The sequence below is a fragment of the Pholis gunnellus genome, assembly GCF_910591455.1.
Source record: "Pholis gunnellus genome assembly, chromosome: 6".
NCBI lineage: Eukaryota > Metazoa > Chordata > Actinopteri > Perciformes > Pholidae > Pholis > Pholis gunnellus.
In genome coordinates this window covers 5,865,305-6,004,678 of record NC_136532.1, presented here as the reverse complement: position 1 = coordinate 6,004,678, position 139,374 = coordinate 5,865,305, and the positions used below count along the sequence as shown (strand labels likewise).

The 139,374-nt window shown below is 42.0% G+C and overlaps 16 protein-coding genes across 23 annotated transcripts in view; 11 read left to right on the top strand and 5 right to left on the bottom strand.

Moving 5' to 3' along the window:
- Positions 1-5,020, top strand: part of septin5a (septin 5a) — an 8,228-nt gene extending 3,208 nt beyond the window's left edge. Inside the window, exons 4-11 of the mRNA XM_079161747.1 lie at positions 472-595; positions 778-912; positions 1,627-1,744; positions 1,837-1,938; positions 2,652-2,748; positions 2,837-2,972; positions 3,121-3,223; positions 3,808-5,020. Coding sequence (XP_079017873.1) covers positions 472-595; positions 778-912; positions 1,627-1,744; positions 1,837-1,938; positions 2,652-2,748; positions 2,837-2,972; positions 3,121-3,223; positions 3,808-3,870 — 878 coding nt within the window. The 3' untranslated portion in view covers positions 3,871-5,020. The remainder of the gene's footprint in view (positions 1-471; positions 596-777; positions 913-1,626; positions 1,745-1,836; positions 1,939-2,651; positions 2,749-2,836; positions 2,973-3,120; positions 3,224-3,807) is intronic.
- A 6,037-nt stretch (positions 5,021-11,057) lies between these two features.
- On the top strand, positions 11,058-18,436 carry LOC306696939 (uncharacterized protein; the record flags this gene model as incomplete). Its single annotated transcript, XM_079160666.1, has 4 exons — positions 11,058-11,566; positions 17,891-17,956; positions 18,069-18,136; positions 18,231-18,436. The coding sequence occupies 4 exons, from the start codon at positions 11,058-11,060 to the stop codon at positions 18,434-18,436; spliced, it is 849 nt and encodes a 282-aa protein (XP_079016792.1).
- Positions 18,437-27,115: 8,679 nt separating this feature from the next.
- Positions 27,116-37,402, top strand: dhx37 (DEAH (Asp-Glu-Ala-His) box polypeptide 37). Its single transcript, XM_079161817.1, has 26 exons — positions 27,116-27,394; positions 27,505-27,674; positions 28,554-28,666; positions 28,787-29,150; positions 29,243-29,391; positions 29,494-29,586; positions 29,696-29,792; positions 30,500-30,613; positions 30,742-30,958; positions 31,334-31,432; positions 31,527-31,597; positions 31,708-31,843; positions 31,939-32,015; positions 32,823-33,055; positions 33,155-33,266; positions 33,361-33,467; positions 33,727-33,915; positions 34,065-34,189; positions 34,480-34,596; positions 35,036-35,208; positions 35,302-35,416; positions 35,853-35,990; positions 36,082-36,176; positions 36,744-36,817; positions 36,931-37,028; positions 37,118-37,402. Exons 1-26 carry the CDS (start codon positions 27,292-27,294, stop codon positions 37,192-37,194), a joined length of 3,456 nt encoding a protein of 1,151 aa, XP_079017943.1. The 5' UTR covers positions 27,116-27,291; the 3' UTR covers positions 37,195-37,402.
- Positions 37,403-38,242: 840 nt separating this feature from the next.
- On the top strand, positions 38,243-43,014 carry ufd1l (ubiquitin recognition factor in ER associated degradation 1). Its single transcript, XM_079161614.1, has 12 exons — positions 38,243-38,379; positions 38,597-38,729; positions 39,961-39,993; positions 40,087-40,208; positions 40,315-40,445; positions 40,540-40,612; positions 40,706-40,774; positions 40,857-40,925; positions 41,004-41,054; positions 41,152-41,240; positions 42,407-42,491; positions 42,733-43,014. The coding sequence occupies exons 1-12, from the start codon at positions 38,377-38,379 to the stop codon at positions 42,805-42,807; spliced, it is 933 nt and encodes a 310-aa protein (XP_079017740.1). The 5' UTR covers positions 38,243-38,376; the 3' UTR covers positions 42,808-43,014.
- Positions 43,015-43,786: 772 nt separating this feature from the next.
- Positions 43,787-45,682, top strand: cUnh22orf39 (chromosome Un C22orf39 homolog). The gene is made up of 3 exons (XM_079161616.1): positions 43,787-43,835; positions 44,593-44,760; positions 44,920-45,682. The coding sequence occupies exons 1-3, from the start codon at positions 43,806-43,808 to the stop codon at positions 45,049-45,051; spliced, it is 330 nt and encodes a 109-aa protein (XP_079017742.1). The 5' UTR covers positions 43,787-43,805; the 3' UTR covers positions 45,052-45,682.
- A 69-nt stretch (positions 45,683-45,751) lies between these two features.
- mrpl40 (mitochondrial ribosomal protein L40) lies at positions 45,752-47,837 on the bottom strand. Its single transcript, XM_079161615.1, has 5 exons — positions 47,709-47,837; positions 47,496-47,579; positions 46,862-47,017; positions 46,350-46,431; positions 45,752-46,219 (listed from the first exon to the last, which is right to left on the bottom strand). The coding sequence occupies exons 1-5, from the start codon at positions 47,768-47,770 to the stop codon at positions 45,992-45,994; spliced, it is 612 nt and encodes a 203-aa protein (XP_079017741.1). The 5' UTR covers positions 47,771-47,837; the 3' UTR covers positions 45,752-45,991.
- Positions 47,838-48,120: 283 nt separating this feature from the next.
- acaa2 (acetyl-CoA acyltransferase 2) lies at positions 48,121-52,876 on the top strand. The gene is made up of 10 exons (XM_079161698.1): positions 48,121-48,249; positions 49,515-49,681; positions 49,821-49,949; positions 50,154-50,270; positions 50,426-50,573; positions 50,693-50,868; positions 51,522-51,651; positions 51,776-51,846; positions 52,298-52,452; positions 52,576-52,876. Exons 1-10 carry the CDS (start codon positions 48,234-48,236, stop codon positions 52,655-52,657), a joined length of 1,191 nt encoding a protein of 396 aa, XP_079017824.1. The 5' UTR covers positions 48,121-48,233; the 3' UTR covers positions 52,658-52,876.
- A 1,844-nt stretch (positions 52,877-54,720) lies between these two features.
- On the top strand, positions 54,721-57,336 carry rpl6 (ribosomal protein L6). Its single transcript, XM_079161164.1, has 6 exons — positions 54,721-54,892; positions 54,991-55,089; positions 55,259-55,402; positions 56,688-56,736; positions 56,859-57,043; positions 57,153-57,336. The coding sequence occupies exons 1-6, from the start codon at positions 54,746-54,748 to the stop codon at positions 57,303-57,305; spliced, it is 777 nt and encodes a 258-aa protein (XP_079017290.1). The 5' UTR covers positions 54,721-54,745; the 3' UTR covers positions 57,306-57,336.
- Positions 57,337-58,530: 1,194 nt separating this feature from the next.
- On the bottom strand, positions 58,531-60,658 carry dynll1 (dynein, light chain, LC8-type 1). Its single transcript, XM_079160486.1, has 3 exons — positions 60,564-60,658; positions 59,655-59,793; positions 58,531-58,907 (listed from the first exon to the last, which is right to left on the bottom strand). Exons 2-3 carry the CDS (start codon positions 59,784-59,786, stop codon positions 58,770-58,772), a joined length of 270 nt encoding a protein of 89 aa, XP_079016612.1. The 5' UTR covers positions 59,787-59,793; positions 60,564-60,658; the 3' UTR covers positions 58,531-58,769.
- A 3,163-nt stretch (positions 60,659-63,821) lies between these two features.
- On the bottom strand, positions 63,822-68,267 carry polb (polymerase (DNA directed), beta). The gene is made up of 14 exons (XM_079160556.1): positions 68,091-68,267; positions 67,726-67,783; positions 67,310-67,376; positions 67,045-67,119; positions 66,896-66,954; positions 66,542-66,591; positions 66,317-66,368; positions 66,162-66,216; positions 66,004-66,076; positions 65,845-65,915; positions 65,632-65,718; positions 65,372-65,439; positions 65,042-65,181; positions 63,822-64,909 (listed from the first exon to the last, which is right to left on the bottom strand). Exons 1-14 carry the CDS (start codon positions 68,149-68,151, stop codon positions 64,815-64,817), a joined length of 1,011 nt encoding a protein of 336 aa, XP_079016682.1. The 5' UTR covers positions 68,152-68,267; the 3' UTR covers positions 63,822-64,814.
- A 548-nt stretch (positions 68,268-68,815) lies between these two features.
- enkd1 (enkurin domain containing 1) lies at positions 68,816-70,682 on the bottom strand (the record flags this gene model as incomplete). The annotated part of the gene is made up of 7 exons (XM_079160665.1): positions 68,816-68,976; positions 69,071-69,207; positions 69,334-69,476; positions 69,655-69,798; positions 69,886-70,058; positions 70,252-70,476; positions 70,598-70,682. 7 exons carry the CDS (start codon positions 70,680-70,682, stop codon positions 68,816-68,818), a joined length of 1,068 nt encoding a protein of 355 aa, XP_079016791.1.
- A 1,519-nt stretch (positions 70,683-72,201) lies between these two features.
- vdac3 (voltage-dependent anion channel 3) lies at positions 72,202-80,975 on the top strand. 7 transcript variants are annotated; one of them, XM_079161405.1, is made up of 10 exons: positions 72,202-72,280; positions 75,827-75,943; positions 77,296-77,367; positions 77,531-77,580; positions 78,550-78,702; positions 78,802-78,854; positions 78,997-79,224; positions 79,362-79,512; positions 79,864-79,921; positions 80,025-80,975. In XM_079161405.1, exons 2-10 carry the CDS (start codon positions 75,829-75,831, stop codon positions 80,114-80,116), a joined length of 972 nt encoding a protein of 323 aa, XP_079017531.1. In that variant the 5' UTR covers positions 72,202-72,280; positions 75,827-75,828; the 3' UTR covers positions 80,117-80,975. The 7 variants fall into 7 exon arrangements, with proteins under 7 accessions (XP_079017531.1, XP_079017529.1, XP_079017532.1 ...); XM_079161403.1 differs by having other exon boundaries at positions 77,263-77,367; XM_079161402.1 differs by lacking the exon at positions 72,202-72,280 and adding an exon at positions 74,535-75,296 and having other exon boundaries at positions 77,263-77,367.
- A 68-nt stretch (positions 80,976-81,043) lies between these two features.
- Positions 81,044-98,685, bottom strand: ikbkb (inhibitor of nuclear factor kappa B kinase subunit beta). The gene is made up of 22 exons (XM_079161401.1): positions 98,549-98,685; positions 97,365-97,485; positions 95,477-95,571; positions 92,199-92,319; positions 91,284-91,353; positions 89,608-89,696; positions 87,741-87,830; positions 87,518-87,642; positions 86,783-86,890; positions 86,557-86,689; positions 86,066-86,260; positions 85,858-85,972; positions 85,284-85,407; positions 85,040-85,191; positions 84,800-84,861; positions 84,589-84,689; positions 84,441-84,490; positions 84,238-84,337; positions 83,681-83,828; positions 83,003-83,100; positions 82,435-82,528; positions 81,044-82,319 (listed from the first exon to the last, which is right to left on the bottom strand). The coding sequence occupies exons 2-22, from the start codon at positions 97,464-97,466 to the stop codon at positions 82,260-82,262; spliced, it is 2,232 nt and encodes a 743-aa protein (XP_079017527.1). The 5' UTR covers positions 97,467-97,485; positions 98,549-98,685; the 3' UTR covers positions 81,044-82,259.
- Positions 98,686-107,450: 8,765 nt separating this feature from the next.
- On the top strand, positions 107,451-114,097 carry plat (plasminogen activator, tissue; the record flags this gene model as incomplete). The annotated part of the gene is made up of 14 exons (XM_079160751.1): positions 107,451-107,507; positions 108,015-108,135; positions 108,349-108,483; positions 109,158-109,268; positions 110,011-110,185; positions 110,588-110,679; positions 110,772-110,946; positions 111,052-111,137; positions 111,287-111,352; positions 111,445-111,649; positions 111,773-111,909; positions 112,190-112,330; positions 112,498-112,646; positions 112,769-114,097. 14 exons carry the CDS (start codon positions 107,451-107,453, stop codon positions 112,934-112,936), a joined length of 1,818 nt encoding a protein of 605 aa, XP_079016877.1. The 3' UTR covers positions 112,937-114,097.
- An 8,576-nt stretch (positions 114,098-122,673) lies between these two features.
- On the top strand, positions 122,674-129,780 carry LOC306697999 (uncharacterized protein). Its single transcript, XM_079162129.1, has 16 exons — positions 122,674-122,706; positions 122,852-122,951; positions 123,049-123,116; positions 123,223-123,274; positions 123,362-123,463; positions 125,838-125,866; positions 126,116-126,152; positions 126,561-126,639; positions 126,938-126,968; positions 127,121-127,157; positions 127,280-127,385; positions 127,512-127,549; positions 127,764-127,807; positions 127,884-127,952; positions 128,275-128,433; positions 128,549-129,780. Exons 2-16 carry the CDS (start codon positions 122,876-122,878, stop codon positions 128,669-128,671), a joined length of 1,050 nt encoding a protein of 349 aa, XP_079018255.1. The 5' UTR covers positions 122,674-122,706; positions 122,852-122,875; the 3' UTR covers positions 128,672-129,780.
- A 2,553-nt stretch (positions 129,781-132,333) lies between these two features.
- The window catches only part of cltcl1 (clathrin, heavy chain-like 1), a 26,810-nt gene continuing 19,769 nt past the window's right edge, over positions 132,334-139,374 (top strand). For both annotated transcript variants that reach the window (XM_079160641.1, XM_079160640.1), the window contains exon 1: positions 132,334-132,549. In XM_079160641.1, the coding sequence (XP_079016767.1) occupies positions 132,508-132,549 (42 nt within the window). In that variant the 5' untranslated portion in view covers positions 132,334-132,507. The remainder of the gene's footprint in view (positions 132,550-139,374) is intronic.

Here is a 139,374-nt window from a genome sequence, read left to right as displayed (position 1 = left end):
TGTAGTAACCACTTTGTGCAGTGTGACCCGTTTTAATTGAGTTAACTGTAAACACAATATAACTGGGCTATAATTGAACTAATTCGGTGCAATCGGCTTTTGAGCAACAAATATGTATCAATCCCTCGCTGAAAATAGTCCCCAAGAAAATGCATATTTATTCCCGTTTGAGTAATGTTTGCTAAAATCTACAGTGCCCAGCTGTTTTAGGCGATTATGTAACCTTTAAAAAAAATGTAAGTATATATTCATAACCTCAATGTCCATAGTGTCCATCAATGATGATGCCCATCAATCATGCCACCATTGCTGAAGGCACAGAAAGACAATTTAAAGGCCTGAATTACTCCATCAGGGCTCATTTTGCACCATCAACCGTGTTGTTCCACTTCATCCCCGACCTGCTCTTTCAGCCGCTTCACCTCGTTTGCTCCCCGTCACCGTCTGCCTCTCTGTGTCGATGCTTTGCAGAGCGCATCAACCAAACGGTGGAGATCATCAAACACACTGTCGACATCGAGGAGAAAGGGGTCAAGCTCAAGCTGACCATCGTCGACACGCCGGGGTTCGGAGACGCCGTCAACAACAACGAGTGGTGAGCTGGAAGACCTGCTGGACGTTTGCCCGATTCAGCCTGCTCGCTTGAATTCACAGTGCCCGGAGGAGCTGCTAATGTAGTCTGTGGTGTGTGTGTGTGTGTGTGTGTGTGTGTGTGTGTGTGTGTGTGTGTGTGTGTGTGTGTGTGTGTGTGTGTGTGTGTGCGTGTGTGTGTCTTAGCTGGAAGCCGATCACAGACTACATAGATCAGCAGTTTGAGCAGTACTTCAGGGATGAGAGCGGGCTGAACAGAAAGAACATCCAGGACAACCGAGTCCACTGCTGCCTCTACTTCATCCCTCCATTTGGGCACGGGTAATTACACACACACACACACACACACACTTATGGTGTGTTTCTTTGGATGTGTTCCCCTCCAAAGCAAGAGAATGAGTTTGTTTCAGCACATACAGGAAAGCTTTGGAGAAAAGGGAAACAGGGAAACCAAATGAGAAAATGTACATGGAAAAACAAAATGAATGCAAAGATGATTCCATATGAAGGGGGCACAAAAGGAAACGTGTTCAGAGTTTTGGCCATTACTGAAAATCAAAGTAAGAGCTTCCTAGTTTTTCTTAAGAAGAAATCATAAATCTGAAAAAATCATCAGAATTGTTTTGCTCTTAAAACTTCCAAGGCTGATGATGCTTTTCTGGCCACACTCCACTCAGTGATGTCACAGCAGGTGTCCTCCATCACGTGTCACCTGGGGTACATCCCAAGTCTCTTAATTGTCATTTCCTCGCTCCTCGCTTGAACCAGAAGTTGTTCTGCGCCGCCATATTGACGGCCATCCCAAAGCTCTTATTTGGAAACGGGGATGCAAGTAAGAGACTTGGGATGTACCCCAAGGACACCCAGCAGTATTTTTGTGTTAATCTCACTCTTTCATGGCTGTGATCGGAGCAGGAAACACCTTTTCTACCTTTGTATTTTATGCATGGAGTCGTCCATTCAAACTATTTTTGATTTGGAGGACTTTACTCTCACTTTACTTCCTTCTCACTCCGGGTTTTTTCTCCTCCACAGGCTGCGTCCGGTGGACGTCGAGTTCATGAAGGCTCTGCACGAAAAGGTGAACATAATTCCACTCATCGCAAAAGCCGACTGCCTCACGCCCAACGAGATCAAAAAGCTCAAAGACAGAGTGAGTCCCAGAAGTGCAGCTCCACAGTGAATTCAGCATGTTTTACCGTCTGCAGGTTGGTCACTGTAACCATTCATCTGATTCATCTTTAGATACGAGAGGAAATAGACAAGTTTGGGATCAAAGTGTACCAGTTCCCCGAATGTGACTCTGATGAGGATGAAGAGTTTAAACAGCTTGACAAAGAGCTGAAGGTGAGTCTGAGCAGTCGGATACCTGAGACAGAGTCCAGTTATTGATCTGGTTCACTGTCAGTGGAATAACTGTAACTTTGGCCTCAGATTGAGGTCATTTCACTTGTAATATGTTTACAGGAAAACATGTTTTCTCACTCGGGGTCAATGCGCCCTCTCTCTCTCAGAAAACACTGACGAGACACCAAAGGGAATGTCTGTCTTTTTATTATTATTTGGATTTTCTATATTTATTTATTCATTTTCTTGGCTTAAAGGGACAGTGTGTAGCAATAAGGAGGATCTATTGGCATACATTAAATATAATACTATTAAACATGTTTTCTCAATTATTTAATCACCTGAAAATAAGAATCGTTGTGTTTTCGTTACCTTAGAAAGACACGTTTGTATCTACATATGACGTGGGTTCTCTTCACGGAGATATCTGCCTCTAAATCTTCATCTATGTGACCTTTAAACCCTTTAAGTGATCTTAAAACAAAGTGTAAGAGCAGCAAAGTTTTTGGTTTGTGACATGAATGTGTTAGAAAATTATACAACAAACTGTAAATTTTTACATTCTTGCCTCTGAAGGTGCTCAGTGGGCTTTTGTGAATGTGTCTAACTGTGTGAATGTGTACCAGGGCCCAGCATGCTCAGTCAGGTTTCTCTGGATAGATCAGGGTTAAAAATAAAACAACAACAAGCCACCTTCATGTCTCTGTGTGCAGGAGTGCACCCCGTTCGCTGTGATCGGCAGTAACACAGTGGTGGAGGCTCGAGGGCAGAGGGTGAGAGGGAGACTGTACCCCTGGGGAATCGTTGAAGGTACGTCTGCACGTCATCCGCCTGTTATTGGAGTTTGAACGTCGTCTACGTCGGATTATTCATTCGTACTACATTTGTCTTTCCTCAGTGGAGAACCAGTCACACTGTGACTTTGTGAAATTGAGGAACATGCTGATTCGTTCGCACATGCACGACCTCAAAGACGTGACCTGCGACGTCCACTACGAGAACTACAGAGCGCAGTGCATCCAGGAGATGACCAGGTACGTGAAGACGGGAGAGAGAAAGAATGTTTAGGAAACATCTGCTGATGTTTTCAGATTTCTGTACAGATATGTGTGTGTCACCTCTCCTCCTCCTATTTTTCTTCTTCTTCTTCTTCTTCTTCTTCCTCCACTTCCTCCTCCTCAGTAAACTGGCTCAGGACAACCGTATGGAGAGTCCCATCCCCATCCTGCCGCTGTCCACTCCAGATGTTGAGACCGAGAAACTAATCAAAATGAAAGACGAAGAGGTAAGAAGCATCTTTTGCTGTTTTGTATTGATTTCTCTTTTTATTTGTCATGAATGTATCCTAGAAGAGTCAAAGATCTTCGGAGGTGACGGTGTAGTACGATGTCCCCGTCTCAGATCGTGGCTAACTTCACTGAGCAACGATAGCATGAAGCACATTCACCACTGAGAGAATATTTCATGTCACTTTAAAGTCATTTAATGGTCCAACTAACACATGTTGTGTGACTCAAAGGATCTTACTTGAACGTCTTCAGTCGTGAAATACACTAAGTCATCATGTCCGTTTCTTACTACAACCTGCATGTATATGTACACATCTGTATACAGTTAATTTACACACAATACCATACTGTCCCCATTTCAACTTGTCATCAGTAACATCCTGAATGAATTCATGTATTTACTTCCAGTATTTCTGAATTATTGGTCAGCTCCATATAATATATGTTTTCCCTCCACATATTTAAATCCACAGCAGTGATTTTCACCTTTAAGTCAGAGTCTTCATGATCATTAAACACACACCAGCATCAGATTCAGGATGTTTTCAGGGGTTTAACCAAAGGTCCTCTCTGTCTGCAGCTGAAGAGGATGCAGGAGATGCTGAATAAGATGCAGCAGCAGATGCACGACAAAGACCAGTGATCGTCCCCGGGAGCAGAGCTGGTCTGCAGCGCCACCTGCTGTTTCTCCCCTGAACGGCAGCGAGACCTTCAGACAACATGGGTCTCACGTGTCACGTGGCAACTCTGGCTGTACATTTATCCTCAGTTTGGTGCTTTGTATAGTTTGTCTGCCTGGACGGTTGTTTGTATGAGCCGTTTTTGTTTTTTGGTCTCTGAAACCTTTGAATCCAGTTTGCCCACTTTGAGCCCCTCGCTGTGGTTTAACAGTCTTAACATATATAATATAAATGCATAATTTAAATTACTACTCAGTGTATCTAATTTATAAATGCAATGCTCAACTTTTTGGGGATATTTTGTCAGGGTATACGTGTGCTACCAGATGTTTTGTAAAGAGATTTAGGTTGTTGGTAATGTTAAGATTTGATGGATATTGTTTTTTACTATGTGTTTGTGAGTGTGTGTGTGTGAGAGTGTGTGTTTGTATGTGTGTGTGTATATCATGACATTTCCTCCAGGTATCCGTCCATGAAACTCCCTTTTATCCACAGTGACTTTACTTTTGTTTATTTAAAGCCAACTTTTGCTCTTGTTGATTCGCTCTCTGATCCTGACAAATAATTTCATGTGACATTATTTTCACATATGTCAAGTCAAAATATTCTCTCCCAGCATTTTTATATATGTGTGCTGGCTGAGCTGAAAATGCACTTATTACCAGTGGCTAACTGTGAATGGAGAGCCTTTGACATAACGAGAGGGTTGCTGCAGAGCAGGGTGCACGTGTGAGCATGCGCTCTTTAATAATCATATCCGCTAAATGCTCTGGGCCTATTTTTTACTGCTTTATAGCCGATGCCCTGCGCTCGTGTCCAAATGCATCATGACCTCCAGTTTGCTTTGTTGCCAACTGCGGTAAAAATAGATCAACAATGAGGAGCGAATACTGTGTCTATGCTTCTGTTTTAAATCTCTCTCATTGGAAGTGAGTCTCTGCATTCTGCCCGTGAAGACGTGTGTATGTGTGTGTGTGTGTGTGTGTGCTTGTTTATGTATGTGTGTGTGTGTGTGTGTGTGTGCTGATGCTGATGCTGAGGAACAGTACATATTTTCGCCTGAAGGCTGTGAGCTGAGCCCCGTTTATAAAAGTGTGACAAATAAAACTCTTGTTTTCTCGTTAACCTGCATCGTTTCTCTCTGAGTGTTACGGAGTTAAAGCACATTAAGGTCCAGTGAGCGAAGCATTTTTTCCACCCCCAAGTCGATTGACCGCCTTTCGGATTTGTTACGCAAAAAGAACAGTTAGTAAAATGTTTAGACGGAGCTCCATGGTGACTATAGTCAGAGATGGGCAGTATTTCTATTACTTGTAATTGAAATACGTATTTCAATTACTTTTGAGTATTTTGTAATTTGTATTTGATAGGGCCGATTAAAAATCTAACGTAATTTGTAACAAAATACTTTAGAGTGGAGTAATTTTGTATTTAAAATACTCAAAATACTTTCTCCACGAAACAAAAAACAGTTCACGAGTTCAGTCTTCAGATCTTCAAGTTCAACGGATTGTCTGTCAAGGTAAATATTGTATCTGAGTGTGACAGATGTCAACTAGCTTGATGTATAACTTATGTCTGGGTCTGGCTACATAGCCTATTGTATATACATGGTGATGGTTATAATATCAAGCTAGCGATCGATGCTAACATGCGAGCGATCGATGCTAATATGCTAATGACGCTAGCATGCTGTCTAGGCTAGTGCATAGCCAGTGTTTAGCAAGTTAACTTATCAGTCGAGTAGCTAGCTATTTAAGCAAAGCAACTTCACGTGGAGAATCTCCAGAAACTGAGCAGAGTGGATCTGCTTCTGTGTTGAAGGCATAATGATATGAAATGTTCTTATTGTAGAACATATGATGTGTCTACTGAACTAATCTACATCAAATTATTTTTATTAAACATGTTTCTTTTTGTTAACTTGTTTAGAACTTTTCTTCTTTTAGTATACAAGTGTTCATGACAATAAAATCTTAAACTGCCTTTAAATATTAGTCTTGGCCAATGTAAACATTAAGAATAAGCTTAAATAAATATGTTATATATTTGTAAACACACACTGCTATATATTTGTAAACACTGCTATATATTCGTAAACACATTTAGTGAAGCTTAAACCATATGCTATGTGCAGTAATCATAATATGTCTCTAAGTGTAAAGTCACAGAGTGAGGCAGTGTATTCCACCTGCGCAGGGCCCCCTCATTATCTAATACAAAACAGGAACCAGGTACTCCCCGGTCTTGCCACTGCCTGGTACAAAATAACAGTTTCGACTAAGAAGTAGTTAAGCGACCTTGGCTTTAGAATGAACTCTCAAACACACACACACACACACACACACACACTGATCTGACTCATCGCTGGAGCGGCTGGCTATCCGTGTGCCGGTGGGGACGGACATCCTGTGCACCAATGAGGCCCTCAGAAAGTTTAAACCAAGAGCCGCCTCCACCAATAGTCAACCAATCACAAAATGCCCTTAAGAACATATAAATCATTGTGACTCCCCCTTGGGGAGCGCCTTTTTCTTTGCTGTCACAGATAGTTTGGATGAGGTCCGAGCTCGTATTGATCTGCTGCGTCAGAATACTCCTGTTATGAATAAACACTTTGTTCGATTTTAAGTATTTTGAGTTCAGTCTTGTCTGTGTCCTCTTTCATTAACACCAACTAAAGTCCAAAGAACCTGAAATGTAGAGATGAGTATAGTGTCAGTAAGCCGTTGTAATGAAACATGTTGGTTAGATGTCTTTAGGAGAAGATATATCAACCAACATACTGTTGTCTGAGGTGCAGGGGAATGTGTCACAGACTTTCAGATGTGAAATAACTAAATAACATTACAATGAATGAGAGAGCTTTAGGGCTCGCTTAGTGTTTGGAGCTAAGTTGTATTTCCTAAACGTGCAAAAGGACTAAATATCTGTTTTAAGTTATCAATTTTGTATCAGAAGGCACATTTGTGAGGCTTATAAGGACTTCAGTGTGAAATGTTTGCCTAAAGCAGAACAGCTGGAGGTCAGAGTGGGTGACATCAGCTGCTATCGCCCCCTTCTGGCTTGGGCCCCGTTCCTCGTACGTGGTTCAACTAAGTCAATCAAATGTCCTATCATCCAGCTTAAATTAACCCGATGATTGATGTCAGGCTATCTCGCGTCCTCAAAGGCTGATCCGCGCTCAAACAATCTCGTTAATTCGAACCAGAAACCATGATTTTCTAACAGTACAACGGCCAATAAACTCAAAGAAAGAGCCTCTTTTTTGTCCGCTGATGAGCAGGAGATGATCATGAACGCATATGAGGGAGTTAAATGCGTAAGTGTTGGGAAAATGTATAGGTTAATTTTAAGTGCCTCATCACCCCAATCAATCAGATGATATTTCTTTAAATGTGCCTGCTGGCAGTAGGCTTAATGGAACGCATCATCCAATGAGATCTTATAGTGAAAATTATTATCTCAACTCTTTCAGAATAAGTAGATAAAAACAAGCCCAAAGAGTATCTAACTGATACGAATTAATAGATACTTATGAGGATATATGTACTGTATGCGCTTATGTATCATGTACTATATATATATGTGTATATACATGTATGTGTAGTTTACCATATACAACTAGGAGTTTGAATATGCGTGTGCGAATCTGTGTATGGGCGTATCAGTATATGTATTATTCATAATCAGTAATTCAATCAATTGAAGCAGTGAAAATAAATTGTGTGTGATTCTCTCTATTCTTATCATGAGTCCACCTTAATCATGTTCTACAATAATGATATGCTATGGTGTACTAATAATACTGTCATATAATTATGAGTGCTTTCAACCATCATGTAGTTGCAACCCAGCTATCAAGAGGACATGGGAGCGAGTAAAAACTAAGCACTAAAACATTATTCAGAATGGTGAGTCAATATGAAGGCAAATCACTGTCAAAATCCGAGAGCGCAAATGAGATCCATGCGCGAGCGAAAATCAAACAGCCGCGCTGTTACTTTGACGAGCGCTTTTATATCACTCAGCGAGCAAAAGTCGCTCGCGAAGTTTAAACCTGCTCGCTCGTGAGTCTTTGTCCTGCTCGCTCGCGAGTAGTTTTTCTTTTTGACAGTAAGTGGACGGACCCAGTCTCCCTTGTATCTCTACATATAATTGGTTACAAACCTCGTCTTTGGATAAACTGGATATCACTCTGACTTTTCAGATTTTCAGATTGCACTACAGGTCAGGGGCAAATAATGTACATTTTACTGCACGGGTATTTTTACTTTCTGCACATAAAGTACATTTTGCTGATAATAACATACTTGACTAAGGTTTTGATTGCAGGTATTTTACTCGTAGTGGATTATTGTTTCATCAGTATGTTATTAGTACGTTTACTGCAGTGAGGATCTGAATACTTTTTCATCCACTAATTACTTGTCAGTGATTTAAGTTGGGCAAACAGTTAATATACAAATAGTGGTCCCTAATCTCGGCTCCAGATCCTTGAGCGGGTCCAAATTGTTGCTCATATTATATCTCTTAACTTCTGTAAACATAACAGTATGATTAAATATGATCATCATGTTTTAATCAATTAAGATCAAAAAGTGTCACAAGAGGTTTGACTATCAAACACACATTGTCTGTAATAGAATGATGGAGTGAATTTAAACCAATCTGAGCAACTTGACTTTAACACATTTTGTATTATTGTATTTAATAACGCGATTAAATTGAATTGAAAACCACCTCTATCAGACCTAGCATCTGCGTCAGAGTGATATCCGGTTTATGCAAAGACGAGGAATTTAACCAATTATATGTAGAGATACAAGTGAGACTGGGTCCGCCCACTTACTGTCAAAAAGAAAAACTACTCACGAGCGAGCAAGAAAAAGACTCGCGAGCAAGCAGATTAAAGTTTCGCGAGCGAACAGGTTTAAACTTCGCGAGCGACTTTCACTCGCACGAGAGTGAATTTTGCTCGCGGAGTGATATAAAAGTGCTCGTCAAAGTAAAATACGCTCGCGGCTGTTTGATTTTCGCGCGCGCATGGATCTCATTTGCGCTCTCGGATTTTGACAGTGATTTGCCTTCATATGCGGCGTGTGGTGTTAAATGTATGGCTTGAGAAGGTCTTGTAAATAAATGATTCCGTGTCGGCAGAATCGATAGCGCTCGTACAGGAAGTCATCATGCCATACCAGACAGTGATGCCTGTGGTGAGGGTGCTCTCTACCAGTCCTCTGTAGGCCTGGGTGAGAGGGCGACGGCTCAGACCAGCTTTCCTGAGCAGCCTGATGAAATAAAGCCTTTTCTGGGCTTTCTTTACTGTGGCTGTGGTGTTAGGAGTCCAGCTCAGGTCCGAAGTAACCTGCATTCCCAAGAATCTGTAGCCGTCGGTCCTCTCCACCTCGGTCCCCTTGATGATAAGAGGCTGTAGAGGGGGAGGATTCTTCCTGAAGTCTATTATTATTTCTTTGGTTTTGTCTGTGTTGAGGATGAGGTTGTTCTCTTCTCTGTAGACAAGAATGTTACTTACCAGGGTCCTGCACCCTGACTCGTCCCCTCTGTATATATGTGGCCTAATTAAAAGGATGAGACCAAACACTCAGATACATTTAGATTTTATGTGGGTCTGTCGTGTAGACAAGTTAACAAATTGAGTTTGAGGCGTTTACTTAGATTCAAGCAATAGTTTTATTTATCACAGAGATATTAGCCAAGCAGTTAAACGTGCACGGTCCTAGCAGTTCCTCTCCGAGTGAGAGCAACGTGAAAAGGCGCTTGGACACGGCAGCGCGGTAAGTTTTGTAGGTTCTCCTTAGAGGAGCCTATTGGTCAAAGTCAAGTTGCAGGCGGGATCGATTTTAGCAGAGCGGCCTGGTTGGAGCACTGAGCATATCCGCTCACACTGGCTCTCGTCCGGGATCCTCCTTCGATGCGTCTTCAGTGTGTGTGTATGTTGTGAAAGCCTAGCCTAACAGGCTCCAAAGTGTGACGTCTACGTTTTGCTATCTCAAGCTGTGGTACATACTGTTCTCAGCTGGCAGTTTACTCCAAGATTTGATATCAGTGTATAGTTGCCCAAGCGTGTCCTTCAGAGTTACAGTTTTCTCATTCCTTTGTACAGGCGAGTGCTAGAGCGCCCCGCCTGGAGTTTTAAACCCTTCATAACCTGTAACTCGCAACTCCGCTAATTAGCACATAACGCTCTGATTAAGTGTATTTACATAACAGGTCTTTTATTTCCCCCCGACTGCACTCACAGAGTACAGCGTTAATTAGTCAGATTTTAAGGCACTTTACAATTTACAGCAAACCTAAACCATTGCTTTTTACTGAATTTACGATATACATATAGCTACATATAAAACACAACAGTAGTGGCTTCCTCCTGCCAAACAGAAACAAAGAACCTCGGCATCTGGGCCATGCTGTTCAACTCTCCAAGATATGCAGATAACATTCATTTACACAGGAACACAATTTATCACTCCCTCACTCCCTCATCAGCAATCGACCTGTGCGCTCTGATCCACACCCATGGAACTGACGGCAGCTTCCGTCTCCCCTCTAAACGAGGCAGATGTACACAACTCAACACCAGATGCGTACAACTTAACACCAGTTAACAACAAACAGTTAACCCCAATTTCAAGGTGATTCTGCATTTATTCGTAACTTACGCTGACCCGTAGTTCAGGTATTTCTAATCAGCTCAGTCCTCAGCAGCCTCTGATTCCCGCTCTTTATTTACACATCTCGCGTGAACTCAGTCCTCTCGCGTAGCTCACGCTTCACGGTTCTTAAAGTGACAGTACAAAAACCTTCCTACCCCCACTTCGCCTGGCTACATATATATATATATATATATATATATATATATATATATATATATATATATTTGTGAGCTGTGGCCAGGTTTTAACACGTCAAGCACTTCTACATATCACAATTAGAAGAGCAATATACACTCTAAAAAGCACAACACAGCAAATGTGTAAACCATTCACCGTCAAGTCAAGGCTCGCTCCGCCGTCAACTGCCGACAGGCTCCGCCCCGCCCCATCCCGCTCCGCCCCACCCTGCCCCGCTCCGCCGTCAAGTGCAGACAGGCTCGACGGGCTCCGCTCCGCCGTCTAGTCCGACAGGCATGCCGACAAGCTCCGCCGAGCCACAAGCTCCGCCTGGCACACAAGCTCCACTGAACCGACAGGCCTATACCAATGCCAACAAACTCCCGAATCCGACAAACTCCGCCGATGCCGACAGGCTCCTCCGATGCCGACAGGCTCCGCCAATGCCGACAAGCTCCACCGAGCCGACAGTCTCAGGAGACTGTCGGATCGGCGGTGCTGCTCCGCCGAGGCTAACGCTCGGCGGAACCTGTCGGATTGGCCGAGCCGCTCGTCGGACGCTCGGCGGATACTGTCGGATCGGCGGTGCCGCTCCGCCGAGCCTGATGCTCGGCGGAACCTGTCGGATTGGTGGAGCTGCTCCGCCGAGCAGGCTCGGCGGAGCCATGAAGGCAAAGCTCCCGGCGTCAAGGTTCAAGCGGCCGCCGTCTAGGCTCAAGGCTTCGCCGTCTACACTCAGGCTCCAGCGTCAAGGCACAAGGCTTCGCAGTCAAGGCTCAAGGCTCTGCTCCGCCGTCTGTTCTAGGTAGGGCCATCCAATCAATTTCAGCAAACTTCCCAGTATGATTTAATGCAAACAAATTAAGGTATCAAACACGCATTACTACCTTGCAGTTAAATATTTAACATTATTCCAACACGAGAAAAAGCAGTAAATAACATCTTATTTTTGTCACCCTCACAGGCAATTCAATATATATATATATAATAATAATAATAATAACAATAATAATGACGACTATAATACATTTAATTTCACTATATTTTTTAAATAAAGATGTCTACATTTCCCTTTCTCTCCTGTAAGCTAAGCTCTTTTTTATTCTACTAAGTTAATAATCAATGTGAACAATTTGATATTCAAGGAGGGATTTGATAATCCTAAAATCAGTCTGGTGGCACCAAACATCCTGAGCCAAATAACAAAAAGTGGTAGCAGTCAAAGTCTATTCTGAATCCAAAGTTACAGGTCAGATATGCTACTGGTTTACACGACAGGAGTTTGGTGCAAGTATCTTACCACAGCATCCTACATCAGACCCACGGGAAGCTTGAAGTGAGCTCTGAGGCAGACTGGCACAAAGACTTCCTGCCCCCAGGTATCCTTTGGTTCTGAGAAGCCATGGGCTACTATCCAGAATGTAGTTGTTAACATATACTGCAGGACACTCTCCAAACAGCTCAACACAGTGAGCATGAATCTGCTTACATGAAAGGGCAACACCCGACTGTAATAGGTTGAAAAGCCTCAGCCAACTAGCCGGATGATAGACCTTCACGTCAACAGGGAGCCCCCCAGGAAGTCTGACCACAGTCAAATAAAATAAAACTGTACTATAAATTATGAGCAGTTGTTTTCCCACGGCCTACCTCAGAGCCTCAGAGCCTCAGAGCTGCCCGGCTGTCCTCTGTAAAGTTTTGGAAGATACTGAGTTTAATTTGCATATTAACCTGGCTTCATACATAAGATGACACGTCAACATTCTAATTTATTCGAGTCAGAGAACAGTGCGTGTTCCATCCAGCATTCTATTCTATTCTCAAGGGCAGATAATGTCTTCTTTTATGAATTCACTATTTGCTAGTCCAGCGTTCACTATGTTTTCCATGGCACAGTTTTCACAAAACTCCACACATTATGACCAGTTAGCAGTAATGAAATAACACTGTATATTACAAATAAAATGTGTCTATTGCTTTGCAGAGTCACAAGTCAGAACAAAAGTTTAAGCTGTTGCAAGTAACTCAATAAATTCTCCTTTTAACATTGTTAAGCTGTCTATGTTTGCAAATTCATATTCAAATGCTAATATATTGCATCCCGTGTACTTGATGGTAACTATAGCAACATCCAATCTCACCTGCTCCTGAGTTTGGGAATTAGTCAGTTGATGGATTTAAGACCTTAAAACTGTTTTGAACTGAAGTATTTGGTGGTTAATAGTTATTAAGACAAATAATAATAATAAGTCTTTCTATTACCCAATTTACATTTTACTACTATGACTTTTTTTGACATAATATAGGCCTACTATGACTTTATTCAATATGCTATACTGTGACTTATTTATTACTTTATTCGACATGCTAAAGCTAAACTATGACTTTTTTAGCTTGTGAAGTAATTCATATTTTTCTAGCTACAACGTTAGCGAGCAAGCAAGCTAAGGTTAGCCAGCTAGCTGCAATTTAGCTATGCTGCATGGATTTGGCAAAAACGTTTTGGACATACTTTATATGACTTTTTTCAATATACAATACTTAAACTTTTTAGACATACTGTAATATGACTTTTCTTTGACTTGGTCCATATTATTTTGCGACAAAGGATGCTCTGCTTAATATTTAAAATGTAAAAGGTATTGTGGACTCTCATCTTAGTATAAATATTCATTTTTAATTGAAAGCTTCCTAAAATTCCTCTTTTTGGGGTCCCAGTAAAGGAGGACGATGCTGTAGGATCTCTGAAGTACTTAAACTGCAGGCTTGCTATCTTAGTGAGTGTGCAGTATGAGAACAACGGAACTGTGACATCAGTGGCGGCTGGTGGAAAATCCCAGTATGGTTTAATGCAAACAAATTAAGGTATCAAACACGCATTACTACTTTGCAGTTAAATATTTAACATTTATTCCAACACGAAAAAAAGCAGTAAATAACATCTTATTTTTGTCACCCTCACAGGCAATTCAATATATATATATATATATATATATTAATATAAAATGCATATATAGATATAAGCTATGATGAGTTTTCACTGTTAATTTACCATCTCAATTAAATATTGATGCCTCCATGACCAAGTTAAGCAGATGAGACTGAGGACAACTATGTAGAAGAAAAGATGTTCACTTTGCCTAATATGTAGCTTGACAGAGTTCTCATGTGTGCCCTGGTGTTCTCATGTTTCCTTACCTCCTCATCCCTCACTCCCAAACCTGGTTTTTTCATGTTTCCTTACCTCCTCATCCCGCACTCCCGTAACTGTCCGTGCTGGATCTGTTCCCGTTGTTTTAAGTTATTAGCATGACTGCATCCAGCTAGCCAAACCTGTCTGGTACAGCTAGTAGAGAAGCTTCATGTACTGCTTCCTTTTCCCGCTAGTCTGCTGTCTGATTGTGAGGTCAGGCTTATCTGGGGTCAGCTCTTTGGCCTGTAGTTTCTCCTAAAACTTCTCCTCTCAAACGGGTCTTGGGGGAGTAGCGCTCGCGCTCGCCTGTGGAGACTTCTCCTGACGAGAACGCGCAGCTTGGGGCCAAATCATTTTGGCCCCACTCTGAATCTATTTGAGGACGCTGATTGGGTAAATTGTATGTCACTCATTTCTATCTTTAATCAGCAATTGGCTAAACTGCTTCATAGACCCGCCTCGGTGGGGCCAGCCCCACTAGCTGCGCGTTTTGAGCCGTGCACACAAGCGGAGATGATGAGCAGACAGGCTGCATACAAAATCCCCTTCAAAATAAAAACACAGGATTTTCTTTTCTTCTTTTTTTTTGGGGCTCAAGGTGGGGTCAGGCCCCATGGCCCCCTATTGACCAGCCGCCACTGGAACCAATGTTCACAGGGTAGGCATTGCACGTAGAAATGTGTTCTCAATTATATGTTATCTATTTGTATTGTCATATGCAGGCTTTATAGAGTTAATTCAGATACTGTGTGATGGACAAAGAGAACAGCCAATAAGAGGTGCTGAAGGTGACGTGTCAATAAAGTTTTACTTTGAAAAAAGAGTTCCACTGAACAGAAGTGATGCCCCACGTTGTTTTATTCCTCCGTAATTACATTCGGGTTAGCACTGGGTATACACGCCAGCATCGCTGTACAATCTACATCTGCTAACAGGTTATGGGCCCAGAGTTATCCAGAGCTACCCAGGGTCACCCAGAGAAAATTATCCAGCGAAGTACCACCGAGAGAAAAGTCGCAACGTACCGCGTGTCCAGTGAGAGTTCGCATACTATGCTAGCACCATGAGTAGGCGAAATTATGAACTGTGGGAGACGAAATTTTTGGGCCATCTTCGGTTGCAAGGGCTAAAGGATACTATTTTAAATGAGCCCACCGAGGATGAAGAACCGGCAGCCTACGAGACGAAAAATGCCAAAGCATACGCAGAGCTAATCCAGTTTCTGGATGATAAAAGTTTGTCGCTAGTAATGAGAGAAGCGGCAGACGATGGGCGGAAAGTACTGACGATTCTGAGAGACTATTATGCTGGCAAAGGGAAGCCACACGTAATTAGTGTGTATACAGAACTGACTTTGCTTCAAAAGTCGAGCAGTGAGAGTGTGACGGAGTATGTTATACGCGCAGAGACCGCCATCACAGCATTGAGAAACGCAGGTGAGACATTGAGTGACGGGCTGTTAGTAGCAATGATTTTGAAGGGACTGCCAGAATCATTTAAGAAGAGGGAGATTGGGAGCTTGTATGTCATATGTGATGAATATTTTCTTGTTGATACAACGCCAAAGTTTATGGGCTGTTAAGTCCCATTAATACAAATATATATATACATAATCAATCAAGTTGTTGTCTTGTAATAGCTTTGCTTAGTTACACTGACATTCCGTGACTGTTCTTCCTTTTTGTGCGGTTCACCAGAGCTTTGTGTACATTATAGCCCAAACCTGAATGCTCTGCTATACCAAATTGTGAGAAAACAGAAAATCCAGAAAAAAGTATTTCCTATATTTTAAATACAAAATACATGTATTTTGTTACATTTTCTGGCACCAGTATTTTGTATTTTGTTGTAATACATTTATTTGGGGGTATTTTGTATTTTGTATCAAAATACATTTTGATGTATTTTTGCCCATCTCTGACTATAGTGCTATTTTTAGAACATGCCTTGCGGGCGACTCACATGGTCCATGCGGGCGACCAGGTGCCCGTAGGCACCGTGTTGGCTACCTCTGGTCTACAGCATCTGTTATTCGATTAATAATGATCTCTGTCGTGATCTTATTTGGTATTGACAGAAGTGTAATTCCACACCAGTTGTTTCAATTTCTTAGAGAACCTTGCTTTGGTACTTTGATGATGATCCCCTCTGACCAGTCATCAGGTATTTTCCCATATAGATGTAAAAAGCGGTTTAAGAATTGTAGCTGCCAAATTTGGGTCTGCCTTGAAGAGCTCTGCATTGGGTTTATCTGGACCAGGGGTTTTCCAGTTTTTTAAGGATTTAATCGCCTTTATAATTTCATCTTTGGTTGGTGGTTCAACGCTGTTATCCAAATCTGCTTCTGCATCTTGGAAGTTAGCCTGTGATGTGTGTGGAGGCCTGTTCAGCACTGCTAAAATGTTCTGCCCATCTAGCTTCTTTGTCTGCTTCAGTTGTAAGAAGCTTTCCCAGTTTATCTTCTATTGTTATATCAGATGTCCCCCTGTATTTGCCGCTAATAATCTTGGTGAGCTTGTAGACCTTTCCTTGCTTATATATATTATATATTATATATATATATATATATATATATATATATATATATATATATATATATATATATATATATATATATATATATATATATATATATATATACTGTATATATAAGAGGAACTTGGGAGGAAACGCCAACTATGTAATATGATATCCTAAATCCCCCGGAAAAAAACGAAACAAAAAACAACAACACACCCAACACAACCAATCTGTCTGCCTTCAGACACCTCCCATGGCCACACCCCTGATTGTGGCACAGCTGTGGACAATCCAGCTGATCACCTCCTGCAGCCTGATACACCAGACCCGGGTTCCACTAATCACATCTTGGCAGTAAATCAACCCTGGTCCTGCAGTCCTGGGTTGTCAGTCTGTACCGTCTTCTATCCTGGTATTCTGTTACCGCTGTCTGTAAGTGGTCCCTTCTGACAATTGCTGGTTCTGACCTCTCTCCTCTCTGCCACTGGTTTTAGTGACAACTAGTGTGCCTGCCTTCCGGTGTCAGACCACGGGTACCACACAGTTGATCCTGTCGTCTGTCCGGTGTAAATAAAGTCTGTTCTGTACTGGATTCTGTCTTGTGGTTGCTATTGGGTCCTGTCCTGAACTCCCGTGACAAGGTGACCGTGCTTTTTGCCATCGGGACCCCTCGGCTTTGGAACAACCTGCCTGAGGAAATCAGTAATCTCTTTGAAATCACTTTTTAAGATGCAATGCATCAATAATGTAATAACCGTAATCAGCTTGATGGATACTTGTCAACTCAGAGCCATTACCCCAGAAGAATCAATGTGTTTTAAAACACCGACTAGAACATAAGTATACTGAACATTACAAGGTTTCAGCTTCTACATCTATACTGATCACTTTGGTGTGTGTTCATATAGTGATATAAATAGAAGTTATATTAACATTGTAAATAGTTCAAAGTCTTAATAAGGCACCCTTTATAAAGAATTGAGCGGTAACAATGGATTTATTAATGCTTAATTAATCATTTATTAATGCTTAAGAAGAAAAACTTTAGCGTTGCCAGGTTGTGAAAAATAATATTACTGATTACATTTATGAATTACTTATGAAGCATTTATTAATGATTACTGACATTTATAACTATTGTAATTATAACAATAAAAAGATAAACATTAGCCATAAATAATTTTTGCAACCTGGAAACCCTAAATTTGTTCTTGTTATCAGTGGTTTATAGCCTTTAAAGCATCGGTAAACGATTTATTAACTATTTATAAACAGCAGTTATAAAGGTTGCATACATAGAAAGTGGTTCCCAAATGTTCCCAAAACGGTAGGAAAGTATATTATAATATGCTATACCTAATATTGCATTTCTATGTATTTTAGTGTTGTAATAATAAAATATGATTATTATTTCAGAGCCTTCAACATCGGCTGCAGGACGTGGCCTCTATGGGTCCCAAACTCCTTCTGCTCCCTCCCACTGTAAATGATTTAAATAATCTTAAAAAACAACAACAATATTATAAGATGATGGTGACATTAGTCATGATGAAGAGTAAACAAAACATGGTTATGCTTTTTCTGTTATTCATAGAGCCTCCCAACCTGCAGAGACCAGACCATCATCCAGCTCCTCGTCTGCTGGACCCACGACATCCACCGGTAGTGTACTTAATGTAAACTTTCATTGTGTGCCAACCAATGAAAATCTGATAATTTTCTTTAATTCAAAGTAAAAAAAAAAGTATTTTAATAGGTCACACTCCTGAAGAGATGGAGTCGACAGTTTGGGAGTGTGGCCAGTGCCGGGAACCTGACCCTCCCGAGAGCTCAGAGGGATTGGTGTCGTGGGTCCAGTGTGACAGCTGCCACACATGGTATCACACCATGTGTGTGGGCTGGGACGAGGAGCTGGATGATGAACAGGATTATTTTAAATTTCATCTGTGTCCTGATTTTTAATTTAACTTTTGATTTTGTTTCGTTTCGTTTGTTTTTAAATAAATACTTGCAACATCTTTTCAATCATTTGCACAAGTTATTTGTCTTTCACTTTAACAATATAGCTTCTCAATCCTGAATACTTTGTGTTTTTAGTTGTAATAGAACTCTTACTCTGGACTGTGTGTTATGATAGCAATTGTTATATAGAGTACTGTGTAAAACCTTTAGGCAGGTGTGGAGAAAATGTTGTAAACTAAGAATGCTTTCAAAAATATAAATAATTGTTTATGGCAAACTGAGCACAGCAACAAGACACAAGGTAGTTATACTGCATCAGCAAGGTCTCTCCCAGACAAAGACTTCAAAGCAGACTGGGGTTTCAAGATGTGCTGTTCAAGCTCTTTTGAAGAAGCACAAAGAAACGGGCAACGTTGAGGATCGTAGACGCAGTGATCAGCCAAGGAAACTTAGTGCAGCAGATGAAAAACACATCAAGCTTATGGTATTTCCCTTTGAAATCGGAAGCTGTCCAGCAGTGCCATCAGCTCAGAACTGGGAAAAACCAGTGGGATCCAGGTACACCCATCTACTGTCTGGAGAAGTCTGGCCAGAAGTGGCCTTCATGGAAGAGTTGCAGCCAAAAAGCCAAACCTCCGACATGGAAACAAGGCCAAGCGACTCAACTATGCAAGAAAACAGGAACTGGGGTGAAAAAAAATGGCAGCAGGTGCTCTGGACTGATGAGTCAGAGAATCTTTGGTTGTAGAAGAAGGCAGTTTGTTTGCCGAAGGGCTGGAGAGCAGTACAATAATGAGTGTCTGCAGGCAACAGTGAAGCATGGTGGAGGTTCCTTGCAAGTTTGGGGCTGCATTTCTGCAAATGGAGTTGGATTTTGGTCAGGATTAATGGTGTCTGAGAAATACAGGCAGATAATTATCCATCATGCAATACCATCAGGGAGGCGTATGATTGGCACCAAATGTATTCTGCAGCAGGACGACCCCAAACATACAGCCAACGTCATTAAGAACTATCTTCAGCGTAAAGAAGAACAAGAAGTCCTGGAAGTGATGGAATGGCCCCTGCAGAGCCCTGATCTCAACATCATCGAGTCTCTCTGGGATTACATGAAGAGACAGAAGGATTTGAGGAGGCCGACATCCACATGAGAGTGCAAGTGTACCTAGAATAATGTATGCTGTTTTAAAGGCAAAGAGTGGTCACACCAAATATTGATTCTCTTCTGCATGTTGTTAATTGATGAAAATAAACTGTTAGTACTACTATTTTTAGTATTCTTAGTTTACAGCATTTTTTCACACCTGCCTAAAACCTTTGCAGAGTACTGTATGTGTGCATAACTGTTAAATCCCATGCATCAGCTGGTTTGCCAGTGATTGACATTAAAAGAGTTTAACAAAACATCCAGCAGGTGGTGGTATACACTCAAACGGAAATTAAGGAGCTTTTATTGCACAATTTGGAGTTATTGGGGCGTGATATCTTATTGTGAAGGACATAACTACGTTTCCGGATGTGTTGACATTATTAATGGTAATTTTGCTGACCCTGTAACAAGCGAATATCACCGAAAAACCAGCAGCACCCAGTGTTTACAATGAGGATAGACGTTTGGACTGATTAGGCCTACAGCGGCACACGGCTAATTCACCGGCGTTAGCATCGTTTTAACGACTCTGGTAAAGGCAAAGCTAACTTTAATAATTACAACGCTATTTAGCTCAAAAGGTACGAAGTTAAACATTAGTTTAACACCATTAAATCAACTGAAAACATTACACGATCATTTTTATCGATATTTTAAGTGCATTTTTATTGGAACGATAGCTAAAAACTGTCCGGTTTAGGCTTAGCATCGTGGGTGTATGGTAGGGAATGAATCAGTCCAACACGTTTTGTGTTTTCCTCATAACTTTAGTCAAGACTCCACGGAACCGCACCAAGTCAAATCACCCTCTCTCTACTCTTCTTCTCCCGTCACTCTCTCTCCATCACATCCAACGCCCTAAACAGCGCTGACTAGTGGTCATATCTGATCATCACACAATTTCAGTTTTACCATGGCAACGATTCCATCGAGGACTCCATGGTTACAATGTTATGATGATGTCACGGATTCTATGCCTTTAATGACGTCTGACTTTGAAGTCTTTACCACAACTTTCACACCAGACACCAAGTTCGTTCAGAGACACATTTGACGATTGCATTTCACACCAGACACCAAGTTCGTTCAGAGACACATTTGACAATTGCAATGGCAGGCCTTAGCAAGAAAAAACAAAGACAGCTCAAGAAGCAGGAGAAGGAGATGGAATTCAATTCCATGGAGGTTGAGTGTGAACTGAAAGACGAGACAGATTTGAAGATTGCAATGGAAAATCTACTTAGCAAGAAACAACTAAGACAGATTAAAAAGATGGAACTGAAGGAGATGGAATTCAATTCCAAGGAGGATGAATGTCCACTGAAAAGTTCTCAAGAGAAACAACTAAGATGTGAACTGAAAGACGAGACAGATTTGACGAATGCAATGGAAAATCTACTTAGCAAGAAACAACTAAAACAGATTCAAAAGCAGAAGCTAAAGCAGAAGGAGATGGAATTCAATTCCAAGGAGGTTGAATCTCCACTGAAAAGTACACAAGAGAAACAACTAAGATGTGAACTGAATGACAGCGAGGCGAGTCTCACCCAAACTAAATCTGAGGGGAGAGTCCTCCAGGAAATTCATGAAGACTCGCTGCAGCAATTCCCCGATGTTCTCCAAGAAAAGATCAAAGGCGATGTGCAGCAGGAGATACAACTGGAAGAGATGGAATTAAATTCCAAGGAGGTTGGACCTCCACTGAATTTTTACCTAAGTTCACTGGAGGCGCAGGCAAGATGTGAACTGAATGACAGCGAGGCGAGACTCACCCAAACAAAAACTGAGGGGAGAATCCTCCTAGACATTCATGAAGACTGTCTGCAGAATTTCCTAGATGTTCTCCAAGAAACAAAAGGAGGGGTTGTGCAGATATATGGCCTGAATGCCCAGCTGCATGAAGCTCCATCCAGGGATACAGAGTTTCTAAAATCCCAGCTGGAAGAGACCAACACAAAGCTGCAAAAAGCTCAGAGCGATCTTATACAGAAGACATCCATTATCAATGACAAGCACGTAATGTTGGAGCAGATGATGAAACAAAAAGAGGCCTTTCAAAATGAAGTAAAGGTTAAGAAGTTGGAGCTCTGTGCTGAAAGGCAGAGGATGGCAGAAGCTCTCACAAATCAGCACAAAGCAGAGCAGATGCTGGAAAGGGCCCAGGCTCTCCATCAAGCCCAGATGAGCGAACAGAGGGATACAGAGTTTCTAAAATCCCAGCTGGAAGAGACCAACACAAAGCTACAAAAAGCTCAAAGCGATCTTATGCAGAAGACATCCATTATCAATGACAAGCACGTAAAGTTGGAGCAGATGATGAAACAAAAAGAGGCCCTTCAAAATGAAGTACAGGCTAAGAAGTTGGAGCTATGTGCTGAGGGGCAGAGGATGGCAGAAGCTCTCAAAAATCAGAAGCACAAAGCAAAGCAGACGCTGGAAAGCGCCCAGGCTCTCCATCAAGCCCAGATGAGCGAACAGAGAGCGGAGACGAACAGGATCGCAGCAGCTCTGACAGAAACACAGGACCTGCTGGAGACTGAGCGTCACGTTCAGCCTAAAACTACCACCGAGGGGGAGATGGAGATATTTAAGAACTTCTGTCAGGCTACAATGGATGAACAGTTTGATGTCAACATTAAGCTCAAGGCTGCTCTGGACAAGACTGAGCAGGATCTGAAGACCGTTCATCTCCAGTGGCAACAGGAAAGGTTTAACAACGCAGCACGCCAGCAAAAAGACTATGAATCCTTTCAATTCCAGGTCCATCGCCTCACTTCCTTTAAAGCACAAGAGCAGGAAGCATTAAAGCAGACGCTGGAAAGAGCCCAGACTTTTCATCAAGCCCAGATGGACGAACAGAGAGTGGAGACAAACAGAATCGCAGCAGCTCTGAAAGAAACACAGGATCTGCTGGAGACTGAGCGCCTCCACTCTCAGCAGACCACCCTGGAGGAGATGGAGTCATTTAAGAACTTGTGTCAGGCTACAATGGATGAACAGTTAGATGTCAACAGTAAGCTCAAGGCTCCTCTTGCTAAGGCTGAGCTGAATAATGGACAGCACATACAGTTGGAGCAGATGAAACAACAAATAGAGGCCCTTCAAAATGAACTCTGTGCTGAAAGGCAGAAGATGGCAGAAGTTCTCAGAAATCATGAGCACGAAACAAAGGAGACTCTGAAGAGAGCCAAGACTTTCCATCAAGCCCAGATGAACAAACAGAGAGCGGAGACGAAGACTAGAATTGATGATCAATCATATGTCAACTGTAAACTCAAGGCTGCTCTTGCTAAGGCTGAACATGAGCTGAAGAATGGAAAGCACATACATTTGGAGCAGATGATGGAACAAAAAGAGGCCCTTCAGAATGAGCTCTCTGCTGAAAGGCAGAGGATGGCAGAAGCTCTCAGAAACCAGGAGCACAAAACAGAGGAGGCTCTAAAGAGAGCCCAGACTCTCCATCAAGCCCAGATGAACAAACAGAGAGCGGAGACGAAGACTAGAATTAATGATCAATCATATGTCAACTGTAAGCTGGAAGAAGAGAGAACGGAGACTAGAAAGATCTTGGCAGCTCTGGAAAAGACAGAAGATCTGTTAAAAACTGAGCGTCTCTGCTTTCAGGAACAGTTAAACATCACGGCACAGCTGGAAAACACCTGCAGGAACCTCAATCATGCCCAGCTGAAGAACATAGCTACTCTTCAAACACTGGAAGAGGAAGCTACGCAGCTGTTCGAAAGAGACAAGGCATCCCAAGCCCAGCTGGAGGAGCAGAGAGTGGAGATAAACAGGATCAAAGCAGCCTGCAAAGAGACAGAAGATCTGTTAATAACTGAGCGTCTCCTTTGGCAGCAGGAGAAGTGTTCCCTCCTTCAGGACACCGAAAAAGTTCTTCAGAGCCAGATCACCAACAATGAGAAGAGGAAGAAGAAAAAATGGTACAAACTCTTCTAATGCCCGGCTCCCTATTGTCAAACTAGCCCCTAACCCTTCTCCCCTATCCCTACTTCCCTAACCCTTCTCCTCTATCCCTACTTCCCTAACCCTTCTCCTCTATCCCTACTTCCCTAACCCTTCTCCTCTATCCCTACTTCCCTAACCCTTCTCCCCTATCCCTACTTCCCTAACCCTTCTCCTCTATCCCTACTTCCCTAACCCTTCTCCTCTATCCCTACTTCCCTAACCCTTTTCCCCTATCCCTACCCCTAAATAATGCCCACTCAACCAACCAACACACCCATCAACTCTGTTCATTCTGTACACATGACATCTATTGCACTTCTGTCCATCCTGGGAGAGGGATCCCTCCTCTGTTGCTTTCCCACAGGTTTCTTCCTCTTTTTTGGGGGGAGTTTTTCCTGTTTCGATGCGAGGGTTCTGGGACAGAGGATGTCATATGTGTACAGATTGTAAAACAAAATTGTAATTTGTGATTTTGGGCTGTACAAAAAAAAAAAAAAATTAAATAAAAAAAAAAAAAAATTAAATAAAAAAAAAAAAAATGTAATTGAATGTGTGTGTTTCAATTATGTCATGCTTGTAAATCGTTGTTGAAAATTCTAAGTTGTACTACCATCATCTTTAATATTTTAATGTGTAAAAATACATTTTGATGTATAAATTCAGGGACAATCACTGATGAGTTCTCATTTGCACCCAACAGCCTGAAAATATACAGTAAGTTGGCTCAACTGATTTGACATGTTTGTCCAAATATAGTGTCTTTAGTCTGTTGGTCATCTAAAGAGAATAATTCAATTAACACCTGAACATTACTTTCTGCAACATTTTGCTGGTTTAGTACGAGTCTAAAGTGGCTTGAGAACTTAAGGCAAGAAGGTTCATTTAATGTCACAGCACCTTTCAAACACAGCTGCAATTCAAGGTTTTATGGCAAGGAAATGCATGAGAAAGGTTAATATATCCAGCATCCAGCAGCAGACGTGAGCAGAGGGCTGTAAAGACCCGCTAACGACATCATCAACTGTCTGCAGAGACCTGAAGCCCCGCCCACGCTGCTGCACAGAACGCCAACGCGTTAATATTATTTATTTATTCAGATGCATCGATACCGAAACATATTTCAGATATCAGTCCAAAACTGACTCAAATAGCTGAATCAGCTATCGGTGACGACATGCAGATCCGGTATTGGATACCAATATTGAAATAAATAACAATTCAGTACATTTTTATCCATGTATTTATTTGTCTGATTTTGTTTTTCAAAGTTAGGAAAGCAATGTTTAAGTTAAGCCTGATTTTGCCTTAGACATAAAATAATGATCGTAGGAACTTCCACACAGTGAGGCATACACCTTATTAATCTAACACTGGTATCAGATCGGTACTTGGTATCGGCCGATACACAAAACCCAGGTTTCATTATCGGTATAGGGACAGAAAAAGTCAGATCCTTGTATCTCTATTTATTTATTTGTATATTTCATGTATTTATTACTGTGTTTATTTATACATTTATGTGTTTACATTAAAAACGTAGGTATCATATACTGTGTATATATATATATATATATATATATATATATATATACATACAATTGTGAATCAATTAGTATTGTGGTTGATCTGCCGTTCAGAGGCAGTTTATAGAATAACTGCGGCAGTGAATTAAAATCACTGGCATTCAGAAGTGAGATTTGAACCCACGCCTCCATACAAACAAACGCATACTAACTTTACACAGGTTCAGGTGGTTATATGTGCATGACTACTAATCCTCAGATGGGGTGAGTGAAGGTAGGTGACTTTGGACCTACCTGACTTTACAAAGCTGGTCATCTCGTGGTCTTCAAGCTGTGCTCCCTTTTAAAATCAGGTCCCACCATCATTTGTCTTCAGATCGCTGGATCCACGATATAGGTAATGCCAATTTACGTTAACGTTCTGAAAGAGTTTTTACAAACAGTTTATCTTGCGTTGGTTTTGTGCAAATGTTACACACTGAATGATGATCTTGACACAAAATAGGGAGTAGATAATGGAATTATGTCATTACAGCTCTTTGGCTGCTGTCATACGATTTCATATGTGCCTCTCGTTCATATTTGTGTTAGTGAGGTATAAATCTGCTAGTCGGGAGCTACCCAGCATGCATTTCTTCATGACTGTACATTAACAGTGACCATTTGTAAACATCTACTCTATCAGAGTTGGAGTCTTCTATAAACAATGATTCTAAACTGTCAGGCAACAGTTTTTAATTAAATGAATAGTAAATATATACAGTATTTCCAAAATGAAATAAAAGTACTGGTGAAAAAAACAGAAGCCGGTGTCAACAACTAATAAACATGAACTTTAAGATACAGTACATTCAAGTGAGAGTTGTGTGTATTTACTGTATAAAGAGAGATGTTTTGGAGTTTTGTCTGTTTTATACACTCTGGTTCTTATAAAGATGACATTTAGTTTCAGTTAATTTATACTTGGAATGAAAAAATGTAGCTTGTCTTCTGTGCAAATAATCAAATTGTCTTTGATATACAGTATAATATCATAGTGTTGAACATTAAATAGGCCTACATATACAAGGGTGTAGATATGGATACGGTATTGTGACGTTCACGGTAGAACCACGCCACCTGGTGGGCGGTACGAGATATAGATATACAAGCAGTCAGCAAGACGGCATTAACAGCGTGAATACGAGCCTCGGAATAAAAGCCTGGGCGTCAACTGCAGCTCCTCTCCCGGCCTGAGAGAGCGACTGCTGGTGTATTTAACGGAGAAGGAGGTCCTGTAGTCCTGCCACTACTGGTACTGTGACCTGGCTCTGGCCTCGCGCGTGTCTGTGTGTGCTGCAGGCGGCTCTCATCGTGTTCCTGAGGAGGTTCATGAGGCTTTCCAAAGAGGCGAGGAGGACCACGGAGGAGAGCTTCACAGCCATTTCATACGCATTATATTTGAATGTTTATTTCACACGGATTCATTTTCCATTATAGTTAAATTTGTCAATAAGAATTTTTTTTCCTGTTAGTCCCAGATAAAGTTTTGTTGTTTCGTTTTTGGAACTGTATTTTATATTTTGAACTCAAACCACATAGTGTAATTAAAACGTACCCACATTTTATGGCAAAGTTGTATTTCTCTTTTTTATATACCGTTTTTTTAATTCTTGCATTATAGATTCAATTGAAGACAACATTTAATAGAAAAAATAGATACACTTTGTGATGATTTTTAGATCTTTCCCTTTAAATCGGCTGTTTTATTTAAACATACTCACTTTGTTCTCATCAACAGCTAACAAAACATATTCGTCCTTTAATTATTATCGACAAACAACACGACATGTGTAAAGCAACAAATGCTAGTTCGTAGATATTGGGGTTTATTTCGTCTTTGTAGCGGAACCTTTAGGCTGAGACTAGGTTTCAGCGGCGGACAGTTTTAACTGATGGACCGTCGTTTGTTTACACGTGAGGTTTGTACAGGGCTGCAATTTCGCACGTGAATTGTTTAAATTACACATACCGTTGTCTGACCTGTTAATATATAAATATTTGTATTTTGTAATATTCATAAATAGTAATTTACATTTTTACCGGAATGGTTCAGCTTCAGTTAGCTAGTTAGCGCGTTTTAGCTCGTTTTTCGGGGTGTTTAACATTACAAGTTATCAGGTGGTGGTATTATACACCCCATTTGTTATTCAATTATTAACAGACCTTAGTTTAAAATGGGAAGACTAAGGAAGAAACACAACTGGAAGGGAAGACTGCAAAGTGACACCCAACCAGCAGCAGAGGAACAGAAGACAAACGTTGTTGTGGAACTTCAAGGTAAGAATTCACAGATGAAATCTATAAACTGCTGAAGTTATTTTGGTCTTTATTGCCTAAATTGCTTAAATGTGTTGTCAGTTTTGGTTTCTAACACGTGTTGTCATCAGATGGGGCCAGGCTAAAAGGTGTAGACCAGAGCAACGCGTTGGTCCTCCCAGCCAACAAAGCCAACAAGAAGAAAGCCTCAGTGACGCCTGTCTCCACCAGAAAGCCCCTCACCAAGAAGCAGAGGAAAGAGCTGCAGAAGGTCCTGGAGCGCAAGGAAAAGAAAGCTCAGGTGAGACACAGGTCGATGCTGCAGCAGGTTCACTCAAGGGTTTTAAGAAGACGGGGGTCCCCTGATCAGGTTTCACAGTCTTTTTAATCTGAGCCAACTTTGATCCAGTTCGTACGTACAGTGAAGCAAATCTAAGGATTTCTATGTTTTATTTACTATAAATTGAATATCTTTGGGTTTTCGACCATCAGTCGGGCCAAACAAATGTAAGACTTGTTTATTAATACATATACATGAATCTTAACTTGATGGTAAAATAGTGATGCCTAAAATACCACATGTCTTTGGAAATCTTCTAAAACGTACCCAGACTGCAATTTTTAAGTACAGACTTTAATGAGCACATATCAAAGTGGTGCCGTAAGTTGGCTTTGATGGTCTGGTCAGTTATGTAGTCTCGTATATTTATTCTTTGTCAGATAGTTCCTGATTTAAATGACATGTTTTCCAATTTTAAGGAGCTTTTGTACGGCTGCTTGTTCAGACAACGTTTAACTTTGGTTTCTTTTATTGAAGGAAAAAAGGTTTAATCGAGAAATGTGTTTCTTATGACATGTTGACCTGAGATGTTCTTTGGGGCATTGCTTTTATTACAGACAGTAAAGAGATGACAAGAAATGAGGGAGACAGAGAAAGAAAGAAAAATAGTTTTCTTATATCAGAATTGGTGTTACTACTGAAAATGTTCATATGATGTCCAGCCCCAGACACAAGATTGAACCAATTTATTCCCACCCAGTTATTCACAGTAACTCACCCTGCATAAGATCATTGGGTATACTGGAAACAAATTGTCATGCTTTTAGTAACTGCTAACAAAGGAGATATCAAGGACTAGATCACAACCCACTCATCTGGTTTTCTGTCTTTCCCATCCAGAGAGCAGACATCCTGATCAAACTAGCCGAGGTGCAGCTTCCAGAGTCCGAACTGAAGCTGCTGTACACCACGTCCAAACTGGGATTGGGAGACAAACTTTATCAGACCAAAGAGTAAGTGCACAGATGCAACATTTAAGCTAAGAAAAGCAACACAAAAAAAAGGTATTTTTCTTATTGGAAGATCTGGAGAAGGTAGAGTCAGGGGTCTTACTATTTTTGGGGTATTTTTAGGTTACCAGATGAAATAAAAGATGGAGACTCGGGATCAAAGATCAGCAGTCTCAGTGGAGCGAACAGAAAAAGAAAATGGAAAGAAGAAGAGGAGGACGAAGAAGAGGAACGAGAGGCGGAAGAGAGCAGCGATCTCGGCACCTCGTCAGATGAGGAGGAGGAAGATGAAGAAGTGAACGAGACCACAGAGGTGACCACCCCTCCTTGTCAGGAGACGGGGGACAAACCGGAAGTGAAGGAAGAACAGCCCAAAATGGAACAAAATGGACAGAATGAGAAGACTTCAGATCAGGAGAAAGTGGACACCAAGACGCCGCCCCAGCCGGCTGTCTTCATTCCTGTCGACCGATTAGCAGAGATACAGGTGTGTGAAAACCACAGTGGTTCTATTCAGACAGGTGTGTGTGGTTTTAGTTTGTGAGTGTGCTTTAACTGTGTTTCAACCTGCTGCTGTAGGAGGCTCGTCTGAAGCTGCCCGTGCTGGCGGAGGAGCAGGTCATCATGGAGGCAGTGAGAGAAAACCCCTGCGTCGTCATCTGTGGAGAGACAGGAAGTGGAAAGACCACTCAAGTGCCTCAGTTTCTGTATGAAGCCGGCTACGCCAGGTAGGCTGATGTTTACCTGGTAAAAGCAACTTGCACGCGGATGCACATTCGTGTGTGATATCATGTGGTTACTGTTGTCTTCTTGCTTCTGGTTTCCTGCAGCGGTAGCGGAATAATCGGCATCACTGAGCCGAGAAGAGTGGCAGCTGTCAGCATGTCCCACAGAGTGGCCAAAGAGATGAACCTGTCCACACGGTAACAGACACTGAAAATATTTCAAATGAAACTGACTTGGGGGGTCTTTTCACGGAAAACATTTAGTAAATGTAGTGTGTGTGTTGCATGTTTGTGCGTCCGTGTTTAGGGTGGTGTCATACCAGATTCGATACGAGGGGAACATGACCAGTGATACCAAGATCAAGTTCATGACAGATGGTGTTCTACTGAAGGAGATTCAGAAGGTATCATTTCCTGAAATATATTAGTAAACATGACATGACTTTGGCTTACTGGTGTATCTGATGCCATTTTGACAATGAAACGAGGCGGTGGAGCAACATCCAGGTAAATGCTGCTTTCCTTCATGACCAGTGAGAGATGGGTAGCGCCAGTCACAGGGACACACAGGGAGAGTGATGAATGTGTGATTATGTTTAGTCTGTCTCTGTAAGAGAACCCAGCTCATTACGTAAAATGATTTGAATCGTCTTTTTCAGTTTCAACTCGGTGGGTTTAACCTGAAAAATATTTCCTCTTCTTTTCTGTGTTGATGGAACAAACGTTTTTTTGTTTGTTTGTTTTTAACGGTTCTTATGAGTGTCCTTTTTGTTGCTCATTCATATGTAATTAAGGGGAAAAACATAATTTGTGACAAATATATCCTGCCCGTGCTCATGTAGTAGTAAGATCATATCCCATTTATATTTCACACTGAGCGCTTCAATCTTTTGAAGGATGATGTGAGAGATTTAACCTCGTATGAGGATATTGAGACGTAGTGTTTTCAGTCTGAAATTCAACTAAGTGAGCTTAAAAAAATCACAACTTAAATAAGCCATGATACGGTAGTTTTTTTCAGTATAAATATGAGTAATGGGAAAGCATTTTCTTTGATTTAATTACCTTGATGTTCCTGCATTTCATTCAGTGTCTCTGTCTTGTCTCATAGGATTTCCTTCTCCAGAGATACAGTGTGATAATCATAGACGAGGCTCATGAAAGGAGTGTGTACACAGACATCCTCATCGGACTGCTGTCTCGTATCGTCCCGCTCAGAAACAAGGTGAGAGACTGTGTTTCAGGTGTTTGCTGTAAAAACACCCTGGATGTTTAAAGGCTGTACAGACAGCATGCATCACATGACATTATCTCATCTTCATCTCCCTGCTCCCACTCTTCACGTCTCTGCAGAAAGGTCTGCCCATGAAGCTGCTGGTCATGTCGGCTACTCTGCGAGTGGAGGACTTCACAGAAAACGCCAAGCTGTTCAGGACGCCGCCGCCTGTCACCAAGGTGGACGCTCGCCAGTTCCCGGTCACCGTACATTTCAACAAACGCACCCCGATGGAGGATTACATCGGAGATGCTTTCCAAAAAATCTGCAAGATCCACCGGATGCTGCCTCCAGGTGCAAATACACACACGTGACAGAGGGGAAGCAGTTAAACATTCTGAATTCAATCAGAGGAAAGAAAGAAAGAGAATCTTGTAGCTTCACAGCATCGATTGATGTTAAGATATTGTGGTGGGATGCCTGAGGAATTACACACCGTACATTTAACAATGTGAACTGTAAGTAAGCAGGACAGGAGTTTAACCTTCACACACACACACACACACACACACACACACACACACACACACACACACACACACACACACACACACACACACACACACACACACACACACACACACACACACACACACACACACACACACACACACACACACACACACACACACACACACACCACCCTGATGCCTCGTCTCTCCCCTTCAGGTGGGATCCTGGTGTTTCTGACCGGTCAGGCAGAGGTTCACAATCTGGGCAGGAAACTGAGAAACGCTTTCCCCTTCAGGAAGGGTAACACAACGACAGGTGAGTCTGAAACACATCTGTTTGCCCCCCTCAAAAACGCTGACATATACATTTCTGAGTATAATTTTGTATATTTACATGCTGTTGTGTTCAGGTGAAGACGAGGAAGCAGAGACCCCAGAGGCGATGAGGAAGTTTAAAAAGGGCAAACGGAAGAAGGCGGTCGTAAGTCTGCTTTTAGTAAAATACCCTAAAAGCTACTGTAAACTAAAACATTTCTTCTTTTGTAAGAGTATGTACTTGCATATTTTGAGAGTGTTATCTCTGTCTTTCAGTCTCTGCCCCGAATCGACCTGGACAACTACTCTGCCCTCCCACTGGACGAAGGGGACGAGGACAGAGACGCGGGGATCGGAGACGAGGACGACTACGGCTCTGACCTGGAGTACGGAGACGATCCCGCCAGTGCAGGCGAGCTGCTCCAAATGAATCCCTCTTCAAATCAAGCTGGATGTGTTTCAGATGAGTACTCCTACTAATTCTGCTCTGTGTTTTGTTTTTTGCAGAGGTGAAGGCCGACCCCTCTATTCCTCTCTACGTTCTCCCTCTGTACTCCCTGTTGGCTCCAGAGCAGCAGGCCAAGGTGAGATTATTATCTTATGTCGGCACTAAACTAATCCATGACAAGAAGTTGGGTTGCTTTTGCATATTGTTCAGTGTCCTGGACAGAGTTAAAGATTTGGACTTGTGTCATACATTTCCCAGCAACAGTACTTTAGCTGCATCCATCATGGACATCCACTGCACTGCTAACGTTGTAAAAATATTGTCTAAATATATAGCATTTGGGGTAGAAAATGGAGGATGTCTTTAACCCTCTGAACCCCTAAACCTGAAGGCGGGAAAAGCAGGTTTTCATGAAACACAATTGCCAAAAATACACCGTTTATTTACCGTTTTGCCTGTAAAAACACACATCTTCGTACGATTTTCAAATTTCCAACGGTCCTTAATGACATCATGTGTGACGCTTCAGTCAGATGACACAAACAAATTGAAGCTTAAAATGGTGATATTTCATCAAAGAAAAAGTTATTGTGTTATTCTACTTGTCTCGATTCAAATTCTATAAACCGTTTGCACCAACCAGATCAGTAGAGGTTGAAAATATGTAAGTAGTTCAGTATTTATATAGAACAATCGAGCCTCAGTTATGTTCCAACATTGGTAACACTTGTGGGCACTCAAAAAATGTTGTATACATAGATTCCATTGTTTTCCGATTTTTGTAAATGAAATTATCAAAGAAATTCAGCTTGAGCAAAGAACTCAGTTTCAAAGAACAAAGAATTTTGTACAAATTTAAGGTCGCTGTCCAACAGCTGAGGTGTCCATGTGATGCAGTACAGTCAATAAACGTTTACAGTAATATCTTGTATCTCGCCTGCAGGTGTTCAGGCCTCCTCCAGCTGGAACTCGTCTGTGTGTGGTAGCCACCAACGTGGCCGAGACATCCCTGACCATCCCCGGCATCAAGTACGTGGTCGACTGCGGACGAGTGAAGAAGCGCTTCTACGACAGAGTGACCGGAGTGTCGTCCTTCAAGGTCATGTGGACCTCACAGGCCTCAGCCAATCAGAGGGCGGGTAGAGCGGGACGAACGGAGCCGGGACACTGCTACAGGTCAGGGCTTTGAAACCGTCACATGTTGATCCCATGGTTGTTTTCTTCTCTTGAGGATTCACAAATGTTGGTCTCTGTGTTTCTATGGTGTTTCTGCAGGTTGTACTCGTCTGCAGTATTTGGAGACTTCACTTTGTTCTCAGAGGCAGAGATCACTCGCAGGCCTGTGGAGGACCTGGTTTTACAGATGAAGGACCTCAACATAGATAAGGTCAGTAAAAAGTCAACGGAAACTCACCAGCAGGCCTTTGAGTGAAATGCTGCGTCTCCTCATAAAAACGGCTTTGTTTTTTCTGTTTGTGCAGGTGGTCAACTTTCCCTTCCCCACGTCTCCGTCGGCCGAAGCTCTGGTTGCAGCAGAGCAGTTGTTGGTCTCATTGGGAGCTCTGCAAGAACCGCCTCGCACCGGAAGGTAACTAATGTAGATGGGTTACCCTATCTTCACCTGCCTTATAACTGTAGGAACAGTTTGGGTCGTGTTGAGGGACGTTTCTGAGCTCCGAGTTGCCTGGAATGCAGCATTTGTCACTCTTATGTGGACATTTGAGTAACAAAGCCTTTTATATTTATATTTTTATTTAAAATGTTGACACTATGGTGAGACAGATTGAGCTAGTTATTAGTCGTGTCACATGTCCACACTTGTAAACAGTTTTTGTTTCTCCCCTCAGTGTGAAAGAGATGGAGCGAGCGAGGCTGAGCTGTCCCATCAGCCCCCTGGGCAGAGCGATGGCTTCGTTCCCCGTGGCGCCGCGTTATGCTAAAATGTTAGCTCTCGGTAAGCAGCAGGATTGCCTTCCTTACGTCATCGCTGTGGTAGCAGCCATGACAGTCCGGGAGCTCTTCGAGGACCTCGACAGGTGAGGACGCACGTTTGCTCTAAAGATATCTGTTTCTAGATGAACATGTGTAAAACTAGGATAGGGGCAAATGAGAGGTCAGCTGGCTCCGCAATCACGCTGCGTACATTTTATTTTCATTCTCGTAACACAGTTCTGTTTCTCCTCAGACCTGCACGTAGTGAAGACGAGAGCTCCAAGCTCAACCAGCGTCGAGCTCGGCTGACCCAAATGAGGAGGTTGTGGGCTGGGCAAGGAGCACCGCTGCTGCTGGGGGACCTCATGGTCATGCTGGGTAAGCTTTTTTTCTTTCGCAAAACTAATTTTCTTCCAGGTTCCAGGTGAGACTTACTAACATCAGAAAGCATTTGATTTGAGGGATCTAACTGGGACCGGGTCTCTGGTTTGTGGTGCCCCAAAAGTCTGCAATTACAATTTATTTTTGGATACAAACTTTTGTTTTCGCCTGATTTGAGATGCAATAGCAAAAAATGTCAGAGTAAAGAGTGGATTGAGATATAAAAAACTGATTTTATCGTACCTTGATATGGTTGTACTACAGTTCTGTATACATGTGACAAACAGGTGCTGTTGGTGCTTGTGAATTTGCCGGATGTACTCCCAAGTTTTGCGAGGAGAACGGCCTGAGGTACAAAGCCATGGTGGAGATCAGGAAGCTCAGAGGACAACTTACCAACGCAGGTACAGAAACACACACAGAAAACTAGGGATGCACCCATCCCAATACCTGGCCAATGCTGACTCCGATAGCTGCATCAGGTGTTGGTGACAATGGGGCCTATTCAATTACATTCTATGTGCAGATACTATATTCATTGTATACTGGAATTTTGATTCCTGTTTAGATTTGTTGCTGCATTTAAAAGTTTTACATGAATCGCAATTTCTTTTCATTTTAAAGATTTTTTTTTTCACCAAGTTGCTGGTTTACAATTTATTATTTTAATCATAAATAACAATTCAGTAAATGTATATGTTATATTTTGTTGTACAAAGTTAGGAAAGCAATGTTTAAGTCAGGTCTGATTTTTGCCTTACACATAAAATAATGATCCCAGTCAGTTCTACACAGTGAAGCATGCAGCTGATGAATTCATCACTGCGTTCTCTCTCATCCCAGTGAACGCAGTTTGTCCAGAGGTGGGAGTATTTGTGAATCCCAAGATGACTCCGCCGACAGAGCACCAGGTGATTTGCTTGCGGCAGATTGTTCTGGCCGGACTGGGAGACCATCTCGCAAGGCGCGTACAGGCAGAAGATTTACTGGACCCCAAATGGAAGAATGGATACAAGGCAAGTTGCTCCGAGGGCTGTAGTTGTGATTAAAGAAGGGAGTTGACTATAGCTCCCCTTCATCATCTCATCTTTATCTGTTTGTGTTCATAGACGCCTCTCCTGGACGACCCGGTGTTCATTCATCCCAGCTCCGCGCTGTTCAAAACGCTGCCGGAGTTCGTAGTCTACCAGGAGATCATGGAGACCACCAAGATGTACATGAGAGGTGAATGAGCGTTGATTAAACGCCACATGTGGTGTCCAGGGAGCTTGATTTTCACATGGAATTATCTGTGAGAATTGAAAAAAAATATCTTTAAAACCCTGTTTTAGACAGATCAAAGGATCTCTGGTGTGATGTTATCTTTGCTTCACATGGCTGCGAAAAGACAGTTTGGAATTAAAATGTGCTGACACGATTTCCATCAGCCAATCATAACGTGTTACAGACTTCCCTATTGGACATTATCGATCGAGGGACAATGTTTTGCACATGTTTATGTTCTGCGTTTCTCCTGAAAATGTTGCAGAAAATGCAAGATTTCTCAGCTGCCAAGTCTCAGGACGACAAAGTTCGGCTTGAACTGTGTGAAATGAATCGTCTAGATTGGCAGGCTGATGGTTTCAGCTGGTGAAAATGTCTTCCTCTCTGTCTCCGTCAGGTGTGTCCGCGGTAGAAGCAGAGTGGATCCCAGAGCTTCTGCCCCAGTATTGTCATTCGGGCTCCCCTCTGGAGTCGCCGTCGCCGTGGTTCTGTTCGTCCACCGGCACCATCAGATGTCACCGCCCAAGCACCTTCTGTAGGTTTTCCACAGCTGATTATCATGCCTGTGTTTGTGCCATAAAGGTGTCTCTGCTTATGCGTGTGTGATTGTTGTGCTTCTCCTGCAGACCGTGTAGGTTGGCAGCTGCCAGCAGTGGAGATGGAATATCCGGACGACCTCGATCGTTACAAAATGTTTGCAAGGTTTCTGCTTGAGGGACAGGTACTGCAGCACGTTTTATCAGCTCTGTTCAGTCGTCACTCAAGCTTCAGTTAGGCTTGAACCTGACCACTCTGTCCAATCCTTAACAGTCCTGATCACTGCTAGAGGACAAAATAATGACAGCAGTATTATTATTAATAATAATAAACTATCCTAAAAACTCCTCCTCCCTTTATTGTTTATTTGGATCTCCAGCAGTTATATTGGCAAAAACTACTCCGCCTTACTTCTCTTAGTAAAATATACAGCATTATCAACAAATATTAACACACTCTATATTAAATTGAACAGTTTACACTATTACCTCCACTACACCCAATAAAATAAAATACAAAACAAAAATGATCATGAATACAGATCAAACCAAAAAGTGATTCTAAATTCAAAACATTTATATTCTTTAACATATTAACCATTCCACACTTTTTGGACAAGTTTTTATCTGAGTAAATTGAATATATATATATATATAATTGTTGGCACAAACTCTACAAAAGTTGGAAGAATGCTGTCGGCAGCTGACCAAACCTGACGGGAACTGTGACGTTTGCTTTGTCTGGTCTTCAGGTCTGTCCTAAACTAATGAAACACAGCAGCATCCTCCTCTCAAACCCCTCCATCATGCTGAAAACGTGGGCAAAGTAAGTCGGCCCTCTCACACTCTGATCCGCCTTCTCCATGCCAACTTTCCTTACAAATGAACTTGTTTCAAAGAAAGGACTTTTCTCTTACTGCTGTGTCTCTGCTGCTTTAGGCTGCAGCCGAGGACGGAGGCTTTGCTGGGAGTGCTGGTGTCAAAGAGGGTCGACTGCAGAGACGCCCTTCTCTCTGTCTGGAAAACTGAAGATAAATGTGAGGATTTCATATAATTGGCATGGCTTTCTGCTCGAGTCTGATTTAATCTGCCTTCTTGACAATTGTGTATTTTTCTCCTCCTACAGTCCTGTTGTCTGCATACTGCCAGTGGTTACCTGAAGCCTTGCATCAAGAAGTGGCCAAAAGTTGGCCCCCGATATAAAGAACTACATCTAAATAAGAAGGCAGAAATGATGTTACACACTTGTTCAGAGACTCATGTTGATCTACAAATTCGTAGAACTCTCTTCTGTAACATCAGAGTTTTTAAATGTTCTCTCAAAGTGCAACTACAATACCACAGCACTGCCTTCTCTCAGTTTTGTATTTGATATACTGTATAACGACTTTTAACTCGTTATCAGTGTGCTGCTGTCAGTTATGTTTGTCTGATTTGGTCTTCATAAGACTCATTAAAAACTGCGTGGCTTTGAATAAGGCTGCTGTGCGATTTATTCATGCTCTATGTAAACTGGTTGGTAAATATTAAAGGGCAACTCCACTGATTTTACACATAAGTGACGTTTACTAGGCACGAGGAGTATCAATCATGCTTTTTTGCTTATTTTTTAAACAGACGTTTAATAATAGTAATCTCAGTTTGGGCATGGACATGAACAATTGATCACCCGGCAGGCTGTGTCTATTAAGAATATAATTGGTTGAAAATGAATGTGCATTTTTTTAGCTTTTGACTATTTCATATTATCTTCCTCAGCAGATGGGTGTCAGAATTCTAGATGTTAAAATTAAGATTTGAAATTGTCACGACTTTGGAAACCATCAGTTCAACAAACGGACTCACCACAAAGTATTTAGTAGAAAAATTACAAGAAACCCCCAAATTAAAATGCCGTTTTTGCAATAGCATAGTCACGTGAGACCTAAAAATAAACGCGTTTTGGCATCACGCCCTCGCCAGTTTCAACTCCAAAACCAGATGAATGTAAGGATATCGCAGCCTCTGTTGCTTCTTCTGTTTTGGCTTTTTTATTTTTTTATTGAACTTCATGGAAGTGCTATTTTTGGAGAAACAATATAAAATCATTTTTAATATTACAGAGGCTAAATGGGAATTGGTTTTTACCGCAAAATATCAAATCCTCCATTAATTTGCAAGGATCATTTAATAAGCAATGCTAATACTGTTATTTCAATGGGCTTCTGTGATTGGATGATGTCTCTCGTGTCGTCATTTCCTACTTGCGGCTCGTACACTTCCGGAAGAAACGGAAGACAACAGTGGACAGTCACAGCTCATAAGCAAAATCTTCAAATAAGAAAGAAAAGACAGAAAGCCATTTTGATTTGAGTCGTTTGACAACCAAAGACCAACACTGTCGTCATGGTGAGTGACACTCCGCTTTGGCTCAACGTTGACGAAACATTCAACGTTCTGTCGAAACAAACCGTACATGGAGCAGTTTAGCTAGCGAGCGAGCGACTAACAACAACACGACTTCAGCAGAAAGCTGCTCTGTCATCATGGACTTTAAGTCCTGAGTGGATTGTACCAACTAACGTACAATTCATGTTATTTTAATAGGATTTGGTTTGTTCCACAGTTTTCCTTCCACGTATTCGACCACCCGATGTCTCGGGGGTTTCAGAACCGCTTCTCCACTCAGTACCGCTGCTACTCGGTGTCCATGCTGGCAGGTCCCAACGACCGCTCCGACGTGGAGAAAGGAGGAAAAAGTAAGTATTATTATTGTCACAAAATATGCCCCATATACTTCAATACGCTGCCTGTAAATCGCGTCTAGGTAAAATCAAATCTCAATCAAATAATTCAATTGCAAACATAGGATTGTGTTTGTTGGAAATACAGAAATGCTTTTGAGTCTTCTCTTTATTGAATCTTTTAAATGATAATAACTAACTGAACGGAAATCATAATAGTAATAATGCCTTCATTTATATAGCACAAAAGTTACAAAGTGCTTTACAAAGACATCAAAAGACAAGAGTAAGTTACAGGTAAGTAACAAATACAATATAATTGATAAAGTAATAATGCCAAGCGAGGTAGGAATTACTAAAACACAGTACGTACAAGACAAATAAAACAGAAGAATACACAATTTTGAGATAAAGCGATTCTGAAAAAGTATATTTTAAAGAGAGATTTGAAGGAAGAATCGGAGCTCATCCGGCAAGTCGATCCAGAGTGTCTGGGGGCCCTGACTCCAAAGACTCGGCCTCCTCTAGTTTTTAGCCTTGTTAGTACAAAACTTTACTTCAAACACACATAGGTGCATAGGTGAAATGTTACGTGTGCGTTGGCCCATCCTAAGCATTGACATGCAGACAGTAGGAGCATGGGATCGAGCCGCCGTCCTTCAACGTCATTTAGATTTCAAATTCATTTATAAAACGTACAGGTAACCAAAATGTCAAACTTTGATTCTTCAGTCCACAATGTGTTTTTCCCCCACTCTGCGATAGTTCAGTCCTTCTTTTCCCCCCAATCAAACCTAATGAAACCTGTATGAAGGCAGTGTTTCCCCAACTGTGATGGGGAAATTCAGAATAATCATAGTCACAAGAAACCTGGACTACCTTACCAGTGAGTTATCTCTGCTCTGTGGAGCTGCCAACCTATCGCTATGTAAGCTGTAGACCCCTGTGAACATGCCTGTGGATCTAGTTGTGATAAAGGTTTATCAGTTCAAGCTCTTTCTTATTTCTAAAAGTAAAAAATGCTAAAATAAGCCGTAGTTTTGAAAGATACAGTACATTTTACAGCAGTTTCTCTGTAATTCCACAAAATGACGGTGGTTTGCCCTTTTGTTTGTACGGTGATAATTCTCAAACATTATTAAAAAATGTTGCATCTTGCATATTTTATGTGTCCAAAGACTCTGAACTTGAAGCAAAGAGGTTTACATGATGTGTTGTCTCAGCTAATGGGCGGTTTCTTTTTCAGTAATAATGCCACCTTCAGCCCTCGACCAGCTCAGTAAGTGCAAGTTAAATGAACCGCCTCTTCGTTACAAAAGTCCCGTATGAACCGTCCATGGATCTTACCTTTCTGCTCCTTTTCTATGTACAGGCAGACTTAACATCACCTATCCAATGCTGTTCAAGCTGACCAACAAGAACTCCGACAGGATGACGCACTGCGGCGTGCTGGAGTTTGTGGCAGACGAGGGAATCTGCTACCTGCCTCACTGGGTGAGAAACAGAAACTGTCTCTGAATTGTTTTCTGTTGAGTTTAAAGCTATTTTAAAGTATCCACCAAGGCAGCACTGTATATCTGCTTCTTTCTGTTTGCTGCAGATGATGCAGAATCTCCTACTGGAGGAAGGTGGTCTGGTCCAAGTGGAAAGTGTTAACCTCATGGTGGCCACTTACTCAAAGTTCCAGCCACAGAGCCCTGACTTTCTGGACATTACCAACCCCAAGGCAGTGTAAGAAATATTAGTTAGGAACAACGAATTGACCCGTTTTCACATGTAGGTTTTTTTAATCATAGGGAGTAACTAAGGTGTCACTTTATTTCAGATTGGAGAATGCACTGAGGAACTTCGCCTGCTTGACAACTGGTGATGTCGTAGCTATCAACTACAACGAAAAGGTGAATTCAATTATTCAAATTAGTGTCGGACGAGTCTTTATTTTGTTGCTCTACTGAATACGACTACTAATGGAGTCTGTGTTATTGTTTCAGATATATGAGCTGCGGGTGATGGAGACCAAGCCAGATAAAGCCGTGTCTATCATCGAGTGCGATATGAACGTAAGCGCGCCTCTATAGCTGTGATTATCACAGACAACAGTGAAGTAATCTGCTGTAAATGTGTTGTGACTCTGTTTCACAGGTGGATTTTGACGCTCCTTTGGGTTACAAAGAGCCAGAACGGCGACCCCAGCCCCAGGAAGAACCAACAGTAAGCACCGAACCCTAAAGGTACATGTACAGTTTGTGCTCTGAACAATTTGATAAAAAAAAACTCAATTCTTCACAGGAGGAAGAAGCAGATCCCACCAGCTACGCCGACATGGACCTGGGATTCAGAGTGAGTAAATGTTGCTGTGGGTTAGAGACAAATGAGCCGCACTGATAACCGTAACAACTGCAGCTAATGTAACTTCTGGTGTGTTTCTTATCCTCAGGCTTTCACCGGCTCTGGCAATCGTTTGGATGGTAAATTAAAAGGGATTGAGCCAAGCCCCGTCCCTCTTGACCCAAGTGACATCAAAAGGTGATGTTCAGTATTTTATACATGTACACATGAAGTGGCCAAAAACAAAAATGTGAATATTGTAACATAATGTTTGAACTATTCAACATGATAACTCTGCAACATTATTAAGATTTTGGGGAATGATGGAAAACCAGGGTCCGATCTAAGGACGTTTATGGCCAGCACCTTAAATGTGCTGAATTAACATTACTATAGCAACTTTTTGCCATGTAAATATATTGTGGAGTCGTGGCATCCTGAGCAGAGAAGGAAGTCGGTTACACTCTGTGTGTTGTAGTCCGGGCTTCTCTGTGTGTGTTTTTTTTTTTAACGTGCCCCACTGGCTAGCTAATCGCCGCCGCTCTGCACTCATACGGCGGTTAGCGCCGATAACGTTGTCGCAGGAGCGTATCGGCCACCCGCTGGTTCATCCTCAGGTTATCTCTGTCAGCACTGTAAGTTCGCTTGCCGTCGCCATGTTGAGAGCCGTTTAGAGGCAATCCCTCGATCATAGATTTGCTCTGAATTTAGAATTTAGTACCTTTTTTTTAAGCTCTCAGCCAGCTGGCACCCCACACTAAGTATTCTTCACCCTTTGGCTATATTTGACAAGACGTCTCAAATGAAAAACTAAATTGTCCATAAGTTGGTTGTAGATCGGATGGTGAGCTGAGTTTTGACGTACAATGTGACGGGTGAAGCACGGCAGATTGCGTTGTGGACTGACACTTTTATTTTGTTCTGTGACTGACTACTGACCACCATGGTACAGTAGAGCAGGAGATGATATAAGGCTATAATGATGTTTGTGAGGTCTTTGACAAACAACTGGAAATAATAAGTCTAAAACCTGCTGGAGAATTGCCAAACCGTGTGTGTGTGTAATTCATAATATATAGTAATTCATAGTTTGGCCATTTAACAAATTGCTAAATCTAACAATAGACTTGCCTCGCTTTGCAGCGTTTGACCGCTAGAATGTGTCAAATCGTCATCTTTTTACTGTTGCACAATGTGACATATTCATTTATGAATGGTCAAGAGTTCCACGGTGTAAGGAGACTCTGAGTGGAAGCTGTTCAATCTTAATTTTACTATATGTCACTCAACATTGAACCATTCTAGCAGTGTTTTAGCCTTGAGTGTGAATTCTTAACCTTGAACTCTGAACTTTGATTTCACAGAGGCATTCCCAACTACGAATTCAAAGTTGGCAGGATCACCTTCATCAGAAACTCGAGGCCTCTTCCCAGGAAATTTGCAGATGATGTAAGAAATGTGGAGGATTTTATCATACATTTGTACACTAGGCTGTATTTCCAGTGTTTCAGTTTCTCACACTCTTTTCTGGTACAACCTTTTTGTTCATAGCATAATAACTATTTTATTGTGTCATTCATTCTATTTGTCTATAGTGAATTCTCTAAGTACATTTTCTTGTAGAACTCATGCTGAAATATTCTAGTCATAACTATTTTAAAATCTCTTTTAACCCCCCCCCCCCCCCCAGGAGGATGCCCTGAACAGATTCATCGCCTTCTCTGGAGAAGGACAATCACTACGCAAGAAGGGCAGAAAGCCTTGAAGGATTCTAAGTGGAGAGACTGGATAATGTGCACGGACTCACCATATCAATTGTTACCTTCAACAGCAAAGTAAAAAAAAAACTAAAAACTGGCCTTCAGGTGCACTGGGATTTTATTTCTGTCCCTTTGAAATGTTTCTGCTGTTGAGCTGGGGTTCTATATAATTAAAACTCTGACGGTAAAATCTTTGTCAACAAAAGCCGAGCTCTGTAAATTGCGATCTGGAGTTTGTGGAATAAATACGAATAAATTATATCACCACACCACCAAAAAAAAGAATACCTTGTGGAGTGTAGTTGTGATATTAGAACATTTCCCCCCTTTTTCCATGATTGTTACATTTATACAATTTACTTTAAGTATACTGTTATCCCGGAGTCCCATTCTTATAAAATGGGAGCAATAATAGCTGAATACTTTTGTTTTTAATTATAATGAAAATCATTTTATGTTTTGGGGTTTTTTGAGTTAAAGGAGTAATTTTCGATTCCCTTTTCTTTTTTTTTTGGTTTATTTATAGACAAATAAAGGACTGTGTTTTAAATTGATTGTCACTAATAGTTCATTTTGTAATGTCCAAGCATGTAAACAAACTACATAATGAAACTGGTATATAATAGGATGTTCCTATGGCATTTTTCTTGACTTGGAATTAGACACATTTCCAAAAAAGCAGACGTGTTATGTCTGGTTGTCCAGTTCTAATTAGACAGTGTAATGGCAGGATGAATTGACGAGTAATAAGCAAGTAATGCATACTTTATAACACCAACAGATGGTGGAAAAACAAAGATGTCAAAGAAGAGATGTCCATATTTGTCCAAAACAGGTTCTTGTTTTAACACATGCAGGATAACTTTAAATAAATCATTCATGTTTTGGTTTTATTTTGGTGTTTGCTGTCCGAAAGTGTTTAGTGAGTATTTTGAATGGGCTTTTATTTTGAAATGTACTCGAACCGGAAGTTGTGTCGCTGTATTTGCTAGCGCGGCTAGCAATGGACCGGTCTGGAAAAGACGCGTGGAGGGTAATTTAACAATTCTTGTGTTGTTAGCTACATTTTATGATCTGTTTTCATCTACCCTGTTTGTGTTAGTCCTGATTATGAATGACAAATGACAAATCTGACCCAAAATAGTTACCACGGTGATTAACATTAGCTATCGTTGCTAAATTGCCCTTAGCTAGCAATAAGCAATGTCAGGTAAAGAGGAGGTCTTAACAGAAACGTTTAGCGTGATCTGATTCATAGTTTGATTTGACATCCATCGTTACTGATCTACAAAAGACTACATGTTAACGTAGTTAGATACATGTAACGCTGGATCAGCCACAGCAAACTGAGGTTCATAAACATTAGCGACCAAAGGGAGGTGCTGTCAGACTTTTATTTTCCTTTTTTCCTCTATTTAAAGTAACGTTTAGTCAACACTATTGCATTTAAAAAAAGTAATAAACAGTATTACATACAAACGATGTTTACGAAGGCGTCTTGTTAGTGGATTCATTAACTACCCCCAATATAACTGTTACCTTCATGTTTTAAATAAGACATTATGAAATAAATCGTATGAATAATAGACAAAATAAAAGCCTTAGCCAGCTGCACAAGTTAGGCACTCCCCAGGTTAATCCTGTATTATGTCTTACACGAGCTTGTTAGATGTAACCAGTAAAGTGGACGTGATGCAGTCGCTCTCCAGAGACACAACAGTGGAGGGTGAAAATATAACTTGGAACAAGTTGTGCTTGGTGATGAGTCCTGCTTTTGTCTGCTTGTGCAGCCGCCCCGAGCCTGTGATGACTACTGGAGTGAATTCAGACATTGCAAAAGCTTGAAGAACCGTTTTCACCACTATTACACGTACGGCACCGCGCCATCCTGCCAGCAGTGGAAGGAGGACTACCACACCTGCAGAGAGTGGGAGAAACACAGAGCCGCTGAATCCAAGGTACAGCGTCAGAAAGTCACGTGGTTTCAATTGTAAAAAACCTGCGATCAAACTGATAATATGCATGGTGTCTTAATCTGAATGACCTGAAGAACCAAGAAAAAAATCTATAGCTTGAGATGATGATCCATTTTCACACGTAACCTATCTGTGTTGCAGGAAGCCTTGCAGAAGAGTGAAAGGAACAGAGTGGCAGAGCAGAGAAACTTCACCCCGGTGTGGGACCTGAGGCGAGAGCCTCCCAGAGACTGGCACATGCCGCTGAACCAGGAAAAGCCTCAGGACTCATGATGTCACTGTTGACCTGACAAGAGACACTGGTCACTTGATGTCATGTCGAGCTGTATTCAGTGAGCTGCTGTGTGAAAACAGGCGTGCACGTTCCAACAGCGGTAGCAGCACCTAGTGCCCACTGACCAGTATGACAGCATCTGTATTTATCCAGCAAATTACAAGATCTCTCCGAAAGCATTGTTGTCGTCATAAATTATTAATTCTTTAAGGCTCATGTAAAAAAATACAAATGCCTGCAATCACAGACTTGCTGTAAATTAGTTTAAAGATGTATTTCCTTGTTTTTCTGTGTTAAGCGTGAGAAATGCAGAATATTGGGTCAAATAATGCAATGGATACATTTTGAAGATTAAATGTATTTCATCCAAGTAATGAAGTATCTGTTGTGTTTCCATAAGGCTGAGATTAATAATGAATGCTGCACTAGAAAACACTTTTGAAGGCATTAAATAGGAGAGTTGGCCACAGTAAAGCCTGTCAACATTTCTCAGAAGCACCGTAGTCTCTTCAGGCTGTGCTGTAGATACTTCTGTGATTAATATATTATGAATGCAATAATATAACAAAATTCAGCTTTACAGCTTCAACTCATAGCAGTTTTCTGTCTCATTTCTGTGATCATAGTATTTCCTAAAATTACACGAGGTGTAAAAATATTTTTGAACAAATTTGATCAATAAAAACTTATTTTATTTCCTGTTTCTTCCATGTTTTATACAGAGACTTGAATGTGGAGGAAAAATAACACCATTCATAATTTCCATGAATGTTGCATTTGATACAGACATGAATCAACTGAGGTGACCAATTCAAGAAAGAAAAAGAAAAACATATTTGCAAAGTGTCCTTCACATGAAGGCTGCATGTTGGCTTAATGAATCATGTACAAACAAGGACACTAAATACACAGGCTGCACCCACAGCCCTCCCTTGTCCATCACTGTGTGTAAACTTTAGTAATGTTGTTGTATTTCCCATCTGGAGCGTCATATTTGCTCTTCGGCGGTGTGTAGACAGGACCGTCTTGAGTGAAGGGAAACAGAAGGGGGTCTGGCTTCAGCGCCGCCTGGTACAGCTCCTCAGACTCCAACTTCAGCTCCTCCAGCGCCTCCCTCTGTGCTTCTAGAGAAAGCTCAACAGCCTGCACTTCAGCCATGTGCTGCTCCTGCAAGAGCAAAGACAGAAGAGCGCATCAAATATAGCCCACTAAGTGTGCATTTTGGAGAGCAGAGGTCAGAAACAAGATTTTGCCATAAAAGCTTAGGCGATGTGGGTGTGATAGGTTAAGTGGTGACCTGTTTGTATCGACACCACTCCTTCAGCAGCAGGGCGCGACCCTCACTTTCTTCAAATGACAGCCTGGGTGCAGAGCGTACCCTTTGTATGAGAATAAGAAACATCAATTTACAGCACTTTAAAGTCAGTGAGCACTAAATAGCAAGGAAAGAACAAAAAGGTACAGTAAGTCAAACAAAAAGGAGGACAGATGATACATAAACGGCAAATGTGTCCATAAAATGTTGTTTTAATGTCTGCCAGCCTTAATGCCAGAGGACTTTGTGTAGTTCATTTACTGTTTGGAACAGACAGTATCTACGATCTTGTTCAACAACTGTTGTGGTAATTTAAGTCACATCCATCCCTAAACCCTAGAGGTGATCAACACAAATGTAAAACTTTTAGCCATCTTCAGCCTGGGTACCCCAAAGAAACTGATTTTTACACATTAAAACTCAAGAGTGTTTTAAACTCTGATGTCAACTGGATCTTTGGAGAACAGACCGAGATTCAGTGAAATGAGCTGTACCTTGTTTCATCCAAGCATTTGGTCGGAGTGATGAGGTCCTCTATGGGGATAAGCTCAGGCGCGACCTTCTCCAGCTTCTTCAGCTTTTTTCTCATCCTCTCCTTCAACATCTGCTCCCTTCTTGGGTCCACTTTTTTCTTCTTCTTGGGCTCCGCTCTTGAACACAAAGCACAGCTCTGTGAGCATATTAAACCGCAAGATATATTTTAAAGTAAATCTGGGAAACGTATATTGATACCGTGACATGAAACATGATATTGTCTGTGATCTAAACAGATACAAATGGCGTCACATCAAGTAGTTTTCAGTGTTGACTTGAGCGTAAATTGTGAATTATTTTGATTGTCAGCTGTTTGGGTCATTATGAGGCAACAATGCCATTCTCTGGTTCCAGCCTCAAATGTAAAGACTGCATCGCTTATTTGCTTTTCTCCATTTGATATCATCATAAATGACATTTATGACATCAAGACGTCCCTTTGGATTCTGGAAACTTGAGGTTAACAGTTTTGAGCATTAATTGATTAAAACAAAAGATATGATCAATTAAATGTAGGATCTGTTCCCAACAAAATAGCAATTCATCAAACAAAAAACAATTGACATGCAGACAAACTGGGACTTTTGCTCATACCTCAGTGGAGCAGATGTCTTCAGTGTCCTCACTGGTGCGAACCAAGGACTCTGTGCAGCATGATGATGTTCTCCCAACAGGAAGCTGTAAAACGACGAGCAACTGTCAACCACAGAAGTGATTAGCAGCATCTCTCTACTGAATAACCTTAGCTATGTTAGCTCCAGGTAGCTAGTAGCTACATTGTTAGCCGGTCGTACTGCAAACACTCACCTTGACGGAGCGGTCTGTCGGGACAACACCCTGCAGAGACAGCGCGTTAAAGCAACAGACATGTCTCCACTGTTTCACTTTAAAAACCCTTGCTTCGCCTGTCCCCCAAGGATGCTGTGCTGTCCCCTTGCTCGCACGATAGCCAGACGTGGCGCGAGAAGATGACGTTGTCGAGCTCTCCCGCTGACAATTTCACGGGCACACTTTCGTGTATTTTGTTTGTGCAAACAATTACATACAATGCATTAAATATAGAATACTTTGTAAATAAAACCAATTATAAAATGACGCAAGACGTTATTGTTTTTAACGGTTTAATAATGTCGTAGTTTGAATATATATATATATGTAACATTTTTGTCGAATCTTACTGGACGAGTGGAAAGTTGGCGGCTGAAGTATTTAGAGGAAAGGTCGCAGTTCTTTTTTCCTCATTCAGCACGGACTCATCCAGAGAACAGTGAAACGAGAAGATACGAGTGGAAGAGTTTGATCCTGACAGTGGTGTTTCGATCATTCTGCATCATGGCGCTCCTCAGAGGTAAACAAACGTGTTTCAGTTCAGCAGGAGGCGAAGAAAAGCAGGTGGACCTTTGAAATGGTTAATGTTGGGGCTTAATTTCTCCTATTTGTGTCTCAGTGTAGGATTACCAGTGACCTAAAATGAATGAAGTTATCTCTGAAAGTTGAGTTTATGTAATTATATGTCAGTAGATGTGTTTTTCAACGTCACTGTGAAATAGGTGAAAGGTGACAAGATGGTGTCAAGATCATTAACAGCTTGTCGATAGCTTGTCCACAGTTACCTTTCGATCCACTGGAAAATAATAATATTAATAATAATCTCACTTAATTACCTCCAGTGAGGGAGGGAAGGAAAGGAGAAGTACAACAATTTCTTACAGAGCGACCTATGAAAGTGAATATTAGTTCAGATTTATTCCACTTAAAATTGTCTGCATTTTATTATTTAAAATGAATTGGCATTAACTTTAGTAAGGCATTACATTATCGTTACAAATACGGCATTGGATTGAAAATATTGTGTCACTAACGTGTAAGCAGCAGCTGGCAGGTCAACTTGACTTGATATTAACCTCTGACATGTAGTGGAGTGGAAGTGTTAAGTAACGTAAAAGTAAAATACAAGTACTGCTAAACTTTAATATAGTTACTTGTGCAAATACAACTGTACACATTTCACAACACTAAACACACTCCTCCAGCACGAGTCATCTGTTGACTAATGACATGTATCATGTCATTAGTCAACAGTTCAATGTCTGATTAAACACTAGAAGGCATATCAACACAGTATTTCACGATGACCATCATACTCATAACACCTAGTGACTTGGGTTTTATGAAACAAGATTGAATGCAAGTACATACTTGTATATAATAATAAAAGACATTTTAATTACTTATTTTCTCTTTCTGAGGATTTGCACATGAAGCAAGTTGCAGAAGATGTAAACCCTTTGTTTAATATACGGTATGTTTCTTATAAAGAAGTTCCAGTTTCACTGTTGTAATTTACAGCCCTTATCGATGGGCATCATTTAAAAAAATAAATAAATCCAGATGTAGTTACGTACTCCTCTTGTCCCTCCAGTCCAGTTTTATCCATTTGATGTTATTTTCCCTGTTATACTGCATCTTCATCTTCTTCATCTCAGTGCACGGGCTGTATCGACCATCTCTGACAGTGTGCACCGCCCAGTACCTCCTGACCCCGTGACCCTGGGCTGTGGCTCAGTGGTGGGTGCTTTAAAGTCAAACTCTTTGTTTGTTTTTCATCTGCAGGTGTATTTGTTGTAGCTGCCAAGCGCACTCCGTTTGGCACCTATGGTGGCGTGCTGAAGGATCACAGTGCAACAGACTTGGCTGAGCATGCAGCCAAAGCCGCCCTCGCAGCGGGGGGCGTGGCTCCAGAACTTGTAAACAGTGTCATCATGGGAAATGTCATGCAGGTACCCAAAATCTAACAGATCCACAGCTACAATGAATAGATCACTACTACAATCGCGTGAACATCTTGACGAGTGCACTTGATGTTGTCCTCACTGTTTAGTTTCATCTATCCCCCCCCCCCCCCCCCCCCGATTTCAGAGCTCAGCTGATGCACCCTACATTGCTCGTCATGTGGGTCTGAGGTGTGGGGTTCCGATCCCAGTGCCCGCTCTCACTGTGAACAGACTCTGTGGATCTGGTTTTCAGTCCATCATCAATGGTGCTCAAGTAAGCACTCCACCGAGAACAAAAACATTCTGGCAGAAAATACAAAGAAGAATAAATCATAATATTATGCACTACGTGTATAATATATACAACATACGTTTATGTTTACATATATGTGTAAAAGAACGTACGTTAGTAAGAGCACAATATATCAGATGCACGTAATGTGTCTCATCTTTGGTCTGTTACCTTGTGTGCTTGTAGGAGATCTGCCTCAGGGAGTCCGAGGTGGTCCTGTGCGGAGGCTCAGAGAGTATGAGTCAGGCCCCGTACGCTGTTCGCAACATACGATTTGGTACAAAGTTTGGACTCGATCTCAAGGTTGGCTTCTTGTTGATTTTTCTCTGCTCTCTAATCCCCAAACACTTGACACAAATGTACATGAGACGCCGAGAACCGCTTGTTTTTAAACTCCTGAAGCTTTTGATGCAAAGATAAAAATACAATAAAAAAAACGTTCCTCGTCTTCCTGACAGCTAGAGGACACCCTGTGGGCGGGCCTGACTGACCTGCACATCAAAATCCCAATGGGCATCACAGCCGAAAACCTGGCGGAGAAATACCAGATCACACGAGAAGAAGTTGATAACTATGCATACCAGACACAACAGCGGTGGAAGGCAGGTAAGACGGGTTTCGTTCTTTGATATATTTTTCAAAATAATCACAATATGCTCACCTCGTTAAGAAGTTAACTTTGCAGCTCATTCTTAATAGTGAAATCGTACCTGTTCTATTCACAGCTCACGAGGCTGGTTACTTCACAGCGGAAATTGCTCCCATCGATGTGAAAGCTAGGAAAGGCAAGGTGTCCATGACCCATGATGAACACCCTCGTCCACAGACCACTATGGAACAGTTTGCCAAAATGCCTACTGTCTTCAAGAAGGGAGGGACTGTTACCGCTGCCAACGCTTCGGTGAGTTCACGCCTTACTGCCACGTGTGTGTGTGTGTAAACAGCCTGGCTGAGAGTGAGCCTGGGACTTTAGGGAGCTGTGTTTCCCACAGGATTTAGCAACACCGTGGTGGGCGGACCTTGGAGGGGGGGCTCCGGGGCATGCTCCCCCGGAAGAACAATTTAAATGCATCAATCTGGTGCACTTTGAGTGCAAAATGAATGGGATAGATCTTTGAAGAACTTTGTGCTCTTGTAAACAATTGTGTGCTTTAGTAAACAATGTAATCATAAACACATTTGTTGTATGGATATGAATGGCACGGCAAAAAAGTCTCACCCACAAAGCATGGTAAGCGCTTGAAGCCTGAGGGCCTCTAGTAGTTAGCTCACTTTTTAAACACCAAGGGGCCTGGGGGCTCTCCCACTGAAAGCAGTAAGGGGTCTGGGGGGCCCTAGTGGTTAACTCGCCCTATAGTCACCCAGGGGTCTCTTGGGCAGCTTGTACTGTGCACACTGAGGGCCCTGGGGTTCAGAGGCACTGGCCCCTCTGGCCCGGTCCACAACCATAATCCAACAGTGCTGTCTCAACTTCATGCAACTATTGTTACTGTCTGCCACCATGGGAAGTGACTGACTATTACTAAATCTACCCCTCTCTCCTTTAATCTCCAGGGCGTATCTGATGGTGCTGCTGCTGTGGTGATTGCAAGTGAAGATGCGCTGAGTGAACACAAGCTCACTCCTCTGGCCAGAATTGTGGCCTATCATGTTTCAGGCTGTGACCCGAGCATTATGGGAATTGGTAAGGGACACCACTGTTTTGGAGATGTAATTTAATCCCTTTGGACTAAGTGGAATGAATGACTGTTGTGGTATTTGGTTATTTTAAAGAAAGAATTTTCTCTGGTGTCTTTTAAACATCTTAGGTCCCGTTCCAGCAATCACAGAAGCTCTTAAAAAAGCCGGTCTGACTCTCAACGACATGGATCTTGTGGAGGTTTGTTATCAGTGAAACTCTAATCTTTGTGACTTTCTCCATCAGATTGTGTCATACATTTCATCAGTGTTGGAAGAAGTAGTCAGAAGCACCAATACGCAGTCTAAAAAACATTCCATTACAAGTCCTGCATTTAGAAATGTACTGATATAAAAGTACACAAGTATTATCAGCAAAATATACTTAAGTAAGTATCAGAAGTAAAAGTGAAATGTCCCCTGAGACTGATATACTCTGCGTGCGTGTGTCCACCCCTGTGTCTGTCCGCGGCTAATCTCGCACTCTGCTGCCGCAAACAGCAAAATATTGTGGGACGTATTCATTAAATCACACAATGCAAAGTGGTTGTTGCAGACACACCCAGGGGGAGATCTGCACTCTACTAAGTGCACCTTTCTAGTTGTTGTTGTTGTTATGCAGTTGTGTCACTGATGTCATTTGCTTTGCACAGGTGAACGAAGCGTTCGCGCCTCAGTATCTGGCTGTCGCTAAGGCTCTTGGACTGGATCCAGCGAAAAGCAACGTTAACGGTGGAGCTATTGCCATCGGACATCCTCTCGGTGCTTCTGGAGCGCGTATCACTGCCCACCTGGTTCATGAGCTCAGGTGATTTTGTTTTTTAGTAATTACAGCTGTTGTGTACAGTTGCGGCATTTGCCCAAAATAGGTGGTTATCAGTATCAGGTGATATGTCTGCATGGCTTTAATTATGATCTTTGTTTTTGACAGGCGACGAGGAGGCAGGTACGCTGTTGGCTCTGCCTGCATCGGGGGTGGTCAGGGTATCGCCATCATTCTCGAAAAGTACTGACCCAAGAAGCTGCCCGTATCAGAAGAAGTACTGCTGAAGAATGTCTTGCCTCACTGTTGAAGATTTTTTGGAAAACCCTTTCACGTTCACATGAAATGTCAAATGCTGTTCGGTTTTTCCCTGGCACAAAAAGATAACTCAACATTCATTTTTTGCTGCTTACTTTTACTTCTTTCAATGTAATTGTACAAAAAAAGTGTAATAAATGTTTCAGTCCAGTATTGCCTTGGAAGCCCTGTGAAGATAAAGAGCTACTGCACATTTCTGTGCTCGATGCCCAAGAGGGCAAGAGACTGTTTGTGTCCGTACCCGAGACACAGAGCTAGGTTCTTGGTCACATTAACATGTGTGGCATATTATTAACTCACAGAGGACAGTTTGTGTTGCATTATAGTAGAGTCAGAAAGGGACTCTGAACTCTGATGTTTTTCTTTACAATCTTCTCTATCACTCCATTAACAGGGATCATTATTTCCAGGACGTATGTCTGACCTGTGATGGCTCCAGCAAAAACTGATTTTGTATATCTGCGTCAAAGAATCGCAATAAATAACATTTTAAAAAAAGTGTGCTTTTGAAGTTTTCATGATCAGCCCTTGACAGCAAGCAACCACTGCTATTTTTTTCTAGATTAGGAGGGAATTTTAAGATTAAGATTTAACAAACAGACAATACTTGTTCTTATTTTAGTTTTATTCTAGATATAATAATCTTTACAAAAGTAGTTTGATTGTTTTGTTATAAATGGTTTTAGGAAAGCTTATAACATATCACCATAGAGAAAGGGGAACTGAATGTACTGAATGATATTTTATATGAGACATTCATGTACTCAATGTTAGTAACCACTCCCTTAAAACATTTTTTGAAAGTTGACAAAAGTTTGGAATTGGTGTGTTCGATTTGATCTGGGAAAATATATTTTATGCTTTGCTGTCACTGAGATTGTTTAAGGATTTAAGAAAAGTACAACGTTACATTGTTTGTTGTCCTTTACTTATGTTGTTTTTATTTATTTAGAAGCTCTATGCAAGCATTACTTGTTTTATTGTTTGTATCAGCAGACAAAACAATACTATATAGAGATAAATGTGTTTACTAAAGCAACTAAAATCTAACTAGAAAATGTGTAATGTTATTTGTTGAAAACAATTTCAATGTTGATTTAATTTCAAATTTACAATGAGAATTAAGGGGAAATGTGTGCAGGACTTCAAGGACCAACACATGCTTGAAACGCGACGCAATTACGTAAACGTCATCGTGCAGCGTCAATATATACGTCACATCCCCGGATGTCGTTCTTTTTTCCGTAGCAAAGGTAAGACAGGCTTGCCTTCATTTTTCTGGTGGAATAAAATCTGTGTTCATCTGCGTTACAGAATAAAAATATTCGTCTCAAAACACAAGGAAAGGAATCCTTATATCAAGACGATACGTTAGCCATCGTTATGGCTGCGATTTGTCCGTGGTGTTTCTTTGATAATTAATAGTTTAGTGTATCTGCAGTCCGAGGCCGCCGGCTAGCCTTCGTGCTGTAACGCTAGCTAACTAGCTAGCTAGCTTATATAAACGTGTTGTCGGTAGATGCTGTGCTGTTGAGCCACACCATTCCTCACATTTTACGTTCTCACTTAGAACATTAAAGTTAAATTGTAATTTTGAGAAAACTAAGTGGTTCGTGAATCAGTAAGGCGACCCTTCTGTGCTATGTTGCTAATTGCTAGTGAACGTCACATCTCATGCTTGTTGTGCATTGGCGATGGCTGTGGGGTTGAGCACTCAACCAAACTCATTTTACTTAATAACGTAGTCGTTTGACGTTAACCTATGTTATCTTACTCTTTCCATGTAATGTATTGTCAATTAGGAACACTATTTTCATAAAGGCTGTAGTATTAATGTAAAAGCTAGTTGTCTCTGCATGATACCAGAACCATTGAACTACAGCATACAATGTACTATCCAACCAAAGCTGGTATAATATTGGTTATTAAATGTGAATCATTTCAAATAGAATCCGTTGACATTGTTACATGCATTATTGCAAGTTTGTGTACTAACCTCTGTTGTACTTTTCTGTGTCAGATGGCAGAGGGCGACAAGAAAGCTCCCAAGAAGAAGCACGGGAGCCGGAACCCGGTTCTGGCCCGGGGCATCGGCCGTTACTCCCGGTCCGCTATGTACGCCCGCAGGGCCATGTACAAGCGGAAGTCAAAGATCACTGAGACCAAGGTGAGGGCAGATCTGTGATGGCCAACAAAATGATTAATAAAAGAATACATGTCACACTTTCTTCTGCTTGTATTGATGATAATATGCTCTTGTTTCAGATGGAGAAAAAGGTTAGGACGAAGCCTCAGGCGACTGTTGTCAAGACAGTTGGAGGAGACAAGAATGGAGGCACTCGTGTGGTCAAACTGCGCAAGATGGTAATTATTTCCTATTCAAATTATTGTGAGCACAAGTGGCGTGCAGAGTTTCTATTTCAGGGACAGTGGGTCAGTCCACATTTCATTACAACTTGTCGTATGAGCTGATAAAGAAGTGGGGTACTGGATTTAAAATGCTAACATGTATTTTTGTGTGCTCCTGCTGTAGCCTCGCTACTACCCCACAGAGGATGTCCCCCGTAAGCTGAAGAGCCACGGAAAGAAACCCTTTAGCCAGCACAAGAGGAAGCTGCGCAGCTCCATCACCCCAGGAACGGTCCTCATTCTGCTCACTGGGCGCCACCGTGGAAAGGTGAGAAGAATTTCTAGCACAATAGTTTCCATGTTCTTCAGGATTAGCTGAAATGGCCCAATACAGGTTGTAAAACATACACAAGTATAGTTCTTTGGGTACGCTCAACAGGTGAATATGTAATAGCCCATGTATGATGGAGCAGCCATCGTGTCACACAGGGTACGATTAGAGTCCAATGTTAGGTTTTATTTATCTTTTCTGTTGGCTAGGACTAAAACAGGATGATCATATGTAAACAAAAGGACCTCTCCATAACAATGTGGACGCTGCGTTGTTGTTGGGTTTTTATTATGTAGGATTGTTGCAACAGGAACTGTTGAATGTAGTTAAAACGGTTTGTTCACATCTGGTGTTAGTAACAGATGTCGTTATATTGCATTATAAATTGTGAAGATAACTGAAAAGTTTGTATATGAACACCAGTATACACTAACACCTCTTGCTGTCCAATTATTACTGTTGGGCACTATAAAATATTTCCATCACTGATAGTTTTCCTTTGTTTAGAATGTCAGAACACCTCAAACGTTTTTTTTCATCCACAATAAAATCGTTATTATTGAATCAATACTGTTAGTTTTATGGTTGAACTCGCCCATAATGGCAAAAAACTATTTTGGACAAGAGTACATTTATATCGTGAGATGAAGGTGTTCTCCTTTAAAATCTGTTGATGTTAAAAAAACAACGGATTGAGAGAAATGCCGCCTCGGCATTTAATCTCTTCATGTGACACTTCACTGTACACACTGTTGCTAACACACATTGGCAGTATTCTGGCTAATTGTAATAGAGGTGGACTTGACTTTTTTTAATGAGCTACATGATGGCAGTCCAGCTGTAAGAGACTCCTAGAACACACTGTATCGAAGGCTATTGTGGCCCCTTTAAAAAGAAAAAAATGGTGCATCTTTATTCTACATGAGAAAAATATATTTTCTAGCGTGCGTGACACATCTTTATAATCACACACCCTCGGTGTGCCACAGACATTGTCCCTCTCTCCCACACTAACGCTACACGGGTAAGTTATGGAGGCATGCTAGTGTGCCCACACACACTTTGAGCAGTAGCTGACCTAAATAATGTTTCAGCTGTGAATCTGAAAGGCAGAGAGCGCTCCTGGTGAATTAAGTGTCAAGTAGATGTATTTTTCCGTCTATAGCTTGTCATCAAAGTGGATTGCAGATATTAAATTGGCACATGTGATTATGAGGTCATTAGTGAGCAAGCCCTCAATACAAGAGCTTCATACTAAAGATAACTTGTTTTTGTTCTATAGCGCGTGGTGTTCCTGAAGCAGCTCTCAAGTGGTCTCCTGCTTGTCACTGGTAAGGATGACTGTTCTTAGTGGTTTAGATTGTTCAACATGTATGCACAGTAACTGTAGCACAGCAAGATGGCCATTTACTTTACTCCATCTCTAATGGTTGTATTTTTTGCGTACTTGTAGGCCCTCTTGCTTTGAACAGAGTCCCCCTGCGTAGGGCTCACCAGAAGTTTTCCATTGCCACCAACACCAAAATCGACATCTCTGGCATGAAGATCTCCAAAACTCTGAACGACGCCTACTTCAAGAAGAAGAAGCTGAGGAGACCCCGTCACCAGGAGGGGGAGATCTTTGATACAGAGAAGGAGGTGAACTAACTTGGATATTGTCTTAAATACCAATAGTAATAATACTAATACCATTTTAATGACATTTATGATGCATAACTCATTGGTTTTCTCCTCGTCACCTCTGCAGAAGTACCAGCTGACGGAGCAGAGGAAGGAGGACCAGAAGGCTGTTGACGCTCAGCTCCTGCCCCTCATCAAGAAAGTACCTCAACTCAAAGGGTACCTGCGCTCTTCCTTCTGCCTGTCTAATGGTGTCTTCCCACACAAGTTGGTTTTCTAAATGTGTTGTAATAAAGAGTACCACCGTATAATGCCCTCTCCTGCCTCGTTTGTGCAAATTATAGTACCTATAGATACCTTAAATCAGTGATTCTCAACTGGTTCGCGGGCCTGTTTTTAGTGGGTTGTGGGCCTTTGCTTGGAAAAATATATATACATGTGCTTTTATTTTGAAGATGATTTTTAATGCAGCAGTTATTCACACTCCAGTATTTGGTGTTGATGCCTTGTAATGCTAATAGACCCGCCATTTCATAGTATAGAAGAACACCCACAGTTTGTTTTCATGCTAATTGAGCGAAACGCAAGTACGACACAGAGTACATGAGATAAGGATTTTCTAACATTGAGGGCAAAAACCTGTTTTGTGCCGCGAGGTTCTGGCACAAGAAAGCATGAAGCCGTCAAAACTGAAGGGGCATTTGTTGGAGCAATCCGCAGCAGATAAACTGAAAACTATACCTCTGTCAAATGTCAAGTAGGCGAATTGAAGACATGTCGGATGACATCAGACCACAGCTCGAATTAGGCAAGTGGTCATTCCTTGGATGCATTACAAATAGACAAATCTACAAACGAAGCAGTTTTACTCATTTACGTATGGGACGGGGACTGACGGGAACAATTTCTCTTCACAAGAGAGCTCCCTACACTATGACTGCAGAGGACTTTTACAGCTCAGGTTCAAACTGCACCGTCTTTTCATTAAATACATTTGAGAAGTTGAAAATTTGGGTCGCGGCTTGTCATTAAGGGGTGATGGTTGACCTTGCAGCGAGACCAGTTGAGAACCACTGCCTTAAATGTTTCCAAGCATTTAAATTGCAGCCATCACTGCTACACATTAAAATTATATTACGTTTTTTAACTGAAACAAATGGCACTTTGAATGTGTGAATTTACCATTATCAGGTTTTATAGTGTCATGCAGATGAAATTATTCTTTGCACCTAACTTTGATGTTCTGAAGTGGGTCTTGAAGGTTTGTGCAGTTCTGAAAGCTCACAGGAGCTGCCTGCATGATAAAGTTACTAATGATTTAACACAAGACCCCTGATTGTGCCAGAGGTTTAATACCCTATATTTGGCTTTCCAGACAATAGTGGTGAAATGTCTGCAAATATTTACCACAAAGTAATCTATACGTATCAAAACCTGACTAGTGTCTGGTCCTGGTTAATTGTTCAATGAAGCGGTGCAATGAAATGACGACACCAGGCATTGGACCCAGACAGCTTAACGGCTATGCTTTAATTAAAAAAATGACATGTCTAATGTAACAACACAAAAATAAATACAAGTGTTTCATCTCTTTAACATGGCCACGTTTTTATCCTCAAAAACAGAACAAAGTAGAAAGCAGCACAGAAAAAGGCAGCGGCCCCTTGCCAAGGAATGATAAGTGCCTTTGTCGAATCAGTCAGTACTGTATTATGGTCAGCTGGTGTGGAGGAAACGCCTTCCCTCAGCCAGACTTAAACAGCAGAATGGCCACCTGACCCAAGTAGAAGTAAATGAAATGCTTGGTCTCATGGGTCACGTAGCTGCCAAAGTTCCTCCCAACGATGCAGTGCCAGGTCGGGTTGTATTTCTTGTCAAACTCCTGCAGGGAAAAAAAAAATATACACACTTGTGTTCGTCAAACACTATGAAGCAGGGAGGTGTGAAGAAAAGATGAGAACATGTTGCTTAATGATTACGAAGCAAGAGCTAAAACAGACACTTTTCTATTGATTTAAATGCTACATCTCAACTAACAAGTGAAACTTTTCTGCAGATATTAAATTGTAGCTAGGAGAAGGTATCGGTATACTATACATATTCACCTCAGAACATACATGTATTACTCCAAGTTGAGACTGAATACTATATAATGTCACTATTGAGCAAACCCAAAATACTTTTATCACTCAATGTTACCGAGTAGAAATACATATTTTCACTATGTAGCCCTAACTTGAGCTGGACGATTTATTGCGACAAGTCTGTGATCATTCTAAAATGGTGCCTTTATGGTAGCTCATTCGTTTTGTTAGATTTAAATAAATAAATAAAAATACATTTGCCTAATAAGCTACAGTATTTTACCCTGAAGATAATTGAAAGAAAAACAATTAAGATCATATTGCCAATTATAGAAACTTCAACAATTGTAGCTTGCTGTCCCAGTCAAGAGTGGAAACTATTACCAATAGCAGGCTGGGTGTTCAACATCAATTATGCACACTGTGGTTGGTCAGTGCGCGCAAAATAGCCTCACATCACTGGTTGCTGCTTATTTTATTAAAGAAACTACTAGATTTCAGTCGGTCGGTTGGAGTGACGGGAGATGCGTCAGCAGCGGTTTTACCTTCTTGATGTATGCAGCGATGTCTTTCTCGATGTTGTACTTCTCCAGGGCCTGCGTGGCGCACTCCACGGCGTCCTGCTGCATGTCCTCCGACATGTCGGCGTTCTTGATCACTGCCTTTCTTTCAGACATGGTTGCCCTGGGAAACCGAAACACACCGGAGGATTATCATCTTCACGGACGCATTGGCGCGCGCGCACGCACGCACACGCACACACACACACACACACACACACACACACACACACTAGACTCTGGCCCCTGAGCATCCCAACAGTCATCATCGACTAACACGAAACCGTTTGGAGCACATAGCGTTACAGGCTCGAGGATGAATAACTAAATAAACGGTTAATTTATGACGACGTTGTCATTACATAACTGACACAATGTTTGAACTGGCCGTTTCTACAAGTGTTGCATAACAACTTCCATCAGCGGAGAACTCGGTGGCTGCGCGCTCTGCGTAGTTTCTATGGATACAAGACATTTGAGATGATCGTCTCCATATTACCCGAGGTTTAGACTCCTTTGACTCATGAAGCTGCGATAGAAGAGCACATTTTACAACTGCCTGAGGCGAGAGAGCGGCGATAGAGCCAGCCTCGCTTTAACACGCAGGAGGACCAAAACAAACACCACATCGTCATACTTATAATGTAACGTCTGCCGTGAAAACGATTCCACCGTAACGTTATCTGAATTAAGGTATCACGGGGTGAAACATCGTCACATGCATATTCAGAGTGTGAGCTAACGTTAAAAAGCTCGATTACTAGCTGCTCATTCATACCGCGGAAGGAAAAACACCGTCTAACAGTAAGCACGGATGATACCAGTTCAACGACACTTACAACTGAATAAATTAACCACCATACAACTTTCTACATGCCAAATTCTTCCATTTACCTTCTAGTCTTCCGTTTATAGTGTTTGTCTAGCTTTAAATAAACGACCGCTCCTGTAGTGACAACTCCCGCGAAGTGGTTGACACAAAAGTAGTGTGGGTGTGTAGGGCTGAGAGCTGCTGCCTCGACGTCTTCCGATTGGCCGGTATTATTGCACACGGCGCTGTCATTGGCTCGTGCAGGTCTATCTTTCGGGTGTTTCTGCCCGCGTTTTATTTCAGACCATCGTGCCTTGCGACACGATCGTTACCGGGACAACCCCTGTAAATAACTTGCTACGGGCAAGTTATGAGCGAGGTTGTCCATGCCTACTATGTTCCATGAGTCATTGGCAATAGACCGTGGCAGGATATGGAGTGGATTTATTTAACATTTTTTTATTTTGCACACATTGAGCATACTAACTGTATTTAAAATGATTTTATTTATTAATTATCCTTTAAATTAAAAATAAAGTAAATGGAAACGCAGGTCTAACATTAAATTACTTTGTTGCAAAAAGTTATAAATGACATACCAGCGTATTTCGAACTGGGAACGTTTCTCATATAATATATAACTTATACCTACATAAGGTGTATAATTAATGGGTAATTTCATAATATGGTAGGTCATAAAAAGTATAGTATAGCGTGCCATAAAAATGTCCTTAAAAAAGTAATAATATACTACTATGTCATAAAAAAGTAATAACGGTTATAGTATTAAACAAAATATTACTATTAACAGATGTAGCATTCTTTTCACAGAAAGAAGTCACTGTAAAGTATGTCATAAAAATGTATAAAAAGTCTAGTATGCCATACATTTTACCATTTACCTTTAGAATGTCATAGTAGTGTGTGTCATAAAAAAGTGCATAAAAAAGTCACAGTAGCCTACCCATCAGTCTTTAGAGTGTTAACACAAAATGATTAGCTAAAATATTTGCTTCCTGTCTGGAAAAGGTTCTTCTTACTATCATGTTGCCAGATTAAACAGGCTTTATTAAAAATAGATTTTTATTTTCCAACCTTTGCCGACAGAATAAACTAATGTATTCCTCTAACCCGATCTGACACCCTCCAGAAGTCCTTCTCTTGCCAGACTCTGAAGGCCTTTGATCAGGTCTAGTGGGACTTTCTTTTCTCTGCTCTCCAAAAGTTTGGATTTGGGGAAAAATTCATCCTCATAGGGTTAAGCTATTATATGTCTCTCATTTTGCTTTGGTCCAGACCTCTTCCTTCACATCAACATACTTCCCCTTACAACAAAGGACGAGACCAGGTGTTCTCCTCTACCCTTTACTATTTGTGCTTGTTATCAAATCATTGCCCTGCGCTCCTTAAATGGAAGTGACGGGGTCCTGTGGGAGGGCGGCACAAAGTCTCATTATATGCCGATGATTTATTGTTGTACACAACAAATACATCCAAAAAATTACCAAATGTCTCTTTTGAGGGATCACGGTCTCAGGTTACAAGCTGAATTTGTTACAGAGTGAAATATATCCTATAAATAATAAAGCCCAGGGTCTCTAATTTTCCCACCATGTCGAAAAAGTCAAATGAGCTCAAAGTGTAGGATGATGAAAAGTCATAGTAGAGTATGTCCAAATAAAGTCATACAAATGTATAGTACAGAGGGTTGAAAAATGTTTCTACAGTATAGTAGATTGAAAATTTGTTTTAAAAAAAAAGTCATAGAATCTCAAAAAAGTTCATAAAAATCATAGTATAGTATGTTAAAAAAAGACAAAATAGTTTGGTAGAAAAAGGCATAGTATCGTATTCCGAAAAAAAAGCCGTAGTATAGTATATCATAAAAAGTAATGAAAAACATTTAACGTCAGAGTATAGTTTAAAAAACTCACAAGTCATAGTATATATCAAAAAGAGTCATAGTGTAGTATGTAAAAAAAATCACATTATAGTGTGTCACAGAAGCAATAAAAAAAATCATAGTATAGTATGTCTAAAAAAGTCACGAGAAGTCAGTTTCGTATGACGAAGAAAGCCATAAAACAGAAAAATACTTTGTATAGTAAGTAAAACAAATAATAAAAGGTAATTGTAAAGTATGTTGAAAAAAATCAGAATAGTATGTCAAAAAAGTCATAAAAAGTATACGTCGAAGAAATCATAAACAGTCATAGCATGTCAAAATACTATATGGTAACTAGATTGCACTAGTATGGCCCTTTTTAGTCCACTCAAAGTGCTTTAACACTACTTGTCATCATTCACCCATTCACACACTGATGGCAGGGGCTACCATGCAAGGTGCCACCTTCCCACCAGGACTCGAACTAATCAGTCATAACCATTCACAGACCGCAGGAACAGCCTGCGGGAGCAATTTGGGATTAAGTGTACAAGGGAACAGCGACATGTACTAGCAGAGACGGGGATCGAACCGCCGAGGACGGAGGAACCTGCTCTACCACTGAGCCACAGTCGGCACTATTCATATGTAGAAAACAGTCATAAAACAGACATAGTAAACTACTAGTCATAAATTGTCATTGTACAGTATGTCGAAAAAAAGCCATAGTATAGCATGTCGAAAAAGAATTCTAAGAAATACATATTATAGTATGTCCAAAAAGGTAATAAGAAGCCCAAGTATGTCGACAAAAGTTATAAAGTCGTAGTAAAGTAAGTTAAAAAAGCCACAGTATAATAGCATGTTGGAAATAGACATAGAAATTCATAGTATCGTATTTTGAAAAAAGTTATGAAAATTCATAAAATGGTATCCCAAAAAAGTCATATACTGTCATACTATATAGTATGTCGAAAAAAGTAATCAAAAGTCAAAGTAGAGTATGACGTAAAAATGTATGAACAGTCATAGTATAGTATGTTGAAAAGCCATAGTATAATTTATCAAAAAAAGCATGGAAAAGTCATAGTATACTCTGTACTATGTATAGTAAGTGGATAAACATAAACAGTCACAGAAAAGTCATAGTATGGTATGTCGAAAACACATGCTGTACGTCATAGTACAGCATGTTTCTTTCAAGCATGAAAACATCTAATCTCTTATCTCATCTTATCTCGTATCTCTTTAGATCATTTTTGTTACAACAGTTTCTTGTGATATTGAGAAAGAACATATTATTGGTTTTAACTTTTTTCTTATACAGCCAAAATGCTCTACCCCATTTTAGTGAGAAGGGTCTATGTTAATGCTGCAACAAACTCATTTAAAATGTGATAGTTAAAAAACAAAGTGAAAATTGAAATAAATGAAAATTGACATTATGAAAGTTGCCAATTTATTTTTATTTTCTTAAATATTTCCAGCAATATTTGCAATCCTGCACATACAAAACTGAATCGACGTCCTAATACACAAGTTGTGTTACAGATTAAGATCTGTATCAGCAGAGTACACTGTAGCAGTATTTCAGTGACCTGGTCAATTTTTATCTATCGCTTTCAAAATGCCCCCTAAAAGCACAGAAAATACACGTTATCATTTACACACAACCACATGAAGTCTACTAGTGTAACAGTCATATTCACGTAAACAATAACTGAGGAAAAAAATACTCATTTATCTAAAAAAAGAATAAAAAGACCTTTATGTCCCAAATTAGCACCCATAAGCAGAAACTGAGCTGTTTGCATCTTATTTTAAATTCATTAGTTTGCCCCAAATTGGAAGATAAATACTACAGGTTTAAACACACTCTTAAATGTCCATGGTGAATGAGATGTTTTTTTATTTACCTAACTATTAATTACTAACATAAAGTAGCAACACTGCTGTGTTGACTGAAACAATGAACCATTAAAAAGCCTCGGCTCAGCCGGTGTGTTAACGGGAGCCACGTTCAAGGCCAAATGCCCGATGATAGTGGTCCTCGCTGTTTATGATGGACGGATGACAACAGTAACAGAAGCTGTCAGAACTTTAAGATTACTCCTCTTATTATCACTATGGTATCATCTTTTTTTGGCAATTCAAAAGTGAAATTTACAAGTGTGGTGGAAAAGACAATTAAAAGAAGATACATGGCCGTGGAGAATTAACCCGTTTATAACAACAACATATCAATGTTGTTGAGTGTGTGTTTAGGTACAAATGTCATTAAAGGGGATGATTTCAACTCAAGATAGAAAAACACAGCAAATAAATTGAAATTACTTTCATAGTCGTTTTCTTTTCAAAAACATAGGTGAATGGTATACTAACACACACATATGTACACATGCTTCTGATCTCAAAGCCGCAGCTTCAAATCAAAGTGTAAACATTTGCGTCACTGGCTGCGGTCCTTTGGCTCTCTGTATTTGTAGTGGATGTATTCAAAGATGTCTCTCTCACTATCCACCAACAGAGGCTCCCCTGCCACACCTACAAAGAGATCCACAAAGAGAAACAGCTGATATAAAAAGCTTAAAGCACAAATCATTGGTGACCAACTGAAGCCAACAGAGACACAGCGATGGAACAGAGTGGAGCAAGATCACACAGACTGAGACTCACCAGTGACCCCGAGTGGCCGTATGGTGTACTCATTAAGAGTGAAGCCCTTCTCCAGCGCATGAGTTCTCATGGTTTTATTGAAGATATCACTTCCAGTGAAATAGAGAACTCCACAGTAGTACTGGTCCTTGGGGATTAACCTTGGGGAACAGGAGAAAGGACCGTTAGAGAGCAGGAACATGCAGGCGGTTTGAAGAATAAAGAAATGAAGACACAGGGTCGCCTCTTGACGGTTTTTGCATCATAACTGGGCCTGTTTTGTATTGAAGTAGGTAGAGGCAATGTTTTCATTTGGAAGACCGTAGAGCTGAGCAATAGAAAGTAGGGCACCTAATATCAATACGCCTGTGAAGGTATTCTTCCTCATCTCCATCACTCTGCTGCAGCTGGCAGACTCCCTAGAAAACAAGAACCAGCACATAGTGAGCACAGTCGTGTGTTGGGTACATAGACTGAACTGTACGATCACACACACACAGAGCTGAGCACACCGGAGAAAAGACATTGAAAGTCATATCGTCAATGATTTGTAATACCTGAAAAGTGATGAGCTACATTGCAGCTATAAGATAAATGAGCAGAGGCCTCACCATGTACTTAGTGTCTCCTTTGGACAGGGTGTCGGTCACAAACCCAATGGACTCAAAATGGTCGACCACTGCATGAAGGAGCTTGGGCTGGAAAAGATAAAAAGGTGATTAAAACTAAATGCATCGTAAAACTAAACACATACAAAGTCAAACTGCAATTAATAACAGCATTAATGTTGCATCCATTGATGCGTGAGCTGCAGTAGAGTTTACCTGCTTCTCAGTCTCAGAGGTGTAGTCCGGGTGGGTCAGCAAAATATCAATATCACCACTCGATGCTGCGCCTGGAAATTATGAACGTGTGAATCAATACGACAAAGAGTTTGACCTGCCGTCATTACCCGAGCATCAACGTGAAGGGGAAGGTCTTACCTCTCCTGTAGCTTCCACAGATTGTCCCAATATACTCTGTACCGATCTCCTTCAGCTCTCCAACAATAAGAGTCTAAACAGAACACACAGCGTAAGAGAACTCTCCATAAACAACTAATAAGCAGACGACAACAACAACGTAGCTGCTTCATCGTCACCTCCATCTGTTCCATTTCAGCACGTGGAATCCTTTTCTCAAACTCCTCAAAGTACCTGAAGGCGGGCAAAATAATTCACGACACACACAACTCAGGTATCACGTCAAGATATTCAGACATTTTGCTAGAAATGAATAAAATTCAGCTGAACTTACTTGAGTCCGATCTGTTGATGATGGTTGAGCTTGTGCTCGATCTTTTTCAAATCTAAAAACATTAAAGCGCATTGCTCATTTCAAATCATACCAAATCTGCATTGTGCACATGTATTATTGAGCATGCAACGTACTCTATGTCAAATCAAATGTGAAGTACCGAGGACCACGAAATAAAGAGTAAAGATTCTTTTAAAACAATTCTAATAAACAAACTTAACGAACCTTCTAACGTCTTCACCCCGTCTTCAAAAAACTTCCTGGCGGCCGCAGGGCTGAAGTCAAGAGAAGCAGTTTGTTACACGCAGCACATAACTATAATAACTACTACACAAACATCTTTAAGCTTTCCTGCATCCCTCATGCCGGAGTCCACACCTGTGAATCCGCCCCAAGTATCGTCATTTTACATAGAAGGCTCAATGTCAATGTCGCCCGACATCTTTTAACTCGCTCCGCTCTTAAAACACCAGCACAAAGTTGTCTTGTCACGGCAGCCAATCACCTGTCGTCTTAGAACTACGTTAGATTCAGGTGTATGCGTTTTGGTGGCTAGTGATTGGTTACTGAATGGCATACCCAATTCCAGTGACTCTGGTGAGGAAATTGATAGAAGTGCTGGTGTCATCGGTACGGATCTAGATGAAAACGTAAACGTAGCACATCAGTATTGTGTAATACATTTAAATGGAGCTACTATTAAACATTACCACGCCCCCAACACTCACCTTTTCCAGTTTCCGTAGCGTGCCAGTTTGTAGGAACTCATCAATCTTTTCTGCTATTTTAGCTCCAACACCTTCCTGTTGACAGGTGAGACAAGCATGAGGCTGCTGGATAGTGGGATTTACTGCCGTTATGTTAGTTGTGCAGAGTAGTGCTGCTGACCAACAGTATGCATCTGGACCATTGGTCACCAGGTCAAACTTCCACATGTTGTGTGATGCCTTTCTTTACATAAAGACATCAACTGAAGGCCTTTATCGCACATACCAGTTTCTTGGCCTCTTCGCCATTTTTGATTTTGTTTGGGTACTTGGAGATGGTAGACGCTGCTTTCCTAGACAGAGAATAGGCACGAAAAAGTGATTTGCAAAAGATCGATAACGTTTAAATGAGACATAAAGTTTGCAAAAGAATGTGGTGATAGAAGGCTTCTGTCGGGTGCCTCAACAGAACCTCTCTGAACAACTTCCATCACACTTTCTAATACATTCTTCTCCACATGGCATCAAGTGCATTATACACCCAGATGCCATGTAAAACAATGCGACGAATACAATGTATTAAAAACACACGTTTCAATCTAAAGTGACTGTGACATTGACGTACTGTTTGGACATTACATTTGGTATCACATCTCGCTGTTTCAAGCCTCATCCTGAAACAAAGCACACCTCCCTGCTCACCTGTACGCGTTGTACTTGTGTATTGCCCTGTTGACGTTCTTCTCATAATTGGCCAGCTCTGGAAACAGAAGTAACACATCTTATGGCTTCATATTCATCTCGTACTCCTGGAGTTTATTTAGCTACTATTTAAAAAAACAGCCAACTCAGGCATTTAAATGTCAACTCTCTGACTCAGAGCAGAGTAACTCGGGATAGTTTCAAGCTAACGCGAGTCAGAAACATTATCATATAGCATGTTTGTTTCACAAATATACATTGGCGTTACTTATGCAAAGTTATTTAGATATTTTGCTTATAAACACAACCCGAGCGTCACGCTAGCTACTGTTAGCTGAACGCAGCCGTCTCTCTGCAGCACTTACCGACCAGAAAGTCAGTTATTCCCTCATTCGGGGATTCCTGAGGCGCTTTCCTCTTGCTCATTGTGTCTTTGTCGAGCTCTCAAATGTCCGTCGTACACTTGAACGACTTAATATGCGCGCGTGCAAAGTTATTAACCCGTGTAATCTCTGCCAGCCTCCACCTAGCACGTTAGCTTTAGCACAGGCTGAACAATGACCGGCAGACGTTGAGGGGGTGGGGCGTGCGTCACACGTCATACAAACTCAAGAGTTGTGTGACGTAGTAATTCAAAAATGACTTCTTCAGCACCCTGCAGCATACTAACTGTGTACACACACTGTTGTACTGCACTGCACGTTTTAATATGCAAGAATGTAAAAATATTCATATACAATCACTTCACAAAAATATTCATTATTACAAAGCGCCAGCCAGTTTTACACAAAGACTAAACCAAACACATCTCATCCATTACTCTCTCATTAACTAGCAGTTATTAACAGTAAATGTACAGACAAGAATGAATGCATATTGTTCAGTAGCATGTTTACTGTTCTTAAAGTGACTGATTAGCGGATCATAATTTAATGATGATGATGATTAAACAATCATCTGTTTCACAAGGTTCAGTGTATGTCACATAATGCAACTACAAAATAAAAATGAATCTCAATAAAGCCGTGGATTTACAGGACCGTATCCTCCTCTTCCCTCTCTCCTCCTCCTCCTCCTCCCTCCTCATGTGTTAGGAATCTATTTTTACGTAAACTCTGTCCCTGGAGAATATTTTAACGGCCTCCTCGATTTCAGAGAGCCTACAGTCGAGATGAGCCCGACGTGCTCGAACGCTCAGACTGTCAGCTTTGAGAGGGAGGGACAGCAGCTCCGCCACGAGGGAGCGATGGGCTGAGGAAACAACAAAAAAACAGTAGAATTAGAGAAGTAAATATTCACTATAGGTGTAGTACTCTAACGTAGATACAGAGCCACAGAGACGTACTCTCTTTGAGGGACTTCAGAGTTTCCTGTCTCTCACTCTCACGCATCAGGGTGTGACCCGCTGGGACTGTAGGATCAGGTGTGTTCCTCCTCCTCTCCTCCGCCTCTTTATGCCACTGCTCCTTCCTTTCCTCAAGACTGATGTATGTGTGTAATAATCAGTGAGAGGGAGAACAGAAATGAGCAACAGCAGTAAAAGTGCACCTGTGCTTTCACCAAACTGATTGTGAGTATGTAGGTAAGATACAACGTAAGAATACTCACTACTGAGGCACCTGTCCCTTGACTGCACTGGGGACGGGCTTCTCTTGAAGGTTTGTCAGTGACTGGGACCGACGCAGCACAGTTTTTCCAGCAGACCGAGCATTGTGTTTTACGAAGTCTATCGACTGGCCTTGAACCTGTAACTGTATCCACACACAACAACGTATGGAAATGTTGCAGATACACAGCAAATTGAGGGGGAAGAAAATGCAGATTCACGTCATCGCCATACTCTGCTCGTCAAAATCAATATATTATACCTCTTATTGTCTGATCATGTGAGTCTGTATGAATACATCAATATTTATTGGCAATTCTCACTTGCAAGCTCTGGTCCTGTATGGAGCTGCACGAGGCCGGGCGTCGCAAAGCTACAGGAGAGGTTTTGGAGTGTGACGCTGGCGGGGCAGTAGAGTGGCCCTTCAGGAAGTTTTTACACTGTGGTTTAGAAGTCGGACTGGAAACCTGCACGAAGGAGACCGGATTAAAAGTGAGCCAGAGGAAATACTGATAACTTGAGGACTTGCATCGTCTGCAGACTTGCTTCCTTGCCTGTAGCTGGACCATCACCCTGGATGGGACGTTCTGGTATTTGGAGGAGGTCCAAAGAGCTTTCACTGGAACCGGACGAGAGTGTACTCTCTCAGCCTCCTGCTCCTTGCAGCGTCTCTGAATCTCCCTGAGCCGACGCACATTCTCTTTGCCAAAGTCGTGTACCCGCTGCTCTGAGGGTCAAGTATTGCAAAAGTTGGCTCACTTTAAAATGTTTGTTTGGGGTTCGTGGGCTCTATCAAACTTTGACTTCTTATAATAACTTAAATATGGAAAAGGTAGAGACTTGTGACACTGAGACCGTCCTTCAAGACAAAACAGAACCGCTCTTTTAATTTATGGACCTGAGAAACTGATTGCCCTTACTCTGTTTGGGAACAGGGGTGATGGCGACACTGTCCAGTTTGAGCAGCTCCCCCACCACCCCTCTCCGTCCTCGTTCCAGAATATGAGTGGCATTAGGGCCGATACGGGGAGGGTGCGCTGGGGTACGAGCGCTGTAGCAGCCGGGGTACAACACAGGATCTGGAGCGAGGGGCCCCGAGAGCAGGGCCAAAGTTGCATCGGGGTTTCCCTCTAAACGGCCATGTGCTGGAGAAAAGAAAAAAAAGGGGGAGGCATTAGTTTTAAGCTTATAGATATTAAGTTTACGGCCCCAAATCACTGGAAAACAACACAGACTGTTTTAATGTGGGATGTGACTGCATCTAACCTGAAGCAGGTCGTTTGTAGTACTGAGGAAACAGAGAAGGATCCGGGGGGATTGGCCCAGATATTGTTGAAGGTCCCTCACACATCTGAAGCTGCAGCGTAAAAAAAACAACAACTGTTGAAAGTTACAGTAGCAGCTAAGCAACAGTCAAACATACATTCTTCACAATGATGAGGCTCATGATTGGTTAGTGTTTGACAAGCAAGAAAAAAAACAAACAAAGAATTTATATAATAACTACATTGTTTTTCTTCTTCAGGCTCATAAACCAAATCACAGGCTGAATGAACACGACTATGCAGAAGTGTAGTTGCTTTAAGTTTATGTTTTGATAGTTGGTATGCGTGGTGTGTGAAATGAATGAATGAATGAATCATTCTTTGGGTTTTAGCTATGAAACACCCTGTTCGTGCAGCTAACGTCGCCTAACGCTAGTTAGCTGGTTTGTTGTGAAGTTAGCTAACGTCACTATTCCTCCTCAGACGAGCCTTTAAAGTACATTAAATACATTATTTGTTTCTGACAAAATGACTGCAACCGGTTAAGCTGCATAACGTTATCAAGTCAATTCGCGTACCTTTATCTTCGTGTTTATCAGTTGAGGATTTTCTTCTCACAGACCGATGACGCTGAGGTATAAACCGTACCAACGCTTGTTTCAGTATTCCTCACCATGGCAACGGGGCACCTGCACACAGAACTAGACGTAATAGAAGAGAGACGTCCCCCCGCAAAAACAGTCCCCCACTTTCTATCAACATTTCATCCACATTTATACAAATCATTTAACTAATAAACAGTTCGGGGGGTTAAACATAAATTAGACAACGACACAGCGGAAGACTAAGAGCAGCCTACAATGTGTTACTGCCCACTAATTCATAATCATTGTGTCGCATTATTTTTGTGACTAGCCTCAAAGGGATTGCTGATAATTATAATAATAATAATAATAATAATACATCAAATTATTAATAATACGTAACTCAGAGGTCATGATTTAATGGAGTGACACGCCGGCACTGACCTGAAGTTTAAAGTTCTAGCAGGTGTATTTCTATTGTAATCCTGTTTGTGCCTTTATATTCAGACCTTAGTTCCCCGAGTGTTGCCTTGCAGGTTTACCAAAGACACATTAAATTAAATGCTACTGCCACACCAAACTACAACTATAGCTGTAATCTTAAGTTGCCCTACCCTGAATTCAAAATATAACCAGTTGATTGCTTAAGGTTGCTGGTGAGGTAATTTACACTGTACTCATTCTAAAATGAAGGTCTGCCTGACATGCTTTCATCAGGGTGCACACACTAGCTTCATTAGTGATATTAGCTAGAGGTCATTGCCCCCGAGTGGTGTAAGAGTGTTATTACACCAAAATAAACTCCCACTGTTGCTATAATATAATATAAAATAATATATTATAAAATAGATAGATTCTTAAATAGATCTTCTCAATGCTGTGTCACAATGTGAACACATTTACGAACAGTAAAACTAAGTATACTATATGAGTTGTTGTTTTTTTTGCTCAATGTCAATTGCACAACGGCCCCGCCCTCGGCCGGAGGTCTGACTCGCGCCTGCCCAGTGTGTGTGTGTAGTCTCCGCTTTCTCCTTCACTGTGCCCCGCTGCTCCGAACAGCGCCGTCAGACTCTGCACACTCCGCCCCACAGATAAAGGTAAGAAGCAACTGACTTCAGCAAATTGTTATTTTCAAAAAGCGCATTCTCTATATCTCGGTTCTTTGAGCTGTTGACAACTGTCTCTTTTGACTTTCAGTGAGAAATCAGTCACACGTATAAGGGTGTGCGTGCAGCAGCAGCCGGTAGATATGCCAGGGTTTTAATTCCAGTTCAGGCCTGTATGTGTGCCATTGGTGTAAACTTGAAACTGCCTAAAACCCCTCAAAAGGGAGTTTTGCTAAATGTATTTGCGTAAATGTGATGCGGAGAGGTGGCTTGGGGAAGGGGGGGGGGGGGGTCACACTGTCTGTTCTCTCTAGGTTTTAAAGTAGCATATAAAGTAGCATATTTCACCACTGCTGCGAAACATCCAGAAACAGCTGAGATTAGATTCTGTGTTTGAAAAAAAAGTTAGAGCTGTTGCAGTGATGGAAACAACTCCGCGGACACCAGAAGTCTCGCGGACGCACGGACTATGGAAACCAGAAGTGGACGCATCTGGACAATAAGAATACTCGTCTGACGTGACGCCACACATCTTACTTCACCGTCTTATCTGGATGTCCTAGAGGGCACAAAGTCTACGAACAGCTTCTTTTTAACAAGGACCGTTATCTTTACGCACGCTCCTCCCTATGCAATTACATAGTAGCCTAGACAGAGAGCGGTGTAGTGACCCACGCTGAGTATTTATTAGGCAAATTAAACATCATGGTCAGCTTGGAGGACTAAGTGGAAGTCCAACAGTTTTCAAACTGCTATTAGGTCATTTACTTGCTTTCTTTAAGAGCGTTGCTCTCCGCCTCTATATCTAGGCTGCTGCAGTGAGCATTGTGCAGAATGCTCACTGCAGCACACTGGTAAACAAGTGATCACTCACACCAGTCTGAACTGTGGTCAATACACACATTGAAATGCACTGGATGCCGGAGCGGATCCGGTACAAATCCATCCTCATGCTCCTTAAGCTATAAATTGTCTTAGTGTTACTTGATTGCACTCGACCTTATCTCACAGCCACACATTCCTCCCGTTATACACTTGCCTTGGTTTCACCTTATCTGAGGGTTCGGCCAGTGTTGGGTGTGTTAGCCTGTTTACACGAGTCTATAGGTTCTGTTGTAGTTCAGCAGAGGGAGATTGTCAGGGTTGGTCCCATATTGAACCGCTGTTCTTCAACTATTGAATAAATGTCAAAATGATTGCTAAACATGTGGAAATTGCAAGGACGTCTAATAACCAATACCAATTTTTATGATTGTTCAGCCTATTAAATTAGATTAAATTAAATAAAAACATCCTACACATTGGCTTCACCTTCACGAATGCAAGACTTTGGTGGCTTTTCACCAATTTGTATCGGCACAAATTAGACACCGTTTGCTTTTTAATGCGCTTGCTGTTGTTTTTGATATTTCATAGACAGAGGAAGGAAGTATTAAAGAATCATTTTCAACAGATTTCTAAATAACAATAGTTATAGGTCGTCAGAATCAAGGGTAGCCATCCGTTCATATCATGAGTTGATGTCACACAGAGCTGCTCTGTGAGAGGACAAACAGCTCTCTAATCAGTCAACACTTGTTTTGATATATATATATATATATATATATATATATATATATGAGACAAACATGGAAAAATAGCAGACTTTGTACTGTTTTAAAGATATTATTTGTCTGTGCTTGATTGTTGACAACCACACAGTCCCCATGTTGTTGTTTATGTGCTCACGGTTTCCTCTCACTCACCACTGTTGATCATGGGCGTCATTTTGACCTTTGAGCTCAGTCAAGGCCGTCGGCTGGTTGCTGCCCATAATAGTGTGAAGACCAGTGGCAGCAGTGTGTTTGTGTATAAATACAGCGTGGAGGTACAATGAGGACGAATGAATCTGTTTTCCTACGGGATATAATAGGTTGAACCTGGAGGACACATGCTGAGGCTCCTGGGGGGGCCACACTGTTTTAATTGTGGGCCGCATAGAGAAAACTGTAAGGAATCACAAGCAAAACATATACTATATCTGCTGCTCTCAAATTTAATTTAACGTAATTAAATACTTTTATACTCGCAGTGTATGGCTTAATTAACTGCCCACTTAAAATATGATGTTGTTGTAAATCTGTAAGTCTAATATGCAAATGTAATTTACAGAACAGGCATAAATGGGAAAGTGGTTTCTTTGCTAGGAGGTTAAATGTCACTAAATTCAATTGACGTCCAGTGTTTAAAGTAGGCTGTGCAGCGTTCATGCAGCGCAATTTATTAGAAACATGTTCAATCCATATTCTAGTTTATTTAAAAAAATCGGCCAGCGGGCCGCAGTTTGCCCCACGCGCCGTAGATTGGCCACCCCCCAGCCCTCGTCACATGTGCTGTATGTAGTGTTGGGTTCACCATGGGCTAAATTTAGAGCTACGTGTTTGAGACTGAGGTATGAAGGCCAGGAGGGAAAGGGTCAAACATGGTGAGCGAGGTGCAGTGGAGCAGGAGAAGGAAGAGTATCTCGGGTGAAGTGACAAAGACTTGCACCTGGTCAGCGAAAATGCGGGTCAGCTGGCAACCTTTTCGCTTCGCGTTTGAGGAATGAATAAGAGCGACACTGAGGCAGCAGAGACGGACAGGCCTGCATGACACACACACACTGTGGGATTCACGGCCGGGTGTTTGTGTGTGAGAAAGATGGAGATCTTAAAAGGCCCTTACCATGAGAGACGGGGTCCTACAAAAACCACACATTATTTTACTCGAGACATTTCTGTATTTGTCGTCTTTCTGATTCTCGTTTTTTAACGGCTGCTTTAAAGAAGATGATGTCACAATAGTTCAGCAGCCCCTAAATCAGAATCGGATGACAGCTGTGCAGGAGACAGATATTTCTCCCAGGAGTTAGAGACCAAAATAGAGCGAAAAGAGAGAGTGAAACATTCACCAGGTGACCACAAACAAGACTGTTGGATGTGTAAACAAGAAACTATTTGCTAACAAGTTCATCATATCATCATGAAAGGTGAGGATATGTCAATGTTTGTGGGACTCTGCTTGTCTTGCCTATAGGTGACATGTGACATGTCGCTTTGACGTCTAGTTGCATCACAGCCGCGTTAACGTGACTGTTCATGCAATACGTATGGACACGTTGAGGTGGTGTGACGTGCTGCCTTTTTTTCTGTGCCCTTGTCAGGGGCAGAGAGGCTTCTATATTTCACCGCATCATCGTTTTCTACCCTTAACACTGCTAATCAGTAGTCCTTGTCTGATAAAAAAAAGCCACATCTCAGCCTTTATCACGTTCAAATGCGGCGCACAGAGTACACGCGTTCACCCTGTGCACATATACGGAACATTGTGATATACAATGCTTGGCCAGTTCTCTGCATTTTAAAAAAAAAGGGACACTAGCTCTGACTGCATGCTGAAGGAACATGCCAACATTCACAGCCAATTCTCAGATAAGCCCACATATTGTGCACAGCGCTGGACTTCTTGCCAAAAGTTTCCTTATTGTCCCTCCCTTGCGTTTCCCGTCCTCTTGAGGAGACATGGCAGAGAAAGGAGCGGGGTGCGAGGTCCGGCAGGACGAGGCAGGAAAAGGCAAGCAGGCGGTGAACAAAGGCCACTGTGGGACATGTCAGCACCGCACACCCAAGGGACATGGTGAGTGGTGGAGGAAGGGGGGGGGGGTGTAGAGAGGGACAGACGACAAATCATCAGGGCCCCTGGATTGAGCTTTGGCTGCAGTGACATTAATCACGTGAGGGCCAAGATTTGCAATGTGTGTGACATGTTTTCATCTTTGTCAATTCCAGTGTTGACAGATGTTTAGATTTTCTGAGAAAAATTGAGGTTGCAAAGTCTGCAGCACCCTCTGCAAAAGAAAAGGAGATTTGATTTGGTGAGATTATGAGCTGAGGGAGCGATCAGGACAAAAGCACAGAAAGGAAGTCGAGTCACTAGTAAAACATTAAACCAGCATTGGGTAATAAGTGATTCCAAATGTTCCAGTAGTCACCTCGTCAAAAATGACTTCTTCTTCACACACACACACACTGAGCCAGGGGACCCTGATGACTGTCTGAAGCCGATGCAGTGCAGTGGTGTGCAGGACTCGTAGTTGCTGACTAACCAAAGCTGCTGCTGCTGCTTAGGTTAGCTCTACCGCATTGGCTTTCATATTTCGTAACACAACATATATATATATATATATATATATATATATATATATATATATATATATCTTTTCCCACACAAGCATAGCATAATGGGAATATTGGTCATGTTAGAAGACAGACGAAAAAAAATGTCTCTGTTGGATGGCTGTGTGAACTTTTGCTCCTGTACATTCGGAGTCCCTTCCTCTTAGAGAATCAGTCGCATTAGTTCAGCAACATCCACTGTTTGCTAATGGACCGCTGCCAGGCAATCAATAGGGTTCACATGGAAGATAGAGGGGGGCTGGAAATCACCCAGGCATGACCCATGTCATGTATACCGATGACTGTTTGCTGGTAAATATTTGGCAGAAAATGCTGCGATGCTTTGTGCGTGAGCAAATATCGTACTTGCCATGTGTTCATGCCCTCAGAAGGGCTCTCTGGTTTGCACTGCTCATCTTCCTCAATGTGTCCGCAAGAGGTTTTCAGCTTGTTCGTTGTTTGCTGCATTTTCAATTTAAAGGGGCATTCCACCGAGTTAGGTAGCACTGTCTTACATCTTACGAGGTAGGGAACGAAAGGCACTATCGAGTTGCATTATGGGAAATGCAGGATCAAGGATTTAGTTTTTTGGAGCACGGCCCATGCAAGGCACAAAAGAATTAAAAAAAAGAGATATTTCGGCCTCTGCTGCCGTCAATTTGGACTATTATTTGACAATCTGTTCGTTGTGATTCATCCAGCTTTATGGAAGCGCATGAATCAATTGCTGGAGTATCCCTTTAACTATGCTTTTATTTGTATTGCTGTTTATTTGTATAGTGTGTGCTCTTTGTTTCATAACCGGCCCCTCAGGCACAATGGCCGTCCCTCCTGCATACACAGACTTGGGGAAATCTGCCAAAGACATCTTCAACAAGGGCTTCGGTAACTCAACCAAGTTCTCACATAAATATACTTTGTATGATATGATGTTGATATTTCGTTGTAACATCAGAGAGCACACTTGTTTGCCCTGTGTCACTTTGAATGTTTATTCTTGCTGCAGCTGTTTTCTTTTGGATGTCCCTAATTTCCTGTTCTTTCCCAGGATATGGAGTTCTCAAGCTGGACGTTAAGACCAAGTCCCAGAGTGGTGTTGTAAGTACGGCTGTTTGTCTCTGTTAGCCTGATGTGTATAAGTTTTCATGATCATGGCCTCTCACTCGGCGAATTAGCAAAATCGCTGAGCCGCGGCCTTCGCAGCACTTCATGTCAAGGTGTGTTTGCTGCCTGATGTGTACTCGGAGTAACCTGCGCAGTCAGCAGATTAACACCGTCTGCCAGAGTTTACTACTTTTGCCTCAAACGTGTCGTATCATGATGAGTGGAAAAGTGCCGCGTTTCAGAGTGCTTAGTTTGCTCCAGACGTGTTGTGTGTCTGTGTTGCTACAAACCGGTTGCCATGGTAAAACCATAATGAGCATTGGCATACAGAGTTTCCCACATACCGCAAAACTCAAATGGAAAAAAACAAAACCCGTTGTAAATGTCTTCCCTCTGTGTCAGGTTTCTGCTTTCCATTTTCCCAGTGAGCATGTAAACTCTTCTCCTTAACTTTCTCTCTTTTCTCTTTTCTTTTCCTGCTTCTTCTTTGGATCTTCCTGTCAGATGGTAAGAGAGAGAGTGTGTGTGTGTGTGTGTGTGTGCGCATAAGAACTGATAGGGACACAGGTGCACCGTCCAGTGATACCGGTTATGTGTTGCGCGCACGATGGGTTTTCTCTGCAGCGGTAGCTCGTCCAAGCGACCCCCTTTTACCCCGACTGCCGCAGCAGCGACTCACACACCCAACCTCTCCCTCACAGTCCCCAACTCGTCTATCCATCTTAAAGTGTAGTTTGTCTTTTAAATAACCAGCCATGCATATCTGAGAGGGGTTGTGCGTCAGAGGCAAGGCTTGTTTCCCTCACCTTTCGTTCTTCTTATTCTTTTCTCCCTGTATGTTGTCTCTCTCCTTCCTGCTTATAGTTGCTGTAGTTGAGCTCTAACGTGCCTTTCTGCTTACCTTCCCACCTCCATCTCCCCCGTCATCACTTCATCGCCCCCCCCCCCCCTCTGTCCCTGCAGGAGTTTGCCACCTCCGGCTCCAACAACACCGACACGGGGAAGTCGGGAGGCCACCTGGAGACCAAGTACAAAGTGAATGAGCTGGGCCTCAACTTCAACCAGAAATGGAACACGGACAACACTCTCACCACGGAGATCACCATGGAGGACCAGGTGGAGTCCAATGTCACAATGTTCAAAACAGACAAACATTCACTTTCAGAGAGAATATTATCAGCTCACGGCTTTCTTTGTCCGTTTCTCCGCCTGTAGCTGGCTAAAGGCCTGAAGCTCGGTCTGGACGCGTCATTTGTGCCCAACACCGGGTAAGAACAGTCCTGTTCATCCTCAGTGGTTTTCAATGTCTTGATTAAATATAGTCAATAAATACAGATGTTTATACATTACCACTATCAAAATGAATGCCCCCCCCCCCCCTTTTCTTTCCTTGCTATATTCCTTCTGTAGCAAGAAGAGTGCCAAGCTGAAGTCCGGCTACAAACGTGACTTTGTAAATGCGGGCTGTGACCTGGACTTCGACATGGCCGGTCCCACGGTGCACGGAGCCGCCGTGCTGGGCTACGAGGGCTGGCTGGTGGGCTACCAGTTGGCTTTCGACACGGCCAAATCCACACTGACCCAGAACAACTTCGCCCTCGGATACAAGGCCGGCGACTTCCAGCTTCACACCAACGTGTGAGTCACTGCGTCGCAGCAAAGAGAGGCAGGAAATGGAAGTGACACATTGGATACGGGCAGCACACAGAGAGCGGAAGCGCTTCCCGCAGCAGGAGGAGACATCAAGTTCTCATCTCCACCTTTTTGTGTTTCAGAAATGACGGCACGGAGTTCGCTGGCTCCATTTACCAAAAGGTGAACAGCAACTTGGAGACGGCGGTCCACCTGGCCTGGACGGCTGGCAGCAACAACACACGCTTTGGAATCGGAGCCAAATACCAGCTGGATAAGGACGCCTCCCTGTCTGTAAGCAATCACTCCGAAACATCACGGGACAGCTTCAACTCAACGACTGCCGTGCATAAAGATTTGTACATATTCTAATTTGTGAGAAAACAGGAGAAAAGTCCTGGAAATCCTGAGACTTTATACGTACACCCTGACAACATTAACACGCTGCAGTTTGAGTGTATTTGTTCACTGATTACCCTCTTAGTTTAGCATGTTGCCATTTTCTAATTGGCAGCAGTTGTTGACCCGAGGCTGCTGTATCCATATAAATGATGTAACAGCATCCAGCATCCCCTCCATCAAACTCTCCTAATGCTGCGCTCACGATTGTCTCACCCGTCCATGACGTTTCGTTTCTCCTCACAGACCAAAGTCAACAACGCCTGCCTCGTTGGAGTTGGATACACACAGACCCTCAGACCAGGTTAGCTGATTGCTGGATTATTTAATTGTATCTCTTTTTCTAACAATACAAAGAGCAAAGGCATTGCTACCTGATACATGAATCTGACTGTCCTCCCCCGCAGGAGTGAAGCTCACCCTCTCGGGTCTGCTCGACGGGAAGAACGTGAACGGCGGCGGGCACAAAGTCGGCTTGGGTTTCGAGCTGGAGGCGTAGAGAGGTCAGCGGGAGGACGGACGCGAAGGAAGAAGAATGCAACACGGATGTGAAAACGCAGCAGAGGTCCACTCAGCGACCATGTCAACACATCGTCCTACACACACACACACACACACACATTCGTTGGCCTTATCCCTAAAAACCCAAGCCAGTCTCCAAAATCTCCGGTACTGTAGTTTTAAGAGAATCAAGCATTATTTTTGTGATGGTTACTTTTAAATTTGACATCATTAAAAAAAGCTCCCACATTCGACCTTTGAGCACACATCACCAGAACACAACAGAAGAACAGACTCGTGTGCCGCTGACGACAAAGTGCACTTTTAAAAGAGCATTTGTGTCTTAAACATCGTTTTCTTTCCGAAGTAAGATTTTAATTAAGCACCTTGTAGTTTTTGACTGTGTTCAGAATGTTTGTGTTCAGATATTTGGGTTTTAGACATTAATATGATTATTAGAGGACGCTTGTTTTCGGTATATTGTGGTTTTGTTGCTTTCGAGGCTAGAGACATGGGTTTGTTTTTTCATTGTCGCATAACCGATGCAATAAAAGTTGGGGAGAATCAAGCAGAAAAGACAAAGAGCTGCGGATCCTTCTCGGATTCAGTGGGCCGATTCCACCGTCTGACCTTCAGCTGCCTAAATGCCGGGTTTTCAGGTCCTTTTTCGGCGAAATTGCCGACGACAATTTGAGACTCTGCGTCCCTTCTTCGTCTCGTTTTGTGTCCTGTACCTCTTCGACCTTTACCACTACATTTCACTTTACCTGTGCTGTGCTTTGTGTAGGAGAGTTAGTCAACAATTAGGACCTCAAACCGATTTTATTGAATTAATGAATAAAAAACGTTAAACACTATCAGTTGGAGGTGTGTATGCTTTTAAAATAAAAAGGTTGGTTGGAAATGAAGCAAAGAAAACATCACCTACAATAAAGTCAAATACTGTATTCAAGATTTAAAAAAAAACACTTCACACTTCAGCATACAGTGTGTTCACAAATAGACAAGATATCACAGATACTTGACATGCAACATCTCATCACTTTGTAGGATCTACACACGTAAAGACTACCAGTGGTTGGAATTATATCTAGAATACACAGATTTAAATGTAATGGGGGTAAAGCTAATTCAAATGTTAATTTAGTTAGTTTTGTAGCAGTTTTCACAGCTTTGCCACAATCCATAAATTTGACTATTTTTGCATTCGCATCCTTTCAGCAAAACAAATGTTTTAAACCCATAGTTTAGACCATAAATCATCATTATTTTATTTAAATGAGTTCAACATGAGCACTTCAAATTATTGCAGGGATACTGGACTGCACAATATTGTACAGGTGTTGTTGTTATTGTGTCCACCCTCTATATAATTATTGGTAGAAGGAAAATGAAAAAAAGATCACATTCAGACAGTCATCCAGCATAGACTTATGATAGTCATTCTAAAGTTATAAACGTCACCCATGTCGTTCAATGATTGTCTTACTAAAATAACATTTGCAATTAAAATATAGGTCTGGATACATATTTACATTTAGGCACATAACACACATCTTAAAATATATGTATTTTTCTGATACAAGTTCACTCCACATAGTTTCAAAAGGTAAGAGAAATATTTTATATATTGTCCGTCAATTTTGGTAAAAAAAGAAAATGTACATTCATGCTTTCTCTCACTTCTAAATGTGAGGATTAAAGTAGCTCTCTTTGAGGAGCGTACAGTAACACTGCAGGAATGTGTGTCGGTGCGATGTGGCCGGGATTTTTCTAAATGGTTTGAGTCATCTGGTTCCATCCCTGATGCCAATGAAGTGTCTGATCGCTACAGTATGAAGTGCAACTTTACCCCAAAACACATTTCATGCTTTGTTAAATTGACAAATGGGTAAAAATATAAGATCCAGCTTAATAAATCCCCCTGATGCTAATCAAAGATACATCTGCTTCACACAGCTCATTTTCCTCTAATACAAGTTCAGACGGGAGTCCTGAGTAGGTTTACCCACTCCTTAATCTCATTAAGAAAATATATGCCAGCAGCTATTACTCCATTCACATTTCTTCCAAAACACCTACTACCACTCGCTCCGGTAGTTTGACATCCCATCCACACAGGGGCGGTAGAGTACCCAAATTCAGGAGAGGTCGCTGGAGATGTTCTGACCGCCATGCAGCCACGTCCACTCCCTCAACACCTGGGACAAAAGCAAAACGTGGTGCTTTTAAGTAGTCATAACACATCTTTTTTGTTTTTTTAATGATCATAAACTACACAACACAGCGGCTTGGCGCCACAACAAGTGTTAGTACCTCCATACTGCTCTCGGAATCCTCGATGGCGTCCTGCAGCAGACTCTGGAGTCGCCCCTCAAACGTCCTGCTCTCCTCCACAAGAGACTCGTCACTGCGGACACACCCAAAGTGATTCATGCAGACTCACAACGTTGATGATAGTTCATCTGCGTATGCACAGGAAATGTAATTGTGCCTTTGTATTCCCAAAAAAGGTTCCGGGGATGAAGAAGAGCGGTGTGTGGAAGCTGAAGTAAAGTAGTGAGTTTGTAGGAAGATCGTCGGCATACAAAGAAAACGTCCACAATTTTGACTCGAGTATCCGGGCAGATGTGTGTAAAACACTGAGTGATGTGGTGAATTAAAAACATTCAGAGTTGTGTCTCTGTATGCAGCTTTGCATTTGTGTGGATGAGAGACTTCATTCTGTAGTCCTGAACAATATTTTCTAAAAGATGAGTTTCAGACTCTGAAGGGAAAACATCCTTTAAACCCCAGTGTGTGGTATGTGTGTATGTATCTCTGTGTGTGTGTGTGTGTGTGTGTGTGTGTGTGTGTGTGTGTGTGTGTGTGTAAGTGCACTCACATCTGCTGCAAGCTGTGTCGGGGGGTCAGCAGAGGCGGCACTGAAGAGGGGGTTGGTAATCCATCCGGACTCCCACTCACCGGGCTGCGAACTTTACTCTGCACAAGACAAGCGTGTCCTTGATGAGTGTCGTAGCAGAAAGCACAGTGAAAAAAGCGGTGCTCGAGAATCAAAGCCCCAGTGAAACACACGGAAGTTAGAGAGCCTTCCGCCGCTGTACTGAACGTATCCCACAGTGAAACGGAACATTTAATGGGTGCTCAGTTACAAGACGGATTAAAATAAAATCTGTTGCATTTGATTGGACCGCTAAAAAGTGGGCGGGCCTAGGATGTTGCGCGATAATACGGAGCTACCGTCACACACACCTCCCTTGTCGCTAAACGTTGCAGATTGATCGATGGATGGATGTTATTTTAGTATTGGTTGAAATTGGTACTAGCATCCGGAAGCACACGTCAAACTTTTTTACAGGAAGAAAAGTAGTTTAATAGGTGCACATTATGAATCTTGAAGTAAAACTTTTACCCACCTGCTGCTGTTTTATGAATATTATTTGTATTGAGTCCAAAAATACATTAATATGCAATTTAGGCATCCCTAAAAGGAGAGTAAGAGTGTGTGTGTGTGTGTGTGTGTGTGTGTGTGTGTGTGTGTGTGTGAGCAGTGCATCCTCACACAGGCCACTTTGAGCAGGTTCCAAAGCTCCCTCTGTCGTTTCTCCTGCAGACTCATCAGGACCTGCTCGCTCTCAGCCATGCTCTGGACCACGCCATCCACCTTCGGCAGCAGCTCCATCACACGCTGACGGCACACTGCGGTCTTACTGCGTCGCGCACGAACCACAGCGGCGGTGCGAATACGTAGGCACAAGGAGAAAAGAAGATGTGAACAGGAAGTGTCCCATCCCGCATGTGGTTCTAGACGGGCTCTGTGTAGCATCCAGGGCCTAGACCGTCTATAAATGACTTTACACATCAGGAACCTCAGACCGGATGGCTTCAATTAAAAGGAAATCTTTCATTGATAAAACGTTGAGATGTTTTACACTTCTTTACAACTACTGCTATTCCCTTAATTATTGAAAATGTGTCACCTTACACTTACGCCATCACAGTATAATCACATTGCAGAAGAATTTCTGGCGATAGACTGCGAAACAATCCCTGCTCTATGTGATCTGGGAACTGTTTTCCAAGAGTTGAATACAAATGTGGCGAATGTCTCTGGAGTACCTGAGGTGTGTGTAGAAGTCTCGGAGCTTCCTCTCGTAGAACTGCACGGCCTGAAGCACCAGGCGCACCACCTCATGACTGTCCCCTGGGAGCCTCTGGTCTGAGCAGGGGAAGGAAAAGAAGAGGCAGGTTTATTTTTTTACATGGAAACACCGTAGCGCTGATTGTTATGCCAGAGGTGAACGGACGCGTGGCATCCAAACCTCTGGGTTTCTCTCGGAGTTTGCGGAACAGCTCCATGGCTTTTCCTTCGCTGAGGAACGAAAAGGGTGGAAGAAGAGAGGAGGGTTCAAGATCATCACTTGGGTTTTTTTGTTTGTTTTTTCACAGTTGAGTTTGGTAGAGACTTACAGCGTGTCCAGAGTCTCTCCACTCCTCCACGGCTGCCGCTGCACATCCACTATGTCCGGCTGCAGCTGCATCATCTCATCCTCCAGCTCGCTCACCTTGGCCTAGACACCCACACGATGGTTTTGGTCATTTTAAAGCACAAGTGGATACTCCTTCCCCTTCCACAACCACACACACACACACACACACAGAGAAACACACTCAACTGTACCTGACCACAGCTGACAGCAGTCTGCTCCATCTCCCTCCACACGCCCATGAGTTTCTCTGACGCTAGAACATGTAAAAAGACTATCATTAGCCAGTGGCAAACTAAAGTGTTCTAGACATTTTCCACCAAATTAAGCTATAAATAATTACGATTAAAGGGCCGCTTAAATGCCATTTTGCCAGCTGTAGTGTAAACTTGCCCTCTATCTACCAACGTGTTTGTATTTTTCTAACATAGTACCGATCCCGGTGGCTGTCTGCTCCTGGTATTTGTCCATGTCGATGTGAAGGCTGGTGGTGAAGAAGTCCAGCTTGGCCATGAGTCTCTGGTGCCTGGACACCATCTCATTCTTCTGTTTGGACAGCGAGGAGTTGTACCTCAGGAGGCTCATGCTGAAAGACAGCGGCAAAGACGCGCGTTTTGTTTCTGTGAAACAGTTGACGTATGACGTGCGCGGGAGTTTTGAGAGTGCGTGTTTTCCTACATGGCGGCTTTCTGCCCCTGCTGCAGTCTTTGCCAGTCCTCCTTCAGGGAGCGGATGGTGTGCCACGCCTGGCCGCAGGTCCTCCTCAGAGGGCTGTAGGCCAGAAGCTGTTTATGGGAGGATTCTGTGACAAAGACGAGGGCAAAAGGTTGCATGCTTATTGTTATTCTATTCATTGCGGTTTGTAGCTTTCCCGCAGGAAGGTTTATTGTTCATGTCAGCATACAAATATTCCATTCTAATTATACCTGGAAGTGATCTTAACCATGAATCCTGAGAGTTAGGATGTTTGTTTCTCTGTGTACTAACTAGTGTGGTTTAAATGAGTGCTGAGATTATTGTGTTCATTTTGTGTTCAAGCATACATCCTAGTTGGGCCCCATAAGGAAATCATTGTTCGAGTGCTCAATTCATTTGAAAAGTTTTCGCAAAAGTGTTCGTGGTGTTTAGGCCACTGAGGAAGATTCAACTGAAATCAACACAACAGAGCGGAAGAAGGCAGCTTAAACATAGAAAAGCGTTACACAGAATCACATGTGCAGACGTTTTTAAATACTCGTTGTTGTGTACTCACGGATGAAGCGGATGTTTTCTGGAAGGATGCGCGGAGCAAACTGAGGTTCATAGCTGCAACAGGAACGATCGAACAGGAAGACCAGCGGAAAGTCTGTCCGTCGCCCATCTATCTCCTACAGACAGAGACAATGATAATACTTTACTACTATTTACCATTATTACGCCGTGCTATTGACTGTTGTGTGAAGGTGTTGTTAAGACGTTACTGTGTAATCAACGGCGCACTGCGTGGCCAGTCCGTGAGGCTCCAGGGCTAACCCCGCCTCCAGCAGCAGCTCCTGATTGGCCGCAGGGATGTTGGAGTCTTTCTCTATCCTCAGCTGCAGGTCAGCCACGGTCTCTTCGTCCGAGACGGAGTACGTCAGGATTTTAGCGGAGATCATGTTCAGGACATGAACCAGCTGGTGTGTGTGTTTGGGGGGGGGGGGGGGGGGGGGGGGACCAAGCACAGTGCAGAAAGAACAAGTAAATGTGTTGGTCTCAAATTTAACAGGTGCACAATCCGATCCAAGCAGATTCCATCAAAGTTGAAACGGAAAGAACAACAACCTGAATTTACAGCGTGACCTCAGAAACACAGCTTTAAGCTCTTTTGACAAGTGATTTTTGAGTATTGTTCAGAAGTACTAAAAGATGTCCACATGGGGAATGAGATGAGACAAAGGGAAATGATAACTGACTGATTTACTCAATTGACCTTGAGCTTCAGAATGACCTCCAGCTGGGAGAAGCAGTCCATGGGCGTAGTAGCGTCGGGGTCTTTGCCTCTCTCCTGAGGAGACCACTTCAACATCAGCCGCAGCCACCTCTCCAGCCTCTCTATTAGCAAACTGTCAAACACCAGTCAACACGTTAGACTGACTAAAGTCCTAAATCAGATTTTTGTTTTTGGTATGCGTGTGTTTGTCACAGATAGAAATCACCAGTTGAGGTCGTTGGGCTGAGGCAGATGTTGAGAGAAGCGGACTTCCCCCGAGAGGTCCTCATAGACAACGATATCATCCTTCTGCTTCATCTTCACTTTGTTGTGCCTAAAAAAGGATACAGATGCATTATATGAGAGAAAAGTCCTAAAATATCTTGCATACCCTAACCCCCCCCCCCGCCGTTTCATCCTCAATTTAATCACGGTGAATTCCGACCTGTGAACGTACGTGCCAGTTACTGAAATTGCAAGTAAGGGAGGGTGTTTTTGTTCCATGTAACCAGACCCCTGGAGTTTCATATCTATTATTCATCGTATTAGTGAGGCACAAGGGGCATTGACGTGAGCACAACCCAAATATCCTCCGATTCTTTGCTTTGGCAACCCCTGCACAGTATTATATTCCCTGTGAGTTACAATCCAGTCACGTAACAATTGTGTTTTCTTTCACAGCTTAACTTTCAAAAACCTCATTGTTAAGCTTGTTTTGCAAAAAAAAAAAAAAAGAAGAGAAACATTGACTTCCCTTCCTTCATGATAACTTTTGTGACATTTAAACAAATCACCAGTGATGTCACAGTGTACTGAAACGGCCCGAAGTTTACTTCTACTTCACTACAGCCAGCAGTAAGACATTAGACCACTAGAGGCCAGCAACAACAAGATTTTCAGTTGGTGTAAAGTTGCTCTTTCAAAAAAGTAAATAAAAGGAATTTCCAAATGGTAGTACTACCAAGGAACGGGTTGCCAGGTTGGTAAGAAAGGGCGAAATCCTGTGATACACTCAAACACCAGAGTCCCGAAGCTCCAGTAGTCCACAGTGACCGTGTACTTCTGTCTCTCAATGAGCTCGGGAGCCTGGAAGATAGAGGGGAAAACGCATTCAGCTGTTACTGTCCAGAACATGGTGAGAAGATGGGGTGGAAAATGTGTCCACTCTGGTTTTCATCACTTACCAAGTACTGAAGTGTTCCCACAAATGAGGTGCAAAGGCTGCTCTGGTCCAGCTCTTTGGCATAGCCGAGATCTATAATCTTGTGGATCAGCTAAGATTAAGAGAGAGAAGAGAAGTCAATAAAAAGAAGTCAATATGTTATCCTACAATTACAAATGGACAACTTAAAGAGACAGCTCATCCCACCCCTCCAGTATAATGAGACTATATGGCATATATATATATATATATATATATATATATATATATATATATATATATATATATATATAGTATAGAATTGAAAAACTCAACAGCAGGGTCTCTTGCCAGAAATCATGACCTGGTTGCTCAAGGTAATCCACAGATCACGTAGGAAGTATTTCCTTTCTTTCGTTTTAATACTTCGGTTTTACTACAGAGTTGTTCCGATTACCGATACCAGTATCGGAAATGCCTCCAATTTAGCCAAAAATGCTGCATCGGCAAGCGCGCGAGTCTATGCACCTTTCCGATATCACGTTATCATATTACTTATCTGCTCATTTAAACTACTTAGGAACAACAACACATGTCGCTCGCTAACTGATCCGGTCGGTAGCGTTGCTGCACATGCGTAAACAAGTACTACTCATTGCTACATTGTGAACAACAAATCGGTGCTGTACTCGGCAGACGGAGAGCTAGTTAACGTTAGCTGTTAGCATACGGAGAGAAACTCAGTCCTGCTTGGCTAAATAACAGAGCTAACAGCGGTTAAATGAGGTTCCATTGAGTTACGTTATGATGCGTTCAAACTGAGTAAAAAAGAGTTTTGGCCGAAGGTAAGTTATAACGTTATCATGATGTGTTCAATGTAATCTAGTAAAGGTTAGTTTTTGGTGGGGAACTTGAATAAATACATTCGTTTGAAGGAGATGTTTTCACAGCAATGAAATAGATATTAGAGAGGGAATTAAGACCTGTTTAAGTTAACTTCTTTTTTTTAACACTGGTATCAGATCGGTACTCGGATTCACAAGCTCAGGCATCAGAATTTGGAAAGAAAAAATTGTTTCAGACGAACAAACAAGATATAACATGTTAATAAATGAGCTTTAAAGGTGCCAGCAAGGCAGATTTTGCTGCTCTTCGACAGAGCCAGGCTAGCTGTTATCCCTGTTTCTACTCTTTCGTGCTAAGTTAACCGGCTGCTGACCCTCTATTGTACTTAATAGACAGATATGACAGTGGCATCATCTCATCAAAGTCTCCAGCATAAAAGCGAGTAAGTGCCAAAATGTCAAACTATTCCTTTAAATCCTTAAGTATCCAAGAATACATGAGCCACTTTAATGCTTTTCTGTCCATTTGTATACGACCGTTTAGTCTTAACACAAACCAAAAACTAAGTCTGTACATTGGATTTACTGTTTCTCTGGTGTGCCAGTTCATGCAAAACTATAAACTTTGTGCAGATATGTCTGTTTGGTTTAATTTCTATAAACACAGCAGTGTGCATAAACATGAATATATAACCTCTTTAATATGTCTGGCCTCATTTATATAGCATACTTCATTTCCCCGTGTCCTACTGCAGGCTGGAGGATACAATGAACAAAATAAAGGAGGTCCAGAGCAGAAGGTAAGAGCAAGTCAATCCCAAACGTTCCTTGTAACTGCAAAGATCAGCTGAAGGTTTGTGTTTTCCACATTAAATAATCAGTGCAGCAGAGCTGTGCTCGACTGGTGACGTAAACATGTGAACTTGAGAGAGACCAGTCTCCTGCACTTAATCCAACATAACCCACAAAAAGGAGAGAAAAAAAAGCCTTTACTGTATATGTCCTCTTTGTTGTGGTTTGGGTGTATTTGTCATAACAAGATGGTTCACAGGGTATTTAACTCACTCTCTTCTCTCCCTGCTGCAGCACAATGTTTTCTGGTTTCAAATCTCTGTGGATGATCCTCTTCTTATGGAGGTAGGTCAGAGCCGACGCTGAAGGGAGAGAGAAGAAGAAGAAGAAGAAGAAAAAAGGAAAAATGCAGAGTTAGAGTCCCATGAGTTGCAAATTATTTGCTGAAGATTCCCGGTTTACTCTCATATGAAAGAGGTTAACGCTGCATGTAAACTACAGCTGACATTAGCGCAATATAGCATCGCACTATTTAACATCGCCGGACTCATGACTTGCCCTCTGCCAGATTGTGGGAGATTCAGCTGTGTTATGCTAGTGGTGGCTAACGTAGCCTCAAGCCGCTAGCCTCAAGCAGAGATTACTTAGTCTGGTCAGACCTCTTCTTTCTCATTTCTCCCCGAATTCTGTTTATTTTCTTGTTCTTCAGCCCCTACTGTCAAGTGACATTACTTGAGGTAAATCATCAGACCTTTCTCAGCTTTAAAAGATTTACATTACTTTTCTTTACATATACAATAGTTTTCCCCAAGACCTGTAAACAGACTCAAACCCCAGGCTGAAAAGCAGTGATTCACTGCCCTCGCCGGTTGAAAGTTTCAGTTTCACATGGATGTCGTCAGAAAGTGTGCTCAGTTTCATTAAACAGTGATGTCACAGTGTACTGAAACAGCCCGAAGTTCACTTCTACATCACTGCAGCCAGAAGCAAGAAGTTAGACCACTAGAGGCCAGCAACAACAAGATTTTAAGCTGGCGATTTAAAGTTGCTCTTTAAAAAAAACTTCAATAAATCGTGTTTCTAACTGCAGTGATGTACAGGTGAACTCCAGGACACTGTGACATCACTGTTGGGTTGAGTAATGGTCAGAAGTATAACAGGCTTGACGATTTCAACCAGAGGGCAGTAAAACACTGCTTTTCAGCCTGGTGTAAAGTAATTATTTAATAAGAACGATGAGACTCATTCTGTAGCCTTTAATCTGTAGATAGATTAAAATATTTCTTGTCTCAATTTACAGCTGAAACTATAATGTCGCTTGATTTATGCGTCAAAGGGTGACTCGTGTGTGTGCTGGCAAAGTAGGTTCAACGAGGCGGAACTAATGACCTTTCGGCACCTGACTGTGTGAGTGTGTGTGTGTGTGTGTGTGTGTGTATATGTTAGTGTGTGTGGATATGCATGCCTTTGTGTTTACCCTCACTCATAAAGCAGTTTAAAGAGGATCACTCATTATTAGGAAATGTCCACCAGAGGGTAACAGGAAAAGGAGTTTCTATGTTCTATGTGTGTGTGTGTGAGACTCTCTACTCTCCACTCCAGCTACGTGTGATCCATACCATGTGTGTCCTCTCTCAACCTTATTTATACTACGTGTAATATACAATGTGTTGTTTATGAAAGCATCGGTACATTACGTCAGCGGTCAGAGCGTGAATGTGTCCGATCATTGACGTAAACCTCCTCTTTGAGTGCGCACTGTCGCCATTCTGACTAAGACTTTGGTGGGTCATCGGTGACATCACGATACTGGTCACCATGACCATTTCCCATTTCCTCCCCACTACAGGAAACTAATCATGCTGCCAGCTCAATCAATCTATCACTCTCCCAAACACACACACACACACTTTAAAGTGGTATCACAGTGGAGACGGGGTGATACTCACAAATGTCCCGTAACAGGGTCAAAACGGAGCCCTCCCTCATTCCAGAGCAGTTCTCCAAGAGGTTCAGATACTGCAGGAGCACAAACGCAGACACTTGATACAATGAAGAGCATCAACCCGTCTTCTTTATTGATGTTTTAGAACTTTGTGCTCTTCAATAAAATAGATTGTCCATTAAGAACATTGTGTTTGGAAGGAATCAGACATACAGTGGACGTCCTGAACAGGCACAGAGTTTAAGCTGAAAACAAACCCAAGTGTCAACTTTCTCTAATACGTGAATAGAGGTTTTTCTCACGGGGCATTTTTGCACCGTTCTTCAGATTTTTAAGAGCATCCATGGCAGCGATTTTAAACTAAAAGAAGTTTTGCAAATTGGCAAATGAGCACTTTGCTGTAAATCCTTTGATTTGTTTTACTTAAAACAATGAATTTAAAGCGTTCTACTGCTGGAAACTTGTGGGACGCCCAATACAAGAGGCAACCGCTTAGGCTTTGGGCCATCTGGGATGCCTTGAAATTTTAATGACACTGCGGTTTTTATGACGGCTGGCATTTTCCTCCTCTACCACGGCTGCCTGGTGCCAACATTGTCTATCGCCTTGAGGCTACACACTCAAGTCGTTTCCGGATTAAAGAAAAGGCTCCATATTTCACCCACAGAAGAAGTGCAAACAAGTCACATTCATGGGTGAGCAATAAGGCCAAAACATTGTGAAATATAAGCAAAAGTGACATTTGTGTATTCTTTATTTCACAAGGACTGTATGATTTTTTTTTGACGGTCCTCATGATTGCCATTCCTTGATGATTTATTATGATTCAGCAATTTGACCTTAAGGTCTATGGGCTTTACTCCACTGTCCTAAACTACATATGTGCACACACACTGACAAACAAAAAACAGGCTTTTACCTTCCTCAGATCTCCTCCCTGACAGTACTCCATGGCCAGCAGCGGCAGGTCATTGATGGTTATCATTTCGTGCATTCCCTCAGGAACCTCCCTGGCTGCAACGACGTTAACGTGATCCAACCTGTGCGAGTCAAAATGAGCAGATATCAGTCAGTGGGGCGGAACGATGTATTCTATCAGATTTGTTCCAGTGATCTAAATCTAGACCAGTGTTTTGGGATTGTGACCCATTCAAATGAAGCGATGTCTGCTTGCCACCCTGGTTGAAATTGTCAAAAGGTTGTGAGAAGTTCACCTCCTCATTGGTGATTTCTTTCCTGTCTTATTTGAGTAGGTTTTAAAGTCCTGAAGACGTAAAAGTATCCAGTAATTCACAAGGAAACTAAAATGACTGGTCGCATGCCTTCGTCAACCAAACATGTTGCAGTTTACATCCATGTCCGTAGAAAAAATAAATACATTGTTGACGTTCCCAAGAAATCCCGTTCACGAGAGCGGACCAGACGGACGGACAACATAATAGAGTGCTGCAGGGATGATTTATGTTTGTCGGCCAACCCTGGAAGTTAGCATCACACTGGTTTCCTCAACAAAAAGCCAATAAATCTTTTTCACTGGATTTTGGAGCTCCAAAACAAACAAACGTTTGTGATACTTTTTCAGCAACATAATCTTCGCGAAGGACACCGCTTTTATGATTTTTTAAGTGCGAATGCAATCAGCAGCAGTAAAAAGCGTTAAGCTATATACGAACTATACCACGGTCACATGAGTGTACACAACGAGGCTGTGAAGGCGGACTTGTCGGCGTGATGACGTCTTTTTTAGGGTCATTCAGCCATTTTAAGACACGTAAAAGCTTCAAAACGTTGACGTATTTTACGTTGTAGAACTAAACGTTAAAAATGATTTATCTTGCGTAACCACAGACTTTATTTGAGACATCTAACCAAAAACACATTCAAAAACCCCATCGACTTTGGGACGTGTGAAGTGGAAGTGAAAAAAAAAACTAATTTCCAGGTTTTAGGACTCATTTCTGCAGCACTCTATTTAAAAAGAAGAAATAAATGAGCAGCATTTTGTGCAGCACAAACATTTAATTCTTCTTCTTTATTCTGTTAAACCCCCCGAGCTGGGTGCAACTTATCCAGACTTTTTTTGAGGTAACACAACACATTATTTTCTTATTATATACCTGCATTAGACATGTAGAAATGTAGATCAACACTGTTCTCCAACACTGTGTCCACCTAATGTATCTATAATGGCATGCTCCCACAATTAACGTGCAAACCTTCCTATCACCTTACTCCCTCTGCTCTCAGACCTGCTCTGTTACTTTCTCTGTTTCTCACTCTTCGCTGTTTCATAACTCCGATTGAAACAATGCGTTTCTGGTCGAGCCCTCTTTGAGAAAACAAAAGGAGAAATATAATAGATGACAAACTCAAACTGATACCAGATGCGCCAGGAAAATGACTGGAAATGCACCATTGAACAACATGCAACAGTGTGTCAGAACGGCCACAACAGCAGGAAGTATAGGATAGTCATCACTAGAATAATAAGCTGTGGTTAAGTTATTATCATCCATTAACGTGATGTTTTCCCCTGCAAAACCCAACGTGAATGACGCGGAAAATATTCCCCTCATCTTTGTTCTGCCTCTTTTCGGCTTATATAAAAAATAAAAAGAGTTCGGGAGAGTGGGAGGGAATAGCAAAACACGAACAAGATTGTTGGATAAATATATTTTACTGAATCATTCAGCAGATGAAAAAAAGTGATGCAATATAATTTCTATAAACAGATCATAACAAACAAAAACATTGCAAAAGTGATGTGTTTTTGCATAAGCATGCGTACATCTGAGTTAAGTAGCTGTAATAATATAATAGTAGGTTGCCATGTACGTGTCCCCTGCCCTGTGGTTTTTCACCCCCGAGTTGAGCGTGGGTGCACGGGAGGGCTGTGGTCGTGACCAAGTCTGTCTGAAAACAACACACTTGTTAAACTGGGACTAGGAAAGAAATGGTTTTATATTCATGTTTGCACCAACAAATGACAAAACACGAGGGTTTTGGTCATTTTAAAGCACAAGTGGATACTCCTTCCCCTTCCACAACCACACACACACACACACACACACACACACACACACACACACACACACACACACACACACACACACACACACACACACACACACACACACACACACACACACACACACACACACACACACACACACACACACACACACACGACAAAAAATAAATAAAATCGAAACCCGCATGAGCTGCCATTCAACTCCAGTGACCCGACTGGAACTGCTAATAGACAACACAGACGTGTGGAAATGAAATACTCACTCCAAAGCAAAGCAGAATGAGAAGGCGGCACATTAACCCGTCCAAAATAACCACCAACAGACCAAAATAACCCAAAACGTCAATGTCGTTCTAATGATTTAATGTCTTGTGTGATTTGTAACTATTTCGGGATGCAAATTAAGTATTTTGAGAACATTTGAGAAACAGACGGGTGCATTAAAGTCAAATGTCAAACTCGTAAGCGCGCCGCTTGTCATAGAATGTACCACGGTGAGTCACAACACGTCTGCCGGGCCAAAAAAAAGAGCTTTAAGGAAACGTTTGAAAGAGTTCGGACGGGAAAAATAATCAACTTCTCCAACCGAGGGAAGTGTGTCTGACACCAAGATCCATCAAAAAAAGACACCCCTGGATCAGGAGACAAGCTTTGTCAAGGTGCCATGGTAAAAAAAAAATAAAACAATTGCTCTTCATTTCCTGCGTGTTATCGAATTGATTGAACTGACTGATTTGAAAGACAAAAGCTTTTAAATAAATCTGTGATCTGAGCATAACCTCAAGGCTGGTCACTTGATCCCGAAGGCGAAGGGCTGTGTTAAAAATCTAGTTTATGGCTTTATTATTGTAGTAAATGTCGTGCTTATATGGTACACAGTCCCACGTAAATGTCTGTTTATAGCACAGGAACACTTGTTGAAACGTGTGCTTGTGTCCTACTGGTGAAGACACAAACACACAACAGGAAACTTCGTTGCAAGTCACTCCCCCTCTCTCCTCCATGTTGCCAATAAATGGCAAGAGAAAAGAATACTGATTGGCATCTGGGAAGGATATAATGAAGCTGCTCTGTGCCTGCATGGCGGTGGGGCTTGAAGGGAACTCCATTTTTTATTTTGGTCTGGGGCCCTTTAGTAGGTTGATGCATGCGAGTGTGAAACTGACCTCTTCATGATCTGGATCTCCAGAATCCATCTCTCTTTGTTTCTCTCGCTCAGCTCCTGACGGCACTGCTTTATGGCGATCTGTTCCTCTGTGTCCTGAAATCACACACACACACACACACACACACGTTTGAGATATTACCTATACGCATTATGTACGAAAGGGAAATTAATGTTGGTATTCAGTAGCTACCACTAAACATATTCAGGTGGTCATAATGTAAAGTCACTGTGAGGAACTTTGAACTGGTTATGGAACCGTCTTAATTTAATACTGATGCATCTATATGCGTCACATAAGTAAACTAGACCATCAGCGTGAAGATGATTTCTTTATAGTTGTTCTCAAAGCTCGTCATCGGTGCCACCGCGTCGGATTCTGGCAAAATCAGATGGAAACATGCAGGTTCACCAGAAACTCATTCAGCTCAGATTCCAGTTGGGAGATTATATTCGTTTTAATAAAAAAAGGGAGAGTGAATGAAGCACAAACCATGACACAGATACAAATGCATGCTGACACCTTTTCCAAAAATGATGAGCAATCTCACTGCTCGTTTCTCATGGCATCATCCGGGACAAGGGCCCCACCCTGCTTCCCATAACTTGATCTACGAGCTAATAATAGCCCACAGCGTTGTCATTAACACAGGAAGACGGGATATTTCCTGTTGAGGAAGTTCAGTCACGCACCCTTACCTGCCGTGGCAGCGACGATCAGCAGTGCTTCGCTGTGATTCGTTAAACAACGCATAAGTTACTCCTGAACTTGCCTTCCTTGATCACTATAAACAGTGGTAATATTCTATCATATGACAATCTAACTTCATTGCCAGATGTAATCTTGAAGACAATGAATTTCACACACAATACAGGTGGGACTCACGCTAAATGTTACAGATACACTCAATGTAAACAAACACACAACGGTCGGGAATGCGGCCACCAAACGGTTAACAGGCGCAGCCTGTCTATGTGAAAAAAATATATATACATTTGAAACTGAAAAAGAAAACTTTTAAAAAGTTTTTATTGTCATATACACATATACGAAATTTGGCTTCTGCATTTAACCCATCCCTAGCTTATTGGGAGCAGTGGGCTGCTGAGAAGCGCCCGGGGAGCAGGTAGGGGTTCAGTGTCTTGCTCTTCAGCATAGGACATGTAGCAGCCAAGGATCGAACCGCCGAACTTGCGGTTGGTTACCGGACAACCCTCTCTACCCATTGAGCCCCTTTTCCACGTTATCATACTCATGAGTGCTTCCCAACAGTTTCTGACTCTCCATCATTTGTATATACAGACTCCCACGATGACGCGGCCCGGCTCAAAGCCAGCTCTGAGTTTGCCTTGAAAGTGAGTGTGAGTAATACAACTAGAGAACAGTTTTAGAGAGAGGAAGAGGAAGGTCCACTAAGCGGGCGTGTTCCTATTCCCCATAGTGCCCCGATGCAACTCTACAATGCTCTCATCCTGTGACTAGGAGTGAGTGATGTAGGACCGGGTGCACAAAGAAGACCACTTCCTGGACTGATGTCACACTATTTTGCATACTTTTAATGGTGCCAATTTGGCACAATGTGAACAAATATATGCTAAGTGGTTCATTTAGTAATAGGAAAATAAAGTATTGTCTTTGTGATATGTACTTATTGTCAGTATTGTATTAGTTTTATATATTAGTTTACTTGACAAAAGCCTGCTTCGACCTTTAGATTTGATCAGCGCTACAATAACTTCTCTTCACAGCTTTCAGTTTGATGACATGTTCATTGCACTGATGTCGAGGGTGTTGATGTCTGCTGGGGAACGTCAGCAGAACAACTTTAGTTCTTGTCCGTCTGTCTGCTTAAAATGCTCAATCTTTTGGTTGGCTCCTTGTTGTGTACCTTGTTTTGCCATCGCGTGACGTTCCCAAAGCCTCCGGTGCCCAGTCGCTCCTTCAGCTCCCAGGACCCACAGCTCTGCTGCTGCAGGGGGACTCGATTCATGGCCTCTCCTCCGCTGGCCCTACAGCCAACACAACACATAACAAGAATAAAGTGAAGTCTGCAGACATACTCGAAGCACTGCGAGACAAAAACATTGGATGAGTAGTAAATGGAGAATACAACTTTGCAACTCTTAGATCATTACAACACAAACATGTTAAGTTTGGCCTGAGGGTGCCGTTATAGAGAAATGTCTTGTTGTTATGAAAAGGGTTAACGCAGCGGATATATTAGGACTCAGGCTCAGCACTACGTTGTCAACCCTTTGCCCGTGTTTCATGTGTCTAGGCAGTACTCTGTGCTTGGTACAGGCTTGGCTGGTCTTTGAGCATTGCTAACATCCTTACCGTGCTAAACACGTTACTGGAAATTGGTATGATAATGTGCGACTGTGAAAGTTTAGCATGTATTTATAAAGTTCATTTCAGCATGTTAGCAGCACTCTCAAAGCACATGTACTCTTAAATTAAACACCAAAACAATTATAATAAATAAGCAAGTATCAAGATCAAAAATACTGAACATTCTTTGCTTCAAACTTCTGAAAATGTGTACCTTTTCCTAAGTTTTATATCGTTGTAAGTTGAATATATTTGGGTTGTGGACTGTTGAGAGAACAAACGTAGCCTCACCTGGGACCTCTGGGAAATAGTGTCATTTTCTCACATTTTCTTACATATTTTACAACTAAAATAAACTCATTAAAATGTTGTGAAACAAATAATGAACAAGTGAATGGATTAGTAAAATGAGCATGAGTAAATGACATGGAGTGTCTATGGAGGAGCGGTGTAGTTGTATGAAGCGCTCCTTGTATACCTAACGTTACACATCTACTTATATACTGTAGACACAGGAGGAATCACACAGGCTGCGTTTACTTGCTGCTTTTTTTTACTCAACGTCTCTGCTCATAACACAGTTAAGCACAGAAACAAAAATAAAAACACTTCCCTCCTGTCTGTGTTTCCTGTTGTGTGAAGTTATCTCAATGCAAAGCAAAGCAGCGTACATGTTTTCGGCTTTTTATTTTCGTGCAGAAAAAGCGCTTCAACTGAATTATTATTTTAACTAAAACCTACCTTAAACTTCGTAGGCAGCTGTAACACTTGGTGTTTCTTTAAACACGGTGCGTGTCCGGTCTTTAACCGAGTTAAACTTTGAACGTTTGATGGTTATTTTGGCGACAAAACAAATCTCAAGAACTCTCTACTTCCTGATACTCATATTTCCTGTAAACCTGGCGGGACCCGCCCACGAGGAGGCAGAGTCCGCTGCTCGACTCTCGAGCATCGGTCTCGAGCTGCTAGCGTCATGGCTGTTTTTTTTTTAACCAAATATTCACACGTGATTTTGACCATGAATGATGAATCTGTTTCTAGACGATTTTATGTGAAAACCAAGACGTGTAAAATATATTTTAGGCTTTGTAAGGGGAACTTATTTAACTTCTAGTCTGCAGTTCAATTTACACAACTCAACTTGAACTGTCCCAGATGAAACAATTTCGAATAAACAATTATTTAAGTTGAAGAAATATTACTAAAAATGTGTATTTAAAAAAAACATTATTAATTTACATAAAATAAAAATACCATGCCATAAAATTGTTGATTCTGATTGGTGGGGAGGTGTATATTAGTTACTCGTAACTGCACAGTATGGTGCAGGTTTTTTTCTCAGCAGTTCTAAATCAATGTGCCAATAATAAACTTTGGGTAAGGACAACAGCATCAATAAACATATGACATGTCAAGTAATATGCCTTGCAAAATTGTTTATTAACTACATGACAAAAAGAAGCAGGCACATTTTAATATTTGTCCTATAAAATCAAAAATGCATCACTGTTGATAAAATATATTCCTTGCTTCTTGTAAAAATGTAGAAGGATCTTTAACGTGTGTCTCTATGTTGCTATATGTCTGTGTCGTGGTGCACAAACTTTAGCTCGAGGGGCTGTTGTTGTTTTAACTGTTGTCCACCGTGCTTTAGTGGATCCCATGAGCATTAGGGAGTAGTTTAACTCTCTTTGTTTACAAAATGTGAAAATGAGCAAATTATATATAAACTAGAATGACCACCAACCAGTCATGTTGCAGTCCACATCCATGTCGTCATTTTATGCTCTCAGTTGTTTACTTTGTCATCATTAGCATGAATTCTTGAGTTATGGCCAAAAAATGTGTTTGGTGAGGTCACTGTGACTTTTGACCACCAAAATCGTGTCAGTTCATCCACGAGTCCAGGAGGAAGTTAATGCCAAATTTGAAGACTTCTGCTCGAGGCGTTCCTGAGACGTCGCATTCACGACAATAGGACGGACGAGAGGTCACCTTTTGACCTTTGAGCAAGTATCATTCCTGTGGAATGTTAGTTCGTAAATAAAGTGGCGTTAAAGCTTACATGTTGACGTGGTTATGGAGCCTATTGGCTGGCACTATTTTGGGAACGGACATAAAACACATGTAGGCTCAGTTTTACAACTTCTCTCTAATAGTTGGAGCAACTTAAACCATCCAGGACACCACAGTCACCCGCCTATCTGCTGTCATGACCTGACAACTTTTACTTCACGTCTTTTCGCGGTGTATCTTGTTTTGTAGTACTCGTGTCAATTTATATTACACACAAGGTCCAAATACGTTGTCTCAAATGGTTTGCTAACACTATTTTGTAAATCAGATGTTATCATTTTCTTAGTCAGGTGTACCAGATCTACTCATGTACATTTCTATGTGGATTGTGATTTTCACATCATCCAAACGAGACGTTGATGTGCTGAATGTCAAATATTCATTTCAGTATTTAACATTCTCCAACTTTGCAGTGTCATCATTGACGATCCAGCGGATGTTGTACTTGGGGGTGCACTTCAGAATTTCCAGAGAACAGCTGTGATGTTTTTTCATTTCATAACCTGTTATTCTTGGACGTACTCAGGTGAAAGGCGATAGCTCACTCTGACTCAACCCTCGAGTTTCATCTGTGTGCATTTACTCCTGTGCCTCTGACGTTAACTGTGGGTGTGCAAAACGTACGTTATCAGATTGTAAATGTTTGTAAGAAAACTTTCCTGTTTATACTGCGGGAAAAAAAACATCTTTTCCCAGTGAGGACGGTAGAGCACAACAGAGAAGTCAAAGGGAACTCATAATGAAAGAGCTTTGTTGTCTTATTTAGCTTCGTTTAGTCATGTAAACCTAGCCTGTGGAAACGGTTCAAATGTTGTCCTCAATTAGCCTCACGAGTGTTTATTTTCCACGACATTCATGTTTTTATTCCGCCAACGACAGTCATTTTTCAGCTGAACATTCTGTTGCTGGTAGCAACCGTTAATTGCACAGTTCCAGGTGTAGATACGTATATAGCCCTACTCCCCAAATTCCCTGCATCATCTCTACATACCAATTTGTGACTGTTGATGTGTGTGAACTGCTAACTAAAGCTAGCCATTAGGCCTAGCCATGAGGCTAATGTGTTAGCTAATACAGAATTCGACGTGCTTAAAGCAGTAGTTTGACATTTTTGCCAAAGATGCTTTTTTGCTTTCCTGCCGAGAGTTTGAGTAATATGAGAAGATCCATAGCACTGTCATATTTACTGGGATACTGGGATTTCACAGTGTGATATGTGATATGTGTGTGATATAGCCATTAGGCCTTTATGTGTATCCTCCTTCTGTCCCGACAGATAGAAAACTGAGAAACTCAACCAGGACAGAGTCTTGTACGTTCATTACACTTTGCTTATGAATATGACCTGTCTGAGTCCGAGGAATTGTGAAAACATTCACCCACACATTAAGACGGCAAACAAAAGTGTTTAAAACTGTGGTTTGTCAAGTTTCTGGAATGGCTTTAATTACCAATCATTGCAGCGGGCAGTAAAAAAAATAAAAAGGGATAATTGAAGTACTTTTTACATCATTCAACACAGGGGAGGAGGCTTAAAGTATATGGTCAGTTGTGTTTAATGAATTCGACAGAGAATAACTCAAAGAGATAAGACTCCTGGCTGTGTTGAAGGAACACAATGGAATGCAGAGCTTTCGACCATCTGTAATAGATATGTATTTGTGTGCATGCGTGTGTGTATTGTGTATTTGTGTACAGTTGTGTGATTTTCCTCATCAAGAAGTGGGGCTTTAATCTAACACAGATGGAAACAAAGAGGACAGGCGCCAAACCAACAACCACCGCCCATGACATCCTCAAGTATGTTCTCAGCTATTTAACGCCGAGTTAACAGACAGTAAAAACAATAAAAGAATTATCCAATGCAAATAAAATCAGTGTGGGTACTAAGAAAAGATGGAGCTATTCTTGGGAGACTAATTGTGACTGATTTCCTGAGGAAGGGGACGGGTTGGATAAAGAGGCTTGTGGTTGTAACAAATGACTCCTGGTGCCAGGTGGTTAACCTGCACAGACAGATACAGTGTCACCCACAGCCCATCACAGACTGCAGATCAGTTTTTATGTCACTGCAGTGCACTCATCAGAGTCCGTTTAAAAGCTCTGGTGGCTGTAGAGTTTGAAAAAACGACAACGCAATACATAATCAAATAGGCTGGATAATCACAATGTAGTCTGGTTTTATGAGATTACGTTCCTTATCCATAATATGCATCTGTTTTGTACTTCTTTTTTGTATATTTACATTTGTACCTGTGTGGGATCAATGACATTATCTTATCATAACAATACAAACAAATATGCTTCTCACAAATGAATGATTTCACAAATGAAATCCATAGAATATAAGAAAAACCTGATACCAAATTGACTAGTTTATTTATATTTCAATCAATTGATTTAAATATAAGACTATATTTATATATTTTTCACAGGTGTTGGTTGGTGGGCTGTTTGTCCTCTTGAGGAATAAAATATCTCTAAAAGACAATATAAATAATCCAAAACAGATTATATAAATACTGGCTGAAATATGAATTCCACTGAAGGTTTTATTTATCTTACCCTGTTAAAGACTTCCTGATAAAATAACTCAGAGTAGATCTGGTCCAGTTAATCCCCCCCCCCCCCCCCCGATGTGCACCTCCTGGGGAACTTTTGGGACGGTCCGCCCAGCTGGCTGCATCATCGTCATCCGTCCGGCCAGCCGCGCTTCCCCGCTGAACCCTCCCCCTTTCACGCACCGGCAGAACCGAAGCGCTCCGATAAAAACGGAGAAGCCAGGGGGCCACCAGTTCAGTCCAAGCCACGAGTCCTGTTGCAAAGACACCGAGGAGAGGTCAGCGATCCGGGACACTTTAAATTTGGTAAGAGCTTTTTTTTCGTATTCATTTTTTTGTTTTTACGGATCCACACGGAGCTCGTGCATCGGGCTGTTTTTCAGCTGAAAGCTCTTATTGTGTTTCATCCTGAATCGCACCATCGCAGCTTCATTATTATGTGAGGTTGTGGAGTTGATGGGATAGACTGAGTTGATGATACCTCAAACATTCTTGCATGGTTATTTGATTTGTCTCGAGGAAATAGATTAAATGCAATTAAGATATTTTAACCAGTACTCTTTTTGTTGTCGACAAGACCAATTATTATGGCTGGATAATATTCTATAATAATGTATAAAGCATTATAGTTGAAACTCAGACAGTTCTCCCACTTTATCTAATGCTAAATAGTGGAAATCAGATAATACAAATACAGTGGGGAATATTAAACATCAGTGCTTCCACGCTGTGTAGAGTATAGGCTATACCTGCAACTCAGTGTAATTACGCTTTTCTCACCCGGACATCAGTAGCTCTCTCTCTCTCTCTCTCTCTCTCTCTCTCTCTCTCTCTCTCTCTCTCTCTCCATCCACATCCACCTGTTCCACCCGCTGCGGGAATTACCTCACCGCTTCACACACTCGCTCGTCACTCTTCGGAAAGCAAAAAGTTTGCTTTACAACACAAAATGTTACAAATGTTACAGGAACGCGGTGATTTTGTGCCCCGCTGTTGAACTCAGTGTGTGTGTGTGTGTGTGTGTGTTTGTGTGTTATAAAGGAACATATTGTGATTCATCTCAGTTAATGTCTGTGTGTATGTGTGTGTGTGTGTATTTGTGTACTACTCCAAAGCCAAAACCTGCACATCACTACCATGCAGACTCTTATCAGGCTAATGAGAGCCCCCCCCCCCAGGAATCCGTCAGCGCTATACTCTCCATCACACTGATACTCTCGTGCTGGTCGGTATGTTGAGAGAAAGTAGAGTTTGTATTTTCATTATCTGCTTTTCTCGGCAGTGTGGTCGGCTGTGTTTGTGTGACTCACAGGATCAGACGCTGTCGTTAAGCGCAGGTCGGAGGGAGGATAATATCAGACTGTGGGAACAACACTGAGCTGCAACTATAAGCCAAGTTTCACTCGAACCAAAAAAGAAAAAGACCCTCTTTCACTTCTCCATTATTCCTTCTGAACGGCATCTTTCATCTGGCCTCAATACCGGTTCTGAATCCCATCAATGCCTCCTTCTGTGTCTCCTCTCTGCAGTCCTGGGAGCTGGGGTGACTCAGGACTACTCACCGTCTTTCTGCTGACTTCTTAGATTTCATCTCCTCTTTTTTGTCCTTGTCTCTCTCGCAATCCTTTCATCTCCTTCCATGTTGCTGTCATGTAGGCCTACTAAAGTTCTACGGTCAACTGCTCTCTCTACCTCTCCTACCTTTGTGAGTCTGTGTTTTCTGTCCGATAAGGAGTTCAAGGCTTCGTGTTGCGCACAGAGGGAAGCTTTAAGGGCAACAATGCGGCCCTCTGTTCGTGGGGACTTTTTTTTACGGAGACGGATCGCAGCTGGTTGACCGAAGTTTGGCTGAAAACCCCCCCTGAGTAAAATAATGCATAATTCCTGCTAAGCAGCTTACAGACAAGACATTGCATGCCACAACGCATTACCGGCAACACGCAAACCTCTTAACTGAAGGAACCACACCTAAACTGATGCTATTGTGCTGGTTGGATGCAAGTTCGGGGAATCCCAGCGGGTTTAAAGGCGCGTTGAGAAGTTCAGATTTGCAGCCGCCGCCAACCTGTTTTGAAAAGATTTTCGAGCTCTCAAGGAAGTATTGTGAGGAAACGAACTTCAGCCCTCAAAGGAAATAAGACTGTAAAAGAGCTACAATGCTCACTGTGAAGGCATTTCCTCTGCCAGTCCGGGTGCCAGCACACTAAGAACTTTAAGAAGCGTCAGTGTTTTTGACATTTTGCATGGAAGAGCGACAGGAAACGAAAAAAAACCTCAGCGATGCTTTAAAGTGTGCAGGGAACCATGACTTGAACTTCACAGGCAGACGCAACTATGCGTGGCAGCGCGCCGTTCTCACCGTTCTCACCGTTCTCACTGTTCTCACCGTTCTCACCGTCATCGACTTTTTTTTTTTCGGGCCTTGTCACTGAAAGACTAGAATGTCTCACCTCTGACCTTCACGGCCTCAGCAAGCCATCATCATCATTACACATCCTCGCCAATGGTGCCGTTAAGATTGTCGGTCATCGCTTAAAGACCGGTTTCCGGTTTCCTTGAATAGACTAATAGGAAATGAATGGTGTCGGCGTGAAACATTAACTTTCAGCCTTTATGGACATGAAACAAATCCTGTGAGCTGCACGCGTTTCGCTCTAATGAAGTGGTGCGTCTTCTAAACTGCAGCGGTAAAGCTACTGTTGACTCACAGTCTGGCTGCTGCTTACTCCAAAAGATGTTTAAATTTCTTCCATTGAAATTGGACCCGCTAGGGACCCACTCTCTCCTCGGGCTGCATACATGTTTCAACTATTAACTGACAAACGCTTTAACCCCATCAGTGCCAGCGGGACAGGCCTCATTCTTTTGGTTAATCCAGGCAGTCATAATGCTTAGTGACATAGTTTGACTTGAGTAAAACCTTAATTATTTTGAGTTAAATGGTTGTTGCTGCACCGGACCAACACCCACAGATCAACACTGCTCTCTAATGAGTCATCATATTTGACATTTTCAATTGTAATGAACAGAACTTCAACATCAATTATTTCCTCATTTTCAAATATCTTCACTTCCCTGAAAAAGACCACATGCAATACGTCAAATGGTGAAGCTAGTAGGAGATTATAAATCAGATAACTGCAAATAACACACACAAAAAATATGTTTTGCCCAGCGATTCCAAGAGCTGATCACCTCTAAGAAGTTAGTTCCACTTTCCACTACATACATTAAAAGAGAGGCCACAGTTGAATTAGACATCGTCATGTTTATATTGTGTGTTCACATGCATTAAACGTTGTAAGACTGACCACAAAAAACAAAAGCTAAAACTCGGACTAATTGCATTGTGGGATTGTAAGAGGAGCTATGTTGATGGCTCCCAAACAGGGCCTCTGCTCCTCAGATACCGCAGACTTGAACAGAAGGGTGGGGTGTATCTCCATATCTGATGGGTGCATGTTGGCGTGTGCTTTTTGTGCGTATGTTGATTTGTTCGCACGTTTCCGAACTACACGGGGCCCCGCGCTCGCAGGGTTTTAGCAGGAAACATGTGTTTTTAGCTGACAGGGCCGGCGAGAGGGGGCTGAGCAGCTGCACAAAGGAAACAAAACTGGTGCGTTGTTGTCGTCCTGCCAGTGAGGCTCGGTCAGGGGGGGGGCGTATAAAAGCGCAGGACAACTGGGTTTTTTATTTGTGTGAGGTGAGGACTGCTTTCAAGGGACCCATCCTCTTAATGGTGAGTGTGCGAAAGCGTGTGTGTGTGTGTGTGTGTTTTACAAGTCAAATCCTGAGTGGGAGCTTTTTTGCTCCATTGAACAATGAGAAGTCAATCTCTGTGTGTATGAGGTTAACGATTAGCTCCACGTTCCTGAACACTTTGTGGATGTGTGTGTGTGTGTGTGGTTGCCAGCGTGGCTGTTTTACTGATATATCAAAACACAGCCCTGTTTTCTATTAGGAGACTCAACCACAGGAGGTGAGTCAGTGGAGAACCAGCCCACGTAGATGCATGTATGCACATGGTTGCTGCTGTACGTCTGGGTCTTTGCATGCCAGTGTCTGTCGAAGAAGTCTCTGATGGTCAACTTTTTATTTTAATATTGAGGTCATCTCTGCTTTCAGCCCTCATTGTGTGCAACTTTCTTTTTTCTTCTCGGCCTCATTTTCTCCTCTACTCCCTCTCCTTCTTTGGCGACTGCACGTTTACTCACACTTGACTTGGGAGCGACAGGCGCTCATCTCCGTACCTCTTTTCTTGACTCCTTTAAAAGCAAAGAAGAGGAACAGTTTTCTTCTCAGACTTCCTTATCCAGGAGTAGAAAAGGGAAATATAAGTTTCGTTACTCTTTCTCGCTCGGGGCTTTCCCTTCTGTTTTCCTCCTTTTTAAAAGTCCTGAGTCACTTAATCGTCCCACAGCTGCTGCTTTGCTCTGTTAGAGAAGGAATGCTGTCAGTAGGGTGCAGAAACTCTCTGCTGTGTAAGCGTGCTGTGTTCCAGATTATGTTGTTTGAAGTCTCATGTTAGCTTACAGTGAAGATGACCTGCTTTCTGATGATTCCCAGTGGGGAAGTTATAGATTTATTATCATAATGAAAGGGACATTAATTGTCAAAATAGTGTTCCTATCAGACTGGACGGGTTGTGAAAACTTCCTGTCTTAGTCAAAAAGTCAACACTACTTCAAGAACCTAGAAATGACCTTTCCCACCCTTTCCTCTCCAGTGGTCTCCTCAAGCCTATAGGGGTGGAGAAAGGAAGGTGACCAGTGTCTTTCCTGCAATTGTTGGCTCAGCATTAAAACAAAGGAGAAATGACAAAGGATTCAGATGCACACATACGCAACAATAAAATCCAGACTCAGTCACACAGCACGCACATCTTCTCTAGTGCTTACATATTGCCCACCTTAACCGCATTAGCTGGTAAAATCTTCCGTGATTCAGTTGTTTCTAATATGTATTTATATTCTACCTCCAGCAAACTGAAGACCACTTGAGAAGCCATGACCAGAACACTGATATTGCTCCTGTCTGCTCTGTGCTGCTGCCTAGCGGACAATGTAAGTCCTACATCCTCGTCATTTCAGCCCATTAACTACAACCCCTACACGTGTGTGGTTTACAATCCACGTGAGCAAAAAGTTTTGATATTTTTTTGTTGCATGGCTTGGTTTGGAAATGCAGCCTTGGCGCTGCGCCCAAAGTTTAGAGACTTAAGGCTGCGCTGTCGAACAACATTTTAAATGCAAAAACAACTTTAAGAAATTTTCAACCAAATATATATGTGTTTTTTAATATTAACTTGATTTTGAAACAGTATAGCTCACAAACTCGCTGTTGTCCTGCAGCCAACTCTCACATCTTGGTTATTGGAGCACTACTGTACTCTATATGCGTTAACAAGTGACGTCTGAATAAAAGTTCAAAGCTGCTCGTGAAGCAAGATTCACGTTTCTGCAAGTGCATTTCTTTGTTTTCATTGGCTGCCTGGGTTGGAAAACCAATGCCGTGCAACCAGTTCCCATTTTACTGCTGCCCTGTTTAACAGCATCTCTTCTCCGTTGCAGGTGCAGCTGCTCCGCACTAAGAGAGGGACTCGTTTTTACAGAGGTGAGCCCGACAGGCAGCCAGCCAGACGGACGCTTTTGATTATTCATATCAAGAAGTCTCCACCCTCTGACACCTCCCGTGAGCCCCATCACACTCCTGTTTGTCTTTCCTATTAACACCACCACCACCACCACCACCATCCTCAGATTCTATAATTCACGTGTTTGTGTTCCTCACCATTAATGCACCTCTTTGTGTTTGTAACCGCTTTTACATGTGACAATGATTTCCATTTGTTGTGTCTTCCTGTTTGGTCGGCCGTATGTATACTCACTGTTTGTGTCTTCTCAGTGCATTGTGTGGACGGTGAGACGTCAGCGGTGCGTAGTTTTGGGGACACTTGGCTGCGATGGAGGGGACAGCGTGTGGAGTATTGCCGTTGTGCGTTAAGAGGACGAGAGCGTTGTCATATTGTGCCCGTCATCAGTGAGTGTGAATTTGTCTCTTTCTAATCAGACTTTTTTGTTGTTAATTTGTCTGTCAGTCTGCTTGCCGCCCTTACTGACCTCTCTGTCTTTCATCATAACGTCACGTTACCTCTAACCCCCTAGTTATTCCAGTGCGTCCAAATGAAGAGCCGTTGGGTTTCCTGTGTTTTTCGAGTGGGTGTAGTTTAGTCTGAGATTGTTTGAAATACTCTTGCCAGACGAGCCCTAGTGCGCACTTTCACCCCCATTGACGAATTCTGTGAAGCGCGATCGCTCCGGCCTCAGACTAATTACAACCACATTTTTTTGTAGCTGGCCAAGCTCCACCGTCTGTGAGCTCATACCACTGGGAGCGAGTGGGGTGCTGTTATTCTGAACTCCAGACTTTAGGAAATGTTGAAATAATAAATGAAATGGGGATGGCATGAAACCAGTTCTGCTCTAGAAAGAAACCCATTGGCGTGACGCAGTGTTTTTAAAAGCGAAGCATTGGAGATGGTTGAGAGTCGGGGTGAACCACGCACACAAACCTTTCTGCATAAGTGTGACACACAAGGCCGAACCCGCAAATCTCTGTATCAATCATATATGTGATTATATAATTAGTGTTGTGTTCTGAAAAACTGGATGACGTTTGACTGACTAACCCGGCTCTCTGTCTGCCCCTCCCAGACTGCTACGTGTCTCAGTGCTACAACGGAGGAACCTGTAAGGAGGCCGTGTACTCTTCGGACTACATTTGCCAGTGTCCCCCAGGCTTCAGTGGGAGTCAGTGTGAGATCAGTAAGTGCTCAACAAACTCTTCAATCTACGGGGCAATTAAGCTGCTTCGATCAAGGTTGATCGATCAAACATGTTTCGCTTAATGTAAGAGGAAATCCAGTCCACTCCAGTCCAAATCCCCAAACATTTAATTTACAAATTCTAGTTTGGGGTTCAAAATGTATTCAATTTGCACGTCTTACTTCAAAGCCCCAACAAACCCAGTCATTTCCATGTCCGGTGACACAACACTGATCAAAATGTTCTACGTACTCGTCAATGACTCTAGATAAGGTCGCAGTCTGACCGTGTGACTCACACAGTAGGTGTCACGGGCCTGTGGTCTGTAGCAAAGAATCATAAACCATGGAAAGACATTCTGGGATATGAATGTTTTTGTTTCTGCGGGTGACCCCACCCTCTCAGTGGGATCATTATGCAAACCCCACTGGTCACAGCCAAGAGATTTCAGCCCAAGAGTAACGAGTTACGATTGGCCCGACTCAATAACTGATGGCATTTACGATCATCATAGTTCATGTTTGGTCATTGTTTAAAACCACTAATTGGGAAGAAAATACTATATAAACGGCATTAAGACACACGTGAGTTCAATGTCTTATAAGAAATAACAATTTGTCAAATATTTTCCAGATCCAATAAACATGCTTTCTTGGGTCACACTAAATAAATTGGTCTCAGTCTCACATATAAATGAGTGACATTATATCCAGTTTAACTCTTCTGTCTTTTTCCCCAACAGACTCCAATGAGAAATGCGTTGTGGGGCAGGGTGACGGGTACCGCGGCACATGGAGCAGCAGCCATTCGGGAGCGGAGTGCATCAACTGGAACTCTACGTCTCTGAGGGGAAAGAGGTTCACCGCCAGGAAAGCGGACGCCAGCAGTCTTGGACTGGGCAATCACAACTTCTGCAGGTATCTTGTGACCACTTTGATCTGTTTAGTGCCGGAGTATCATCCAAAACATACCGGTCAAATATTATTAACCCTGGAGAAATGATGCATTTGCCACTGTATCCATCAAGTTAAAGTCATGTATTGATCAGTTTGTGGCATTATAGCCGTCTTTGAATGGCACAAACTAATAGACCGTCTTTGTAACGGAACTGTTTACTAGAAGAATGACTCACAGGCGAGGCAGATAGAAACAAAGTGTACTGGTCCATAGAGGCAGAGGACAGCGACAGGTAGGAAACAGGTAGTCCAAGTGGATAGACGATCTGAGTTTAGGACATGCCGTTTCACTTCATTTCATTTACGTGAACCATGAACATGCTTGCTCATTGTCCACGTCTTTCTTCCCCCTCTTGCTCCCAGGAACCCCGACAACGACAGCACTCCTTGGTGTTACGTCTATAAAGGCACTCAGATCGTCTGGGAGTTCTGCTCCATGCCCAAATGTCCAGAAGGTACATCTTTACAAAATAGCCAAGCTGAAATAGTACTGATCAAACCATTGAATTGCTTAAACACTTGGTTTCTCTGCTTGTTTTGGGGTTAGACGAGTCCCAAAAATGTGTGCAGGGCTCCGGTCAGTCATACCGAGGCACGACATCTGTCACGAAGAGCGGCTCTCGCTGCCTCCCGTGGGACTCTCCCGCTGTCAAGCACAAGCTCAACAACGCTTGGCGATCTGACGCGTTGGAGCAGGGGCTGGGCAGCCACAGCTTCTGCAGGTAGACCCGCCTGCACCATTGTTCATTGTTATAGGTTCCCCTTGCATACGGAGAGATCGGAATAACTCAGGTTGCCATTGCTTTTCGTCTTTCTTTATCGAATAGGAATCCAGACGGTGACGCAGGTCCGTGGTGTCACATCTATAAGAACATGAAGCTGACCTGGGAGCTGTGTGACATACCTACATGCTGTGAGTTCCTTTATTCATTTTGCAGCAAAGTTAAAACATGGAAGTGAGATTATCAAGACTGACGCGAGAAGTTAATTTAGTTTAGCAACTAAAATCCTCTGTGCATCAATGTGCTGTCAGACTTACCTGCGAATAATCATCTTTTTTAGCGAGACGTCCATCCGTCATCAGCACTCTCGTCCCACGTGCCCCCACCACTAACAACAATAACGGAGGTAGGAAATCATTCCATTCCTTCTGATGTGTTCAGTGTGCGGTAATCTTACGGTTATTTAACCATCATCCTGCAAATCGTTCCGGTCTGTAGCAACATGTGGCCAGCGCTTGGACAACACGCTGAATCGCCCGGCGTTCCGCATGTTTGGGGGCAGACAGAGCGACATCACGGAGCAGCCGTGGCAGGCGGCCATTAACGTTTACCAGGCCCGTCACAGAAAACACTTTCACCGATGCGGAGGAGTCCTCATTAACTCCTGTTGGGTCCTGTCTGCTGCACACTGCTTCGAGGACAAGTAGGAATGACGCACACACACACACACACACACACACACACACACACACACACAAATACATGACTCAACATGTTTGCCATGCAACATACAAACGTATTCATTGTCTCCTTTTTTTTTTTTCAGCGATAAAGCAGAAAAATTGGAAGTGATTTTGGGAAGAACTTTCCGGAAGCAGAATTCCAGCAGCGAGCAGATTTTCAAGGTCGAGAAGTACTGGAATCACGAGAAATTCGACCACGAAACATTTGATAATGACATTGGTGAGTAAATATTTTAAGAGACAATGATTTCATTGTTATTTTTTGCGCATAATGATTACTGTTGATACTGAAAACAGCATTTTGAAGCAGAGTTTTGTCATGCTATGATGACGATAATTGACCGAGACACTTTAGTTACCATGTCCTCCCCCAGCAGTGATGATATGGAACCTTAGGTGGGCAGCGAATGCTTGTTAAAACACTGAAATCATCCCTCAGTCGTCCCTCATTTTCCCAGTGCATTACCCTGACTTTTCCTCTGGTCACTTTCCACTTGCAGCTCTCTTGAAGCTAAAGACGGATATTGGCATCTGTGCTGTAAACTCTCCAGAGGTTCTTCCTGCGTGTCTGCCTGAACGTGGGCTGGTTCTGCCCGACTGGACCGAGTGTGAGATCTCAGGCTACGGAAAAGACTCCGAATGTAAGCAAACATCTGGCACTCTTTAATTCCGCATGGGTACTGTTGTGGCGAATGCGTCTCCCTCTCTTGGCTGTACAGCAGAGGGCGGTGTAAGCTTTTCCACCAAACCTTTAACTGATTTGGTTTTTTGGGGATAGGAGACCCTAATTTGAACACTCTCTCCACAGTTGCTGCAGAGTTCTCCGAGCGCGTCAAGAGAGGCTACGTCCGCCTGTGGCCCAAAGAGCGCTGCGTCCCAGATGCGCTGTCCCAACGCACAATCACATCCAACATGCTGTGCGCAGGTGACACGCGAGGCCTGGACGACGCCTGCAAGGTGAGAACGCCTCGTTTTTGCGCTTCACCTCCTCATTAAATCGATGCTGATTTACTCAATCTAATTTTCCTTTCTCTCGCTCTCGCTCTCTCTCCATTTGGCTTCTTGACGTTCACCCACAGGGAGACTCTGGTGGCCCGCTTGTCTGTCGGAACAATGACAAGATGACTCTGATGGGTGTGATCAGCTGGGGCGATGGGTGCGGGCAGAAGGATAAGCCCGGGGTCTACACCCGTGTCACCCATTACATCGACTGGATCAACAGCAAAATCAAGGCAAACCCCGTCTAAAGTAAGAGAGGCTGCAAAGACAACGTTGCTGGATGACCATAACCATAACCTCAGTGTGTAAAGCAGCAAACACAGATCTGTTGATCATTGTGAAGATTCACAAGAGAGAACCACGGGACTCTTGATTCTGTTGTTCATCTGTTGATCTCAATTCATACTGATGGGAGGTTTTAAACCAGCAGAACCACTCCAACAGAGGCGCAAGGATCTTTTCATTCGCAGTGTTCTCAAGTGTTCTGGTTCTTACTGTGTTGGATGTGACAGTACATGTGAACAAAAAAACCCCCACAGGGAGTTTGTTCTCGTTCTGGGCCATCTTGATCGCGATAATGCTTTTTTGTCTCTTCACACGAGCAGCGTTTTCGTGCCTTTTCTGAATATTTCATCCACCAAAACTGGAGGCTCGGGCAGTGAATGGGAATAGGGAATATTTGTATATTCCTCTGCCCTTACTGGCTGCTTTTGTGCTGGTTTATACAAATAAGTCACAGTTGGTAGACTTCAGGTCAGTAGCGCTTTTAATCGAAAAGCACACTCCAACTCAACACTGGCATTTACTTTGCACATCACAGTACGTCACATAGGATTTTAGGTTTTTTTAAATGTTTTGTGCAAAGATTGTGTCTTCTAGATGTGAGGTTACGTTGCCTCGATTACAAATGTTCTGCTTTTGCTCTCTGTGGGGCTTTAGGGGTTCCAGACCAAATCACAAAACGTATATCTGCTGGTTCAGATTGTGCTTGTTTCTGCCGTTTGAATTCCTTTAGCTCCCCGCTGCCTTGTAGAGGGGCTTACATTTGGACAATAAACCCGTGCCCCATTCCTTTTTCTTGCGATTTGTTTTTAAATGAGATGTCCAGAGCATTTCTCCACCAGACACCTGGGTTGAGCCCAGCATGTATATAACATGTATATTGTCTGAATATTACTTTTTATATTGCAAATGACTTAGGGCTGTTCGTTTATGTTCTACATTAAAACTGCTTGTTGACTGCAAAACCTATCTCCTTAACAAGCTCACTTTGTTCTGTGACTGGATTTTAGGTGTTTTTTTTACTAAGTTAATATTTATGTGTATTTTATTTTGTATTGGAGAAACTACTTTCGTAGTGTGTAGTTTGATAATTTATTGTCTCTGTAATTATAACCACATCTGGCAACATACTCCTTTGTCAATAAATAATATTTGGAATAAATCTTTTTATGCTCTGTGCTTTTTGACCTGTGGAATTTTATCATCTTCGATAAATTACTGATAAATTAGTTACGACATGACAGCTTTTAACTAAGGTCACTAAGGTTGAGAGGAAAAGGCCTCGTGCTCATTCCTGGATCATGACTGACGAAACTCTGCAACATGTTAGAAATGAAGTAACAATTTGGTATAAATTGAGTAATTATTATTTTTAATCTCACATTTCTGGAGCTTTTCTACATTTGTGAACCTTTACTGCAACATCCATAAATCAGAGAAGATAATTCTTACACGAGTGTGCATAGACAGTCAAGTAACATGTAACATGTAACATGTAACATGTAACATGTAACATGTAACATGTAACATGGGTCCCCCCAGATTTCAGCTTTCTCTCTTTTCTCTCTTTAGGGCTCTAAGGACCTGTGTGTCTGAGGTTGTCTCTCTATGTTTTGTAGATGACCTCATGGGCCTTTGCCTGTACCCATTACTCTTACAGAGTCATTTTTCACTCAACAGTGTTCAAAGTTAAAGGTCAAGGCTACATATTCATCCATAAAACATGGAAATTACATTTTAATGAACAATAATTACCAGAATGTAGTAAATAAATGCCCATAAAATAAAACATAGATAAAAACAACAGAAAAATACATTCCATAATAAAAAGAAAAAATGTAATATAAATTACAGTTTACGTCCTCCAAACTTTCTGGTTGTTTTGTACGTAAAATAGACCACACAGATGTATTCACCATTAACTTAGCAATGGAAAAATGATCCAGTAATGAGTAATAAGGTGCATTATTGCCAAAAAGAAAACAAATTGGGGTGGTATTAATAAAACCTACACTTGGTTGCCAATTTAAAAGGTGCACATGTCTAAAACTAATGCAGTCAAATACAACAGTGCTGCAATAAATAATCTCAACGAGTTGTAGAGGAGGAGCCAAGTTTGAATGCAAACACCAACAAACAAATGTAACATACTACACCTTTAAAGATGTAAAAAATGAATTCATTGACATCTCACATCCACAGCATTTGGTTTTGTTTTTTAAAACAGTGCTGTCTGTCTCTCTACTTGAAGACAGACAGCACTGTTATGCATTTTGACGCCTCGTAGCTAACGGTGCTAACAGTGGAAACGTGCTGAAAGAGCTAACAGTGTTACCTTAGGGTTTAGGGGGGCACCAGAGGGTGGGTGGTTCGTTACGTCTTATCAGCTGTAATGGCAGTATGAGAGCAGCCAGTGGGGCACGCTCACATGCACTAAAAAAAATGGTTACGTCAACAGAGAAGATCAGATAACACACACAGAGGGAGAGTGACTTCATTCTCTGTTCATGCAGACATTACTGCACTACATCTGTACACAGCATGTAGTTGTTTGCTGCTATATAAATGCTCTAAATGTCGTATATTGCTCCTCTAATGACTGCAATGACCGCAATATACGACATTTAGAGCTTACTTAGGGTCACTGATAGCATGTGTGTGTGTGTATCAAAAGTTAATAATTAATTTCCCCTTCTGATTGCAAATGGAATACAAATGAAATGTAGGCTAATTTACCAGTTGCAGCAAATGATGTAAAACTCAGTTGGTTATACGGCCATAAACAGTTTGCTGTAGGGACACTTGGAGCCATGTTTGAGCTGTTCAGTGGCTGCGGCTCATTTAAAGGCAGACAGTCCAGCAGCAGCAGCAGGTGAGCCTGTCTGTCTGGCACAGGTAGGAAATGCAAATGAGATCAGTTAGATCTGCTCTTTACATTCCTTTCCGTATCGCTCACTTTCATTTTTCCAAACCGTCTGCAGCCGAAACAAAGACATTTTCTGATGACTTGAGCTGAGAGACCGGACCCCAAATCATGACAATGGTGAAGTACTGTTTTGTTTTTGTCACACTTCAGTTTACGTTCTGATAACTTTGGGTGGAGTGAAAAAGGGAAGTGAGCAGGTGTTGTTGAAGGGAGTTCTCTGAGGGGGTTCTGAATACGGGAGAGACATGATGGCAGCTACACAGTTGTCATTGTGTGGGAGTGTGAAGGCAAACGGTAAAAATAACCCGGACCACTACAGGTATCAGCATTGTGCTTTACTATAGAATAAAAGGTCAACCAGGTTTGTTCGCCTTTCTTTTATGTTTGTTCTTTGCTCAACTGCTCCATAAAATTCATTTCTTAGTTAACTAAGTTGAATTTATTACATTTCACTCAAGCATGTGTCACAATTGAATCACAGTTGATACTCATGTGGGGGAAGTTTTGTCTGAATTTTAGACAAAGTACTGCCTTTATTTTCTTTAATACCTGAAATGATTTGAACTATATTCTTATTTGAAATGTAGCTACTTTTGATAAAAACATAATTCTCAGAGACTCTGTATCTGATTCTGAGAGGAGTTTGTTTATTTTAACTTTTAATGTTAGTGGTGATCTTTTTTAATAGTTTTTATTCTTAGGTCTCGTGCAAATGTTCCCACATTTCTCAGGGGGTCACAGAAAAAACAGTCAGAATATGCCTGACTAAGGCTGGGCAATATATCTATATTATATTGATATCGTGATATGAGGCTGAATATCTCACATAAGTGTTGTCTTTTCCTGGTTTTAAAGGCTGCATTGCAGTAAAGTCATTTTCTGAACTTACCAGACTGTTCTAGCTGGTCTATTATTTGCTGTATTTAGTTATTGTATCCAAATTAACGATGATTATGTATCAAAAAATCTAACTTTGTAAATATTTTGTGAAACCACAAACGGTCACACACCTTACAATAATATCGGAATATCAATAGAAATATTTGATCGAAAACATCATATCGGCATCCCGAAATTTTAACATTTTAGCTCATAGTTTTCACTCTCTAGCCCGTTTTATAACAAGGCTGTCATTGTGTGTGTAGAAGTGATATCTAACTACAGAGAGGTTTTTTCGGCTGGGCTTAACTCTCCTCCTGTAGTGTCAACAATTCATGCAGATACAATGTTTTGTGGTTGAAGGAGTTCCCTGTACGTTCTCAAAAACAAACTTAAATTGAGGTAAGATCCAGTCTGTGATGTGTGAACACACTAAGACTAGTGTGGAAAAGGCAGCGTGGACAGTGTGAACAAAATACATCAACCTTAAATATGTATCGATCTATGGAATTGTGTGTTTAGGTATACACAGTGTCTGTGGTGTTAGTTTAACACGTATAGTATTGTACTATCTCTCTCTTTTCAAGTGTAAAAAACTAAATTATAGTCCTGTAGCTGGTTATTATTTGTATTTGTATTAACATCTATGACTGCTTGTGATACTACAGATACATTACTTCTACTGTCTGAATAGTGACACATTTGAATAACGTTCAGTGCATCCTTCTTTGCATCAGATCTCATTTCATGGTTACATGACTTTTTCCTTTAGTCCTCCAGCTGGCCTCCTGGGACACTGAAAGCCCTTTTCACATCTGACACATAGTTCATCAGAAAGAACAGGCTGACACAAACCTGAACATTGGTCACTTTAACTTGACCCGGCTTTAAAATGCAGATATTTTGGGAGTTCATGTCTGTGAGAGGAAACGTTTGTCAATATCAGAAGAGTAGCATAGTTCTCTTCGGAGCTTTTTATCTCTTGTTCCGTGTTTATCAGCAGTACAGCGACTGTGACACTCTGACATTTTGTGTGCCAAGATAGAAACTCTGCAGTCCCTCCGTCCCTCTCTGTCCACCTTTAATAATTTACCTGACATCAACACTTCCTCTACGGCTGCCTGGCACTGTGGGTAAACGGAGATACTGTCTCTCCACTTCCTGATTTTGCTTGAAGGGTGTGTCTAACTCCGCCGCCTCCGCCCCAACCTCAGCCACATCCCTGCAGGTGAACTTTTCTGTGAACAGATAAGTGTTCACGAATCTCTGCTTTAAAAACACACTGATTGTGAATGAACTGTGGCAGCAGCCAAAAGTTACAGAGATACATGAGGATAGGATTCACAAGGACTAAATAAGTTACAGTGAGACTACTGAAACTCGACCTTATGTAACCTTTACCAGAAGTATATAAACAAACGTCGCACCCTAACACTCTACATCTACAATCAACCTTAGACTGGAATGATGGGCCTTTTGGCTCCCTATGGTAGCTGCCAAGAAGCTTTACCTGTTTTGGGTAAAAATGATGATACCATTCGATGAAACAAAGAAACAGTCCAACTTTGACAGTTGATCTATTCAAGTTGACTACTCTATGACTCCTTTAAAGTAAATAACAAATAATAACCTTTTGAAATGATGTATGACCTCTATTTAAGTTATCAAATCAATTCATTGCTGGAAAACTAAAAGCAGAACTTAAATGGCTTTTACAAAAATATTACCACACCAAACTTAAAATCCTAAAATCACCTAAAAGAAAGGCTCACCAAAAAAACAAATCAATATCCGTTTGACTTTAGGCAATACTGGATAAGTAGCTCACAGACGCCTTTTCTGTTAGTAGACATGATGACGTATCTTTGTGGGCGGAGCTTCGATGGAGGCAGGATAATTATCTGAACATGATGGTTAACACTGGCTGGCAAGTTTTGTTGGTTTGCTTTTTTATAATGAAAAAATTACGACCTACGACCAATTACCACGGGTGGCACTGACTGATACTTAAAATACCGGATCAAACAAAATAGCTGAAAATAAAGGCCAGAGATGCAACTCAGACCTGCCGATTATGAGTTTTGCTGATTTTCTTGCAAAGGACTATAATTGACAGCATAAATGAACAATCCTGTAACCTTTCTTTCATCAAATAAATTGAATTTAAATTCAATCGTATGTTCATAAAACATTTACTATTAAATTACTGATAAAAACGTACAGTGCAGAAACAAACGAATACAATAGGTGCAACAAACTAATATGAATACAATAAGTGCAACAAACTAATATGAATACAATAAGTGCAACAAACTAATATGAATACAATAAGTGCAACGAACTAATACGAATACAATAAGTGCAACAAACTAATACGAATACAATAAGTGCAACGAACTAATACGAATACAATAAGTGCAACAAACTAATACGAATACAATAAGTGCTGGGCGGTGATCAGTTGACAGCTCTGCTCCTCTCTTAACCCGAGAGTCCAAGACATACAGCTGCAGATCCGATGATACAACCAGAAAGTCAATCATCGATCATTGGCCTATGATGTTCTGGTACCAAGTAACCTTATTGACGGCTCTGTACTCGAACATGGTGTTGTTATGGCCAATCCATGACTAGCACGTCCAACAACAAAGCACCTCCTGGGTTCAGATTAGGTAGGCCATTCCTAACAATCACCCCCCTCCAGGTTTCTCCATCATTGCCCATTGAAGTTCACCAGCAGATCTATAAAGTCACCAGGACTCACCCTTTCCGGGACGCCACCCAGGAAAAGGCTAGAGTCTAGCCTCTCTCCAGGAGTTTTGAATGTCAGTTTCCTCTGACATTTTCACAGTTCTTTTTCTCAATGCTCCAGGTGAGTTGCAGGACTCTCACACACGTGTTACGTGACTTCATTGCAAACACAGACAGCGTGAATTGCGAGACTCATTCACAGGGCAACAATGCAGGAATCAGGACACCATTGATATCGTAGCTTCTTCTGCTGACAGCATTCTAAAATGTCAAGTAGAGCTTTTAACCGGTTTCAGGTGTGGCTAAAATGTTCTTAATAACATCAATGTATTCTTTAGGTGTTGCATCTAGATTGTTGAATCGGCTTGCAGGCTCCCTAATGCAGGACCCCTAACTCTTTTCATTATTTTCATTCTTATTGGACTTCAGTCACTATTAACCAAGACCCGAGAGGGGCTGGGGGGGGGGGGGGGGGGGGGGGCGACAGAGTACACACATGTAGTACAAATCACTCAAGTGTTAGTGTTATAATTCAATTGAAATTATTCAAATAGACCTTGTAGTCAGAGAGATAAGCCCCTTTGAGTATGGGTATGACATTTTTGAGCAGAGGCCTCAAAATAGGGCTCAGTTTTAAGAGGTTAAAGCATTCCTCCAGTCACAGCTGACATTCTTAAATTTACAAATAATATTTACCCTTTCAGTTGAAAGAAAACAATAACACAACAGACTAAAATAACAAATAATAGGCCTGGGTACAGTTCCTCTGACAGAGCCTTAATTCTCAACAGAAACACTCCAACTCACAGCTCGGCGTCGGTCCTGGAGAAACACTTCTTGGTCCAAAAGATGAACCCAGACTGCAGATGAGATGAGCTCCTCGTCACAATGCACACAATGCAAAAGTCAGAACTTTCTGGCAGTTCTTTGCAGTCAGAAATGGGGTCATCCTACCTTGTAGCATCTGAATGGCCCAACAGGCGTCTTCATCAGAGGACCCGCACTGCTTTCCCGGTCACCGTGGGGTCTGTCCGACCTTGGTCTAAGCACACATTTGTTCACTTACCAGCTACTTACACAAGCTAACTAAAAGACACGACACTACTGCTAGCCGATGCTAGAAATACAATAAATTAGCAGCCCGTACCTGAGCAGCTCGCATCTTTAATCCTGATAGTTTAGGGTCTAATTGCTACTCGATTTGTGAATCAAACTAACATTCAGGCTATTTAACCGAGATTTAATAGAGAAGAGTGCATGTACGGCTATTGTTTTCGTCAATTTCGTCACTCCATCAAGTTCTTTTTTTTCAAATCTGTATCTCCTCTTTTTTTCTCTTTCTTCCCGTGTCTCACCCGTGCTCTTTCTCCCGCCCTCTTCCTGACCTACGACCAATTACAACACTGACTGATACCTACAGTGACCAATCAAAGAAAAGTAGACAAATCTAAGGCACAATCTCTGTTTTATTATTTAGTTTGGCTTTTAACTACTTAATATACTATTTACATCATACCATGTTCATACCTAATTTATCTTAATATATCAGTCTATTTTTCTCTGTTAAACAAAATTACTTTCTGCTTAATTGCCTTAATGAATTCATTTCTTCCAACTTTATTTGGGACCAGCTTGTTTTTAACCCTTACTTTTACAAAAAAAGTCAGGTGGAGTAAATACTCAGATGTTTTTCTTAAAAGTAGCAATACCACAGTGTAGGAATACTATGTTACAAGTAAATGTCATGCATTCAGTGTTTTGAGCATCAAAATATACTCAAAGTAGCAAAAATAAAAGTAGGCTATGGCAGAACGTCCCATTTAAGAATAAGGTATTTATATCGTAATGTTTGTATCACTCTGATGTGGCAGCTGGTAGAGGTGGGGCTAATTGTAATCAGTTTATATACTGCTGGAAAGCTTGTGAATTTCTCCCTGGAGGTAAATGAAGTCAGATTCAGAATCAGCTTTATTGGCAGTATTTGCACAAACAATGCTCTCAATCTACTTACACAAAAACAGACATAACAGTTGAGAATAAGGCAAAAAAGCTAGACAAATATGGGTATAATAATGATCTTAACCTGTAAATAAACATCGTCATTTATTTGTTTATTGTATGTTGAATTAAACGTATTAATTGTAATCTGCGTAGTAACCAGCTAAATTAAAAGTACATTTGCTTCTGAATTGAGGAGTAGAACTATAAAGTATACTTCAAAATTGATTCAAAAAATAATAAATTGATTTATAATACTATTATACTATAGACTATTATAGATAGGACAGTTTCCAGTGATTAATGTATTTGTCTACAACTATAACTCCTTTATATATATATATCTGGTATGGGAGCTGTAATTGAATGCTAGAATAATCTAACATAACTATCATCATATACTGTATATTAAATGTAAAATTAATTTCTAAACAGCTTTAAAGTCACTTGAGAATGATTTGTGTTGTATTATTTTGTATATTAAATTAGGAATTCATGGAAGAAGCCTTTTGTTGTTATTTTAATGTCAAAATAATTCCACGCAGGCTGTCACTGCCACACACTGTATGCATATAAAATAATGTATTAAACCATTTAATACGTATTCCAGCACTCTCTACACTAACACCCACCCTTGAATTATGTGTACACGTATGTACACCTAACAAAAACATTTCGGACCTATATGTTACCTAGCAGGTGTTTTCACCTGGTGCACTAAATAAAGCGCTATTGTCCTTCATGGGGACCGTCCCCAAAAAGCAGCCACTGACTCATACCTGATGATGAAAGCGATTGATAAGTTAAAGTAAATGATTACCAGCCTGGCATGCAGTTAAGTTTATTTTGTCTGTGTTAAATCCCTGCCTACTTACCTGAGGTTTCTGTGTTTTTCAGAGCTTCTTTGGAAAACGGAAAAACCTGTAAGTATGGTGTGCATTAGCAAAACCCCATTAGTGTTGCTGTTAATGTATTATGCATGAAAAGCAGCGTCTCACAGCTCCTCTTTCCGTCAGAGACAGTGGACCTCCAGCTCCACCCAGGAGGACAGGTGAGATTTAACCTCACCTACGAATGAAGGGGCAACGTTTCCTTACTTGGTTCTATACATCGTTATCTATTATCGATGTATTTCCCCCCCCAGATGACAATGCAGGGTTTGAGTGGCCACAGGAGGAATTTGTAAGTAGACGGCAAGTTCTTGAGTTATCAAAGCTGCTGAGACATTTTTAAAGATCTTTATCTTATCTTTATGCCATTATTATTACATTTCCCATTTTTTTGTGGGGGGTACAAATAGTTACACTTTATATTCTCTAAATGGCAGGATGATGATGATGACGACAGTGACATGTATGAAGTGCCTCCCAGTGAGCGCCACACTGTGACAGTCCCGCAGAGAGAAGTGGAGGAGAATGTCTATCTGGGTAACAGCACTGCAGATTGGGTATTTACGGTTCCTGTTTAGCACGGACACCTTTTCACCTCAAATAATGTCCCTCGATCCTGCTTTTTATTTTGCAGAGTCGCCGCCCAAACCCGCGCCTCCACAGAGGCAGGGTGTTCTCCCACCCAGACCGGCCAAACCCTCGGTAACCACAGCTCAGTGTCCCGGAAGTCTTCTTTCTGTTTGTTCAAGACATTTAAAATCTGTTTAAAGATAAGGCATTTCTGTTAATTAAATTGTCCATCACCCAGAAACCTCAACAACGTGCTGAAGATTTCTTCTCTGATCACAAAACCAAGAAAGGTGAGTAATTCTTACTCATTTGTAGCCACACAAACGTTATTTTGTGTTCATTCCCTGTGTAACCCGCCTCTCTTCATCTCTTCAAAGCACCTGAGATAAACAGAACTGAGAAACCCGGGAGAAAGATGATGCCTCCCCCACCGGTCCGCCCCGCTCCCGTTCCAGACTCTGCATCCAACACTGAGGAAGGTGCCGTAATCACTTCTACCACACACACACACACACACACACACACACACACACACACACACACACACACACACACACACACACACACACACACACACACAACTAGTCCTTTCATAGAAGTACCTCATCAGCCTGTAAATGACTGTTGACTGAGAGGAATGTCTACGTATTAATGACGTGATATGGCAACCACATATTTGGTTTTATTGGCCATGTGCCATTTGCAGCAATACAGTCGCGCCATGAAAGATCATGTCGAGTTTAACGTTTCCAGCAGCAACAGCAGTTTGTGTGGAATGAATAGAAGAAGTGGGTAGTTAAGCGAAGATTGAAGCTGTGACTGGAACAAAGAAGAGAGCGCCACCTGCTGTTGTGCCGCGGAGCTGCACCTCGAGTGACACAATTTCATTGGCAAACCCATCTGAGAACAATGTTGCCGAAAATGTTTAACATTTAAAAGACAAGGAACTTGTCACATTGTCAACAGAAGATTATCTCCACACTCTGGTTGACCAAAACCTCAGGTTGAAGGTCATGAGTAATCTATTTTTGTGTCCTTGACATGTCTCTATGGGGTCAGATCAGTCTCAATAATTGCAAATGCACACAGATAGACTCACAAATGCAAACAGAAAGATTCACAAATGCGCACAGAACAATTCACAAATATATTCGATTTACAAATGCACACAGAAGGATTTACAAATATATTCGATTTACAAATGCACGCAGAACAATTCACAAATACATTCCAATGCACAAATAAATAAATTACGATTTATATAAATGTAAAAAAAAAAATCACAAATATATTTCTGCATTTGTATGTATTTGTGTGTGGATTTGTATGTATTTGTGTGTGGATTTGTATGTATTTATTTGTGGATCGCACTGCATTCATTTGCAAATCGCTTCACATTCATGTACGGATTTTTGAGACTGTTCTGCCGTCGCTGGATTCACAAATGCGTTTTTTTCAACATAGACCTGTCTGTAGCCAATCAGATGTCAGCCTCATTTTCAACCAATCACATGAGCGCAGCTTCATACATATTCATACATATTGTAGCCGTCTGTGTTCACCCAGAGCTCTACGATACCTCATATCAGTAGAGACCGGACCAAACTATGTGTATAAATGTTATTTCGGAGTTCCTTTTTGTTGGTTTATTGCCGTTAAATCATAGCCAAATCAGTTTATGTTGTGTTCATACAGCTGTAGTAAACAGCCGACGTGTGGCTTGCTAGACACAGTGAATACAGTTCGATGAAATCCACGGAGCTCCTCCGGACTATGTTATGAACCAGACATGACGGCGTTTGGTTCCCCGTGATATCTGGGACTTCCACAACACGTACTAAGCAGAAATAGAGGTTATTTTTTCCACAGTTGACGGCGGACAGTTGAACGGCTATCAGGGCGATAAGCCGCGCTCCCTCACCGGCGTGTCCAGCGCGATTCACCGATTCACGCGAATGAACACAAATAGTCCCCCGGCGAGAACGGCGGCGCGATTAACGCGGCGCGAATCGTGTTTGGTGTGAACCGCAGCATTACGCTAGCAGCCTAGTGGCCTCATTGTTTGTACCATATGGTTTACACACACATAGTTTGGTCCGGTCTCTACTGATATGAGGTATCGTAGAGCTCTGGGTGAACACAGACGGCTACAATATGTATGAATATGTATGAAGCTGCGCTCATGTGATTGGTTGAAAATGAGGCTGACATCTGATTGGCTACAGACAGGTCTATGTTGAAAAAAACGCATTTGAGAATCCAGCGACGGCAGAACAGTCTCAAAAATCCGTACATGAATGTGAAGCGATTTGCAAATGAATGCAGTGCGATCCACAAATAAATACATACAAATCCACACACAAATACATACAAATCCACACACAAATACATACAAATGCAGAAATATATTTGTGATTTTTTTTTTTACATTTATATAAATCGTAATTTATTTATTTGTGCATTGGAATGTATTTGTGAATTGTTCTGCGTGCATTTGTAAATCGAATATATTTGTAAATCCTTCTGTGTGCATTTGTAAATCGAATATATTTGTGAATTGTTCTGTGCGCATTTGTGAATCTTTCTGTTTGCATTTGTGAGTCTATCTGTGTGCATTTGCAATTATTGAGACTGATCTGACCCCATATGTCTCTATTACACATTTCTGAATACCTGAAACCTTTCCTATTCATCCCACTAACAGCAGCAACAGTCAGAAGACAATGTAACGAAGCTGGGAAAACTATTATGTACGACAGATCATTCAAATCCTGATGAAACTTACAAGACGACGGAAAGTCCTTTGAAAAAATGGTGGTATACTGTACAGTATTTTGTCTTTCTGCATTTCAGATGTGTATCTGGATCCGAATGAAGAACAGGTGAGTAGAGATAGATACATCAGCAATACCAAAAAGCTTAACACACACACGGGAGGAGACAGCCAAAGAAAGGCCTTGGTGTGAAGGTGTAACGGGATATAACAGGTTGTAATGGCCATGCACGCATGAATATGATCGGATGTTACCAGCCACACACCTGCGAACGAGCCAATAATTATGAAGCACAAATGAAACTAACACTCTGCTTCCTGGTGTTGTGTCTCATGTGTGTGTCATTTTGCGTTTCAGGAAGACAACGATGACGTGTATGTGGAACCTACAGATGGTATGTTTACGTCTCGCTTCACAAGAACTGGTTCTGTACTTAAAGTTTGCACGGTGCTGTGTTTTTGTTTCCGTCGACGATGCTCAGCTTTTATGACTTATGTTAAAAGTCAATACCTAACGGCTGGCTCAGTAACTGTTATCTGTCTGACTCGTGGTGAGACACCACAGGATCTCACTATTAGGAACTCAGTAACAAACACCCACAGAACACAAGAGAGATTGGATTTCCTTCAATTCACGCAGATTTATTTGCATCCCAAAGTATACAAGTAAACCGAGCTGTCCGGAGTCAACTCACTTCACAATAGCATTGTACATTACTACATACCTCCATTCTATCCTAAGTCTTTCCAGATGATAAAATGCATAATCAAAATGACGAGTCCCCTTTCTTGCTGCTTCCCAGCTTGCTCTCCCTCCCATCGTGCGCCGATGAGGATGCCTCCGCCTCCCATCACGAGGCTCGTACCATCTCCCAAAATCATGTGAGTGCACCTCTCAACCTGGGTCCAAACCAGCCGCCGTCGACCCACTGCCAAACCAGAGCAAGGCGATATGCACTCACCGAGTTATTTAATCTGGTCTGATTAGCTTGGTGCTCCGTGACACATCAGACAATAAGCGATGCTGTGTTTTTGCATGCAAAATGCAAATGTGGCAAGAGATATTACTGACATTGCCCAGTCAATTACTGGCACTTAACATGTAATGAAACTGAACTCTCTCTCTCTCTCTCTCTCTCTCTCTCTCTCTCTCTCTCTCTCTCTCTCTCTCTATCTGCAGGATGAAGCCTCCAGTTCCCAGAGCTCAGTCTGTGAGTATGTCTATTCATCACAGTGCGATATTGTTAAGGCCTGTATTAGAAATGGAAGTTTTCATTTCATTTTCATACCATTTGCTATGGAGGAAAAAAGAAACTCATCAGCAGTGACACGGTAGTAACATTTTTTATTTCCCTCCTTTCAGAATTCAGTCTTGCCTTCCTTGAACGAGTTAAAAACAGGTAAAGACCACCATCTTTTGTCCTTGCTAAAGCTGGTCAGATATCAGTAAACACACACACACACACACACACATCCAAAAGAAATGATTTTGAGCATGACGGTGCACATCTTGTCTCTGTAGCTCCTTCAGTCGAAGCGAGACGCGCCACGTTTCCCGCCAAACCCCCCCCACCAACACCCACTGTGAAGCCCTCTCTGCCAGCAAACCTGAAGGAAGCTAAGCACAGGTTTGTTAGACGGATGAAACATCAGTCAAAAATGTTAAAACTGCAACGATTTACGTTCATTTCCGCAAACACATCAGCGTTAAATTCAGTGTCTAACATCAGCTTTTTTTTTGGTCTTGATTCCAGCCTTCTCAACCCTCCTGTGGCAGACACTAAGCCTGCTGGTGAGCTCACATTTATTTTCAAAAAGAGAGTATTTGGATTATTTTAATCGTGAGGGACGACTGTGATCATTTGGTCTCTGCTTAGATTCTTCATTTGAAGTAATATACAACACTGCACGGTTTATACTCTTTTCTTTTTTTAAACATCTGACTGTTGCCAATATTTCCCCCCAAAAAACCTGGGGAAACACATGACGGGCTTTCTTTTTCTAAGCCTCCTCTGGTGGTATGAAGGCGACCAAACAATGCGGGAACGAGGTATGGCATCAATCCGCGCAAATGAAAAATGAAAATCTGTTTTACTGTTTGTTGATGTATCTCTGTCACATTACAGGGCAAAGAGTGGTTTGCTGGGGATTGCAACCGGAAGACGGCCGAGGATGTCTTACTGAGGGTCAAGAAGGTGAGCCAGTCAACAGTTCTGTGTTTCATTTTTAAGGTATAATAATCGGCCAATCGGGTCATTTCAATTCAACCAAGCAACAGACAATGGGGACGTTTGCTGAGTGTTTATGTGCATGTTGTTTGCTGGCACTCAAATAGAAGCCAAACCTGAGTCAGAAACGTACTTGCTTTGTATAATATGTTTTTACTCCACTTATTTCTCTTTCTCGCCGTTGTTCACCTATCAGAGTTTCCCAAAACATTTCTTCTCCTTTCCAATTTTTTTTTTTGTCCCCTACTCAAGTGTTTAATCTTGCTTGCTGTTTTCTCCCTCGTTGCAGGACGGCGCGTTTCTCATACGACACAGCTCGGCTCAGGGCGGCCGCCAGCCGTACACCCTCGCGGTGCTCTACCAGCAGAAGGTGTACAACATTCCCATCCGCTTCCTGGGGGACGCTCGAGGTTACGCTCTCGGAAAAGAGGGCAAGAAGAACGAAGAGGTGGGGGAGGCAAATGAGAAAGACAGAGAGAGAGAGAGAGAGAGGGGGATTCTGGGAGAATTCTAGGCTTTTTGTTCGATAAACCTCACTTTATCTTTCGTTCTCTCTCTTGCAGATTTTCGGCACCCTCGACAAGATGATTTCCCACCACAACAATAACCAGCTGCTTCTGATAGACAGCAAGAGCCAGGCCAAGCACACCACGTACTTAACGTATCCTGCACGCCCTCAACACTAAGATGTGTTCATATGAGTCTTACGAGGACAACAGCTCAGTCTGAACGTTTTCTGCAGGTCTACTAAACTGTCACAAAAACTGCAATTACAGCTCTAACTGCTATGACATCAGCTAAACTGGTGTTTTCTTTATAAATTGGCAATGCAAACTTCTAATGCACCGATAACAGAGATTACATGTTACAAACTCCAGCTGCCACATGACTACGGCATATAGTGTCTGTACGATATCCATAATGCTAATTACAGTAACTGTCTGTCAAGAGGTTTTATTTCTTAAAGCTCAGAGACGTTCCTGTAAAAAAGGAAAACGTGTCGCTGTATGTTTCCGCCCCCTCGGATGCAGAAGTGATGCTGTTGCTGTCAGATCACTGAAATTGAACTCGCTTCTAAACATTCAAACCGTATAATTATTTTCGTTTGCAGCTAAAATGTTCCAGCGTCACTTTGTGCCTCCTGCTCATTTCCATTTATTGTCATGTCTGATGAAGCGTTGAGATAAATGTCTCCATGATTTAAATTTTTGTGACGAGTACAGATTGGGTGTGTATCTTTGCACAGGTTTAGATTAGTTTGACTTTGATTTTTAATATAGGCCTACTCTATGTAACAGGTGTCTTGTTTGTGCAATACAAAGTCAAAATGTATAATGTTTATTTCATTTATTTTACCGCAGTTTCCTTATATTTACTGTTGATGACCAGTAACAATGAGTTAATCTGGACCATGGTCTTTATTTGGGCTTTTTCTGTGGTGTGTGTTCGATGACGACCTTTTGAGTAAACTCCAACCTTCTGCTTGTGATGGATCCTCGTCAATGAGGGTCAGTGTGGAGAGTGCAGAATTTATGGGTTTTAGTGAGACACCATGAGCTGTGTGTTTGTGTGTGTGTGTGTGTGTGTGTGTGTGTGTGTGTGTGTGTGTGTGTGTGTGCACTGCCATCATATGTCCACTGACCAGATGCTGCTGGTAACACCTGCTTCCTGTCAGAGTGAAACCTTCTCTGTGACCAAACCATAAATCCTGGACCTGTCATAGCACATAACATAGCAGAATCCTGTGTGAATAATTTTTACTCTAAAAAATAAAATAAAAACTTCATTAAACACATGTCAGAGTTAAATCTAACGCTTTAGTAATTTGAATTACCGGTTTCAGAGTGGTATCCGCTCATTTAGTGGGCTAACAACTAAGTAAGAACCAACACTTCAGGACATTTTATTGTATTGTTGCGGTAACTTACTGGAAAACATTGTTACTGGTTAACGCAATTACCTGTTTACACTACTTTTACTGTAATTATGTTTTTACAGTAAAACAGCTGTACCATTATTGTGCTTTATGGTATAACTGCTCTGGTTTACAGTATGATACTGTAAATATGTTTGAGTACGATTCTGTTGTTGTGTTTTATAGTATGAAACTGTAAATTATAATATACTAAATATAGCCTAAACCAGTGATTCTCAGCTGGTGGGTCGCGGACCCGTTTTCACTGGGTGTGGGTCCCCCAAACATCAAATGTGTGGGGGACTAATTAGTTGTCTTAATTGTGTTATTTGCCATATATTGGAAAATGAAAACATAATTGTTTCATGACTCTTGTTCATCACTTGCTATTTTAAAGTACATCCTGGTTCATCATTAATAGATATTTTAAATGTTGTGAATTATTGCAACCACTGAATTAAAGAAAAAAAAACGCATACAAGAAATACATAAACAGCCCAAGTTGAACCATTCAAATCAAATCCATATATGGGCACCACATTGAGTTAATGTAGCCTTTCTACAGTAGCACTATACGCTAGGTGTAACAGTACAAAAGTACAGAAAGATACTGTAAAGACATATAGCGTCTATATCCGTAATGCTATGCAAATTACAGTAACTGTCTGTCATAAGGTTTTTTTGTAGGTTTATTTGGCATTTTGTGGCATTTAACTGTAAAATTACAGCAAAGGCTAAAGTCTATAGTGTGCTTAAAATTTCAAATGACTTACAAAGCGAGCATCATGATGTCAAAGTCATGTCTAGACTTATGTTTCTGCAATAACACAGTTTAAAGTTGTCTTATCGTATTACCTGGTAGATTCCAGTGCAGGCCGGAAGTGCAGAGGCTCGTTCAACTGTATACTGCTGTATTTGCATAGGCCGCTGGTGTAAATGAGTACCAAATAACTTCCTGGAGCCAGAATCATTTGGCAGGTGGGTGTAAGGCATCGTGTAGTTCTCTTACGGGATTAATCAGGGTTGAAAAACTATAGTACATCCTGAGTTTTATTTCAAAGTTGTTGTTTTTTTACCTTTATTGGGTAGTGCGAGTAAAAAGGATGACAGGAAATGAAGGGGGGAAGAGAGATGGGGGATGGCACACCGAAGAGATCTCTGGCTGGACATTTCAATTACAGGGCGAGCATCTTAGAGCCACTAGCAAGCCCCAAGTCTGAGATTTTTTATTCGAAAATATAATTGTTAAACTGAAATGTCATGGAGACCTATTGCAACAGGTTTAGAGGTAACAAGGACTTAACCGATCCTCTGCTTTATTATCCACATACAAATATATGAATCTACCACAATGATTTCTTATTCTTAACGCGTTACTTCCCGTGTATTGAGAGGACCAAATGTCACCTAATTCTTTCTTTCCATGCAAAACTGAACCTCGTGTATCAATTAAGGAACTGTATTGTGTGAGTCAGATCCTGAACAGTAGCTTTTTTGATTTCAAATGCTGTCTGCTGTCCACATCCTGTGTGTTATACTGACTCACATCAGTAGCGTAAAGGCCTTTGTTGATTTGAAAAGGAAGTCTTTTTCAGACCAACCGCAAACAGCTGACAGGTCTATATGATTGTGACTTTTAAACCATGATTTTTTTATTCTTTTTGTATACTATTTTCCAATTTTTCAACCTATGCATTCAACATTGTATAAGACCAGAAAGCGTGTCTTAATAGCAAATGAAGTGCAATGCATGAAAAAAATAAAGTTTGTTAAACACTTGACAGTTGTCCACAACCTGCTGCTCACCAGGCATGATGGAAATGATGATGATGATGATGATGATGAGAATAGATGAGCTCCTGTCAGTCAGCAAGATGCGGTTTCAGCTCCTTGGAAGAAAAAAAGACAACAACACAATGAAACGTCAGCAGCCCTCTCAGGAACGAACAACAAAAACAACAACAACACTTTTCTGGAATGATGAGTATGTGTATGTGTGTGTGTGTGTGTGTGTGTGTATGTGTATGATTCTCAAGAAAATCACGGGCAAAGGTGGGGCGCTTGTCACGAGCCCTGATTTCGAAGTTGGTGGGGGAAGGAGGACGAGGGGGGTGGGGGGGTGCTGCTGCTGCGGCGGAGGGGTACAAACTGCACATCCGACGCGCTTGCATTGACAGCTCTGAGGAGAGGAAAAAATGAATAAATCACCGAAACGAAACGGGGAGCTTATGAGAAGTCATCACTTTCAATAACCAATTTTTATTTTAGTTTTTGGAAAACCCACGTGTAGTTACATAGCTCGTGGAGGAGCTGGTTTACACGCCAGTAGTAGTTGAAGCGGACTAGTTTTCTGAGCGGAGGTGCGGAGTTTTCAAATCAGGACTGGCGTAATGGGGGCGGGGGTGGGGGGGGGCAACTGAATGGGAGCAGTCAGTGGATTCGTGTGATACCAACGCAGGCTACCCACCGCTGCCCATCGGATCCGACTTTTGGGGACGTTTTTGGGGGGCACTAACAGAGCAAGATCCCCTCTAACCCTCCTGCTGCTGTCCCCTTCCCCCTTTTCCTTCCTCGCGGACTCTCCGGAGAGAGAAAACCCCTCCAGACATGGCTCAGATACTGCCGATACGATTTCAGGAACATCTGCAGGTAAGCAGAGACGAAAGAGCGAGAGGGGGAAAAAAGCCCTATGAAAATTTATTTCAGCTCATTTATTTTTTTTTTTTTGCGCAGCATGTGCCGCGCGCGCGCACACACACACACACGTGTCGCATTTAAAGGGAATCTGAAATAGGGCTGCCGGGGTTGGTGCTCAATATAGCTACAGGCCTAGTTTTCCTCTGCCCAGCCAGATGATGACTTGTAAAAAATAAATAAAAAAAGATCCAGTCAGATCGTATACAGCAGCAGCTCCAATGCGGACCGGCGCGTGCGTGCGTGTGTGTGCGTTGATACGCCGCAGTTCCCCCCCCCCCCCTCATTCAAGTGGAAAAACGCCGCTGTCTCGTTCAATCCGCTCCGGTGCAAACTGGGGCGTCTTGACAACTGAGCTCAGCTGTTGTCGGTAACATTGTAACCGTGAACCCGGATGGCACTCGCGCTCCCAGCTTCGGTGGCTACCATGTTGTTGTCATGTCCTGCAGCGACCATGTTCACGACTTTGTAACCTTCAACTACGGCAACAACACCATCGAAGTGTGAAGAGGCAGAGGCATATTTATTTATTTACAACAGTTGAATAACTTCCGAAATCCGCATCACTCCGCTGTAATGCCAGCCGGTAAAAAAAAAAAAAAAACCACCTTATTTGAGCCGCAAGTGTCGATGCCGCAGTAACCCAAACCCCATATATGAAATTAAAGTGTCATATTACAGCATCTATATCAGAGTCAGTCTTATTGGCCATGTATGCGCACACATGCAAGGACTTTCAACGTACATACACATAAATAGACGAATAAACAAAAACAAAGTATTGAACTGCTATGTACATATAAATATATATACAAAGTGTATATATATGAACAATGAAATGACAATGAAATGGAGATAAAAGTGCAATGATACACAGTGCAAGGGGGCTTGAGTAGCTACATATGGAAAGATTGTCACAGGATACTTTATGTAAATGAGGTAGGTGGGAAATGTATAGATATATAGAATATATAGGTACCGATTGTTGCTCATGGATTTGTTTCTGACACTGTATGACTGATGGGTGACGGCCAGTGGAAAGAAGCTGTTCTGATGGTGGCTTTGGCTCACAGCTATTGATTTGGACGTGTCTCCCTGCTCCACTTGTTTAGTATATTTTCATGCCAGAGGAGCATCTTGTGCAGCTTCAAAATGATCAGCATCAACATGACACACAAAATGCCCCCCCTGTTACAGTCTGTGACAGAAAGGGGGAAACAAACAGCCACTTATTTGGGTCTTCTGTGGAGGAACTATTTCCACTATGCCCCCCCCCCCCCCCCTTTTCTTTTTAAACCTCTGGTTTGGTCTTTGATCATCGTCCCACAGCAGCAGCAGCCCCCATAGTGCTCGGTGTCTTGCAGCCAGAGGAGAAAAGTTTTGTGACGCGCACCCCCCTCGACCTCCCCTCGTCTGTAGCCTGTTGTTATGGTAACAGCAGGCAGTGAAATGGCCTTTCACGAGAACCCCCCCCCCCCCTCACACACACACACACACACACACACACACACACACACACACACACACACACACACACACTCTCTGTGTGCTTCCCTTCCTCTGGCCGGTAGCCCCACTTTCGCCAGCCAAAGGTCCTTTATCCTCCAAAAAAACGGTGTTGGCCAACAGAGCCTGCAGGCCACGGGGCTGCTCTCCTCTCCTCTCTGACAGGCCTGTTGTTGCTTTGCTGATGGAGGAGGGCAGCTCGGAACCTGGCGATGTCTGGGTTATGAGTTCACGTAGCTCTTAACGGCACATGCCTTTCCCTTACACATCTCCTAAGAGACACCCCCCCCCCCCCCCCCCCCTCCCGACCGCCTTGAGACAGTGATAAGCAGCCTTCTGCTTCTACGTTCCACCTCTACCATGAAATCCCAGCTCGGCCCCTGTAGTCGTATCCCTCTGTGAATCTAGGTGGCTCCAGCAGAGTCAAAAAAATGCTTGGAATTTGCGAACCCAGGACTTTGGGCCTCAAGTTGTTTAGCTTTCTTTTTTTCTCTCTCTCACTCTCTCTCTCTCTCGGCCCTGGTATTTACAGCTCAGTGTCTGCAGTCTGGGCCGGTTGCTCAGGAGTGTAACACAGACTCAGGTTTTTAAAGATGAGGCACCGGCATGAGATCAAGAGCGACCCCCGCGACCCCCCCCCCGACGCTTCCGAACATCTCGGCCTCGATACAGTTCTCTAACACGGAAGATGCATGAATAGATTTTTCTCCCTCCAGTTCAGTAGCCGTGTCATTAACGCCGTGTGAAGTCTCTCCTCCACCGTCACTCTTTGTCTCCCTCCCTCGTTTACGTCGCTGTGATTTATGATCCGAGTTCCAGGCCGTGAGTCAAAGTTCACCATCAGCTGACCAAACGGCCCGGATGCCCTATAGTTGAGTGTGTGCGGAGCAGGAACGTAAGCTACATCATTTCGCCGCGGCCTCCAGATGATTGATTAATGTCGGATGGCAAGATGTAAGAATAGTCTGTTGGATCATGAAAGTGCCAAAGGGGAGAGTCATTTGCAGCTTATGTGGCTCCGGCCCTATACGTACTAAAAAAAATGTCCTGCAGCTCTGAAGAGCCTTGAACATTGTCCCGTCTAGTTGAGTCTAGCAAGAGTCCAACCTTGCTGCTCTGCGGCCGTTTTTACGGCATCCCGGTGCGTTGCTGCCGTATCCGTGGTGATGAGATGACGCCGCCATGGGGGGATAGGGGGATATGGTAAGCGGGCTCTATTAAAGTCCGGCAAATCACATCAGGACGGGAAAGCAGGATGACATGGGGGGCCCTAACAGGACACATCTGCAGCCACGGCGGTGGCAGGCGGGGATGAAGAAGCGTCTGTTTTCAGTCACCAGAAGTGACTCACGACAACAGCGGTCAGTCACGCGAGACAATACGCACATTGTGTCTCGCTCTGCAATGTGAAATTAGTCTCATGCTGTTAAAGCTGCAATAACTGGACTGTTCTGGTTGTTTTGCAGATTATTTTCTCGATGATTCAACTCGTCGTTTTGTCGATAAAATACCCATTATAATAAATACCGTAGTACGACAATATTTGGTTATTGTCATGAACAGTGTCCCAAATATGTTTGCATCCAAAGGACCTACATCACAGGACATTGTAGCACCAGCTGGCGAATTGAGAAAAACAAAAAACAGTAAATGTCTTATTGACTCAGGAAAAAATTAAGAGAAAAGAAAGAGAAAAAAGCTGGATTATTGCTTTTCATGTCTCCACCGCTTTCGCCGTTTCGCTTTCACCGTTTCCGCAGTTTACTGATTTCTGTTTTTTTTTGGGCCACTTGAGGGCAGCACAAACCAGTTGTAAACACAACCACTGACATATTATCACTATGGTGATTTTATCGATACAAGTACTCTTTATCGATACTACTTATCCATTCGGTTCTTTTTTTTATTGTTTTGTGAGCAAAAAAGACAATGAATTAAGAAAAAAATCAACATTGCTTTATACTTCTTGTATGTAAACAAATAGTCTTTTTTTTTAAGCAGTTCCAAAATCTTAAAAATACATTCGCAGCTAAACGATTACCTAAGTGATTAGCTTCCATGTAGCCTATTAGCCCATTCTTATGACCAAACTCCGTGTGGCGCCGCTAACGTGACCTGCGGTGGACGAGGACGGACGAGGACGGACGGCTGCTCGCCGAAAGAGCAGGGAACTGTGCCTTTCTGCGGATTCATGTTGTGCTTATTCACCGAATGTTTCGGTAAACGCTAGGCTGGCATTCTTTTTTTTTTTTTAAATGAGCTGAATGGCGCTTTGAAACGCTGCATAGAGCAGAGTGGGAGCTGCAGAGCTGAGCGATAATTACCCGTGGGGTCGTCACTAGAAGCGACTTTCATATATATATTCATTCGATCCAATGTTAGCAGAGAATATTGATTAGAGCAGCTGTACGGTTTTCATTATCATCTATATTATAGGCTACACACACACACACACACAACCCTGTACCTACAGCTCGTGTAAGGAAGTGCCAAGTAGCTGCAGGCCTCCTTTTTTAATTGCGCTCGCATAATCTCTTTTCCCCGTGAACCCAAAACCCCTTCAGCTGCTGATGCGACGCGTCAGTGCCTCGGCATCGCATCCACCCGGTCTATGACTCACCAAAATACCGTCAGCGCTGTGTCATCAGCTAAGTCCTGCTGCTCTTGTTTACCGTGATGTGTAATTTTTTTGTGAATGTTAATCTCAGCTGTTGAGGGAAGAGGACTTCTAGGAGTCTGTGTGTGTGTGTGTGTGTGGAGACGTTTTCCTAGAGGTAGCCTACGTTATGTAGCTGAAGTGTGATTTTTAGTCTGGAATGTTCTACTGAGAAGGAGTGGGGGGGGGGGGGGGGGTTCTTCCGGTGAGTCAGTTGCCCCACCCTGAGCTGAAGATTGCCAAAGGCCTGTGTTACTGGAACCGTGCTGTACAGACATCCCGTCCTCCTTCATATCTCATAAAACCTACATTCATCACTCCGGCTTCTCTCCTCACACACCAAGCCTCCCGTTCGTTTTAGGCATCGATGCTGGACTGTGTCTCGAGCTCTCCCTTTCACTCCCGTCCTTATCTCCCCCCCCCCCCCCTCCCCACTATATTTATTGTGGTTTCCCTCCCCTTCCTCGCCCAGAGATAGTTCTGGCAGTCTCCAGGAGATGCAGCATATGGCTCCAGTCCTCCCTCAGGTCTTCTCTCTGTGGCCTTTTTAAGAAGCCTTTGTCTCGTACGTCCCCCGAAACTCCCCACAAACCAACTATACATTGAGTTGCAGCTAAGTGGTTGGTTTATGTATAATAATAATAATTGTATTTAGGATGCACTTTCAAAAAACTCAACGACACTTTGCAAAGGGGATGAAATAGAGAGAAATATTAAATATATAGATACATTACAGAAATAGGCATTTGGTTAGAGGTTAAAAGCAGACCTGAAAGGTGTGTTTTATGTCTGCAAATCATACAGTATGTAAAACAACCCAAATGGAACTATTATTCTCATCATTGATTAATCTGCCAATTACTAATGTAGGAATAAGTGAAAAACGCCCATCGCAGTTTCACAGAGAGCAAGACGAAGTCTTTAAATAGTTAATTGTGTGAGTCCAATGGTTCAAAATCAAAATGTAGGTTTTTGCTTGAGGGACAACTTAAGCAATCAACAAAAAAAGTACATTTATTGCTTTAGTTTTCTGTGAATCAACTCATCTTTTTCAGCTTAAAACAGATTTTTGAAGAAACAAATTGTGTTATGCAGTGCATGCATGCAGCAGAGGTTTGCAGAACAATAAAATGATGGTGTTTGGTCATTCCATTGCGGCATGCTTCAGTTAAACGTTTAGACATGATGATAACAACTAAGTTGCATGGGTGGCTGCTGAACACAGGGTTGGATGAGAGTTTGTTGGGTCATAAAAACAGAAAACAATGAGTTAAAAGAGGATAAAAAAAAATCTCTGCAGAGCCTCGAGGAGTCGACGAGCGATATTTCTATGTGGGGTTTCTCCTTTCACATTACACACAGCAATTTGATCCACGGATAACGTAAAAGATATTGATTAGTGCAGCTGTTATGCAACCAGTGTAATTAGAAATATATCTCTAAAAAATCTCATTTCTCGGACATGAATAATGTAGAAAAGAGCTTCTTTCATCGCGACCCCTCCGTCCGACCCCCCACCGACTGATGATGATGACATCCTTCCTGCTGCATCCTTCCTGTTATGTAGATGACATGCTTTAAATGGCTCAGCGGTCGGGATCTGGCCGTCCTGCTCCAACCTGCCAACTGAGAGATAGTACAGTCCTTGTGATGAGCGTAAGGATTCCTTTCCGCTTGCCTCAGACTGCATAATGCAGTCAGTTCAGTCGTTCAGAGTGTGGGGGGGGAGAGAGAGAGAGAGAGAGAGAGGAGAGAGAGGAGAGAGAGGGGAGAGAGAGGAGAGAGAGAGAGAGAGGAGAGAGAGAGAGAGAGAGCGAGAGAGAGAGCATGTTTTCGGTCTGGTCAGTTTGACACAAGTGTGCACAATGATTCCTCTGTTCGTCGTCCGTTTACCGAGGTGGAGCCTTTTTTTTTAACGTCCGTTAGTTCTGCTGAGATTTGACGCAGCAGAAAAACTGACATCAGCGTCTGAGGCCTTGTTGTTACACCTGGGGACTTCTTCTCATTAGAAAAGTAAATATGCTGAATAGCATACTGGGATTTGCTGACGGTGCTTTATTTAGAAACAGATTCAAATGTGTGCATTGGTTTTTTGGTGGATCTCTATTCCTGATTTTCTTTAATGTAGTTCCAGACCGGTTTCGGCTGAATGATGATCTGGCGGTAATTAAACTTCCTCGCAGCCGGCTGGCTCACATAATGACGGGTAAATGCAGCGTCAGGCTTCAACCTCAGGCCTTGCTGAAATAAAGTGACGCCCCACTTTTGATGGTGGTTACGATGGGAAGAAAAAACAAACGTCATCAGACATAGTTCTCAAAATACTTCAGTAAATTCAGGAGATTATTAGCGGCTATAATAAGAGTGAGAGTTAACGTCCCGTGTGGCCACGCTTGTTCCCACCGCTCCAGCATTTAAGAATCTCCCTGGAAAAGCATGGAGCAGACCTGCTGCTATTTTAAAATCCAAACACAGTTTGGCTCCGTGCAGCCTTTTTTTTTTTGACTTTGCAAGGCAAATGTCAGCTGCTGCCATTTATGTTTCCCCACAGCTCTTTCTTTTGTTGTTGTTGTTGTCGTGATGGAGGCGGGACTCCTTCAGTGGTCTTAAAGCTCTGT

Excerpts from the sequence above, each read along its gene's own strand:
- dhx37 (XM_079161817.1), top strand. The coding sequence starts at position 27,292 with ATGGGAAGACTAAGGAAGAAACACAACTGGAAGGGAAGACTGCAAAGT. Across the intron at positions 29,587-29,695 it reads GAGATGAACCTGTCCACACG|GGTGGTGTCATACCAGATTC; the intron begins GTAACAGACACT and ends GTCCGTGTTTAG. Across the intron at positions 34,190-34,479 it reads GGACCTCATGGTCATGCTGG|GTGCTGTTGGTGCTTGTGAA; the intron begins GTAAGCTTTTTT and ends TGTGACAAACAG.
- ufd1l (XM_079161614.1), top strand. Across the intron at positions 40,209-40,314 it reads TCTGCTACCTGCCTCACTGG|ATGATGCAGAATCTCCTACT; the intron begins GTGAGAAACAGA and ends TGTTTGCTGCAG. Across the intron at positions 41,055-41,151 it reads ACATGGACCTGGGATTCAGA|GCTTTCACCGGCTCTGGCAA; the intron begins GTGAGTAAATGT and ends TCTTATCCTCAG.
- cUnh22orf39 (XM_079161616.1), top strand. The coding sequence starts at position 43,806 with ATGGACCGGTCTGGAAAAGACGCGTGGAGG. Across the intron at positions 43,836-44,592 it reads CTGGAAAAGACGCGTGGAGG|CCGCCCCGAGCCTGTGATGA; the intron begins GTAATTTAACAA and ends CTGCTTGTGCAG. Across the intron at positions 44,761-44,919 it reads ACAGAGCCGCTGAATCCAAG|GAAGCCTTGCAGAAGAGTGA; the intron begins GTACAGCGTCAG and ends TCTGTGTTGCAG.
- mrpl40 (XM_079161615.1), bottom strand. The coding sequence starts at position 47,770 with ATGTCTGTTGCTTTAACGCGCTGTCTCTGCAGGGTGTTGTCCCGACAG. Across the intron at positions 47,580-47,708 it reads CGACAGACCGCTCCGTCAAG|CTTCCTGTTGGGAGAACATC; the intron begins GTGAGTGTTTGC and ends GTCGTTTTACAG. Across the intron at positions 47,018-47,495 it reads AAGACATCTGCTCCACTGAG|AGCGGAGCCCAAGAAGAAGA; the intron begins GTATGAGCAAAA and ends TTTGTGTTCAAG.
- acaa2 (XM_079161698.1), top strand. Across the intron at positions 50,574-50,692 it reads ACAACAGCGGTGGAAGGCAG|CTCACGAGGCTGGTTACTTC; the intron begins GTAAGACGGGTT and ends TTCTATTCACAG. Across the intron at positions 51,847-52,297 it reads ACGACATGGATCTTGTGGAG|GTGAACGAAGCGTTCGCGCC; the intron begins GTTTGTTATCAG and ends TGCTTTGCACAG.
- rpl6 (XM_079161164.1), top strand. The coding sequence starts at position 54,746 with ATGGCAGAGGGCGACAAGAAAGCTCCCAAGAAGAAGCACGGGAGCCGG. Across the intron at positions 55,090-55,258 it reads TGGTCAAACTGCGCAAGATG|CCTCGCTACTACCCCACAGA; the intron begins GTAATTATTTCC and ends CTCCTGCTGTAG. Across the intron at positions 57,044-57,152 it reads TCTTTGATACAGAGAAGGAG|AAGTACCAGCTGACGGAGCA; the intron begins GTGAACTAACTT and ends TCACCTCTGCAG.
- dynll1 (XM_079160486.1), bottom strand. The coding sequence starts at position 59,786 with ATGTCTGAAAGAAAGGCAGTGATCAAGAACGCCGACATGTCGGAGGAC. Across the intron at positions 58,908-59,654 it reads TCGCTGCATACATCAAGAAG|GAGTTTGACAAGAAATACAA; the intron begins GTAAAACCGCTG and ends TTTTCCCTGCAG.
- polb (XM_079160556.1), bottom strand. The coding sequence starts at position 68,151 with ATGAGCAAGAGGAAAGCGCCTCAGGAATCCCCGAATGAGGGAATAACT. Across the intron at positions 67,784-68,090 it reads AATAACTGACTTTCTGGTCG|AGCTGGCCAATTATGAGAAG; the intron begins GTAAGTGCTGCA and ends TTCTGTTTCCAG. Across the intron at positions 66,217-66,316 it reads CATCAACAGATCGGACTCAA|GTACTTTGAGGAGTTTGAGA; the intron begins GTAAGTTCAGCT and ends GCCCGCCTTCAG.
- vdac3 (XM_079161402.1), top strand. Across the intron at positions 77,368-77,530 it reads CATCTTCAACAAGGGCTTCG|GATATGGAGTTCTCAAGCTG; the intron begins GTAACTCAACCA and ends GTTCTTTCCCAG. Across the intron at positions 78,855-78,996 it reads TCATTTGTGCCCAACACCGG|CAAGAAGAGTGCCAAGCTGA; the intron begins GTAAGAACAGTC and ends TTCCTTCTGTAG.
- ikbkb (XM_079161401.1), bottom strand. The coding sequence starts at position 97,466 with ATGAATCGAGTCCCCCTGCAGCAGCAGAGCTGTGGGTCCTGGGAGCTG. Across the intron at positions 89,697-91,283 it reads GACCCTGTTACGGGACATTT|CGTCGGCTCTGACCTACCTC; the intron begins GTGAGTATCACC and ends CTCTCCCTTCAG. Across the intron at positions 82,320-82,434 it reads ATTCCGAGAGCAGTATGGAG|GTGTTGAGGGAGTGGACGTG; the intron begins GTACTAACACTT and ends CTTTTGTCCCAG.
- LOC306697999 (XM_079162129.1), top strand. The coding sequence starts at position 122,876 with ATGTATGAAGTGCCTCCCAGTGAGCGCCACACTGTGACAGTCCCGCAG. Across the intron at positions 125,867-126,115 it reads TGGATCCGAATGAAGAACAG|GAAGACAACGATGACGTGTA; the intron begins GTGAGTAGAGAT and ends TTTGCGTTTCAG. Across the intron at positions 127,158-127,279 it reads CTTGAACGAGTTAAAAACAG|CTCCTTCAGTCGAAGCGAGA; the intron begins GTAAAGACCACC and ends TTGTCTCTGTAG.